This window comes from Cyrtonyx montezumae, unplaced genomic scaffold, assembly GCF_038088225.1.
Source record: "Cyrtonyx montezumae isolate F1298 unplaced genomic scaffold, pur_monq_1.0 scaffold_3, whole genome shotgun sequence".
Lineage (NCBI taxonomy): Eukaryota > Metazoa > Chordata > Aves > Galliformes > Odontophoridae > Cyrtonyx > Cyrtonyx montezumae.
The window spans coordinates 86736577-86880755 of NW_027072034.1; the positions used below are offsets into that span (position 1 = coordinate 86736577).

Below are 144179 nucleotides of genomic sequence, written 5' to 3' on the forward strand. Positions count from 1 at the left end.
AGAGTTAGAAGAGAATGAGACCAGAATTGAGTGCTCAGGTTATCAGAACCTTGCAACTTAAACCTTTCTTCTCAAGAATGGGCACTCCAATTGAAAATTCAGCAAGAATTGTAGGAATCCTTACTGTTTTATGCTGTTTACACTCACATAAATAGATGCTATACAGCTCTAAGTCTTGCTGTTCACTGCCTCAGCACAATGGTCAGTGAGTTTCCCTCCTCAATCACGGGACAGACCCAAGAACTGAATACGATATAGCATAGAATTTTAATCCCTTTACTCTCAACCTCTGTAAAAATTACCAGATGATATATCTCACTGTTTACCACATACTGTGCACTAAGTGAAACTTCAATTTCTCTCATATCTGGCATACTGAGCAGTGTCCATTTCTAACTGAGTGATAATCTTTCACAATGTGCTGAAATTCTTTTGGAAAAATAGTGATTTCTTTGCAGCCTTTATTATGTCTTCACCACTTTGCTGGGTTCTCAGTCACAGATGAAGCCTACTGATGGTGCTGGAAAACTGTCTGATATTTTAGTGGAGAAGAGCTAGCACTTGCTTGTGATCTGTCCAAACTAATATACCAGCTCCCCATACCTTATTATAACTTTCCCTCTCCTGTCCTACTCCTAGTGTATGATGCCAGCCATATTTAAATGTCACCAGCTATTTAGCTCTGCTTTTAAATAATGAGAAGATTCTCTTTTTGCTGATGGAATGGGATGTGTAATGTCTATACTTTCTAGGTGAAATAAGTCTTCAAGGAGCATCGTGCTGTTTCCTTTTCTTAAAGTGACAATCCCTCTGAACCCCTTCAGAACCATCACAGAATTTGAGTCTGGTGTAATACAGAGCATTTAAGCATCACACTTCAACTGGTTCAAGCTGATTCAAATGAACTTTCATGAGCTGTATGCTGTTTAGAATCTTTTTCTGGTGACCAACCAGGGTGATTCCAATACGCTGGAGATCTCTGCAAAAGAACAGAGGGTATGGAAAGTGTTAAAATGGTTTTAATATTCTGAACATTCCCTTTCCCTGTAACTCCATACTGATATATGTGGATATTGATGTCTGGAAAACAGTTCAAAAGGTTTCTGCTTTTGCTTGGCAAATGTTTGGATAGAAGAGATGTGGGTAGAACTTGATAGATTATGATATTAAAAAAAAAAAAAAGCGTTTTAATGGCTCCTGTGCTCTACATAACACTTCATAGAATCAGAGAGTCTTAGAATGGCTTGAGTTGAAAGAGACCACATAGATTATCCAGTTCCAACCCAGCTGACAGGGGTAGGGTTACTACCAACAAGATCAAGTTGTCAACAGTCACATCTAGACTTGCTTTGAATTACTTTCAGGGATGAGGCATTCAACAACTTCTCTAAGCAACCTGTTCTAGTACCTCACCACCCTTGACATAAAAAATATTGTCCTAGCATAGAGTCATCATAGAATCATAGTATGTTTTGGGTTGGAAAAGACCTTTCAGATCATCTAGTTCCAACATCTAACATAAATCTCCCTCTTTTAGGTTAAAACCCTTCTACATTTCCCTACAACTATCAGATCATGTAAAAAGTAATTCAGAATTTTTTTTATAAACTCTCTTTATGTACTGAAATGCTGCAATGAGGCCTTCCTGGTGCCTTCTCTTCAAACCAAACAAGCCCAGCTCCCTCAGCCTTTCTTCATAGTAGACATGTTCCAACCTTCTAATCATCTTTGTGGTCTCCTCTGCACTCCAACAGTTCCATGTCTTTCCTGTGCTGGGAACCCCAGGCCTGGACACAATATACTCCACATTAGGCCTCATGAGGGCAGAGCAGAGTTGGGATCATCCCTTCCCTTTCCCTGCTGCCCACCCCTCTTTTGATGCAGATCAGCATACAGTTGGCCTTTCAGGCTGTAAGCACACACCTCTGGTTTTTCCTCCACCAGAACCAAAGTCCTTCTCTGCAGGACTGCTTTCAATGAATTCTTCTCTATATCTGTACACATATCTGGGATTGCCCTGAACAAAGAGCTGCACCTTGCACTTGGCCTTGTTGAACCACATTGGGTTCATGTGGGGCTACAACTCATACTTATCCAGGTCTCTTTGGATTGCAGCCCTTCCATTTGCAGTATCAACTGCAGTACTCAACTTGGTGTCATCTGAAAACTTACATCACCACTCATTACTTGCCTTCATGTGGACATAGAGCCATTGACCACAACTTGAGCTGCACCCACTCAGTCAACTCCTTATCCACGGAATAGCCCACCCATCCAATCCACATCTGTCCAATTTAGTTACATGGATGTTTTGTGGGACTGCATCAAAGGCCTTACAGAAATCCAGGTAGATGACATGGGTCAGTCATCTCTTGTCAACTGACAGTCACTCCATCGTAGAAGGCCATCAGATAGGTCAGGCATCACATATTGTGCCTTAACAGTGCTTCCGGAAGGATCTGCTCCAGGATCTTCTCAAGCACAGAGGAGAGGCTCACCAGACCGTAATTCCCAAAGTCTTCCTTTCAGTCCTTTTTAAAAGTGGGAGCACTGTTTTTTTTTCCAGTCACCAGAGACTTCTCCTGACAGCCATGACTTTTCACATGTGATGGCATGGGAACTACTCCAGCAATTTTCCTCAGAACCCTGGGATTGGGCCCCATAGTCTTATACATATTCAGTTTCACTGAACCTGCTCTTTGCTTACAGTGGGGAGGATGTTGCTTCTGTAGTCTCTACCTAGAAGTTTGGGGTCTTAAGAAATGTGAGAAGTCTGACTGCTATGACGATTGAGGCAAAGAAATTGCAGAGTACCTCAGCCTTCTCCACATCAGTTGTAGTTGGTTCTCTCTTCTCGTTTATCAGTGGACCTTTCTTTTCTGATCAGTGTACCTCCCAAATCCCTTCTTGTTATTCTTTACATCCCTTGCTGATCTCAGTTCCATATGTGCCTTGACTATCCTGATCCAATCCCATATTCTGATGGCAACCCTGTTCTCTTCCCAAGCCACATCTCACTTCCACTGTCTGTGCATTTCATTCCTTAAATCTCACCTTGACTTGCTGGTCCTTGCTCAGTCATACCAATTTCCTGCTTCCCTTGCTTCGTTTCTTACATTTGGGAATGGGCAGTTCTTGCACTCTAAGAAAATTTTCCTTAAACAGTTGTTAGATCTGCTCAATTCCCTTGTCTTTAAGGACAGTTTCACAGAGGACCTCTTCTAGTTTGCCCTTCTAAAGTTCAGGGTCCCTGACTTTGCTCTTTGTTGGGTTCCTGTTCCTTAAGATTATGAACATAAATAAAACATGGTCACTGAAGCCCAGGCCACCTCCAATCTTAATCCCTTTAAATGATATCCTCTGCACTGATGAGCACAGGTAAAGTCTGCAAGAGAAAGGCCTCTTGTAGCTGAAACAAGGTCTTGTCAACAGGCTCTCCTTGATAAAGCCTGCAGTAAATCCTGACCACCACATATCCTTTACTGATTTAGTCCTTGATGTTTAGCCACAAGTTCTCAGCCTGTTCATAGCTGTTTCCCAAAAGCAGCTCTCTGCAATCTGTCTATTTCTTAACATAGTGGGCAACATTCTCACCTCTCCTCTTTCTGTCTCTTCAGAAAATCTTGTAAGCCTCAATCATAATATTCCATCTGTGTGATTGATCCCACTACATTTCACAGAATCACAGAACTGTAGGGGTTGGAAGGGACTTCCAGAATCTCTTTCTGCTCTTAGCAAATGACTGTCCAGTCTCTCTTGTCTTGTATGTCAGTGAAGTATGTCACCTCAGGTTTGGAAGCTAGTCTACCTTTCTCTTCAGGGATATAAGGCATGACTGTCACTTGGTCTGTGTCAGTACACAATACCATGCATCAGTCTCTTGCTTGAATCCCTGGTTACCACACTGCCTGATGATTTCCTCATGCAACCTGGTGACTTGCTCAAAAAAGTTCATCCAGGTGGACATATATGCACCCATGGCACCCACCTCTGCCCTCAGGCTCCAGGGGGATTTCCAGAATCTGGAGTTCCCTGAAAGTGAAAATCTGGGCAACCTTTTCAGTCCTTTAGAGGTCTGTTTGGATACGTGGGTCTGTATGGGAAGGTTATGGCCTCTCCATCTGGGTTTCAGCTGATTGCCTCAGCAAGTGACTGTTAATAGTGGTTATGCTGTGTTTAAATATACTTCTATTCCTGATCTTGCCCATGCCTTGTCAGCCACTCTCACAAGGTCTGCCAGTTTCTGGTGGCTCTCTCCACTTCCCCAGGTTCTCTTCAATTGCAGGAATATCCCTGAACCTTGATTCTCTGGTCCATTGCAGAACATGACTACACTGGAGCATGTTCACCTCAGCAAGCTGTGTATAACAGAGTAGCTACTTCACTCTGGATTATTTCTCCTGTTTTGCAGAAGAAATAATATTCTCCATTATAGCCCTTTTCTCCATATAGCCCTTACTCTGTATCTCTCACTTTCTGCATTGTATACTGTACTCTCTGCCTCTATACTTACTCCAGAGTCATGCGTGATACGACATCAAACGTAATCAGACCAGCCTGGTCAAAATTCTCCTTGTAACGACCCATCTTGATGGCATCCAACCACTCATGGGCATTGCTGAGTGAAGGAAAATCTGGAGGGGAGTTGCTCAGGAGAGGCTGAGATGGTCTGCAAAAGAGTCAGCTTCTAAAAATCCCTGTTATCAACATCAGGTGACCACACTGGTAAGGTCAGAGTTATGAGAGAGAACAGCACAGAATGGACTAAACAATTACATTTGTTCTTTATGCTCTGATTCACAAAGCCCCATCTTGATGTCTTTTGATTATGTTTTCCTTCTTCTGCCTAAAAACTATCCACTCAACCTAAGCTGATGATCTTTCCTTCCCATTTTATAGTCTCTCAGGAACAATCTCCTCATCTTCTCCCAGATCTTTCCACACTTTCTGGGTCTAAACTTATCATCTGAGTTAAGAGCTGCAGTTTCCAAGGCACAGAGATGAGACCTTGTACCTTTTTACCTTTGTGAATAGCTCCGCTTCTCCAGGATGTGTTTTTTTGGATCACAAAGGAACCTATAAGACAGTGTGTCACTTGGGCTTCAACACACATCAGACAGAACAAAGCAGTAAAAAGTCAAAGAAAACACTGTTCATGAATGGCATGTGCTGCTTTTCCTGGCATCCGAATCTGTCCCAGAGCAATTCTCTTTCTGTGCTGTTTTTTAATAAACTGGGCATTACTTCATGCTTCTCCTTAGTCCAAGCTTTGCAGTGCATTGCAGCGAGCCGAAGTCTATAACTGCAGCAAAACCATCCATATCAGCAGGACATAATTCTATTACCAGCCCAAAACCTTTCTAATCTTAGATCTATTTACCTCCCTCTGGAGACTTCTCCTTTGCTCACCTTCTCCCCCTGGTTCCATAATGTAGCAAAATGCAGGTGGGAAAATATGAGATGTGAGCTGCAGTTCTAATTAGTTTTAGCTGTGGAATTCCTTCACTCCACAAGCTATGGTATTTTCTTCCTTTAACACCTCCTGTGATCACAGAAATGTATATGATCACACAATATCTTGTATAGCTGCACCAGATCTGCCCCTACTTTCATCCCCAAAGGTCCCTCAACTTGTCAAGATCTTTCTTTCTTGTCACATTCATCATTCACAACTCTTAATTCATTCTCATCACCCACAGATTGAATCAGGATATACATCTCTTCCAACTGTGTACTCTTATGTTTTTCTTCTTAATTGGTCTCAGTCTTGGAAGAGAGGATTGGAAAAACACTGTATAGAGTGATTTACTGCCTTCTTTTCCTTATGATGTCTACCCAGAGACCAGCTGTATTATTTTGCATTAAATCCTCATCTCACCTGCTGCTCCCAGTGCCAGTGGCTTTGAGAGCAGATGGCTTGCGGATCATTTTATCTAGGGCACTGACTATTTGTTCAAATTTTGGTCTCTGGACTCGCTCCTTCTGCCAGCAGTCAAGCATCAGCAGATGCAAAACAGTTGGGCAGTCTGGGGGTGGTGGCAGGCGATAGTCCTGGTCAATGGCATTAATTACCTGCCAAAAAAGTAGAACAAAGTTTTATCACAGCTGGGAAAATAAAAGACAGACAAGCTTCAGTCACTTGTCAGTGTATGACTTTCTTCAGCTTGAACAGATGCAGAGCAGAGAGGCAGATGTACATTCCCAGCACTTCCCCAACTTACATCCTGATTGGACATGTCCCAGTAAGGTCTCTCACCATAGGACATCACCTCCCACATGACAATGCCATAGCTCCAGACATCACTGAAGGAGGTGAACTTGCGATACTGGACAGCTTCAGGGGCAGTCCAACGGATGGGGATTTTGCAGCCCTAGAAAGCATCACAGAGTAACCAGAACGTTAGTGAGAAAAGAACTAATTGGGAAAATGACAACATTGACCAGGTCAGATGCTAGTAAAACAACACAACTCTGAAATGATGTGCCAGTTCAGTTTATGCTATCTTGTGGACATTGGGTGGTTTAAATTTACAGTATGTTAAGTAAGTATGTTATTCTACTTTGTTCTATTGACACATACAAGTTAAAAATAAATAAATAAATAAACAGAATCATGCCCCCTGACTGCTACACATCTCTAATGTAATGGAATTTAAGTTTTATAGCTCTTCTGTATGGCATTTAAGAGGTAGCAGACAGTCAAACCCTCCTGAATGTCTCAACAATTTGGAAATTGAAAGCCAAGGAGAGGAGAGGAGAGGAATAGAGGAATAGAATAGAATAGAATAGAATAGAATAGAACAGAACAGTTGGAAGGGACTTACAAAGACTGAGACCAACTACATTATTCAAATGCCTCTTTTTAAGAGAGAATCAAAAATATATCAATAACCTTTCTAGGAAGACTGTTCCAGTGGCTAACTAGAAATTTCTCCTACTGTCTAGTCTGAACCTCCCCAAACAGCTTTGAGCCATGAGTCCTGTTAAAAGATACAGGGGATAAAAGATGAGCAACTCTTTTTCTACTACTCCTACTCAGGAAGTTGTAGAGAGCAATGAAGTCCCTTTTAACCTTCTTTTCTCCAAACTAGACAAACCAAGTGCTCTTGGCCATTCCTCATAGAGCATGGCTTCCAAAGTTTTAACCAGATTTCTTGCAATCCTCTGGATGCATTCAAGAATCTTAACATCCTTTTGTCACCCAGAACTGCACACAATATTCCAAGAGAATATTGGAACCAATGTCGTATGCAATAAGATAATTACCTCTTTTGACTGGCGAGCTATGCTGTGTTTAATGCATCCCAGAACACAGTTTGTCTTAGCTGCTAGAGTACATTGCTGACTCATACTAAACCTACTGTCAACCAGCTTCCCCACATCCCTTCTTGCAGCACTACTCTCTTTCTGTATGGCCTGACCTTGCCTAAAGAGATCATAATGCTTTCTTCTTCTACTTGAACTCCATGAAGAGCTCCTTATTCAGCCAAGCTTGTTTGCTATTCTGCTTACTTGACTTATGACACAGTGAGTTTGCCTGCTTCTGTGCTTTTAAAAGGGATTCTTAAAAAGTAATCAGCTCTTGTAGACCTCCAGGCCCTTAAAGGAAGATTTACAGGGAACTCTGCTAACTCCCTGAGTATTGAAGTTTTCTCTTTTAAAATCAAGAATGACAACTTTGCTGATCATTTTCCTCATTTCACTAAAAATATTAAATTAAAACATTTCATGATTGCTTTAGCTGGAACAGTCACATCTCTCATGATCCCTTCTGTACTCAAGAATAAGTATGGGAAGACACCTTTTCTGGTTGGTTAACTAAGTGTTTGTGACAAGAAGTTATTTTTTATATACTTCAGGAAATTCCCAGACTTACTTGTTTCTACAGTGTTATGTTCCCTGTTAATATCTGAGAAGTTTTCTTCCAAAATGACAGGGACTACCAATTCAGAGATTTCTCTTAATTGTCTACTGAATAACTAATTACTGTCATTCCGGCTGGATGAACTATGATAGAAGTCTATGACAGCATCTGCTTTGTTGCATATCCCCCAATCCTTTTACCCTGAGGCTCTCAGCATCTCAGTCAACCCTAACTGAAAGAACTGTACAATTAAACCTTTCCCTTGTGTACACTGCAGCTCCTCCACCTTGTCTGCCCTGCCCATCAATCCTAGATGGACTACAGCCCCTCTATCCCAGCACTCCGGCTAGGCTACTTGTCATAGAACTGGGAACAGACTGAAGTTTTGGATTCCTCCTGTTTGCTTCTTACACTACATGCATTAGTGTACAGGCATTTCAGATGGACTCCGAAGCCCTTGGTGCTCCCTGGACTAATCTAAACATTCCCGTTAACTGTGTCATTCATTGCCTTGCCTGCAGCATTTCTGGTCATTACAAAAAAAGAATTCTGTCAAAGACACAAGTGTTGGAGCTAAACATTGTTGTCCTGGATGCGCCTGTTTCTTCCAATATATTTCCACATCAATCGATAGAGGGAAACACTACCTAAGCACCTGAACTCTTTAGTAATCATCCCAGGGCCCTCTTCATGACCTGAAACTTCCTGAGGCAACATCATTTATATCTAGATGAAAGAACAGGAGTTGGTAAACTCTTCATTACTCTAGCAATGTCCCAAATCTGAGTCCTGGGGAGGCAACAAACTTGAAAGAAGGTCTGATCTGCAGATGGTCACCTCAATACAACTCAAGAGAAAATCCTGTATGACCATAACTCACAATGTGAACAATCTCAACCTGCATCTCCAAAGATGGATACACTGAGTGACTATTATTAAATTTCTCTTCTTCTATCTTAATGTCTCTGACATGCAGTTATGACCTGGTGGATGAAATATGATTTAGCTGTGTTGGTTCTTCACAATATGTATATCTAAAACTTGTCTCTCCTTCCAGTGAGAGTTCTTCATTCTTTGCATTAAATGACAATTTCAATCCACCTGTTACATTCCTACCACTTTTGTGGAAGGTATAATGGGCATCAGAACATTATATGTAATAAGTTTTGATGATTGGTAGTAAGTTCATACATATATTTAGGCTGATTATTTTTTTTATAGGATAAAAAATATTCTTTACTCAAATGGGGTAGTACAGACATCAATTTCCCTTCAGTCCCTTTAATTTCCTGCATGAAGCCAGTGTAAGGGAAAAGATAATACCTACACTAGTTTATGAAGTTTGTCCTAGTTTTGTTGTATTCACCATCATCCCACAATGAACTACACTTAGACTATATTTCACATGGCAGAGGGAATCAGATACTCAGTTATTGTTCTTTGTTTGTTTGGAATAGACAGCCTGCAAGGTAGAAGGCTAAACCCTCACCCCACAGGCCCCACTGGCCTCAGGATGAGCTAAAAAAGGGTGCATACAAAACTAATTTATAGTGGGCAGAACTGCAGTAACTCACTCCACAGTGGTTAACTCACCAGAGCTCCAGTATAAGTGGGATTTGAAGCATCATCTTCCAGAAAGCGGGACAAACCGAAGTCTGACACCTTGCATACAAGGTTACTGTTGACTAAGATATTACGTGCTGCAAGATCGCGATGCACATAGTTCATGTCTGAAAGGTAGCGCATGCCAGCTGCAATCCCTCGTAGCATTCCCACCAGCTGTAACACACTGAACTGTCCCTCCTTCTGCTGCAAGTGAAGAGGTAAACACAGGCTTTTATGACCACAGAAATTGATCCTATAGGGAAGACTAAGAAAGAGCAAGTTAATAAGATAGATTTATGAAGTTAGAAGACGTGTCTTAATTTCAACCAAACTCTAAGGACCCAGGGACAGCAAATAAGAAAGGAAACTGGACTTGAAGCACTGAATCTCAAGTGAAGTCAGACTTTGGTGATATACTTTTGAATATAAATCTCATTGTGGTCATATCCTCCTTTAGCAAAGTATGTCTAGTCTCTCATTACCTACCAAGATGGCTAAGGGGAGCATAAAATCTGCTCTTAATGTTTTGATATTTTTACAATGAGTTCTATTCAGTTCCATAAAATGCTTTCATGTGCTCTTCAAAATGCACCTGCTGAAGTGGCTGGGCTGAATTATAACCTGCATCAATGAAAAAAGAAGTGAAGCATCTATACTAAAGAAATATCTATATTTTTATTTTGTTATTAGAAAAAAAACTGGAGACTCGAGTCAAAAAATAATAACAATTTTAATTATTGGAAGTGACTTGGAAACATTAGGTGGAATTAACTCTAAATAGAATTATTAAAAAGGCACATCTTGAGTTTGGACATAGTAAGTGAATGGCCAAAGATTATCCAAAGATGGATAATTTCATATTGTTGAGTTTGAGAGGTTGAAGACAATGCAGAGATGATGGGTAAACTTCTGTAATACTGGCTTCAAAAACAATTAGCCTGATAATCTGCTGTTATTCCTATTACATGTACAGAGGACTATTGAAGACTTGCAGAGAAAAGGGGAAGAGGAAGGATAGGCAATTATCAAGTCTGACAATGGCATACAGCAAGATGAAGAGGTAACAGTTGTGGGGGACTCCAGTTATGGTACCCTGAGGAAGGAATCCAGTGATCCATTCTCCATGAACTCTGTGACAATCATGACTGGTCGGCTTTTGGTGACCACGCCCTCCAGATGGATGACATTGGGATGCTCAAATTGCCCCATGATGCTGGCCTCGCTCAGGAACTCTCGACGCTGTTCATCTGTATAACCTGACTTCAGAGTTTTAATAGCTACTGTGTATTCACGTTTCCCTGGGTGTTTTAGGCGCCCAAAGCACACCTCTCCAAATTCTCCTGTTAGGGAGGGATGAAACACACCTCAAGTAAGGAACCACAGGAAGAGTTTAGTCAGGTGCATTAAAGCATTCCTATATGGAAGACACCTGGAACTGTTTGGAAATAATGTTACTTAAGACCATCTAGTTCAAGGTAAAGCTCTTGATGAAGGCTCTGAATTCAGTCAGGTTAAGGTTCAGAGCTCAAATGAGGAAGTCAAATAAATCTTCAAAGGGTGCTTTAAGCTTGGTTTGGAGACAGCATGTGAGTTTAAGTAGGTCAAGATACATTTTGACAAAAATGAAGATTAGCTATTCTGAGAGACTTCATATATCAGAATTTGGTCCACTTCAGGCCACCAGTGTGCTAAATTAGGACAAAGAGGTTCAAAATCTGAAGATTCTCACACTACCTGAACCAATGACCTCCTCAATTTTGATGAAGGACACATCAATCTCCTTGGCAAACTCTCGAATAGCTTCATTGGGGTCTTCATATGTGGAAGGATCAATGTAGTACTTCACTCCAAGTCCTGCAGTGGAGGAAACAGTCCAAAATGTGAACAGAATCAGTCCCTGAGGAAAATGGGTACTACTGAGTCCTGAAGGGATAGGTCTTTGCCATTTGTTGCTCAAAAACACTTACCTCGTGTACTGATATACTGCTGTAGGCGGTCTGAGTAGGGAGTCTCTTGCCTTTTACTGCAGAACATAAAGGAAAGTCAAAACATGCAGAAGTCTGCCCAAGATATTGCAGTAGGCTTCTCAGTGAAACATTCAACCCTTGAATTTAAGTGTATATGACACTGTTAAGATCCTGCAAATCTCTCAGTATCCTAGCTTGTTTTCTACTTGGTAGTTTTAACACTACTGTATGCAACCTCATTTTAGACATGAGAAATAAGATGGAATCCAGCAGTTTACTGAGAAAGAAAATTGCAGTTTAACTTTACTGTCTTTGAAGTTTTCTTGCTATTCTTGTTAATTTACATTTTAATTTCATTCAATTACAAATTATTATTTTCAATAATCTAGTCCATCTTCTGTGAAAAACATTCAAAAATATTCTAAGAGTAATCTACTCCAATTAAAAATGCCTGACATCTATAAATTCTACTCTCATTCTTCTCTGTTATTAGCATACACTTTGACTATTCTTTTCAGTATGATACCCAAAAAGAATCACACAGAACAAGATGGACTGACATCTGTTCCACAGGTGCAGCTTAAAGCAGTCTTTACTACTGTAATACTTATTGCAAATAAGAATGGAAATTCCAGTATGCATACGTGATTCTCAGCATAGGTGTTTCTCAGATTTCAATATAATTTTGAAAGTGTTTTATTCAAGCCATTTTTATCACATGATCTGCTTTCCAAGTATTATCCAGCTCTTTGTTTGATCTTAATATTTCCCATTTTTACAGCCACTTACTTAGTTCCCAGCAATGTTTATAGTTTTATTGTCCCCCTGAAGATGTACATAGCAGTTTACTATCTTTTCTAAATTATATTAATTATACTGGATTATAAATCCAACCCTGTTTTCCTGTAGAATCCCTGCTGTAGACAAGAAGTCTTACCAACTCTTATGCTTTGCTATTTCAACACAGGACCTTATTTAATTACCATCTGAAGTCAGAGTTTTGTGAAACATAATACTACTTTTCTTTACTATCATTTTATGATTCTAACAGGAAACATTGTGGACTATCCATACTTATAGAGCTTATTTCTTAGAATTCTTCTGAAATTCCTAAAACACGTATATTTCCATCTTTGAGGTATGTTGTCTCTGCTGGGGAACAAAATGGCTTTACTGGGGATTTATATCTACTAAACCCTAACTCTGCTACTGGATGTGAACATCAGATGAATATTCAGATTTTTTGTAGGTCATCCAACATATTAATATTTTTCCATCATAAAACTAAAACAAAAAATTAGATAAAATAGGTGTTTCACATTGTGTGTTGGCTGGATCAGATGTCTCAAAAATTTGCAAAACCAACTTAAAATTATTGTTTTTGTCTCCATGTATATTCAGCCTTTTAAAGGTTTTCACATGGATTTCCTATATCATCGAATTTATTTTCCATATCAACAACAGATTAAAAATATCCATGTTATTCCTTCAGTTTCTCTGAACCATAACTCATGATTCTTCATGTATAAATGGGTCTACTTTTATGATATTTCTTTTTACATGTTCACATTTACCCTACTCAGATTTGGTAATATTAATTTACTCTGGGCTTGGATTTTTTAAGAAAAGTATACACTATATTAACTTGCACACATAATATCACATTTCTGTCTGTAATAAGAAATTGTATTTTAACAGTTCAAATCTACAAAAGGAGATAACCTTGTAAATATAACTATACTTTCTTCCCAGAAAGAAAAACATTAAAAAAAATACACACTAGTAAAGAAAACAAATTTTAAAAAATGCAAAGAAAAAAAAAAAGAATAACTCAAACTAAGTGTCACTTTCTAAGGTGAACTGATTTATATAGTTCTTTAGTTCAACAAAGAAAGTGAAATTAAAAGTTGGGTATTTTTTGTGCAGCAGCAGAGTGGAGAAAAGATCCAGGAATCTATTACTAACAGTCAGTTTAGTTCAAACCTGTAAACTGAATGAGCAGGTGATGACTGTTTTTTTTTTCTTCAGCCCTCTTCCATTGCTTACTTTTATTCCTCAACACAACTCTGCTAGCAACCCTTACTTTCCTTTTTAAAATTTCTGCCATTCTCTTTTACCATATCAGACTATCTCTACACTGACTTATCTGCCATTTTTTCTTTCCAAAATTGAAAGTGCTATTTGCTTTCTTTAACCTATGTTTTATGAATCTGTGTCCCATGGAATAATCTGGAATGTAGAGCTTTTATCCTTCAGCAAACTGGCTACAGATAACTGCAGACCAGGCAGCTTTCCTGGAAATTGTGCTAAGTAGCAGGGGTAAGAAAGTTCCACAGTGTAGGGTGCAGGCACTGGCACATGAGCAGGTCAAAGAACTCACCTCTTGAAGATGATGGCAAGAATGGCAATGGCAGCAATTACCAAGAAGGCTAGACCACCAAGTGCCGAGCCCACAATAAGCGGCAGTCGGTCCTGCTCCATCTCTGAGCGCTCTCCTAGAAAAGATACACACATGCAAACGTACAGAACAGGTACAAATAGAGTTTCTGATCTGCCCATCTTGATTCAGCCATATTCTATCCATATCAGCCTTTTGCCTCCCAGGCTAATCCTGATCATTTAACAAATGCTTGCCTTGGTTATCCCTATTATTTTAGTTTGTAGACATATGTACCTTTGATCCAGACCAAAGGGCAACACAGTGCAGTACATTACTCTCTGCATGAGTGGATAATAATACTGCTAGAAAGTAAGGTTCTGTGTATATGTCCTTTGTCCCTCTAGTCTTAAGAGATTCATAGAGCATTCAGCTGTAAGATGTCCTGTGACAGGTGAAGACCAAACCACAGCAGCATATAGTGCTATGCACTGTAATGCTCTTCTAAATAGAGTACTACTGACATACTCTACTCCTGCTGAAAGGTACACAAGAACAAGGAGTAGGACTGAGAAATATGAAGGTAGTAAAGGCTAAGGGTGTGTAAACAACATGCTCTAACAACATGAATTTTATCGTAGTGAAAAAAATCTGCATATGTAAATTGTGACGTACAAGCACACAAGTTGAGTAGCACTGCCTCATAGCGTTCTCCAGAGGATAAGCTAGTAAAAAGAATGACATGATAATAAAAGATGGGCACATGCAGATATGAATACAAAAAGGTATTCATTCACTTACCTCCTGTTAAAGTTTGGAAATACATCTTTCCACTGTATGGGCCATAACCCACTGCTGTTCTAGCTCGTACTTGGAAGACATAGATCTTGCCTGGACTCAGATTTAATATAGTGGCCATGTTAGTTTCACTAGTCAAAGTAAATGAATTATCCTCATCTTCTGCCTGTGAATGTCAGTGACCAAAAAATAAAAAAATAAAAAAAAAAAAAAAGTGAAATTTTTGCCCATATAGCTGGCTCTTCATATCAAGGAATACTAGCTTCCATGTGGGTGTCATATTCTTTGAATCTCCTACAAAGCCTCCCAACCTCAACTGATATTCCAGATGAAACTTCTTAATGCACTACTCACTGCTTCTCATGGCTACATTTAATTCCCTTATGCCTGAGTTCCCCACAAAGTTCTGCCAAATCTCCTCAATCCTGACTTAAACAAAAGTGAGAGACAAAACTGTCTCACAGTTTCTTGCTAAAGCTTATCCATTAAAAAAGCCCTAGCCCATTCTGAAATTTTGCCCAAACTTGAGCTGGGCAACAAATATGGCGAAAGGCCTGGAGAGGAAAATGTAAGCAAACCAGCAGAAGATACTTGGTTTGGCCAGTCTAGAAAAGAAGAGAGTGGGGGAGACCTCATGGTGCCTACAATTTCCTCAAGAAGGGAGAAGAGGGCAGGCACTGATCTCTGCAATCTGATGACAGAGACAGTACCCAAGGGAACAACACTGCGTTGCATCAGGGGAGTGTTAGGTTGGGGATTGGGAAAAGGCTCTTCATCAGAGGGTGGTTCATCACTGGAATAGGCTCCCCAGGGCAGTGGTCACAGCCACAGCTGCTGTAGTTCAAGAAGTGTTTGGATAGCGTTATCAGATGTAGAGATTGAATTTTGGGTGCTCCCATGAGTCCAGAAGTTGACTCAGTGACGCTTGTGAGTCTCTTCAACTCAGGATATTCTATGATTCTACGATTCATGTATTCTCATTGGAGAATCCTAAGTAAGAATATATTCAAGAAGCTGGCAGGCACATTGTTACAAAAAGCAGGCCCCTTTTCCTCTAGAAGAAACAGTAGCCCTACAGAATTCTGCACATATATTTATATAAAAGACCAGATGTAGAGAATGGGAACTTGTCTGAACTACAGACCTCTTCCCCTTAAGATTAGGAGTCATGAAAGAAGTGAATGGAGAATGATTTTGTATTTGTCACCCGGTCATTTCAGCACATAAACATGTTATGGGGATCTGCCAGCTAGTAAATAAAAGAGAGCATTCTTTATCCCAAAATTTCTTAGAGATGTTGATCCAGACATAAATGAAGACACAGGACAGTTGCAGTGAGTTCATTTCCAATAGAGACATTTGGAAGTGTGAGCTTGCACTGTTAGCTGCCACTGATGTTAAATTTATTCAATTATTTCAGCCACAGCTTTTTACCTTAGCTACAATTGTCTTTTCCCTTTTTAACATCATCCCTAGATCGTTCTGTGCTGGGAAATGCAGATAGGCAGATATTAGATGAAGCATATATCATGAACTTTTGTGCTTCATATAGTTTGCTATTCCTCCATAATTTGATCATTTTTCTCAATCTCATCCAACCTGATCTAAAGGTGAATCTTCCCGACAGAAGAGTTCCCCATTGTCTCCTGCATAAAGCTATGAAGCAATCTGCTCTGCATCACTCTCTTCTCACCTTGTCAAAGTACCGTAGCTGGTAATCCAGGATAACCCCATTGGGCTGGTCTGGCTGAGGCCAGGACAGTGTGATGCTACTGGTAGCACGACTCACCTGATGCATCATAGGGATTGTAGAAGGCACTGGAATAAAAGAGAGGAGTGTTTGCAAAGTGAAAAGGTTAAAAAGGATCTATAGTTGAATAATTATCATGAAAAATTGAAAGGTTAGTTCACTTCCTCCCTTAATTTCCCTTTTTACTTTGTGAAATAACCAGAAGAAATCCAAGTACAGTTTTACTCTACTGGGAGTAGAGATACAGTCATTGTTTGTCCCAATTTTCAGTGAAGAAACCCATGTCTAACTGCTAATGCACAGGAGTTCTGAAATTATTTCTTTTTGTGGAATGATCAGAGCAATTTTTATTAAGACCCTCACCATACCTGGACAGATCTACTGGAAACAGATGTCACTAAGGGAAAATTTGAACTTCAAGAGTACTTCTGATGATCATATAAAAGAAGGAAACTTGTTAAATTCTTAGGGATCTCTGCAGAGAATCATAGAATCGTCAGGTTAGGAAAACACCTACAAAATCATCCAGTCCAACCGTCCACCTATCTCTCTAAACCATGTTCCCCAGCATGTCCAAGTTATTGAATGCCTCCAGGTTCAGTGACTCCATCACCTCCCTGGGCATCTCACTCCAATGCCTGACCACTTTTCAGAGAAGAAGTATTTCCTAACATCCAGTCTGAATCTCCCTTGGCACAACTTGAAACTTACCTCTAGTCCTATCACTAGTTACATGAGAGAAGAAGCTGACCCCCAGCTCACTACAACTTCCCTTCAGGTAGTTAGGAGAGAACAATAAGGTCTCCTCTGAGCCTCCTCTTCTCCAGACAGAACAATCCCATCTCCCTCAGCCATTCCTCATAAGGCCTATGCTCCAGACCTCTTACCAGCCTCATCACCGTTCTCTGGAAATGCTTCAGAGCCTTGATGTCTTTCTTGCAGTAAGGGACACAAAACTGAACATAGTACTCGAGGTGCAGCCTCACCAGTGCTGAGTACAGGGGACAATTACTTCCCTGCTCCTGCTGGCAACAATATTTCTGATACAATCCAGGATGCCATTGGCCTTCTTGGGCATCTGGTCACACTGTTGGCTCATATTCAACTGAGCATCAACCAACATCCCTTTCCTCTTCACAGTCATCCAGCCACTCATTGCCAAGCCTATAGTGCTGCATGGAGTTATGTCAGCGGTTTGTGGGCTGGTTTAACCAGGTACTGTGATGAATGAGGCAGGGGACCCATGGACCCACGCCCCAGGGAAGAGGAAGGGGGGAAAAGGGAAAAAGGGAGAAGGGAGATGGGCCTAGGAACAAAACAGTGGCAATGATCTGAAGAGGAAAGCTGATTTACTAAATAAGATATCAGAAAGCAAAATAACACAATATAATACAATATAATTGGAATCGAGCTTAATGAATCAAATAAAGTGAGGAAGAGAGAGAAAGTCTGATAAACCGAAGGCCTTACGCTAATGCTGAAGGCGGACGGCTGCAACAAACACCCACTGCCGAGCTCGATCCCGAAGGGAAGAGAGTCGATCCCGTGACCGTAGGCAGTTTTTATCTTTCCCTCTGAGCAGAAACACGTAAAAATGCAAAGCATTGCACAGTCCTCTGGGGAATGTAGTTCTTCTCCTCTGAGACAGGCATATCCATAACTATCGATGATCCATGCAGCTGGAGCTGGACTCTTTAACTCCCAATACACTACCTGATGTTATGATGTGGAATATCAATAATATAACAAAAATCATAAAACCATGACTTTGTAGCCAAAGTGCAGAACCTGGCACTTCACCTTGTTGAACTTCATCCCATTTAACCTCAGCCCAGTGATCCAGCTTGTCTAGATCCCTCTGGAGAGCCTCCCTACCCTCAGGCAGATTGGCATCACCTCCCAATTTGGTGTCATCTGCAAACATACTAAGGGTACACTCAATGCCCTCATCCAGGTGTGAAGCTGGATGTGAAGACAATGAAAGGGACAGGCCCAAGTACCAATCCCTGGGGAACACCACTTGTAATGGGTTCCCAGCTGGATTTAATTCCATTCACCACCACTCTCTGGGCCCAGCTGTTCAGTTGGTTCCTTCCTGTCGGTACCTGTCCAAGCCACGGGCTGCCAGCTTCTGTAGGAGAATACTGTGGGAGACAGTGTCAAATGCTTTGCTGAAGTCTAGCTAGACTACATCAACAGCCTTTCCCTCATCCACCAGACAGGTCACTCAATCATAGAAGGAGATCAGGTTGGTCAAGCAGTACCTGCCCTTCATGAACCCATGCTGGCTAGGCCTGATCTCTCAGTTGTCTCACACGTGCTGCACAATCCCCCTCGTGACAATCTGCTCCATAACCTTCCCTGGCACCGATGCCAGGCTAACAGGCCTGTAGTTTCCTGGATCCTCCTTACAACACTTCCTGTAGATGGGACTTATACTGGCAAGCCTCCAGTCTTTTGGGACCTCACCAGGAGCACTGATAGATGACGGAAAGTGGCTCAGCTATCACTTCTGCCAGTTCCCTCTTGGATGAATTTGATCTAGTCCTATGGACTTGTGGCAGTCCAGTTGGAGAAGTAGGTCTCTTACTGTTTCCTCCTGAATCGTGCAGGGTTTATTCTGCTTCTCATCAGAGAAGCAGAGGTCAGAGAGCGGAGTACTCTGAGGGTAACAGGTCTGACTTTTACATCCTTACAGATGTAAAGATAGCATTGAGAACCTTAGCCTTTCCTTATCCTCAGTGGTCACGTTCCCAGCCTCATCCAGCATACAATGGAGATTCTCCTTGGTCCTTTTCTTGCTGATAATATATTTGGAAAAGAGTTTCTTGTTCCCTTTGACCCCAGCAGTCAGGTTAATTTCAAGCTGGGCTTTTGCCTTTCTAATTTTTTCTCTGTACATCTTAACAACTTCTCTGTACTCTTTCTGAGTTGCCCATCACTTTTTCAACCAGAAGTAGATTCTCTTTTTCTCCTGAAGCCTACTGTTCATCCACACCATTCTTCCCTGCTGGCTCATTATGCAGCTCAGAGGGACAGCCTGCTCCTGTACCTTTAAGACTTCCTTCTTGAAGAGCAACTAGCTGTCTTGGACCCCTTTGCTCTCCAAGACCAAATCCCAGAGGACCCAGCGTATGGGAACTGTTGAATCACAGCCTGAACCACTGATTGATCACCTGAGGTGAGCACCGAGTCAGCCACAAGGGGCACAGGTGATGTTGATATACCTGTGTGATTGGAAGGGGTGGAGCCTGGCTCCACCTCTCCCAAACCCCATTTAAGGGCTGACCAGGGAAGGTTCTCTTCTTGGAGATCCCTCCTGTATGGAGTCCACAGTGAGCCTTTATCATCCTAAAGGTGAGCCACCCTCTTTTCCTTGCTATCTGTGTGCCATCTATATAGACCTACTGAAATATACCATCTTCCATACTATTTTTGAGTACTATCCTTGGGGATTACTTATCCTACATCCTCCTATTAGTCTTCTGAAGAATTCAAAGTCTGAGGTTACAGCTGTCCTGGCTCCATCAAGAACTATACCATTTCATGGTTACATTCAAGTACTAACCAAGTCTGACCCTGCTTAGCTTCAGATCAGATGAGATTGGGTGTTTCCAGGGTGGTATGGCTGTTAGGCAATGCTTATGACACTTGGTATTCCCAGGCAATCTCTCTTCTTTAAGTGCCTAGAGTTGGCAATTAGGGTTGTAAGTAAACAGCTTGTTATTTGGGAAATTAGTGTAATTTATTTGGTGGATGATGAAAACACAGTTCATAAAGCATTTGCTTTAGCTGCTAGTTTCAGCCTGACAAAACACAATAATATGTAATTTTTGTCTACAGGACATTTCTGTATCTCTTTGAAAAAGCAGACATCTTCAAGAAGATTTTCCTGATTGATTCATCAATTTGCCTTTTTAAATTCAATTTGGAGTTCAAGTCTTTTACTCCTTTCCACCTGAAAGTCTTCTAGCAGGTCCTTTGAAATTCCTGGTATTATCCATAACTATGACTGTTGTGATCCAACCTCCTGCACAGGCCTTCAGCCTCTCTAGCTTATATTTCTTCAGTTGTATGCATCTCTGATATTGCCAGGTCCCACTGATCTGAATCTAGCTGATGCAGAAGGCTGCTACATATCTTTCCACAGGAACAAATCAGTCTGTTCACACCACCTTGATCCTCAGATATCTCTGTTAGCATCATAATATCTGTATTTAGCAAAATTCTAGTTGCTTTTAAAACTCTGCAGGGACTTGCTCCAAAATTTGCATCTCTTCTGTCTTTTTCTCTGCTCACTAGGAATGCAACAACTGTCAGAATGATGAGTAAGTTCCAAATAATATAACTCCAGCAACTGATATTCCATGCCTCAGTGGAAGGTGTAGGGGGAAAAAAAAATGGATAGTTATTTTACAGCTGTCCACAAAGAAAGTTTTTTCAGAGTCTCTAAAATGAAAACCTGACTTCTGCCTTGAGGTATTAAAAGAAATAGTTGTTAAATAATCACTAAATTATTAATCAGATTATTGCTTTCTTCCAATAATATGATTATTGTATTTAAGTTCTATAATTTCTCTGTTGGGTTCTCTTCCATTTGAAGAAGAATAATCACATTAAAATTAAATACTAGTCTTTCTTTGTGCAATTCATGCTACCTGGAATGGCCTCCTAACATCTTTCTACACATCCTGATAATTTCTTAGCTATCCATCCTCAGCACTTCAGATCTGAGCAATTCCCTTTTTTCTCTCGTCTCATCTCTGGGACAGTTCTTCCTCCAGGTGATTTGCCTCAGTGTCACATAATGCCTAATTTTATATCACATTATTACTATCCAAGGAGGTTTCAAATATGAATGAAAGAAAAAATAGTAGAATTGTGCCAGGAATACTGCCTAAGATACCTTTAATAAAGAGTCAGTGTGGGGAGGAGTATTTTTTGCACCAGCAAATGAAGGAAGTCAGAAAACTCTAATGCATGAATAAGCAGAATATTCAGAAGCTACCAGTACTGAAGGGTAATTCTTTTATCAATTTTAATTCAGTGTAAACCAAATTTATGATAAGTCCATTCATTCAGAAAGCTCATCTTTCTCCAATTTACTTTTTTGTACTCTCCATGTCTTCTTGTTCCTTCCTTGTTTCTTTAAGAATGGAAAAAAAAACCCTGAAATATTCACCTTTGCCATATAACAATTGTTAAAATAGTAATAACAGTAGTAATCTAAATGAATGTGAAAAACTACTGAGGGGTGAGACAAGAATGGGTTAAAATAAAACTTAAGAATTTAGCAAAAGAGGGGAAAGGGACAGACCTTGAGTAAGAACAATAATGAATGCACTGATTGAAAGAAGCACTATGATAGACTATTGCACTGGAACAAACTGATACCACAAAACCGCAGTATAACAACCAGAAGAAGCTGGATCAGTGTCTCCAAGTGCACAGCGAGGAATGCCTTCAATCTTCATCTTCAGAACCCACAACCACCTCCACCAGGAGGCACAGTGCATGTTCACCCAAAGAAATTCAAGGCAGGGTTTATGGAAATGAATTCTTAGAGTTAACTGTGATAATCTGTCCCAGTTCTCAGAAATGTAGTTGAGTATGCATGCTTTATGCTTTTAAATATGTAGTTGATTCTCCCTTTGGTGTGTAAGGTAGGTGGGGCTAACCTGTTTGCACCCAACAGGCATATGCAGCACTGAATGAACATACCTTCTTCATAACCTAACTCCTGGTTACAGGGTTTGTTTCTACAAATTAGGGGATTGAAGGGAAGAGGACAAGGATAACACTGTCTGTGTCATAGACGAAGCAGGGCTTTGTCACTGACAGCAGAGCTGTCACTGTGAATTGAGGGCAGCTCATTTCAAGCTCACTCCTAGTGATGTCATAGAAGAGCAAGAAAAACATGGGAACACAAAATCAAGCCACTCACTATACACTGTTTCAGGAATCTAGCCTTCTCTCATTGTAGACTGCTTTAGCATATGAGAGACCACTTTGGAGAGAGGCATCCAAGAAACCAGACATGCTAAGAGACACCCAGGATAGTAGGAGTGATGAGAAAAGACAAACAAGTCAAACAAAAGCGGAAGAGCAGATTTGGTGACTTTAGGCAGGAGGAGGAAGCAGCTGTACCAGATGATCCTGGTAGCTACAGACCTATTGGTCTCACCTCTGTGCCAGGGAAGGTTATGGAACAGAGTTTCTCAGGAGAAATCATGGATCAATTAAAGGTCAACCTTTAGACTGGATCAGGCCCAGTCAGCATGGGTTCATGAATGGTAGATCATGTTTGACATACCCAATTTTGTTCTATAACAAGGTGAACTGCTTAGTGGATAAAGGCTGTCAATGTGGTTTACTTGGACTTCAGTAAAGACTTTGACACTACCCCCCACAACATCCTCATGGAGAAGCTGGCTGCCCATGGTTTGTATTGGCATATACTCCACTGGGTGAAACACTGGCTGGATGGCTGGGCCCAAGGAGTTAAATCCAAGTTGGTGGCCAGTCATGAGTGGTGTCCCCCAGGGCTCGGTACTGAGGCCACTCCTATTCAACATCTTAATCAATGATCTCAATGAGGGGATTCAGTGTACCCTCAGTAAGTTCCCAGATGACATCAAGCTGGGTGGGAGTGTTGTTCTGACAGAGGGTAGAAAGACACTACACTACAGAGGGACCTGGATAGAATGGATCAATGGGCCAAGGTAAATCATATGAGCTTCAATATAGCCAAATGCTGGGTCCTGCATTTTGGTCACAATAACCCCAGGTAACCCTACAGGCTTGGGGAGTGGAAAGCTGCCTGACAGAAAGCGACCATCAGTGTACTGATGGACAGACAGCTGAATATGAGCCAGCATTGTGCTAAGATGGCCAATGGCATCCTGGCTTGTATCAGGAATAGTGTGGTGAGAAGAACTAGGGAAGTAATCCTACTCCTGTACTTGGCAGTGGTGAGGCTCCATCTTGAGTACTGTGCTCAGTACCGAAAAAATACTGAGGTGATAGAGCAGGTCCAAAGAAGGGCAACAACGCTTGTGAAGGGATTGGAGAATATGTGACAGAAGAAGACTGAAGAGCAACTGAAGGAACTGGGTCTGTTTAGCCTAGAGAAGAGGAGGCTGAGGGACACCTTATTGCTCTCTTCAAATACCTGAAAGATGATTGCAGTGATAGTGGAGTTGGTCTCTTCTCACTGGTGACAAGTGACAGGACAAGGATAAATGGCCTCAAGTTGTGCCATGGGAGGTTTAGGCTGTATAAAACTTCTTTATGGAAAGGATTGTTAAGCATGAGAATAGGCTCCCCAGGGAGCTGGTTGAGTCACCATCCCAGAATGTGTTTAAAAACTGCATGTGGTGCTCAGGGACGTGATTTAGCAGAGGGTTGCTGTAGTTAGGGTAGTATGGTTAGGTTGCAGTTGGGCTTGGTGATCTTGAAGTTCTTTTCTAGCCTAAGCAATGTGATGATTCTAAGATTCTATATTTTAAATAAATCTATCATGTAAAGGCAAAAAAATCTGTTCCTTACTGACAAGAGAATAACATTCCAAGATCATTTATCAAAACAAGGATAAAAAGGTAAGAGCAAAGTACAAGCAAACAATGTGGGTATATAACTGAGTGCAGCTCAAATAAAATAGCAGTGGTGACTCTGCTTTTGGTTCCTTCATCAAAATTCAGTTTAACACTTCCCCAAGAACAGTAAAAACTGTGATTTTCATATTCATTATATGGCAGTGATTAGTAAATATAATTGTGTATATTCTTTCTGATATAGGCTTTTATACTATTATACAGTGCCTATCTGTATTCTTTATCTATATCTTTACATACCATCTCTATTTTCTACATTCTCACTTTAATAAGCAATAAGGCAAAAGGTGAATAGATTTGACAAAACACTCAACTCTATTTGTTAAAGTGCATTGAGGTAGGAACTGAAATGAAGAAGATGGAAGTTGGTGTACTGGAACAACAGAGGGTGGAAAAAATGTAACTTAGAACATAGACAAAAAAAAGTGTGGAGGTGATATATGCTAGATATCTATAAGAATGTATATCTTATAATGTATATAAGATAAGGGATTGAGCAGTTCTCCAGCCAAGACAGGCTGAGAGCTGGGGTTGTTCTTTCTGGAGAAGAAAAGGCTCTGAGGTGACCTGATAATGGCCTTTTGATTTCTGAAGTGGAGCTACAAATAAGACGGGGACAGACTCTAGAGCAGGGTCTGTTGTGACATACCAAGGGGAAATAGTTTCAAGCTCAGAGAGGGTAGATTTAGGTTGGATATAAGGAAAAGTCTTTTACAGTGAGGGTGGTGAGGCACTGGATCAGATTGCCTAGAGATATGACTGATTCCCCATCCCTGGAGACTTTCAAGGCAAGGCTGGATCTAGCTCTACGCAACTTGATTTAGCTGTGTATATCCCTGTTCTTTGCAGAGGAGGTGAACTAGGTGACCCCTTAACAATTCTATGATTGAATGGAGAAGAGTAGGAAATAGACAAAGTAAAGAAAATTAAGAAATGCTTTTTAAGAGCTGTTGTGGCAAGCTGTTGCTCACAAAACTCTTATCAAGCCCTAGTAGCAGAAAAAGCAAGACACCTTGTCCTACCCACAGAGCTACATCTCCCATTGCAATATACTCTAGGGCAGTTTCTCCTCAACATCTACTCAGCATGTACAAGAACACCAACTGATAAACTAAGGGGGTTTTTTTTGTTTGTTTTTGTTTTTGCTTTTTTTCAAAAAGGGAAGGAAAAAAAAAGCCAATGAAGAGAAACCAGGAGAGAGAGAAACAGAGGTGAAATTGAGGAACTGATAGAGCAAGATAAAAAAAGGGCAAAACAAAAAACTTCAGTTCCACTGAAGCAAATCAAATGAGAGACAGAGATAGAAATTTTAGGACTAAGATGAAGGAGGCTTCTCACCTGATTGGCTGGTGCTAACATTGATAGTAGCATACTGGGGTGCTTCTGAGCTCAACTCAGTCACCAAATTGACAGCCTGGATCTCAAAAGTGTACTGCACGCGGGCCAATAGGTTGGAGACTTGAACACGACTTTCTGTCAGGCCCACTTGGCGTGGTTCAAATTGTACATTGTCCCCACAGCGGACACATGTCCCCGCTGACCGTGTTGGGCATTCTTTGCAGATGACATTGAAGAAAACATCCTTGCGGCCACCTAAGTCCTTGGGGAGGCGCCAGGTCAGGAGCACATTGGAGCCAACAATTTCATAGCTGAGATCACGGGGAGCAGAGGGGATGCCTAGAAGACAGAATGAAAGGTAAAATTCTTATGAAAGAATAGGAAAGAAGCAGGGAAGGGAATAAAGCAATGAAGTAGAGGAAAAAACAAGATTAGAAATTATGATACTTTTTCTTCTCATTTTTACTTTTTTCTGGATGTTTCTCTGGAAAAGATTAAGAAAAATGTGTTCTTTGCTGCATCAGACATACGTTTATATACATAGAGGAGTAGCTACATGATAGTATTTTAGGGACACATAATTGTCTAGAAGAGTCCTTGTATTACGAGTGTGACTTATATTTTTCCCCAAAAGAACATCCACTGCTTGGAACAGTTCCAAATCTTTGAAATATTAAATTTTACACAAGCTTAGTGAAGACTTGTCTCTACTGAGACCTCTAGATCTCTCCTTTGGCATCTAATATCTCTGAATTCTCTCAGATTTTAGTTTGTCTGTTCCATCTATTTCAACAGCTGAACAGCACTGAAATTATTTCTGCTACAGCAGGATTCTTGACTGGCATGCTAACAGCATTGAAAACTGGGAGAACAGAATTAGGACAGCTCCTGAACACCTGTAATACATTGACAACACTGGACATTCAAACACTGGGACACGCATTTAGCAAAAGCCACCTGGTTAATCAACATTCAGAGATCTGCCAATTGAGCTGGTCCTGTCCAGTCAAACCTCCTACATACTGTAGAAGGGGATAAAGTGCCAATGTTGCACTTATCTACAGATCTTCCATGCTGGGGAAGACAGTCTGGGCTATTCCTGCCTCAGGCAAAGGCAAGCCTATTCATGGGATTGCTTTTGTTCAAGGACCTGGGTGCACACTGTGGGTAATGTGGAAGGACATTTATGCCCATTGTGCACCTCAAAGTGATTTGATGCTGGGTGAGAATAGCCAATAATTTAAATTGTATGATTTTAAATTACTACATAATACTGCACGCCATTTTATTATGGTCATTATATGTCTTTTTAGCAGTAGTACAATAAGAATTTCACAAGTTAAAGAACAAACTTCAGTGGAACCAGAATTAGCTTCTGGATGCAGTAACCCAACACTGTGAATCACGCTTCCAGCACTGGAGGACTGTTACAACAGATGGAGCCCAAAGTTATGAACTAAAACAAATACCATGAACAATCTACATTATTGGCCCATAGACTACTGGATTAGTTAAGATGTGTAGAAGTTGTGACTCCTGAGCATTATATATACAGTATGGAATATATGATGGATATAATCTTAATTTCATCTGGGATGGAATTGTTTTCTTCAGAGTGTCTGGTATGTTATATTATGTTTCTAGGAAAAAAACTATGTTGATAACATGTTGATGTTTATAGTTGCCTGCTAAGTAGGGTTGAACAGAGACAAGGCCATTCTTGGCAAAGGGTCCAAGGAGCTGGGAGGGAACAGAATTAAGACAGCTAGCTTAAAGTGGCCAATGAGATATTCTGTAACATATGGCATCAAGCAGAAGTAGTTCAAAGAGGGTGGGAGTTCATCTAGCTTTCTTTGCCTGTCTGGGGATAGATGGGACTTGGGTGTGGGTTGCAGCGCAATTGCTTTTGCATCATATATTATTTACATTTGTATATATATATGTCATAATTATTATCCTTTTCCTTTTCACTGTCTTTGTTTTTCTCAATTCTCTTCCCTATCCTCCTGAGAAGTGGTGAGAGTGAGTGAATGAACAACTGTGTGGTGCTTAGCCACCTGCTGAGTTAAAGTACAATGCACCACTTGCCCTGTCAGACAGTAAAGTGAAGGCATAAAATGCAGAAAATTAGAAGATAGCATGGGGATAAGAACAGAACAAGACACTGAAGAATAAACAAAGCTGTCAGAAAAGTAAAAACGAGAAGCAGAGTTGCACTGCTAAATCTGGACATGGAGACAAGAAAGGCAGGGACAGAGTGGCTGAACTCAGTAACAGGGAGAGGTAAAAGAAAAAAGAATTACAGAACACGTGCTTCCAAAAGGCTTTAACAAAAATAAAGAATTCTCATTCCTCTATTACATAGTTACTTGCTAATAGACTTTTGTCTATTTGGTATGGATTAAAGGATTATGATTACATGGGTTAATAGTGATAGGATGAGGAGGAATGGGTTTAAACTAAGACAGGGGAGATTTAGGTTAGATATTAGGAGGAAGTATTTTACTCAGAGGGTGGTGATGCACTGGAACAGGCTGCCCAGAGAGGCTGAGATATCCCATCCCTGGAGTCATTCAAGGCAAGGCTGAGTGTGGCTTTGGGCAGCCTGGTCGAGTGGTTGGTGACTCTGCCCACAGCAGGGGGGTTGAAACCGTATGAACTTTGAGGTCCTTTTCAACCCAGGCCATTCTATGATTCTACAATTCTATTCTTTATTATTACAGCTGGATGAGGTTTTTGTAGGGGGATCTCTCAATCTGCAGTGTTGTTTAATGCTGGAGTATTAGAACATTTCCCATGGATACATTCACTTCCAGTGTTACGAACAAAATAAAAATGCCAGAAAATTGCACACAGAAGATTGGTTAAAATATATTACAGGTAAGATGAAGCATTAGGATGTAAGGAAATATCAGAACTAAATTTGATTTTGTTAACTCTGCCATTCTGTTACTTTAATGTTAATTTAGTAGTACAATCACGTACTAGTTTTCCCTGAGGATTCTTATCACAGCCAATGAAAAGGATAGACAACTGCTCAGGAAATAAATCCCTGCAAAGTAAAAATTGCTTGAAGTCGTTGAAGATAGAGTCTGCGTAGTATATAAAGCAAGGGATTACAGAAAAAAAAACACATTTCCTAATTTCTCAGTGTTTAACTTCATAGCCATAGAGTAAATATAACTTGCTCTGGGATATGAATTAATTCCAACACTGCCAGAAAATTCATGAGTGACTTTTTTTATGTGTAAACTAGACTTCTGAGAGCTCATAGCCAACTCTAATTCCTTTTCTTGGATTAATTACCTTCTTGATCTATTAATGTTCATAATTATAGAATTAAAGAATGTCTTAGAGTGAACCTTAAAGATCATCAAGCTCCAACGCACTTCCAGATCCTTCTTGCCCTGGGAGACCCAGACCTGTATGCAGTACTCCAGATGGGTCCTTACAAGGACAGAATAGATGGGGACAATCACCTCCTTCTCTCTGCTGACTACCCCTCTTGTGATGCAGCCCAGAATACAGCTGGTCTTCTGGGCTGCAAGTGCACAGTGCTGGCTCATGTCAAGCTTTTTGTCCACTAGAAGCACCAAGTCTTTCTCTGTAGGGCTTCTCTCAAGGAGTTCTTCTCCCAATCTGTAAATGTATCTAGGATTGCCTCAACTCAAGTGACAGGTGTTGCTGAACCTCATTAGGTTCTCATAGTTCTGCTTTTCAAGACTGTCCAGATCTCTTTGGATGGCATCCCTTCCTTCTGTGGTATCAACTACACCACAAAGTGTCATCTGCAAACTTGCCAAGAGTGTACTCAATTCCATCATCTGTGTCATTGATAAAGATGTTAAAGAGTACTAGTGATAGACCTCTGGAGGACACCATCCATCACAAGCCTCCACCTGGACACAGAGCTGTTGATAATAACTCTGACCATGACCACCTGACTGATTCTTTATCCAATGAATAGTCCAGCCTTCAAAACCATAGTTCTCCAACTTAGAGATAAGGATGTGATCTGGGATGTCAAAGGTAGACAACATCAGTTGCCCTTCCTTTGTCAGTATCTATGAAAAGTTATAACTGATAGATTAGTCAATGAGAAAATAATTTCCTTAACTATAATTTGAATTTCACACAGTAAACACGGTCACTTTCAGTGATAAAAGGAAGAAAATATTGGTTAATTCTTTTAATGTACCATGTTTATCCTATGTATGAAATGAGTGTAACATGTAATGAGAAATTAGCATATTATTCTCTCATCAACATCTGATGCATACTTGCAATAGACTTATTTAAGGTTGCATGAGTCATTTAAAATCTGGCATATCTTCATTCTGAGTGTTTGATATTGCAACACTCCAAAACACACAGTTTCTCCAGTGTACCAACTTTGTAAATAGCATGTAGGAAGATTTCTTCCTTCTTATCTATAGTCACCAAGAAGTGAAGTTTTGGTCTATTTAAATGGGTATGAGATGAACTGGAATCATTCAAAGAAATTGTCTGTCATTAACTGCCCTTCTCCCTGCTTTCATATACTCTTTTCAAATACTTACCAGTGCAGGGAGCATCAGAATTGTCAGAAGCAGATCGGTAGTAATGATTCTGACACACACATTCAGTGGAACCTGGCAGTGGAGCATGGCTGTGGGCGGGGCAGAGAAGGCAAGGGTCATCTCCCACAGATGCTTTAAAGGAACCAAGGGGACAGGCTAAGGGGAGGAAAATAAGACAGGAAAGAGCAGGAAAATCATTAATTTGGATTCCAGAAACAATGTAATATTTTTTACATTTAATTCATGCTGCTGGTGTTGTAGAAACTTCTTAGAGTAGCTATGGTAGGTTTCATTGTTTTATGGCATTACAGAAAATATCAGCTATGAACATGAGCATTGTTAAAGTTGCAATTTTAGAACAGTTTACTTTATTCTATAAAATAGAAGCTTAAGCTGATTCATCAGCAAATGAAAGAATCAGTCCAGGAACAGCTTTGGCCATCTGAAATAACTGTTTTCTCTTTACTCACCTAAAGAGCACTAGCACTGAAGAAGCCAAAGAGTGTAGTCAAGTGATCTGTTTGGAAATAGACATTACCAATGCACATCTACTTTCTCCCAGTTGGCACAGCCACAGAAATTGAATTTTTAAAATCTGTTTTAGATAGTCTCATTGCTTAAAGTAATATAAGCAGCCATGGCTGATTTTGCATTAAACTGAAGCCAGAATTCAGAAAGTCAATCCTAATTGTTTTTCTGTAGTTCTGGAAACTTCCTAGGCAAGAATAGAAGGCTCCTAATTTAGTCAAGCTGAATCTGAAGATTTATAGGAAAATGCCTATGAAAAGAGTTGAAACAAGGATGGAAATTCATCATAGAGGAAAGAAATTAAAAAATAATTATAATACTATGATCATAGGAGTATAACACATTGTAGGGTCAGCAAAGATGCTGCGCTGAATTACCTAGCAGAATGTGCTGAAATATTAGGACATGGCTTTTATAATTTTAATGCGAGTTTTATGCATGTTTTTAAAGCTGCTTTTCTATATAAATAGAAACAGAATTTTTAGATGTTACTAACTAACTATCCCTGGTGAAAGTTCATTCATGGACTGACATTTGTTTAGTTAGCTTCACAATAAAGAACATTTCTAAGGAAGGAGAAGCTTTCAGATAGACCCCAAATGAGTGTTCGATTTCAGAAGACAGATGGGAATGCTGTTTTCTATATTCAAGTGAAAAACTGTCTGAATGATTGCCATAAGTAGAAGAATCCAAAAACTGATAATAGCAAAAACGTTATATATCAAAGAGAACTGTGTAAGGGAAGAACACTGTGTGCAGCTGTTAATGTGAAGTTAGATCATCTATTGAGTGTTCTGAAATGCAACACTACACCAGAAACTGCACAATTAACCCATCTGGTAATTACTTACTATGCTAAAGGAATGCATGCTTCTGCCTTACATAGCAATACTTTGGAAATCATTTCTAACTTACTTAGGTGCTAATTTATGCATTTTTCTTAACAAATAACTTCAGAAAAGCAGAGTATCTCACTTGTTGGTCTTCCTTTTCACATGCATTCAATTCCTATTGCTTTGAGTTTTCAAAGTCCATTGGGGATTTCTGATGTATACTTTGGGCCTGTATACAGCCACGTTACAGACACAGCAGTCAATAACATCTCTGAATTCCTGTTAGCTTTATTGTGTCATCTTCTCTATCTGCAGTCGTCTGGCTACAGCGTAACCTCCACATGTATTGAGACAGAGTGATAAGTCTTGGAAGAGTCAGACTGTAAGGGGTACTTCAATAATGGTGAATGGTAGTTGTCAGATACAAAGACACTGAATTTAATCAGCACTCAGAAAATAATGTTCACTGGGTGATACATGGCCATATGGAAACATAGGGGTGGCAAAGAAGAGATCGCTATTTTGTATATGATGGTAAGAAGGAGCAACAGCATTATCCAGTGGAAAGACAAAATATTTTCATATAGAAAGACCTGTCCCTAAGTTTCTAATGGAAGAAAATGGGAAACAACATTTCTTCCACTTTATGAATTATATCCCCTTCATTCGGTTTAAGTCTCTACTATAGAAGTAACAGATATAGAATATAATTTTCACATTTCTTGGCAAATGCATCAATATCAAAACGATGAGTATTACGAAAGGGCAGTTCTCATCCTACTAACTGTGTGGAGTAATTCAATTAAAATATAACATTTTCAAGGCTCTTCCCTTATTTATTTCAAATCTGAGAAAATGCTGAACTGAATGTCAATGTTTTTGAGTGTTATTTTTTTCTTATAAGTAATTTTTCATTACACGTTTTCTTGCTTCATATTCTTTCTCAAGCTTTTCTGAGGTTTTAATACTAATGATACATACATTCTACTGTTTGAGCAGGGAAGCTGGACAACACAACATACAGAGGTCAGCCATACTGTAATTTTATTTTTTCCCTAAACTACAGGCAAATTAAAATGTCCAGACAGACCACTGTGGTACTGTCTGCTCCACAGTCACAGCTTTCATAACATACACATGATTGTCAGTGGAAAGAGAATAGTGAAAGGGAAAATTCTTGCCTCTAGGCAACATCTCACTTGAGATGTTCAGAAACAAGATGAGAATAAGATTGCCAGGTTCCCTCTGAGGAAGGAATCTGGGAAAAAAAAAAAGAAAAACACATATAGAAGACAAACAAAAAAGCATTAAAAATCAGTTGGAGTCTCTCAGCTGTTCAGTTCAACCCACATGATGGAAACGGCAGCTCGAGAACTACAAAGAGGAATCCAAAGCAACACTGAAGAAGAGAGCTCTCTGCAGTGGTTACATCTATACTGTCTAATTAAACAAATTAATAATTACCCTGCTCTGCATGAATCTATGCTCCCATATTTGTATTTCCAGGAGGAATGGCAGACATAGAGCAAGGATCATACTTGCAAATTCTCATTTCTGCTATCCCCTAGGTATTTCTACTTCCCATGTCAAGAAAAAAATAACCAGCAAACTGAAATTGCATGGGGCACTAGATGCTAAGTTGATTTGTAGAGATTAAATAAGATTCACATCTCCTTCATGTTTCTAATGAAAAGTTGAGGGGGGGGGGGGGGGGAAGAGGAAACAGACTGCGACCTACAATTTATAGTTAATTGTATTTTTCATTTGCATTTTTGTCCAATATAGTTGAACAGACGACAGCAGAGACTACCTGACGTTCATGTAGCTGAAGAATATCCTGCTTGATCAAGGACCACAGCTGTTAAACACCTTCTACTTCCGTGTGAACACAGCCTCTGTATTCAGAGAGCTGAATACATTTGTGAGCATCGTTATCTCTTTCCAAAATTGCCTAAGATATGATAGCTTAATACTCATAGATGGCACCAACAATCATTCTTATAAAATGGTACTTTTCCTAGCACTGCCTTGATCCAGTCACTCTATAAATATCAAAGATTAAATCTGAAGGAAAAAGAAAATAATTCCCTGGCAATCTAAATATGCAAAAGCTACCTCTTTTTAGTCTGGCAGGTATGGTGAGCCTAGGACCATCTTTCCATAGTATCCAGATCTCACTAATTTCTGCAGGATTCCCTTTTTCACACTATCGAAGTTTTTAGTATCTGTGTACCTTACATTCCATTCTTAATGCAGATCATGGCATCATGTTCACTTTCTGTGATCCTACAGTCTCTTCAGATGTCTACTGTGTTCACTGGAGACAGTCAATAGTGAATACCCAAGCTGAAAGAAGTCCACCATCACTAGTACTAGTATGTATTACCTTAGTAAACATCACCATCTTAGGACTATCCTGGAGAAAGCCTAAATAAGAACAGCTTCTCCTGAAACACTTCCACTATTTGCCTATAGAACAACCTCACAAAAACCACCAACTGGAATTAAGCCGCAGGCCTTGTCACTGGATCATTCCTCAGGCACCAGTACTTACCAAGAAAACACAGATTTAGGCCTCATTGATGGAGAAAGTCTAATGCAAGGACAGAAGGTAGCAGAGCCAGCACCTCAAGGGATGTTGCAAACTGCCACTTCCCATTAATCAAGGCTATAAAAAGAGAAGGCTGTATTTGGCCTGCGCAGGTGCTTTTTCTCCCATGCATGTCACAGCCATTTTCTCATCTTGGCTCAGTGCCAGAAAGCCACAAAAGTTCAGTTGGGCACAACTCATCTCAGAGACACTGACCCAATTTTCCTTAGCTCCTCCTTAGAATACTCCCTCCTGTGTTGCGTACATTTGCCTGACTGCTCTGAGGAAAAGTTCTATTTGAGATGCCAGAGAAACAGTTTCTGATAGAGGACTAACATGTCATAAAAAGCAGATAAAATTCCCGGGATCATGTGTGGAAGAGGACAGAACAAGAACTAAAGAATTCAAGAGAGAAGAAGAGGCATAAAGAAAAGCTCACTTTGGCAATAAGCACAGAAAGGAAAGCTTCTGAGAGCAAACAGAGTAAGGAGAAGGATCAAGGAGAATATACAGAAATTTAAACAGACCTACAGGTACCTGCAATACCATTTTTAGGGCATAAGACAGATAATGCTTTGACCGTTTGTACCCTGCCATGCTTTGGAACTGAGTTGGGACTTAGTAAGACACTAAGAAGTGCAAAATTCACTCTCTTTTTGACTGAGACAGTGATAAAAGCTCTGGGGAAAAATCCTTTCTTGCACTTTCATAGAAGAAATTCATGTTTCCACTTTAAAATGTGGCAATTTTATGATTTATCAGTTCTAAAACAAGACATGTCTGGGAAATATTGTCTTTGACTGCAAGTGTAGGAAAAAAAAAATAGTCCAGGTACAAGATTAAGAAAACTTTTTGATCAATGAAGAGAAGGTCAGTTTATAAAAATAGATAACAACAATAAAAGGTGGTACATCTAGGGAGATGTTGCTAGTCCAGAAGAGTCACAGGAAAAACTGCCCAATTCTTACACATACATACATACATAGTTAATACAGCCACGTTCTCAGAACTGGAAATAATACAACAGATTAGAGCAAAAGAGTAAGGGAAAATTAAAGAAACATTACTGGAGGGAATTTAACAATTTTTATCAGAATGCTGTCCAAGTCATCAGTCTGTTTCTGGCTGCTGTCATACTATGAAGAAGAGAGTGCAACAATATTAGGGGCAACTGCTTGGGGAGGTCAGATGGAAAGAACTCCAGAAAAGGGCAGAAAAGATCTATAGGCTTTGATACTGGCTATTGATATGTTTAGTAATCTGAAAATATTTCTTATTAAATTGCACTTGTAGGATTGAATGAAAGAAGCCCTGTGCCCCTACAGTTATCCAGCAGATATGCAAAGTTTTTAGGACTGCATTGAAATTACTACACTCAGTTCTGGATTCCTCAGAATTGTTGAAAAACTGAAACAAGTTCAGCAGAGGGACACTTATATATTCATATCACTGGGGCAACTGCTCCATGAAGAAAGGCTGAGGAATCTTCATTTTATTAACTTGAAGAAGAAAAGTGGTGGGGAATTATAGAGTTGCTCAAGTTGGAAAAGACCTTCAAGATCATCAAGTCCAACCACAACCTAACCATACTACCCTAACTCTAACAACCTACCACTAAATCACGTTCCTGAGCACCACATCCAAATGGTTTTCAAACACATTCAAGTATGGTGACTCAACCACCTCCCTGGGAAGTCTATATCAATGCCTAACAACCCTTTTCTGTAAAGACTTTTTTCCTGATATCTAACCTAAACCTGCCCTGGCACCACTTGAGGCCATTTCCCTCAAGTCAAGTGAATTTAGAAGCAGTCTTCCAAAGTTGTCAAAGACTTTACTGGGAAGACAGGCAATGAACATAAATCAAAACACCGAAGATTCTGACAAAGTACAAAGAAATTCTTTCCATCAGGATGGCCGTCAAGTAAAATTTCCTCATAGAGGTTATACAGTTTCCACTCCTAGGAAAACTGTCTGATCTTTTTCTGAGGCTGTTTTGATCAGGAAGTTGAACAGGAAATATACATCAGTCAGTGCCTAGATATCACTTTTCTCTAATCACAGAACATATATCCAGAACATATACTACTGTCCTATTACTTCAGCTCAAGGCAGTGTTAGTGAGCCTAAGGACATGGTTTGCATCACAGCCTGATCCAATAATGGCTCATTTCTGAAAAATCAGACACCAATCCCTCCACTTGCATTAGACCTAGTGACTGTGTAGTTTCAAAGTAAGTCAATTCACCCATCTAATCTGTTGGTAAAGTAGTCCAACAAATGAACAGAGTGAAACAGCAACGTGAGAATATAAAAAATGAACAGAGTATCAGAGCTGCTGATATAATCATCAAATTGGGAAGAATATAGGAGTACTTGAGATCACAGCCAGGGAACACTGGCTGTGCAGAGGGCCTCACATGAGAATGACTCTACACAAAACATTATCAGCATGGAGTTTAGAAGAGGATAACTTGGTATGGGTCATGCTGCTTGCCCTTCTGAGATAGAGAAAGACAATACAATATAAAGAGGTGAAATGGATCAACTAGAAAGAGGGATGGAGTTTGGTAGTTACAGAGGTGGCTCAGCTTTGGTCAGCAGTGGGTTACTGTTGAGGCCGGCTGGGATGGACCTTTTCCAATATGGGGTAGCTCCTGATCTCTTCACAAAGAAATCATTCCTGCAGTCCCCCCACTGCCAAATCCTTGTGAATCCAGTGCATTACTAAAAACATTTTTCCCCTATCTCCCTTCTTCATGGAGGGGTTTAATGGAAAAGGTTTAATAACTGATTACCAGCTCCTGGAATTATCAGTAATATGGTTGTGATTCGTTCTACAATCAGAATGGCAATTTTGTCTTCTCCAGCTTACTTCCTTATACATTGGCAAACAACCTCATCAATCCCCACCCTCAGCAAGACATGGGGAGAAAATGGTTAGAATATGGACTGAGATAGATAGGGAGATTGCTTACCAATTACTATCACAGGCAAAACAGATTTGCCTTGGGGAAAACTATTTTATTGCTCTTCAAAATAAATTTGGGTAGCTGAGAAACAATAATGAATGTTAAAACAACACCTTTCCTCCCCTCTCAGTACCTCCTTTTCACCAAAATCCTCTACCTCACCCAAGAAGCACAGAGGAAGACAGGAGGTATGTAGCCAGTGCATAGCAACTCCTTCCCTGGCATAGGTTCTCCACAGGTTACAGTTTCTTCAGGAAGTATCCTACTGTTCAAGCATTGGGTCTTCCACAGGCTGCAGAGAATATGCAGTGCTTCCTCCTCCTCTAACTCTGTCATTCTCTCTGCTATTTCTCACTCTTTTTATTCTGTCTTCCTCTCTTTGTCTGGTATTTTTTCCTTAAACATGCTTGCCTAGAAATGCCATATGTCTGACCAGTTCAGCTGTGTCCTGTCCTCGGGCTGTTGCAGAATCTTCTGGAAACAGTTGACTGGCATGGGAAAGCCCCTAATCTCTTCTAACAGAAGCTGACCCTTCTTCACCACTGACTAAATCCTTATCACTTAAGTTGCATACATTGTGATAACCAGCAAGGGGGAAAAGACAAAAAAAGAGCTGATTCCCAGAGAAACAGAAGCAGAAGCTTGTGGCTAATTGCAGATGTAGGAATACACTGATGCAGTGATGACATGTTTTCAGTGATGAGGGACAAATATTGTACTGGATAATAGTATGAGATAGAGAAGAAAGACACATATAGAGTTTGATTGAAAGAACTGCTTTAGAGTTCATTTGTATTTTGGACTTGAGAAAAAGAGAAACATGATATTATGGAATGTAGGAGGTTCCACATAAATATATGAAAAAAAATCATGTTGAGGGAAACAGAACATTGGAACAAACTACCCAGAGAGGTTCTGGGGTCTCCTTCTTTGGATACACTCAAAACCGATCTGGATGCACTCCTGGGTGACTAGTGAAATCTAGGTGTTCCTGCTCCAGCAGGGGGATTGGACTAGAAGATATATCAAGGTCTCTTATGAGGGGTTGCCAGCTGGATTTAACTCCATTAACCACTACCCACTGGGCATGGCCTTCAAGCCAGTTCCTTACCCAAAGAATGGTATACCTCTCCAGGCCATGGGCAGCCAGTTTCCCCAGAATACTGTGAGTGACTGCCAAAGGCTTTGCTGAAGTCTAGGTAGAATAGATCAACAGCCTAAGATCAGCCCCCAATCTATATTGCTACCTGGAGTTGTTCTTGCCCAGAAAAAAAGACTCTAACTTGCCCGCATTATATTTCATTAAATTTCTCCCTGCTCAACTCTCCAGCCTGTCTAGGTTTCACTGGATGGAAGCACAGCCTTCTGGCATGTTAGCCTCTTCCCTCAGTTTTCTGTTATCAGCAAACTTGCTGACAGTGCACTCGGTCCTCTCATCCAAGTTGCTGCTGGATATATTGAACAGTACAGGTCCCTTGAGGGTCTCCACTAGATACAGGCCTCCAACTAGACTCTGTCCCATTGACCACAACTCTCTGGCTGCTTTCCTTCAGCCAGTTCACAGTTTACCTCACTACCCAATCATCCAAACTTTCTCAGTTGAGCTGCAAGAATGCTGTGGGAGACAATGTCAAATGCTTTACTAAAATCAAGATAGTTCATATCCACTGCTTTACCATCATCTGTCACCTGGTTATGTCTTCATAAAAGGTTGGTCAAGCATGACTTCCTCTTGGTGGAGCCACACTGACCACACTTAATGACCCCCTTATCCTTGATATGCCTGGCAAGTATGCCCAGGATAACTTGTTCCATCCCCTTTCCAGGGATGGAGGTGAGGCTGACCAGTCTGTAGATACCTGGGTCCTCCTTCTTGCCCATTATGAAGACTAGAGTGACATTTGCTTTCCTCCAGACCTTAGTCACCTCTCCTATTCCCCACAACTTATCCAAGATAATGGAGAGTGGCCTCTCAATGACTTCTGCCAGCTCCCACAGCACCCATGGGTGCATTTCATCAGGAACCATGGATTTATGGATGTCTGGATTGCTTAATTGGTTCCTAACCCAGTACTCATCAACTGATGCAAACTCCTCCTTGATCCTGACTTCCTCTGGGGCTTCAGGAGCATGGGGCCCCCCAGGATAGCCTCCAGCAGTATAGACAGAGAAAAAGAAGGCATCTAGTAACACCACCTTCACCGTGTCTTTTGTCACCAGGGCACCCACTTCATTCATCTGTGGGCCTACACTGCCTCTACCCTTAGTTTTATCTGCAGTGTATTTGAAGAAGCTCTTCCTGTCATCTTGACCTCACTTGCAAGGTTTAATTCTAAGCAGACCTTCACTTTCGTAGTTGCCTCCCTACATCCTCTGAAAACCATCTTATATTCCTCTCAAGTAGCCATCCCCTCCTTCCACGATCTCCTCTTCCAGTTGAGTTTGCCCAGCTGTTACCTGTTTAGGTATGTTTATTATATATTATAAATACTGTATATTATTTTATTATATTATTATATACTATATGTAATATAGTATATATATTGTATATTATTTTATTATATTATTATATATTATAAATATTGTATATTTATGCAGGTCTCCAGGCTCCCTTTCTTGATATCCTACCTGTTGGTATGCTCTGATCTTGAGCTTGGATAAAGCACTCCTTAAATGCTAACCAATTATCTTGGGCCCCTTTGCATTCAAGTACCCTGTCCCATGGGATTTCCCCTAGCAATTGCTTGAAGAGGGCAAAGTTGACTCTACTGAAGTCCAAGTTTGTGGTTCTACTTGGTATTCTGTTCTTCCCTCACAAGATCCTGATCTCCACCATCTCATCGTAGCTGCAACCAAGGCTACCCTGAACCTTTACCATTTCAACCAGACCCTCCTTTTTAGTGCAAACAAGATCCAGCAGTGCTTCTCTTTTAGTTGGTTCATCCACCATTTGCATCAAGAATTTATTGTCAGTGCACAGGATGAATGTTCACTCTTGACCATGGATGGCTAGCTGAGTAGGTCTTCCAGCAAATATCAGGGTGCTTATAATACCCCATGATAACCAGGGCATATAGTTGTGAGGTTGCTATGAGCTGCATGTAGGAACCCTCACCAGCTCCCTCATCCTGATCCAGTGGTCTGAAATAGAAACCCATAGCAGTATCACCTGTGCCAGCCTGCCCCTTAATTCTTACCCACAAACTCTACTCACTCCTCATCTGTCCCAGGACAGTACTCAATGAATTCTACTTGTTCTCTCATGTGAAGAGCAATGCTGGCTGTCTTTCCTGAGAAGGACATAGCCATCCATGACCACATTCCAGAGATGTGGTCTGTCCCACCAAGGCACCCTGTTTGTATGCATATTCTGGAAGAAAACAAAACAAGATTCCAACTTTCCCCTTTTCTTCTCTAACCTGCCATTCTCCTCTCTGGTTGTTTTCCATGAGAAAAAAAATATGTTTGGATAAAGTGAAAAGTGAATCTCGGCCATACTGTAGCACCTAGAGGGCTGACTGATCTCAGATGTTGTTTTACCATTCTGTTTAGCTGGAGAAATTTGCCATATAGTAAGAATCATTGGGCACTCTTAAGAAACTAAGGAAAGAAAGAATATTCCTCTTCCTACTTGCTGTAGGAAACAGAAATGTTTTTGTCAAATACTCATTTTTATTTTCCCATTCTCATTTCCATAGTTTTTCGAGTGCTTACAACTACTATCTGATACTATATTTTTGACTGGTAGTTTACCTGGATTTTGGATTAGTCACAGTACTGATAAAGACAACAATGGTAGTGCCATACAGAGTCACTATAAGACTGACTGAGTTTTCTCTTTTAAGAGCAGTACTGTACAAATGTAGCTATATTTCTTTCAGGATGAACAAGATAAAAAGACACACACGTTCTGACTGTTCTCAAAGAATAAACAAATAAACAGTACTAACTTTAATTCCTTTCATATATTTCCGAGCACAATGAACTGTGTCTAAATAACGTTATTTTGCATAACCCAAACCACTTCATAAAACCAGAAAGTGGGTAATATATTGACAATCATTAACAATCTACTGCATTTGATCTTTGTGTTAACCAGAATACTTGTACTATCAGTGTCCCAGTCAAACTCTCACTCAAATAAATTACAATACGACTTAAAAACTGTCTGCAGCTGAAACCAAGCTGCACAATAGGTTTAATTTCTAGAGTACTAATTGCGGTGTAGCAACATTTTATGTTGCTGAGATACTGAGTAGATACATATCAAAACCAAGGAAAAATGAGAATAACATTATACATAACATTATAAAGCAAGATAAGCCACAGTTTGGTCTAATGGATTGTCTTGAGGTTCAAATGCGAAGACAGTCAACATATTAGACTAGGTATTCAGGTTTTGCAAGGTTTTGGCCAAATAGCATTACCAATTTATTCTACTTACTCCTACAAACATTTCACACAACGTATCATCAGCTCCAGGGCAGAAAGCACATTAGAGTTCTAAGGGTTATACCATTATCACTGCTCCTTACTAAGTCAGGCTCACAGATCTCTGGTCTGTATTCCTTGTTGCGTGACCATGGTACTGCCACTTCCCCTTTCTTTTTTTACAATTGGATTTAACAGCATCAACAAAAGGGCCCAAGATAGTTAGAATGGTAGGCTATATTGAAGCTGACCTCTACCCTGCTCCATGTGACATCTCCTGTAATACTGTTGCATATTCATAAAGAAGTAGAACCACATTAGAGCCGTCTAGTTAAAATGTCTAATTCTGGACATATAGCCCAACAAGCTCTCTCTGGTGGCGAGTAAGGCCTGAATGGAGTTTCCAATTGTGCTTTTGGCTCCGAGATATGGTCCCTGAAACTCTAGTCTAAGGAACTGGAAGCATAAGGAAAAGAAGCTGCTAGCAATCATTCACTCTGTACAAACGATTTCATCTTCTAACTCTGTGAACTTCAGGCAAGTGCCAAATGTTGTCACAGGGAAAGAATAAAAAAGTGTCTACCTAAGGGGTGGGAAAATAGCATCTCACCTTGACAAGACTGTTCATTGTCAACAGATTGGTAACCAGCCTTGCAAGAGCATCGTCCAGTGGCCACCATCCACTCTCCTTCTCCATTGCAGTGCAACCGAACACCTGAAGACCCAGTTGTGCTTGCCTCCTCAGCGTTTTCTACACATGTCCCCAGTGACTCCACCAGTGAGGTCCTCTCCCCTCCAGCAAAAGTTTCAGGAAAGGAGGCAAATCCTTTCACCACAGCTGGACACTTGTAGAAAAAGACTTGTACTGCCACCAGGGACATACAGGCCCCTGAGTCCTGAAAGGCCAAGTAGAAGCCACGCTTTGTGAGTGGCCCAAAGCTACGAACTTTAACGTTCATCCTTACCACCTTCCCAGTTCTGTCCACCTGGGAAAAGCTTTCATCAGCTGCAATAGTATCCACCTTGGTCCAGGGGCCTTCATGCCACTCTGGCAGTTCCTGAGAGGCTATGTCAACATTTGATTGGTGGTAGTAGAGTGTGAAAGTCTCCTTGCAAGTAGAGGCCACAGTACGCATGCTGGCACAGTCTCTCACTGAGAAATGCAAGCGGACATGGACTCGGTGTGCTCCACGTCGCTCTATGAAGTGAGTACGCAACCAGTTATTCTGACCTGGTTCATCCATGTTACAAACTTGAAAGGTTCGAATCTGGCGCTCCTTATCATCCCGGACACTTACTTCTTCCCACTATAAAAAGAAGAAACGGTATACAAAATTTAAAAAGGGATTTGATGTTCAACTATGCCAGAAATACATGTCAGGCCTTTCCTCCCCTTTCATTCTTCTTGCTCTGTTTATTGTGAGATTTGAACCTGATGCTATCATGTGCAAAACAGCACTTGATACAGACTAAGTACGCCCTTGTAAAGAAGAACTATTAAAGCATGTATGGAAGAACTGTTAAAGTCAGATTGTCACATCTTTCCCTAGTACCTCCCTATCTCTACATACATGCACAACACAAACAAGACTGAGAAACAAGAAATCACTATGGAGAAAACACTAAAGCAACATTCTCTCCTACCCAACTCCATCAGTTGGTCTGAGTGGAAGGTTGGATAGAGACCTTATAAGTGTTTTAGAAGCAGAGAGAAGGGCAGTAGTATCATACTGGTATCTTATTCTCATAGTAATCTGATTTGTACGAACTATGTTCAAATTCTTCATAAGTACAAAAACCATAAAACAAGTCTTATATATTCCAGTCTCCCTTTCTTCATCAGCTGCATGCACACCTTCCCAGCAGTGATGAAGTCAAGAAGAGGGCAAGGGAAATGCTTACCCCATCAGGAGGGTGAGAGGTCCAGCCAATCTCTGAGGTTTCTCCAGTTGTATCCAGAAGTATTTCTGTTTATATTTAAAAATATTAAATAAAAAAGTATTTTGTACTTTTCAAGTCAGTCTAGCATCTTATCTGTCCCTCACAAAGTATCTTTGACAATTAAAATCAAAGATGCCATCTTTCGAAGAGAGCTTCTACACAAACAGAATATACATTTATATTTTGAGATTAAATATGATAGCTTATGACTATACTAGGAAATCAAGAATGCCCAAGACATTCTTAATGGACTATGCCATGGTTAGTAAGTTGTTTGGAAATATTCAGGCCACACAAAATCTCTACCAGGCAAAGTGTAAGCACACTCACACTATTAAACAATTATTGTAATGAGCAGTACACCCACTTTTCGGAAAGGAAACAGCAGAAAAGAGAGATTAATTAGGTGAACATATGCCAAGCTTTCCATAGGACCATGGTCATGCAATTTAGTTGCATATATGAATATGGACACTAAGCCAAACCATCTTTTCTTCCAGCTCTAGAACCAAATTTCTGTAGTGGGAGTTTAGGCTAATAGCTGACTGTAATGTATTCACTTTTTTTTGTAACAGAGCATTAGGCTGCAAGCCCAGCTTCATCAGAAGCTCAGTTTTAAACAGGCTTTTGCATTATTTGCTCAAGAATAGAATATATACAGAATTTCAAAGGCCTATCTTATTCCCTGTTCTAGTCTGCATTTCCATTGAATATGAAACCACCACTGGAGACAGGTACTAGACTTCACTCTTCTTGGAGATGGTATTCTCTGTTCAGGTACAGAGCAATACAGAACAGATTGTAACAGTGCAAGCTATACACATAGTATTCCCTAGCAGTGCATATCAGGTCTGTAAATGCCCCGGAGAACACTGTTACGCAAGCATGTGTGCCAGCATGGGTTCATGAAAGGCAGGTTCTGCTTCACCAACCTTATCTCCTATGACTGGGTGACCAGTCTGGTAGATGAAGGAAAGGCTGTTGATGTAGTCTACCTAGACTTCAGCAAAGCCTTTGACACAATCTTCCACAGTATTCACCTGGGGAAACTGGCTGCCCGTGGCCTGACAGATATACCCTTCTTTGGGTAAGGAACTGGCTAGAAGGCCATGCCCAACAAGTAGTGGTTAATGGAGTGAAGCCCAGCTGGCAACCCATTACAAGTGGTGTCCCCCAGGGGTCGGTACTGGGGCATCTTGTTCAGTATCTTTACTGATGACCTGGATGAGGGTGTTGAGTGTACCCTTAGTATGTTTGCAGATGACACCAAATTGGGAGGTGATGCCAATCTGCCTGAGGATAGGGAAGCCCTCCAGAGGGACCTAGACAAGCTAAATCGCTGGGCTGAGGTAAATGAGATAAGGTTCTACAGGGCAAAGTGCTAGGTCCTGCACTTTGGCCACAATAACCCAATGGAGCGTTATAGGCTTGGAGATGAGTGACTGGATGACTGCGAAAAGGGAAAGGGGTGTTGGTTGATGTTCAGCTGAACATGACCGGCAGTGTGCCCAGGTAGTCAAGAGGGCCAATGGCATCCTGGGCTGCATTAGAAATAGTGTGGCCAGCAGGAGGATACCAGGGAGGTAATCATCCCCCTGTACTCAGCACTTGTGAGGCTTAACCTCAAGTAATGTGCTCAGTTTTGAGTCCCTCACCACAAGAAAGGCATCAAGGCCCTGGAACATGTCCAGAGAAGGGCAACAAAACTGGTGAGAGGTCTGGAGCACAGGTCTTATGAGGAGCGGCTGAGGGAGCTGGGATTGTTTAGTCTGGAGAAGGGGAGGCTCAAGGGAGACCTCACTGCACTCTACAACTTCCTGAAGGGAGGTTGTGATGAGGAGGGGATTGGCCTCTTCTTCTGGAACCCAAGGAAATGGCCACAAGTTGTACCAGAGATTTACATTGGACATAAGGAAAAAAATTATAGAGTGGTCAGGCATTGGAATGGACTGCCCAGTGAGGTGGTGGAGTCGCCATCCCTGGCAGTGTTCAAGAGGTGCCTGGATGAGGAGCTACGATAAATATTTTATTAGCTTGTGGTAATAATGGTAATGGATGGACAGCTGGACAAGATGATCTAGTAGGTCCTTTCCAGCCTTATGATACTATAATTCTATGATTTACAGTGGGACATGGAAGAAAAAAAAGATGCAGTCAAATAGATATTGACATGTTAATATATACCGTACAAGTCAACTGTTTATTTTTTTTTTCCCTGAATTCTGGAAAGTCACTCCCTCTTCCTTCTCTTATTTAAATTTTAATTTTTCTGCCTTTCTATTTTGTGTAAAAGAAAAAAAACAAAAACACTGGAAAAGAGAAACAACTGCAACATCCAATTTATTTACACACGGTATTCATTAATTCTCTCCTAAGGGTTTTTAAGGACATGATTACCCCCATCTTTTATGCAGACTTCTCTTTTCAAATTATGGATTCCAAGTTTGACTATTTGTGATTCTTGGGATTTGGTCCACATTAGTCACAGAATGGCTGGGATTGGAAGAGACTTTAAAGTTCACGAATTCTTAGGGTAACCTGTTCCAAAGCCTCAGAAATCTCATAGTGAAGAATTCCTTCCTAATATGTAATCTAAGTCTACCCTCCTTTAGCTATCACTGCTTGACTTATCACCACATTCCAGGATAAAGTGTTTTTCCCTGCCCTTTTTATGTGCAACAAGGCTGGCGAAGGGCTTCAAGAATATGCCCTATGAGCAGAAACTGAAGGAACTGGGGCTGTTAAGTCTGGGGAAAAGGAGGCTGAGGGGAGACCTTATTGCTCTCTTCCAGTATCTGAAAGGTGCTTACAGTGAGAGTGAGATTGGTCTCTTCTCCCTGATGACAGGACAAGGGGAAATGGCCTTAAGTTGCGCAGGGTAAGTTTAGGTTGGATATCAGGAAACACTTCTTTACAGAAAGGGTTGTTAGGCACTGATATAGGCTCCTGAGGGAGGTGGTTGAGTCACCATCCATGGAAGTGTTTAAGTCATTTGGATGTGGTGCTCAGGGACATGATTCAGGGGAGGGTTGTTAGATTTGGGGTAGTATGGTTAGGTCGTGGTTGGACTTGATGATCTTGAAGGTCTTTTCCATCCTGAATGATTCTACGATTCTGAGTGCCTCAGTATCTCTGAAAAAAAGTTGCCTACCACTATCACCTGTTGCCTTTTCTTAGTTGCACTTGTTAACCTAGCAGTGGACTGGACTGGATTAGTCACCTCCAGCATCTCTCCTGATGTGATGAGTCTTCCCTCTCCAGTCTACAGGGTGGTGAAGCAGGTCTGCAATGAAACCTCAGGCTTCAGGGGAAGTCTCTTTCTCCTGCTAGTCCCTGCTTTTGCAAGCTTCCATCCCTCTATGTTATTGGCTACCTTCCCTGCTGTGTGCCAGTGGGAGAATCTGGGGGTTTTTGACCATGCAGTGTGGGCCTACTTCAGAATGCATTTGGAGCAGGCTGTCTCCTTTTTAGATTCCCTAATATTATGCAGAATTCTCACCAGCTCCTGTAGCTCAGCACTTGCTGCAGTATATTTTCTACTTTGGCACACTTTTTTCAGGTGTATGCCACCTGTGTCAGGAGAAAGGTCTAGGTACTTTCTGCAATCTGAGGTCTGCACTGCACTGCAGTTCAGTCTTTGTGGAGGCATCATCTATTACTGGGGTAGATGGGGCAGATCTCTCAGCTGGAACTGCAGTCTTTGCTCTCAGATGAGTGCACGCCACTCTGGATGAGTGTCCTTGAGCAGTGCAGGTATTTGTGGAACACTTCCAGCTGTTGAGTTATATGTACTGTGTGTCTTGCCACTTAGCTAGCATAATGGCCCTCCTTCAAAAAGGGAGAAATCAGCAGAAAGGATAGAGTAGACCCATTCTAATCATCAACTGACCATGTTTATCCAGACCTCAGTTTTCAGCATGAACAAGAACTTATTTTCCCTATATGAGTTGTTTCTTAAGATTTTCTGAGGATCAACTGCAGTTCACAGTTTCAAAACCAGTGCAAAATGTCTCAGCTGGCTTCCAAGAAATGGAAAGAGCTACTGCTTACTGCTAAGTCAGACCTCCCTAGAATTACTTAGGCCTCACAAAATGCTGTGCATCTTGGTATTCAACCTAAGATAGCCCATTTGAGGAGAAAATATCAGAGAAATGCCTATGCCTACTTGAAGCATAGTCCCATCCAGGCTGTCCTAACAGCAGAAGGACTTTGCATTCCCCAGTGAACTTTACTGACTGAAGTGCACAGTCTGAGTGGCTGCATGTCATATAATGTGATGTCAATCCTTCACCACCAGTTTCCCAAGCATGATTTTGATATGCTGAAATAACATATGAGATTATTTTTAAACAAATAACTAACATTTTTTTCTATTCAGGTCTGACGGTCCATCTGCTTTACCAAAGTGTAAATCAACTACAACATGGAAATTCTGGGAGAAAAAAAAAAGAGAAACAAGAGGACTGAAGCAGGGAAAGATAAATAAAAAGTGAGAAAACACAGGAAAAGAGGGAAGTCTGAAAAATACATGCTCAGTAGCTTGGGTTCTGCCATGACTACGAGGAAGCATATTTTCCAAATGGCTTCTCATTAGTAAGCAAGGTATGTTTTATCAGGCACATGAGTATTCCACAAACAAACAGACAGAGGCTGCCTGAAGCAGAGAACTGTATATCTCACAGTAAATATTATGTTAGGAAGCATTTAAAAAAAAAAAAAAAGCACACAACGTTCCCTCTGCTTTTCCTCTTCTCTCCTACTGGCTATATACTGGCTGCATACACTCATAAATCTAACAAGCTGTTTAATTCTGAGAACAACTGACACAGTTCATTTCACTTTTCCATGGCAAAAATCTCTGCACCCACAGAGCTGTGTGATTGTATCCAGCCTGTCCACAAAGGTTTAGAAGGTTAGGTGGCTTGGGCCAAGCCCATGACAAAAGACTGTTATAAACTGTTCTAGGCACTCAACTCCACTGTCAATGGTGTTAATGAAAATATTTAAGAGTATCACTCTCATCACTGACTCCTGTGGGACACCACTTGTCACTGACCTCCATCTACACACTGAGCCATTGACCACCACTCTCTGAATTCAACCTCTGCAGCCAGGTCTTTGTCCATTGAACAGTCCACTAATCAAATCTATACCTTTCCAATCTGGAGAGAAGGATGTTGCAAGGTACCATGTCAAAGGCCTTTCTGATGTCCAGATCATTGACATCAGTAACTCTTATCTTTCTGTTGACGCAGTTACACTATTTTAAAAGGTCATTAGGTTGATCATGGAGCAGGATTTCCCCCTTGGTGAAGCCATGCTGGTTCTCCCATATCACCTCCCTGTCTTCTATGTGCTTTAGCATAGCTTCCAGAGGGATCTGCTTCATGATCTTTCCCAAGAGGTGAGACTGACAGGTTGATAATTCCTGGGATCATCACTCTTAAAAATGGATGTGATGATGCCTTTCTTCAAGTCACCAAAAATACTGGTGTTTCAGAGTATTTTAGATACTGTCTAAAATATTTTTGTAGGGTTTCTTAAAAACCAAAGTTACTATTCCTCATATTTCTCATTTTAAATATCTAGTCTGAAGTTTCAGATTTCTACTACATATAATCATAAACTAACAAAATGGAAATAGCCCTTTTTTTTCTTATGGATAATGTAATAATTTTCTTATGTAATAAACAAAAGTTTTTTACATGGCAATCATCATTTACTTTCCTTCCACTTACATGTAATTGTTAGTCTCTTGACACTAATAAAAATACATCTATGATGCAAATTAGTCCTGGAGTGTGATTCTAGGACCACATAATACTGCCACAACATAAGACCCCGTCTTCCCTAACAGAACTGAGTGTTGTACTTCATCTTATGGACAGCTGCACTTTTTAACTGTCCTATACTATCACACATGTGATCTGTGAAGTTTTATCATACAGTATTTTCTAAAGTCTTTCATGATTAAAAGGTTACAGAAGAGATTCTTAAGCCTGATAATGTTCTTGCAGTCATCACTGAGTTACTTCACATTTAGAAAGACATTTCCCCTTTCTTATGTATCTCAGTTTCCTCTACCAGTTACACAAGCATATAACAACACTTACAGTATGTTGTAAAATCACATTAAAAAAATCAGTAATTCAGTTTTGAATATTCAAGGATTTATGCTATATTGTTTTATCAATTATTTCCTCTTTGAACTCCCCCCTCATTCCCCTCTGCTTCTATTAAGTGAAGGAATAATTCAGCAAGCTTTTCTCTTCAGTGTAAGAAAAAAACCATTTTTTTCCCTCTTCATTCTTCACTTGCTTTTTCTTAGATCTCCACTGCTTTCCTTTCTGTCCCTCCAGGTCTTTCCTTCCTTGTCTCCCTTTGATTCCTCTCCTTTTTCAGAAGCTTTCACGTGTGAGAGAGATGAACATTCATCACAATGTAGTGCAGTTCAGTGAACACATGTAGCTGCAAGGATGCTTCTTGAAACAAATAGGATTTTTGTTTAAAAATACCTTTGCTCTTCTACATCTTGCTTCCATAGCTGCCATCTTACATCCTGTTCTCACAATCCTCCCTCCTATAATCTTTTCTTCCTTCTTGTCTTTTCTTAGCTTTTTTTCCTCCGTTTCCTGAATTTTCTCTGTCTTCTCATCACTGCTTTCTCCTTTTATCTCGTTTTCTGCTGGCTTAACACAGACTACCTCCTCATTAATGCAAAGTGTTCTCTCAGTGTCTATTATAGAAGACAAATGGTTCAGAAGGAAGGGGCAAAAATTCCTGATTTCAGCTCTCTGGATGTTGCCCTGCAGAACAGTACACGTTTTTAGGGACTGCTTCACAAACATGCTACAAGAATAGGAACACAAGAATCAAACACACGCAAGGCATGAACAAGCAGCTTATTCTTGGGGCAATTAAGTTTATTATTTGAGACTGTCACTTCTGAGGTAGCCAGTTGAAATATTCATTAATGAGACTGGTTTTTCATACGAGTGGTTGTCCTCTCCAGATACAATATTGACCTTTCCTCTAGAACCAATATTAATACTTCTTTATACCTCAGGAGAAAAGTGATCAGCCATCTTAAGCAAGAAAGACATTGATTTAATGATTCTCTTTACTAGAACAAGCATTCTGAAAACACCTTTTTCTTGAAAATTCTCTTAAGAATCATGAAATTGATTCTTACCTTCTAGCGAGGTGACTAGATGAAAGAAGCAGACCATCCAGAGCCAATCCATTCCTGACACTCTTCTTGCACTGATGTCAGCATTAGAATCCATGAAGATTCTCTCTAGACTCCAACATATCCAATAAACACACACCACTCTCTTGAATTTTTCAGAGGTTGCTTGGAGTGTTTCAGTACCTCCCTAAGTCAAAGCACAGAGACCTTCACACTGAAATACTGGTTAAGAAAAGACAGAAGGTGAAAACAGAAGTCAAGTCACAATAATACAGACCTGACAGTTACATACCTACTCTATCATTTTCTACATCACAGCTACAGGTGCAAGAATAGCAAAGACCCAATATGCACCATATTCCCATAGCTCCCACTCATCACCCTTCAGTCTCATTTGTTTTGTATGCTGATTCTTAGACATTCAAGGTATCAGAAAGAGTGATTTCCTAGATCAGTATTAATTTGCCCCACAGTATATAGTGTATTATTAGAGTCCTAACCATTTTCATCTTTTGCAATGTCCCTTGGAAGGATTCCATTCCAATTTCTCTGCACTGTTTCCAATGATCGGCAAGCGAGCACACCCTCTCAGAGTTCAGGTTCTACATTTGAACAGTTAAGACATACATATGCCGTACACTGGCATACATATTCATTCTTTTTCAAGGTCTCATAGATATGTGCTATTGCCCCTTTGGACACGCTCAGTGGTATCTAGGGTGATCGAGTGTTCACCAACTTCTTCCCCTTTTTTCACCCTCAGCTTATGACCCATTTCCATACACTTATCCTCAGTTCAAAAGATTTCCATTGCTTATTAGACCATAGTGAGACACTTCTTAAAAATAATGTATGTGGAACCCAAGGAAAATCTCCTTGAGACAAAAGGTAGAAGTATTCTATTGTAACTCCAATACTTCTTTTGAGGCAAAATCAATGAGGTAGAAGATAAAAATATTCTATTATGTCCCCAGTGCAAAATTATTGAGGAAAAACAGGACCATTAGCCCACTAAAGCTGAAATGAAATGTTTCAGAACTATCACTTATGGATTCCTTTTGCTGAACTAATATACTGGTTCTTAAACTAATGTACTAATCCCTATTTCTAAACAAACCAACCTATATCATTACCATATAGCAGCACAGGAAAAGGGCTGAAAACTATTTCACGAGCCACCTGAAACAAGACTGCCTGTATGATGATAGGTGCAAATATAAATACTCAGCATCTGCCTCCCAGCTAATCTCTAACATCTAAAAGCCCTTTTTTCTGGCCAGAAAAATCTTAAAATATAAAGACTTTTAAATGTTTGTTTTCAAAGCAGATAAATGTAGAAATAAAAAAATCAAAAATCAAAGAAACATCTTTTTATTTCCATCAGTGGGATGGAAGCAGTCTACTGTTCAGTCACACAATTTCTCAATGACAAAGAAGGAAACAGAACAAGTTTGCTCAGGCAACAGGTATTCAGTGCTAGTTGTGAAATAACTATGTAATATGTAAAATCAGATTGCTACCACAAAACAACTAAAAAATTTTTTTACCAAGAAGCCATGGAAGTATTTTCTGTTTTCAAAAAAACCTTTGTCCTCCTTCCTTACCTACCTGCACATCTATTCCTCAACACCTGTCAATTTACTCTACTAGGTCCTGTGCCCCATGAATGTTGGAAGACTATAATGCATTATATGGCCTCTGTCCGGATTATACTCAAAAGCTGTTTTTCCCCCAAATTAATTGTGGCTAAAGCAAACAGCTGGGTTTATTTTAACAGTTAAAAAAGAAATCTATCAGATATTTTTGATTCTGCCTCTTCTACAGCCTTATGAAAAATGGTTATACCACAATGAAAGGTAAAGGAGATGTTAGTCATATCAGTGATGTGTAGTCACTTATCACAATGTAGTCACACTATGACATATCTGGAGTCTGAATGAAGGTGATCAAAGAATCATAGGAACTGGAAATGACCACTGGAGATATCTAGTTCAACCTGTCTGCAGTAGGTTGCAGAGAATAGCATCCAGGCAGATTTTTAATATTTCCAGAGAAGAAGGCTCTACTATCTCTCTAGACAGCTTATTCCAGTGCTCTGTCATCCTCAAAGTAAAAGAAAAAAAAATTCCTCATGTTCATATGGAGTGTGCCAATTTGTACCTGTTGCTCCTTGTCTTTTCACTGACTGAGCACCACTAAAAGGAGTCTGACCTCATCTCTTGACACCTGTCCTTTAGGTATTTATAAGCATCAATAAGATTCCTTTCAGTCTTCTTCAGATTAAACAATCCCAAGTCTCTCAGACTTTTCTCATAAGTGAGATGCTCCAGGCCCCTAATCAACTTTGTGGCCCCTTCAGGACTCTCTCCAGTCATTCCTTGTCTTTCTTGACCTGGGGAGCCCAGGACTGGACACAGTACTCCAAAATTGGCCTCACCAAGGCAGAATAGGAGAGGAGCACCTCCCTCAACCTGCTGGTCCAGCTCTTTTTAGCGCATCCCAGGATTCTATTGTCCTTGGCCACAAAGGGTACACTGCTGGCTCATGGTCAATATGTTTTCCGCTGGGACACATGGGCTCTTCTCTGTAGAGCTCCCTTCTACCAGGTCAGCCCCTAACTTGTACTGATTTGTGGGGTTATTTCCCCATGTTGAACCTTGTAAGATTCCTCTTTGACCAACTCCTCTAGTTTGTCCAGGTCTCACTTAATGGCAGCGCAGCCTTCTATTGCATTAGCTACTCCTTCCAGCTTTGTATCATCAGCAAACTTGTAGTGAATAGACTCTAAGCCTTCATCCAGATCACTGATAATTATATTAAACAAGACTGAATCTGGCAGTGATCTCTGGGGAGCACCAAGAGCTACAGCCTGCCAACTAGACTCTGTGTTGCTCATCACAGTCCTCCAAGCTCTGCCGATCAGTCAGTTCTCACTCTACCTCACTGTCCACTCATCTATCCCACACTTCCTAAGCTTACATACAGTGTTGTTATGGGAGACAGTGTCAGAAGCCTTGCACAACATGCACTGCTCTCTCATCTATCCAGCCAGTGTTGACATCCCAGAAGGCTACCAGATAGGTCAATGTGAATCCACATTGGTGAATCTACATTGACTACTCCAAATAACCTTCTATTGTAGTCATGTACATGGCAAATCTAGGGGGGATTTCCTCAGGTTTTGTTTTTTTTTTTAATTCTGGGTTTAGCTGATATTTTTGAGACCTACTAAGAACATATATATCCTACAATTTCACCTCTGGCCACATATTTTTCTGAATCTGATCTTTGAAGTGAACTCATCACTTTCTAATTTTTTTGATCATACCCATAAATTTTTAGACAGACATTCACTGAAGTACGTTCTAGCTTAGTATGCAGACATACAAATTTATGAATTTATCTAACTTCTGTTTTGAACTTGCTAATACTCTGCACACTTCAAAAGCAACAGATTTGAAAATGTATCTATTCTTGTGCAGTAGTGTACTTTATGTATTTTAAATGGACCTACTAATAAGAGGTGAAAGCCTTACATTGCTGTATTTATAACTTACTTATTACTGTTCTCATTCCTCCTCATTGTCCTAAGAAGTTTTACAGATCATCATGTTTTCTTTGTTTTTTTTTTTAACTGATTCCTCTAGGCTTGTACATGGTTATAGCTTCCCTATACTACACTTAATTCAACAGTTGCCCCTCATATTTCTCACACTTCTTCCTCATATAAAGCATCTATATGCAAAATAAATGCACATTAAAAATCTGTGCTAGCACAATTTTTCCTCCTTTTCCACATTTTGTGCTGTGTCTCCTAACTGCATATTATCTCTCAGTGAAAAGAGATAAATGAGCACAACCTATAGGAGAGAAAATAAACTACTTCATCAATTAATTTATAGTTTGCCCACTAATTCATCTTGTTTAGGAGTTAACACTTATTCCCAGTCATGTTAAATGGGAAATCATGATAGTGCCATATAACCAATCAGAGGTCTTTCAACTCATCCCCCTAGTTTTCTTCTACTTCTTTTACACCAAGATACCCTTGCAGCTATGGTCATGCACATTACCAGGATAAAGCTTATCCCACAGCTTACAACACTCTTGTGAAAAGCTGTCACTCAATGTCTGCAGTACTTTGTACATGACATAATACTGCCTACCTTCTTTCTTTAAGCATAATTACATTAACTGCTATTCACATAAATTTTTCTGTATCCCAAACAGGAAGTGAATGAGTGTAGAGTATCACATAATTTACCACTAAGGGTTTTAAAATTCTGGAGGTAATATTTTATACAAAATTATTCACTGGGGCACATATAGCAGCTCAGAGAAATATTTAACTGTATAAAATTAAAAAGAGAGCTATGGACTGCTAAACTCCTCCTGGTAGGCTCTTCAGCCTAAAGTTACTGGGGGGGAATTGTCTGTGCCTGCAGTCTTACAACCTGTCCCATACTCAGAATTGTCACTTCTTTAGCAAACCACAGTACCTTCCTTTTAATTCCTCTTTTCATTACCTGGCTATGTGTCACAGCCTAACTTGTCACCCCAGTTTATCTTCCTTACCACAATTTGTTTGCCTTTGCCCTGAGTTGCCTTGGACTCTTCCCAATCCCACTGTATTTCTACTACGCTTATCAAAAGATCCGTATCAATTTTGTTATTATTGCAATTAAGAAAATACAGTACTCAGATTTTTTTAATTAAAGATACAAATTAAAGATCCTTTCTTTGCTTGTTAGGTACTTGAATTAAATGTGAATTAAGTACCACAAAATGTATATTACCGTTTCTGGATAAGATCCCTTGACACCCCCCAGGATCTGAATTGACAATTTTTATAGTAATTCACAAGTGACTCATACTAATCATGAGTTTTCAAAGAAACATCGGTAATTATACTCAGGTTTTTAATACCTGGAAGCAAAATCTCAATTTATAATATTAAACACATTATAGAATGTATATATTATCAATCACTTGACTGATACAAACTTTTTTAAAACTAATAGAATTGGAACAGCACAGAGGTTATTTCAGTTAATTTTCACACAGTAACAGATTGCAGAAAGAAGAAAGAACAGCAAAATAAGTATACAAGGTTCTACTGTGCTCTTATAATCAATTACACTCTAATGTTTCTCAGAAAACTTCCCTTAGTATGAACAGTCCTTTGCAAAGCATTTCTTTGTAGGTGGAAATAACATATCTTCCAATTTCAGTTGAGATTTAGCTCCTACAGGTATCGTTTTATTCATATAAAAGAAGAATATATGGCTTTGAAGAGATAAAAATAGATTTTTTCAGCTTATCGGGAACAGAATCAAATCTTTTTGTAGCACTGTGTAAAAGATTTTCTATCCAAAATTCTAAGCAAAGAATTTTAATTTTAGGGGATTTGACTTTGGGTATCCCTGATAGTAGCCATATCAAAAACTTCCAGGTGAAAATTCTGTAGTAATTAAAATTCTTTGAAAAAAAACCATCATTTATTTCTGTAGTACAACTGACAAAAATAATTGTAAGTAAATGTTTCTGGTTTCCCAATAATTTTAAAGTAGTGACACCTACCATTTCTAAGGACAAATTTGAAAAAAAAATCAGAAGAAAAACATGCATGCTATTTTGGCATTGGAGGAAAAAAAAAAGACATGGAAAATAAGATTAAAAAATGTTTGCAAACAAGGTGTTTTTGCTTGCAAGTTGTGTAGAAGTTTACAAATTCCTCTCTGCTTGATGTCTGTATACTCTGACCCAGTAAGGCTTCAGTTACAAAGGTCAATTGACAACTTGAACTTATGAACTTGGACTCACTATGTATGCTTAATAGGCTAATCAATATTACCTTCTTTGCCCTTGGTGGCATAAAGTTGGAGTTAATTACACATGTGATATATGATACACAAGGGAGTCACATACAAGGGAGAACGTGTATTAGGTGAATCAGGATGTCTGATGTCCGAGTACTTCAGCCAATAAGGAAAGGGGGAGGAGGGACAGATAATGTGGTCAGGAAGAAAGGATAAAAGAAGGGGCTGCGTTCTCTGATGGTTTGAGAGACCATATCAAAAATGCCCCCAGCACACTCTCCCTTCATTCAAATTTAGACAGCTAAAGACTCTTCTCTGTCTCTTTTTGGGGTAAAGATAACTGAGCAAGCCTATTTGAGCAAAAAAAAAAAAAAAAAAATTCCAACAGAAATAAACCTTTATCACAACCAGTATTAAAAAAAAAAAGGATATCTGATATGAAGAGTATGTTCCTAAAATCGTGTTCTCATATTTTCATTAATTCTAATCTTGTCTCATTTGCATCTGAAATTAATGTTTTATTATATGCCAAGCTCTGATTCCTAGCGGATGGAAAAATAACAGATGCCAACCACAGCATTAGGTAACAGTGAGATGAACAATGCCACAAATCAGACAAATAACCTTGACATTTTTTGTCCTGTCTGGAGATCATCTGCAAATCTGCATGGACAAACTAAGCACAGAGCTGCAAAAGGGCCTTAAGGGCACTGTCATGATGCTAGCAAAGAAATTAAGGCCCTGAAGGGTTGGGTGAGGGGAAAATAGTGGTCTTACAAAAGCAAGACATGGATAATGAAAGCTTAAAATTGTAAGAAAAGGGATATTTTATCCTAATGCTCTTTGCAATTTTCAGTTAAGAATATTCTTAGGCATGCCACATAAAGCTATATATAAACCAAGATCTACGCAGAAAAATTAAAAATATACACTGGAGGGGAAAAGCAAACAAACTGAGAATGTTTTTCTTTACTTAAACTACTCTTTGTGAACAAAAGTTAGCAAAACTCATTAGTTAAGATTATTATTATTTTTTTTAATCCGCAGTAAATATTTTTTTCAATGAATTATCTTTTTCACCTCTGATTTTTACTTTATGAATGCTTTACACGAAGGAGTATTTGGCATAGGCAGAAAATGCATGCTATTCATTTTCACAGTATTCAAATGTATGTTGTCCATTAGGAGACAGCATAATCACTGATCGCTGTTAAAAAAAAAGTTCATATTCTATGGAAATTTCCTGCATTTTGAAATTGACTTTTATTCCATGAAATAAACTGACATTTCAAAACTGACTACAGAGCTAATATTTAAACGTCCTCATTGAAGTGCTGCTTTTCTTATAAACCTAGAAATCTCTCTTCTGGCTCCAAAGATAAACCTTTGTGTTTTCAGATATCATGCTTTATGATTTAAGGGTTAATTACCACTACTCATTTCATATTAATCCATCCTGTGGCCTTGGTATGTGCATGGCTTGGATCTCAAGCTGTCAGCTTCAAGCATTTCCAGACACAGGCTACTCTTACTTTTAAAACTTATTTAATTATTAGCGTTATTTATCATCACAGTTTTTATTCCTGTTAATGGAAACAAGCAGAGAATGATTCTTTCTAAAACAGAGCAAGGCAGAAGTAACACTGAAACATACACATATCACTATTTTATTTTTTTGTTGTTGTAATTCCATGTAATTACCAGCCAGCTTTTATCCAGTTATACCCCTACATCTCCTATAGCAAATATAAATTCTCTAATTCTAGGTCTGGTTAAGTATAGAAAATAAATATTATCTTCAGTCATATTCATTTCACTTACGTTTCGTTGACTGCATATAAGCTTTAGCTGCAGCATATGAATTAAAGTGCAGGATGTGGAAACACATGCACAAAACTAGGAAACAGAGAGAGAGAAAATGGCTCATATATGACCACTGTTTGCCAATACAGGAATTTGGTCTTTTTCACCAGTAGCTTCTCACTCCCACCAGGTATCAAAGAAGAACTTAGTAATCATATATTATACTGGATATTCTCCTGAGAACTGCACACCAACACTAACTTCAGTCTATATCTAACCATTTTTGGATGAGAATGTAACATGCAACCAGAAAGCTATCTTGGTAGTAATCCCTCTAGGCAAAACAAGAGCACAATGTCAGGGATTACGAAACTAGGACTTATTCTAGGCCTAAGAAAATTCCCAATTTCTCCAGTTTTTCTCTCTTGAGTTCCAGCTTCCTTATTCAGAATTTTCATTCAAACTCAGCCCCTGCTTCTCTCTTGGCACCTTGGTCTCAAATGTTAAAATGACTGAAAATGGCGAAAACAACATAGAATATAACTGTCCCATAGAAGTTTAAATATGTCTTTAACACTATTTTTTAAATTACATCTTTTGTCAATGATATGCAGATATTTATTACAGGACAATAGTATGGATTAATACCATTTCAAGGCTCAGACTAGGCTCCTCCTTTGATTTTATATATCTGGTTGCCCAAAGTCAGCCCTTGTTTAGGACACAGATGAGAGAGCAGTGAGGCAGAAGTGGCAGCTTGAAGAAGAGATTTATGTTGCAAAGAAGACAGAGATGATCTGAAAGTGCATGACTGGGTGGAACAATTTGCTGAGTTGAGTGAAGCACCCCAGGGAGTGATATGCCTTTAAGGCAGGTTGGAGAGCCCCACCAATATCTGAACTTGCCACTGGAAAAGGAGTCAAGTACAGTCAAGTCCTTCTCTCCTCCTCCTCCATTCTACATTTCCAGTTCATTGTTTCCAGCCTCAAGAAACGGGGAGCATTATGTGTTACTAATACCTCACAAGAATAGAAAAAATCCTAAGAGGAAAAAGGAAGGCATGGTTGTACTATTTTTAGTGACAGAGAAGAAACGAATAAAATATAAACCTCAGAGCTCATCCTGGTTCCTTTGTGTCTCAAAGGATCATTTAAATTAATTCTGGGGCTCACTACTCTTAATACAATCATGTTAAACATCAAAATCAAAGGATTACACTTCAAATGAAACAAGGACGTTATATCACTTCCTCTCCTCAGGTATTGATCTCTGGTTCTCTCTTGTAGATCAGCACATCCTAGATCCATTTCTGACAGCAAGGCTATCTCCATCCTCAGTTGCTGGAGAGATTATAAGAACAAGAACCAAACAGAGGGGAAAGGGCATCTTTATGGCTTTTGGTCTACTCCCTGCATTCAAAAGCAATACTATTTTCTGTGTGTTTCTTTGAGCTTTGTTAGTTATGAGTTTTGTTTTGTTTTTAGATGACATAAGTAGTAAGGCTTCCACTACTTTTCTGACGGAAGAAAACATACTTTAATACCAAACTTGAAATCATCTACTTTGGGCAACTTGAGCCAGCCATGTCACTTTAACTATACTATCATACTGGGATCATATAAATCATCTCCCAGGTATTACAGTTGGAGTGACTCTTTTTTAGTCATCATTAAACCAGTACATTTTAGTAACATGGAAAAAATCCTACAGTCATATAATCATTTCTATTGCTCTACACTGAGCTCTCAGTTCATCAGTGCCCTGGCACAGAAGTTCACACGATCAAATGCAAATTGCCCATGTGTATTTACATCTCTGCCACAAAGTCAGGGACTGTCCAACTTCAACACCATAGGTTCAAAAGGATCATAATAATAGCACTGTACTGATCTCCTATTATATGGGAAAAAAAGAATAGCCTTTTTCAAAACAATTCTCTAAATGCTCATTTAAAAGAATTTCCTGAGGTTTTAGGGCAAGTTCCTCAAACACTCTGATTTTTAACCCTTCAATACTGTATAATATGCTAGCAATCGAGAGAAGAAAGACAGGTGTAATAATTCAATTCTAATCCTTTCAATTAGAGTTGTTCAGTAGGTGCTATTTTAACAAACACAGAAAAAAACATGCTTTAGTTTAATTCTTTTTTTCAAATAACTGAATCTTTTATTTTTGACACATGAAAACTACAGAAAATTTCCTCTGTCAAGTCTGTTTATCAGCTGGATCTGAACATACCACTAATTTGCACTTAAGTCAACACAACTTGATATCAAATCATGCTATTCTGCCAGGTCTCAAAGGAGATACTAGAGGAGTAGGTACTGTACTGTACTAGTAATTAATTTAACATTCATCAACAGAATTCCACAGTGATGGCAGTGTTAACTGCTGGTATGATGGCCCTTTTATGAACATTACATGCTCCAAATGGGATTAGCAAAGTCACTGAAAAGTGAAAATGCTAGTACATTTGCATTCCCATTGCTGCTGGCACTAGCTCAAAGCCAACTGGCGTTAGCAAGGGAAGGGACTTTTTGGGAGAAAACTGCAAGAAAGCATCCCAATCTTTCTGCATTTCCAGCAGCAATTCTTTCTAGCTCAAAGTCCAGAAGTAATTCCTAGTATCTTCCTTAGTACATAAAGTATTTCTGATCCTGTTTACTGAGATTAAACTGAGCTGAGCTGTGAGTAAAGGAACATTTGAACGTTCAATCTTTGTAAACAGTCCAAAGCTTTAATTTCCAAATTGAATAACTTTGTAACATGTCTAGAAATCTATACAGTAATATCCCTGTGACATTCCATAAAGAATGATTAGGAGGAAAAAACAGTTCTGCCAAGGAATCCTGGTTCCATTTGTAGACATCTTCAGGATCTGTGAAAACCTGTTGTGTGACGTTAAGAGCCCAACAACATGCATCTCTATCCCACACAGTGCCTCTGAAGTGGTCAGCTGGGCCAAATACATTCATATCATGTGTGTGTTGTATATTCAGTGGGAGAGAAATCTAGTTATTTAGGGAGATTTGAAAGCTTTACAGAGCTTGGAGGTACACCAGTATGCCACATTTTACCTTTCAAAAATCATAGCTTACTGAAACAGAAAAAAAAAATAAGAGATAGAATTCCTTTGTCTCTTCTTCTAGGGTTTAATTATATGATTGAAACATACAGAATATTTTCCAGAGACATGACACAGAGAAAGGCTGCACTTAGAAACTCCAGAATCAGCAGAGGAATCATTTACATGGTAAGCCTGGGGAAACAAAACAAAACAAAGACTGTCTGAAAATGAAATCATGGATGCTTTGATCCACAGGTCTGGACAGGCAAAAATTTCCATCCTAAGTTGAAGCAAGGCCTTCATATGTAAGGTATCAGTTTTCAGACTGAAGAGGCTGACTCTATCCAGCAACTTCTCTAGTCCCAAGGCAGCACTTTTATTCTCCTCAACAAGTGCAGTTGTGCATGCATATGCACATGGACACATGTATGTATGCATGTGTGTACACATGTGCAAAAGAAACAACTGAATAACCATTTTCTTGTCAAACAAGCCCCAAGTAGCAGAATACAGAGGCTTCTGGAAACATGGAAAACTGGCAAGGTAAGCTTGATTCCCAAGCTCAAAAATTGTCTACAGATCTCCAGAACAATCAGAAAATATCAGCTCCCTGACAAGAGTATTAGCCTGCTCTATGGATACTTTTATTTTTTCTTTAGGAGAAAATATAGCATTTTCTATTACAAACAAATGAAGAAAATTTAACACACACACAAAATGTGCCAGTCCCTTCATAAAATAAACACTTAAAAAATAAAATATACATGCACAAAAACCAAACCCCAATAGTACACTTAACAAATTCTGTTCCTGATGGCAGAAGAGTGTTTCATCAAAGCATAACACATGTTTCTAAGAAAACACTAGTGTAGTTCTTCTCTTTGTTAAATAAAAAATTCCAAGAGCAAATTGAATGCAAGAGTGGTAACATAAAATGGCATCATCTTACTTAGCAGATGTACTCCTCGCATGTGGCTGACATGAGTAATTAGGAAGTTTTTACCCTTTTGGGAGTCTGCTTGCCTTGCTCAATTGTCACCACTTAGCAGAGAGCTAGTTTTCTGCTGCATAACATCTACAGAATTACTTGCTAAATTCTCACGATTTGTAATCTTACGCATCCTCTGAAGTTCAGTACACTGCCAAAGAGAACAAATATGGAGAGAAGAGGGATTTCTGGCACAAGTCTCAACAGGCAACATAATAATGTTGTAAAGACTTGGAAACTTGCTGAATTTGTGGAGTATGCAGCTGGAAAAAGTATGTGAGCTGTATTGCTATAAGATGATATAAAGCTTCCTGACAAAACAAAGATATTCATTTTTTAAAAAGTAAGACATAATAGTAGCATAATGTTAAAGAATATTTAAGAAAAATATATAAAAGAAAATACTGACAAAATTATAGCAGTTTTTTCCCTGAAGATTTAACCAGCTTTTCTCTTCATAGAAAAGTCTTTTGTATTTCTGCATAAAAACAAACAGAAAGCACCTCATTACCTCATTATGTTTTTATGAAAGAAAGCACTCTTTCTGAAATATTCTTCACAAATACTTTTCACAATAGTACCCTTTATGTATATATTGCCCCCCAATTTAGTTGTTAAATCATTATATAAATTTAGCTTAACTATATATATCAGTTTCTACTTCTTGCATCTTCTATTGTTTATGTGTATAATAACCGCACATAAGTATGGCAACAGAAATGAGAAAAGGACTATGAAATGTAAACAGTATGCCAAAGGTTCTTTGCATTGACTTCCAATGACTTTAGGAGAATCTTTCCCACAGAAGCTACTAAGGAATAATGCACGCCTAACAAAGAAAAGCAGGTTTTAGCAGGAGCAGACCTGTAGAGGGAAGCATTCCTGAGGCTAGGGGAAGAACATGTGTAAGTCTCATTGAAATGCAGGGGAAGGATGAGCTGGCCACAAAGCAACACTTTCTTAATGGAGACACACAGGGTAAGAGGTGAGAAACCACAGCAATAGTATATGTAGTATCACAGGAGAGAAGAGGGAAGACAGCTGCATCTGAGCACAGTGAAATGTACATAGTGAATTTGTATAGGCTTTATGCCTATCTAAGTCAATTATCAGATAACTGAGGTATCAGCTGTCTTGTATGCCGGCAGCCTTCAGAAGCACTGCATATTGGGCAGTAAGCTGCTGTCTCCTTAGGACTACTAATTGCATTTCCCCAAAACAGCATTTACACCATATCAGTGGGTCAGCCTGCAAGTGAAATACAGAAGCTGAAAATGTAACAGCCTTGGGCAAAAGAAAAGAAGGGACATTCCATAACTAATTCCCTCTAAAAACAGTCTGTATAACCCAAGCTGTTCTTACTGCAGTTAATAGCTTGGAAGGGCTGAGGACCTCAAAGCAAAGCAAGAGAGCAAGTCTTTCTACATGGTTTCAGTGATTAGAGACGATACAATCCTGCTTCACACAAGCTCCAATTGCTTGAAGTAGTGGTCTTTTCTAGTGTCAACACACAGCCATACCTACTATTTGGTGTTCTTCTGTAAGAGTAAGTCTAGTAAAAGAGAATTTTGAACAGAGGAAAAAAACATCTAGGGATTAGAGAGATACCCATACATGAGAAGGAACAAAAATCTGCACATGTAATTTGACTAAGAGCACCATACATGGAAAAGGCAACACAGGAATGGATGCAGTCACCTGCAAATTACATGGGGCTAGCAAAACAAACTGAATTTGCAACACAGGATGAATTTAAGTAATTAAATTCTAAAAGCAAAACAAAACAAAAGTTTTTCAGCACAGAGATCCGGAAGCATCTATCAAAAATATAATTAGATTTATAAACATCTTTTTTCACTTGTCAGATGTATTTTTACTGTAAAACACCTCAGTGTTGCAGTGATCTCAAACTGGGAATGAAGAAAGCTCTGAAAACAGTTATATGATCTATTGGCAGGTGGATCTGCTGTGACTTAACAAGAGATGCATCCATATCCAGAGTCCATGCTTATGTTTATGATTAGGAACTACAATGCAAGGAGGAAGGGAATCTCCCTTGCATGCCCCAGCTGAGGCAGCATATCTGTCCGTAACAAATGTGCCTCCTAGCAACTATTTTTTCCCCTGACTTGACCTTGTTCTTTCCACTTGCCCTCTCACTCTCCTTCCTCATCAATCTGCATGAGTTGATACCATTATTATTGGACAATGCCTCCTGGGAAATATGCTTCACCATCTTGAATTTCTTATTTCTGTAACTTGTTGGGAAGGGAGGTGAAACTCAGTCCTTTCTTCAGCCAAATGAGTGTGGTAACAGCAAATCAGACTTCAGAGACAGTGAAATCATTTCACTGGACCAATGACAGGCAAATTTAAATTACCTAGTACAGCAACAGACGTTCCCACAGTTTAATAAGAGATGTATTAAGTTTTTAGCATCTTGAAGATGGCTTTCCCCTGCTGCTCACAAAAGCCTACTGCCTCCCACAAGAATATTAAACAATGCTATTCACAGAAAAGGCCACAAAACCTTCCCTTACATTGATCCACCATAATCAGGAATCTATAACAGTATAAATCTATGCCTGCCTCCCTGATTCAGAGACTTCCAAGGCAGCATTTAATTATGGCTCTTAATTAAGATAGAGAAGGAGAAAACAATCAGAACAACAAAACCACATAGAACGAGACAAAATTAACCATGCACGTTTGAAAAGTATCTGATTTTGCTAGCAATTTCTGTGAGCAGAGAAACTGTGACAACATTTCAGGAAGCTTTTCTCTCCCTGCCTGCAAACGGCAACAGACACGAGAAGTGAGCTTGGGGGAGGGTCTCTCTGGGCACTCCGAGCCCTGCTAACACAGTCTTTGATTAGCAAATACCAGAAAGGGAGAGAAAAAAAAAAACACAAAAACGTACAATTTTAGGAGTTCTAATCCCATTCTTTAGTGCCTTGCTTGTTCTCTCTCCCCACCCCCTTTCCCTCTCGAACATCAGAGACCCGGTGGTACTCAAGACCATGACTCTTTTCCTCTGATTTCTTCCCCCAGGCTCACGTCCTCCACCACTGGCCTGCCCGTTCACAATATCTCTGGTAGGACTTTAATATCCACTTTTCACCCCAGAATTACTCAGGCAGTTTTCACAGAAGCCCTTCCTGTCAGACCCGTAAAGAGCTGCTCCCTGACATCAGAAAAGTTAAACAAAGACCATTTTCACCGTGTAAATTACACCATCTCTCTAGGCCAGTACGGGGTTGTTCCTGCTCCGCTCCCGCTGCCTCTTTGTCCCTGGGCCCCAGTCGACAGATGTTTTCAAGAAGTCTGACACCTGCGAGCAGCCCCAATCCTTACACCCTTCCCTGGGATTCTTTTTTTTTTCCCTCTCCTCACGCAGATTCCCTCACTCTCTTTCTCCTGCTTACCAGTATCTGCTGCTCTCCCTTCCTCCAAGATTCAGTCTCTCCTTCCCAACCCCCGCCCTCTCCTGGCTGCTCCTGACGTGCCCCTCCTCCTCTCTCCACGCTCTTCCCCCTCAAGCTGCCTTCCTTTGGGAGGGCCCAGCTTAGTACGCGATTGCAAAGGGGGACTGCGTACTCCGAGGCGGCAGCAGCCAGTACCGTCATCACTCCTCTCTACCACTGCCACCATCAGTCCCCCCGCTCTCTGCCGCCATCTCTGACTCTCCTGAGTTAGCTCCTGTAGCCGAGTGAGCTCCCGACGGCACGCAGCCACTCTCCCTTCATTCCGACGGTACTGGGTGCTCGTCTTTCGGCGATGGAGCTTTCCACAGGGATGTCGGATTGCAGTTGCTCCGCTGCTCAGTGCGGCTGCCAGCTTCATGATGGATAATACACTGTAGCAGAACACAGGGTAGCAGCATGAATTACTGACTCTGGGTGGTCGCTCCAGATTTTGGTGAAATCAGTGTTGTGGTATAGCATCTGCTATTGTTCCATGGAACACTTGCTTATATGTATTTCCATACTATAATGTGTTTCTGAACAATAAAGGTAGAATTTCACACAATCTAAGTGATTCCTTATTTCTAGATACTGAAAAGCATCTATTCTGCTTTAATTTCCAGCTGTGGCCTAAAGTAATCCATTTGGATATCCCCAGTAAAGGGCAGATCCCCACTGAGAACCTCAGCTTCAAATAGAGAAATAATGGACTGGAAGTATCTTTCTGTGACAGTCTTGCCTCCTTTTAGTGCAAGAATATAAGCAAGAGTCTGCCTATTCAGTCTACGAATCACAGAATCACTTAGGTTAATTTAAGAATCATGGAGCTGTAGGGGTTGGAAGGGACCTCTAGAGATCATATAGTCCAAACCCCTCTGCCAAAGCACTTTCCCTAGATCATGTTGCACAGATATGTGTTGGGCCTCTTCAGAGAAGGAGACTCCACAGTTTCTCTGGGCAGCCTGTTTCAATGCTCAGTCACCCTCACTGTAAAGAATTTCCCATGCACATTTGTGTGGAACTTCCTATGTATCAGTTGGTGGCCATCTCCGCTTGTCCTACCACCATACACTGCTGAGAAGAATCTGGCCTTATTCCTTAGCCTTCCCCACTTTAGATATTTATAGACATGGATCAGATCCCCTTTGAGTCTTCTTTTTTTTTTTTCAAAGCTGAACAGACCCAGGTCTCTCAGCCTTTCCTCATAAGGGAGGTGTTCCACATCCTTTATCATCTTTGTATCCCTTTGCTGGACTCTTCCGAGGAGATCAAGTCTAACTGTTGGATCACTGGGCTGAATCTGGAGAAAAGAGTGGAGGACTAGCAACACCTCAGAACTCTTTGTATCTACAATCCTCTAGAGTTACATTCAGAGTGAGTTATAAAGGGGCAGAAAGTTAAAGGACCATTAGCAACAGAAAGTGTGGGCTGAATCTAAAAAATCTACAAAAGTCACAGCCTTACAGTTGCACAGATACTTCTGTTATAACACAGAGTGGAATTTTGTGGTTCTTCAAAAGTAGATTCCTTTTGGTTTAAAATATGGGCTATTTAAGTATCACATGCAATACGATGTGATGGAATACAAGCAATTATACAAATGATTTTCATCAGTTTAATAACACTGGGATTCATTTAAAAGCACTTTGGCCACCCCACTTAATGGAAAAAGTACATGATTCTGCTTAGAAAGGATACTGTCTGAAGATGGTATCACATCTCTCCATTCAAAAATCTAGGGAGTTTCCACACATTGTAGTATTTTCTAGCAGTTTCATATATTGGTAGAATATGTATAAGTACCTACATCATCACAAACAGTATAGTTTCTCCTGGGGAAAAACTAAAATAATAATTAAAAAAAAAGAATTTATGATATTTGGAGGAAGGATTAGGAAACTCAGGAAAGAGTATAAGGACGTCACTAGGGTTTGCAGGAAAAATAAGGAAGGCAAAAGCCGAGTAAAAACTTCATTTGGCCACCACTGTTAATGATAATAAACATTTTTTAAAATATTGTAATAGCAAGAGTAAGGCCAAGGAAAATCTCTCTTCTTTGTTGAATAAGGCAGGGAACATTATCATTGGATATGAGGAACAGGCTGGAGTCATCAATGCTTTCTTTACTTCTGTCTTTTATAGACAGGCCAGTTATCCTCAGGATACTCAGCCCCCTGAAATGAAAGACAGTGACAGTAATGTAAGTAAACCTCACTGTTCAGGAGAAAATAGTTAGTGACCTTCTGCTGCATCTAGACCATCACAAGTAGATGCAATCCACCTGGGGGTACTGAGGAAGCTGGTGAAACTGATCACCAAGCTGCTTTCCACCATCTATCAGTGGCCCTGGTGAGCTTGAGAGGTCCCAGACAATGTTCGCTAATGTGATACCCACCTACAAGAATGGTCTGAAGAAGCATCTGAGAAATTACAGGCCTGTCAGCCTGGCCTCTGTATTGGGGAAGGTCATGGAGCATATCATCTTGAGTGTAATTATGTGGCATGTGTGAGACAATCAGGAGATTGCGCTTAGCCAACATAGGTTCGTAAAAGGCAGATCATATTTGCCCAAACTGATCTCCTTCTATGACCAGGTAAACTGCCTGGGAGATGAGAGAAAGGCTATGGGTATAATCTACCTAGATTTTAGTAAAGCCTTTGGCTCTACTGCCCACAGTATTCTCCTGAAGAAGCTGGCAGACTGTGGCTTGACCTATGTACTCCTCACTGGCTAAAAAGCTGGCTGGATGGCTGGGCCCAGAGAGTGGTGGTGAACGGAATTAAATCCAGTTAGGAGCTGGTCACTAGTAATGTTTCTCAGGGATCTGAGATAATGATCTCAGGGATCTGATAGGGCTGACTCTGTTTAATCTTTATTGATGATTTAGATAAGAGGATTGAGTGTACCCTCAAGTTTTCAGATGACAACAAACTGGGAGAAAGTGTCAATCTGCCTCAGGGTAGGAAGGTCCTATAGAAAGATCTGGATAGACTGGATCGATGTGAGGACAGTTGTATAAGCTTTAACAAGACCAAATGCCAGGTCCTGCACTTTGGTCACATCAAATACATGCAGGCTTTGGGCAGAGTGGCTAGCAAGCAGCATGGGGGAAAAGGATTTGGTATTGTTAGCTGACAGTCAGCTAAACATGAGCCAGCAGTGTGCCCGGGTAGCCAAGAAGGCAATGGCATCTTGGCTGCCATCAGAAGTAGCATAGCATGACCAGGGATGTGATCATCCCCCTGTACTCAGCTCTGGTGAGGCCGCACCTTGGGGACTGTGTTCAGTTTTGGGCCACTCACTACAAGAGAGACATTGAGGCCCTGGAGCATGTCCTGAGAAGGCCAGTGAAGCTGGTGAGGGATCTGAAGCACAAGTCTTAAAAGAAGCAGCTGGGGGAACTGGGATTGTATGGAAAAGAGAAGACTCAGGGAATACCTTATAGCTCTCAACTACCTGAAAAGAGAATGTGGTGAGGTGGGGGTCAGTCTCCTTTCCCAGATAACTTGAGACAGGACAAGAGAGAATGGCATCAAGTTGGGAGATTCAGATTGATTGTTTGGAAAAATTTCTTCTCAGAAAGAGCGGTGAGGTATTGGATGTCTGCTCAGGGGACTGGTGGAGTCAGTGTCTCTGGAGGTGTTCAAGAAATGTATAGATGTAGCATTGAGGGACATGGTTAAGTGGGCATGGTGGTGATAGTTTAATGGTTGGACTAGATGATCTTAGGAGGTCTTTTCTGACATTGAATCTTAAAGAGTCAATAATTCAATGATTCTTTCTTAATTCTCTTGGGGGCAGGGAAGAGGGATGAGATTCTAGACACAAATTATTATAGACTCTTTTACTTCCAACTTCACTCCCCTCCTCCATTCTGATTCTAAAATAAATTGACTCCAAGAGTAAACACAGGTACTCAGCTTCTCTCTGAATCTGGCTTTTACTCAGTTTGACAGTAAATTTTTTCATGCTTACCATTCCTCCTTAATTTTAATACTCTGAGGAGCATCCATCCACTAGAAAGAAACAGTGACATTTTACCAGTGCACTGGGGTTAGAAAAGTGGGCAACTGACCGCTTTGTTCAATAACCACAGAAACAATTTTTCCCCTTTACAACAATGGAATATTCCCACCACCACCACCCCCTTCTTGTGAAATGAAAGCCAAGCATGTAAAAGCTCTGAGTGGTAAAATCTGAGCAAAGTTTCATCTGCTACAGGAACACAGATGCAGTTGAAATGGCCAATAATTCTGTTTAAAATCTCATTTACTGGAAGATGACAGCCCATCCTTTACTAGGGATTAACTTTAAGGTAGTGTATATATATTTTCTATTTGATGCTGCAGCATTTTATAGTGCATACATTTATACCTTTAAAAACATTTCCACTTTATTAAACTTTCCTCTACTAGGTAGATTGTCACTTATGTCAGCTAAACCTGAACAACCCACTCTTCTCTAAAATGTAAACAGTCACAGTTCAGATATGGGCAGAAATGGTGAAACAAAAGCTCTCCATCCCAAACTACTTTAGGTGTATCAGATTCTCAGGTCCATTTTAATGTGACAAAACTAGCATAATTTTTGCAAATGTGAGACTGCACAGCACAGACTTGTGGTCTCCAAAGCAGGGTGCATGCTTCCCAGGGATTGCAGAAGATGTTGGAAGAAAAGATTAGTACTTCAGTAGAACATGTCTATAGTTTATAAACAAATAATATTCACATGCTCAAAAATACATCCTCATAAGTTTTTACTCACAGACATAAGAAGTCTTTGGAGAGTGACAATACAGATAATCATGAATAATCAGATATTCATTTTATGGACATGGAATTCCTCAAAATGAGTCATAAATATCTGGACAGAAAAGCAGATCTCATTATATCTAAAGCAAAATAAGAAAATGCACTTTTTAAAACAATTGTCAGAATAAAAAAGCATGTTCTATCTCAAAGAATTTCATCATTGTGCAAAACATGTTGGATCCTGAAAAGAACAGAGATGGAATGTGCAAGGCAGATCTCATTAGCCAAAGACAAATATTCACTGTTGTGAATAGCTGAGAATGATAAAAGGGAGGGGTGACTCTAAGACACGGGGAACTGATTTTCAAAAGAAAAAGGGAGAAAAAGGAGAGTGAAAGTAAGAAAGGTGGAAGACAGACAGAGAAAGCAAAGTATACTCAGAAGAATCATAAAAGACAGGGGAAGAAACAGAAGCAATGAGAAAAGGAATGAGCTGGGAACAGCAACTAGAAGGGCAGGCAGAGGAAAATGTAAGAAGGATACATGCGAAAGTATACTTCATAAGCAGTTTTGAAGCAGAACTATTTTCAGTGGATAAATTCTGCTTCAAGAGGTTTGTTTTCAGTGGCAGGTTTATCAGAATTTTAAAATACCTTGATTTTCATTCACATATTTCTAAAAAAGGATCATGTAGATGAGGTTTGGTAGGTGTAAATTGAAACCTTATGATACTCTTCTGGATATCATATATTTATGACCTTGTTATCTTTGTTGTTTTGTTTGATGATGTACAAATTTTCTTTCTCTCTAAGAAAGCCCAGTGTAGAAAGAAAAGAAACTTACAGAAAATTAATAGCACTCTAGTTGAGAATTTAGAGAAGCTCAAAAGTACTGCAAGGCAGGCCAAGATGGAGTGTAGAAGAAAAGAAGATGCAGCTTTAGAATTACACTGGCTTTTGGTAGCCATTAGTAGTCAGGCATTACTTTTTGTATTTTTTTTTTAATTTTTATCACAAACAATGAGATTTTCTATGAACAAGGAGACTTCTTAAGGGTTTCAGTTTTCTCTTGAAAGAAGTGGCATGTTTCTGCTTACAGAGCAGATGTTCTCTGCTTTCATCCTTGTCTTCTGTCACTCATTTCTGTCTAGAGCATTTTTTCATGAACTTCAGTGGTAGTGAAGTTAAACACAAGATGGAAAGAAAAAACAACTATCTATATTAGCTGATTATGCATGCGCTTGTATTTTCTATTACTATTTTTGTTAATATGTGTATTGATATCAAAAGTGAAGAGAGAACTAGACTCATGCCTGTCCACTGAGACCTAGTGCTTGGTTATACAATCACTCTAGTTTCATGCTAGGGCTAGGCACCTTCGGTATACTTAGTTCTACATAGATTTGCAGTCCAGCTGTGTGAGTTTAGTATTGCCTACTGGCTTATCACCTAAATGCCCAGACCTTGTAATTAATTTGAAGTTTATAAGGGCATGAGACTCTACAGGGATTCTGAAGCTGCGAAAGTAGGAAAATAATCAAATAACTAAAGCCCAATAGCTATGGCTCAGGAAAAAAAAAAGTGCAGTTGTGTGACAGATCTCTCTATCTACCTATCTATTTGTCTGTCTGTCTGTCTATTTATACACTTTGTGCATGCTGTTCCTAGAGCACGGTTTTATGACTCTTGTTATCAGTATTCTACATCATAATATCATGTAGTGCACTGGAAGTTAAAGAGTTAATTTTCCAGTTCTATGGATAGTCAATATTTCTGGATACCTGGTTCTCAGAAGAGAAGAACTATGTCTCCCAGCAGACTTCACTGTCCTGTTTCCATTTTCTACTTAGAGGGAAAGATAAAACTGCTTGCAAGTCACAAGATCGCCCTTCATTTCTTGCTTGTCAGTGCTCTGTGTACTCTCTAGCTGTCTTACCTTCAGCACTGGAGTAAGGCCTTCAGTTTTGAACACTCATTCATTTGATTTATTAGCCTCTATTCCAGAAGCTAATTATACCATATTATATTGTGTTATCTCACATTCTACTAACATATTCAGTTAATTAGTTTTCTCCCTTAGATTGCCGCCACTGTTTAGTTTTTAGTCTCATCTCCCTATCTTTTCCCCTTTTTCCCTTCTCTCTCTCTTGGGGGGTGGTTCTGTTGGTTCCTCCTCTCCATTAGTCATGGAATCAGGCTGAACTGGGATGAACCATAACACTTTATGAACTCCCTAGAAGATATGAATCTACAGGTATATATTTTAAGAGGTATTTATTGCTTCTGCAGTCTTATTTGTATTCTCTCAAGCACTTGAGATCAGCCTTTTCTTTCTGCTCATCTATTTTGATGCATGTTTCAAAGTTCAGTTGGATTTAGTTTAGTTTTTTATTTTTAATCATGAGATTTCTAATTTCTGCTGAATTTCTGAAGTATAGGGAGTACAAACTCTAGTTGAAATAGCATAGACAAAGTTTGAAAATATTCCATACTTAGAACAGATCTGTGCTAGAATCAGGTGGTTGTTAGTAATGTTGAAGAATGACTCCAGAAAGCTGCCTAAGATTTCTATAAGCTCTATTTTCAGTTACATGCTTATGCTCAAGCAGAGCAAATGGAAGAAGAGATACACAGATGGATGGGAAAATCACTTTTCTTAAATGTCTTGGGATTTAAGCAAAATTGCCTAGCTGAAAAAGTCTCATAACATTGAACGTTTTCTTGGAAGCCTATCAGAAAATAAGGAAAGTAAGTTAAGAGAGTTGAAAGGCTGAACAGAGGAGGTTAAACATGCTCAATAATCTTAAGGGTCAATAGAACTAATGTTCTGTAAGAGAATGTACCAAATTACTGCTTTTCTTTGGATCCCAAACTAGGTAGCTTGTACAAACCCACGTCACAATACAGAGTCTCTGAGCCTGCTCCAAGTTATAGTATGAGATTATACAAATGGTTTCACTTTTGTCTGAAGAAATGAATAGGGATGGAGGGCTATAAATCCAATTTGGATTGGAATTATTATTTTTTTTCCCAAGAGAAAAAAATGGGAAAATATTAAGCTAAAAACAGTATATTTTGCTTAGCGAAAACCACTCAATTTAGCTTATTTATTTCAGATGTTCTTCAGAGAAGGAAATGTATGGCCAGATACATAAAGCTAGTCACAGACAAATTATTTTGTATTAGTACAAGTGTGCAGCCTGCTCATTTGCATCTTGGTTCCAATTTTTTTTCCCCATAGAATGGCTATTTACTTGTAAGGCATGAAATATCTCAACAGGAAACGCTGAATTTCTCCCTTCACCCATCCCTTATCCCACTAACAGACTAGCATGCTCATAAGCATAGTGGTGATGGTATATTTATTAGAAAAAAAACTGTTTAAAATTACCATAGTACAACATGGGAACTGCTTTTTGGGTTGTGGCTCCACAAACATTTCAGCCCAAGAAGATTGCGAGCTTCAGCCAAGACAGACAACCTTTCTTTCTCCTTTATCTGTTCCTATCCTTTATCTGAGTTAATATTGAGGATCTCATAATAACTATGGATTTTCATTACCCCTTGCTCTTGCAGTCTGTGACAAAAACTGTTCTCTTCCCACTAAAAATACAAGTAGAAATAAAAATGAAATAAATCAGAAATCCAAGAAAGTAAATTGGAACCTAGTATGCTTCCAGAAATTGCTGAAATTGCATTGTTTGTTAAGTCTTAAAAAAAAAAAACATCCAGCTTTAACTGAAGTATAAATGAAAAACAACAACAATAAGAAAACCTCCTGTAGATTAGGTAGCACTCCTGCTAACAGTGAGTAGGCACCTTTGAGAATTAACAGCCAACTCTGTTCATTATGTTGGGTGAATAATCTATTGTAATCTTATCAGATCTCCTGCTTATCTTCTCTAGTGCTTGCTAAAGGAGTCCAGGGTGTAAATAGAAAGAACACAGATCTGTGAGAAAGATAGGAAAAAAAATAAAGATGAACTTGGAGAAGGGAGAATACATGGATCTCTCCAAAAGTAATACCTCCATGGAAACTGTAAGCACAAAAGAGCACAATAACACAGTTTGATCGGTCAGACTCTCAATTACAAAACACTGTTTTTCAGCATGGTCACCAATACTAGCTATTCATTTTTATCTGTGATGACAAGAGCTTGTGTGCTGTGCTCAATAAAATCTGCACCAGTTGTGCATGGCCACCTAGAATGTAGCTGTTTTACACGTCACTGTCACCACTGCTGAAACATACCACCCATCACCTCATTTTACTAACATCCACTGTTAGTGCTCCAGAAATGTTCAAAAGGTGTCAATGGATGTTAATGAGTGCAATTTTTTCTGCATAGAGGTATTAAATGGTACACCTTTTTTCATGTCAGATACCATTTTGTGTCTGCTGCTGTCACATGGCAACATAATGAAACAAAATATTGATGTGAAGGTTCAAAATCTGCAGGTTTACCACAGATATCTGTCTCTGATATCGCAGATCACAATAATAAAATGAGGCATTACTTTCAGCTCAGCCCTCATACTTTGGAGCTAGGTCTCAAAGAAAATAATGTCAACAGCATTGTTTGAGTTTTGATAGTATTTTTTTGCTTGTGCTGAAGACTTTCAGGGAGGCTAAAGATAATACTTGGAGAGTCTAGAATTTTTCTGTTCCTTTAAAAGACATTTCCAGTTCCTTCAAGTGGACTTTTCACTGTGGGTATAAAGTCACTTAACTTAAATTAGTGCTTTCGAAAATCTTGTGTTGGGCTAGAGGAACTCACTTTAGTTTCTGTAATCGAACAGTGCCACTCAGTGGAAAGAGATGACATTGCTTGTCAACATCACGCCAAAGTGCACTGAAACCTGAGAAACGGATATCATAATTCAGTGTCCTCTTGTTGGTGCTTCAAATGAGCATAATTTACTGGAAGGAGCAGTATAAACGCACTATGTACAAATTTTATTTGTTTTTAATAGAAAAACAAAACCTGGAAAAGTTCTAACCTTCTCAAAAATTATGTAGCAGCACTGCACGTTTCAGGCTAGAGATATTCCCCTTAACAAACTGAATCCTGTGGAGAAAGCATTTTGAGAATTCCTACCATGTTCCTCCAGAATTCTATGTGGTTATGATTAATCATTAACTGTGCTTTTCTATGTGGCAGAAAGTGTCGTTCTGCAATGAGTGCTCTCTATTTTAAGTCAGCATTATCCTAGCAAGAAAATATGATGGCACAATATAGATAATTCAGTTTATTTTGATATATGTCTTTTTTTCGCATGAGTCTAGGATTTCTTCTGTGATGCAACTGGAATCTGTACTGTTTCAACCAAAATAATCAGGATCCTAAGCGCATCAGTAAGTCTAAATTGCCCTAAATAACTTCATCTGTGCTCTCAATTGGCCCAGAAACTATATTTAAGATCAAATCTAGGCATTCACTCCCTGTCCAAGCTCTACTGTAGATATGTTTGTTCCAGGACTTGACTCTATTGCTTTTGGCTTGTTGATTGGATTCATGGACTTGTTGCACTGATGGAAACCTTCATTCTCACCAACCCTTACTGGCAACTGTGGGACTGTGGCTTTTCCAATGAGGATGCTACTTCTGACAGTCTTGTGGTCTACTATTTCTTCTCTTGTGGGAGAAATGGCCTTCTTTCCTTGCTTATACTGCTTGCTCCCCGACAAACTCAACATTAATGACCTAATGTCTTAATCAGTAGGTTATTAAATTTACCGTAATATTTTTCTTGAAGCTAGAGTTGCTGGTACATTTTGGTACAATAATTGCATTGTGTTTGCAAGTGCAATTCCTTTCTTAGGGCATCTTTGTGTGTTTTACTCATTGGGAAAAATAGCAGCAGCATCTGATGAAACAGAAAAAGAAACTCAGAAAATTAAATTACAACAGCCAGTTGCTATTCAGTGAATGTCACTGCAGAGAAATGCCATCCTAATTAGTTTCATCTGATACTATCTATGGTGGCTGAAGCAGAATTAGGACTAAGTCTGGGTAGTCTTGCATAGGTTACACCACTTACCCTTTCCTCTAGTGGAGCCATTGGTAAGTGGTCACCCTACTGCCTGCCTGTGATTTCAGAGCAAGACTTTTTCACTCTGCTTAACCACATGGAGAAGCAGTATAGAAAACTTAGCTTTTCAAGTGACGTACTCACCATTGCCAGTTTACTGCTACAGTTCTTACTATTTCTTTGAAAATAAATAAAACATATATGTATAAGAATCCTCCTCTTAATGGAGAGAGCTGAGAATTTCTAGAATAAATTAATTAATATACAAATACCTTCCAACCCCTACAATTCTGTGATTCTGTGAAATCTGAGAGGTTTTTTTCTTCAAGTCTGTGACCTGTGGGACTATTACCGCTTAGCTGGGTTTTTCTAGTTGCTTTAGAAGCTGAAACATTCAAGCATATGCAAATCTGGCAGGTTGTACAAATATTTTAGACCAGAGGAACATTTTCTTTCTTCTGGGAGTGAGTATGTGCTGAATATATGCTGATTTCCTGTGTTGATGAAACATATATCTACTATGTCTCTTATTTGGCTCTGGTTTCCACGTGAAGGAAATACTGTTATGTAATGTAAGATGTTGACAGTGAGCTCTAGCAATGATCTTCCTCCAGTGTGATGGAGAACATATGGGAGATAGATCACATGACAGTTATGGGGATAAGGGTGAACTTATGAACCCTTTCATAAACAGAGGTCCTTCAGATCTCAGTAAAGCCCAGCTCCCTCATCCTGTCTTCATAGAGGAGGAGCTCCAGCCCTCTGATCATCTTAGTGGACTTCCTCTGGACCCTTCCAACAGTTCTCTGTCTTTCTTGCACTGGGGGCTCCAGACCTGGACACAGTACTCCAGATGGGACCTCACAAGAGCAGAGTAGAGAGGGACAGTCACTTCCCTGTCCCTTCTGGCCACACCTCTTCTGATGTAGCCCAAGATACCATTTGCTTTTCAAGCTGCAAGAACACACTGCTGGCTCATGTTAAGTTTTTCATCCATCAGGACCCCCAGGTCCTTCTCTTCAGGGCTGCTCTCAAGGACTGCTCCTTCCAGTCTGTATAAATGCCTGGGATTCCTCTGGCCCAAGTGCAAAACCTTACACTTTGCTGTGTTGAACCTCATTAAGTTCACCTAGGCCCACCTTTCAAGTCAGTTGAGGTCCCTCTGAATGGCATTCCTTCCTTCCACTGTGTCAACTGCACTACTCAGCTTGGTGTCATCAGCAAGCTTGTTGAAGGTACACTCGATTATATTGTCAGTGTTATTGATAAAGATGTTAAAGCGCACCAGTCCCAAGACAGACCCCTGGGGGATGCTGCTCATTATCAGCCTCCACCTGGACATAGGACCATTAACCACCACCCTCTGTTCGCAGCCCTTCAGCCAATTTCTTATCCATCGGTTGGTCCGCCAACAAATCCACATCCCTCTAATTTGGAGATAAGGCTGTGGTAGGGGAGCATGTCAAGGGCCTTGCTCAAGTCCAGGTAAATGACATCGGTCACCTTCCCTTTGTCCACCAATACCATCACTCCAACACAGAAGGCCATCAGATTGGTTAAGAATGACCTTTCCCTGGTGAAGCAGTGCTGACTGTCTCCCCTCTTTTACTTAAAATCATTCTCTTTTGTTCTATTACTATCTGCTTGTGTAAAAACTTACTTTCCCTCTAGTTTATAAGTTGCCTTCAAGTAAATACTGGAAGGCCACAATGGCGTGTCCCTGGAACCTACTAAACAAACCCAGCTCTTTCATCTCCCTTTTGTAGGAGTGGCACTCTAGCCTTCTGATCATCTTCTTGGACCTCCTCTGGACTCTATCCAGCACTGCTTCACATTGCTTCTGGGGAGGTCTTTCTAACCATTTTCTAGAAATCATGTTGTCGGTGAGACAGGCTACATACATACACTAGAACTGAAATATCCCATCTGCTATGCCTTCGCTGTGCTGGAGACCCCGGGTCTGGACAAAGTACTCCAGATGGAGCATCACAAGGGTAGAGTAGAGAATGACAATCACCTTCCTTGCCTGATGGCCACCCCTCTTTTGATTCAGCCCAGGATACACTTGGCCTTCTGGGCTTCAAGTGCACACAGCTGTGTCATGTCAAGTTTAATTATGTACAGGAGGAACAACTTCCTTTGACTATATCTCCTCATATTTATGCAGTGAGATTTAACTAATAAGCAGGGAGAAGATTATTCTTACATTCTCATTTGGATCTCTGCTTTGTTAGATTCTTGAGACATGCAATATATCCTAATGCCATTCTATATATCTTCTATGTATGCTTGACATTTTCCCTCCAATTAAGGCAAACAAAAGGGAAATGATAGGCAAGTTCTTGCATAAGAATAAAAGAATGTTGAAGGTTTGCAATTAAAAAAGCAAGCCTGTACAAACATCTTTGCTGATTGGCACTGTAACAGTCGTTTTACATAAATAACAATTTTATGCTTTCTTTTTAGTGTATATGAATACAAGTTTATCTATAATGAATATGAAAGCACCCTTTACACCTACTGGTAGAAATGGTTTAGCTGTTAATAAATCATCTTATGTAACTACAAAAGAATAATTGATTTCAAGTCTCTTGTATTAGTATTATTAAAGTGATTTCATTAACTTATATTTGGTATCAGCTTCATTAATGTTCTAGGTTAAGAGTACATAGAGGTTCGTGGAGTTTGATTAACATTCATCGTGTTTTGTCATATATCACATGTGCATCATTGTAAGCACTTTCTTATAATCACTCTGTTCTTCAAATTTCTTTTACCTTTAGAAGCTTGTAATGAAATTATGAGCATTATCTTATGGCTTCAAGTATTTCTGGAAAAGTAAGTAGTGACAAAGCTATGGAGAAGTCCATGTAAAACTTAATTATCGAGGCTTTTTGATGTTTATTTCAAACCCTTTGTCATTCTTCATGTAAATGTCAAGACACTCATTTAAATATGGAGCAGAGAAATTCTGAGTACTTTAGCTTAGGGAGTGTTTTGATCTCTTAAGATACTATGATTGATGGCAGAAAATCACCTTGAATCCAGGTGTTTATGAACCTTATTCTTATTTCTGTCTTCCTGCTTCTCCCTAAAGTGAATGTAAATAACTCCATGAATTCAAACTTCAGTAGAGTTTGCACACACTTGTGCAATGCAATGCACCCTGATAAACAGAATGTGGTCACCACACTATAGTAAAAAGTTACTAATACAATTCAGATTCAGGTTCTGGTTCAGCTTAGCCAGTAAGCAGCACATTTTTTGAGATAACCTTAGTGGTGAAAGAGTAGATATTTGTGTTAGAGAAAAAAGAGTAGCATTGCATCAACAAGCACTTTAGGAATACACACACTGAATATATGGCTGTATATTTTAACTAAAATTACCCTAAATATTATACAGTCAGCAAGAAAGATTTCCTCTTCCCATACGGTCTTGCTGAAATCATAAGATGGAAGCTGTTTCTTAATCCTGATAGTGTATGATCTTCACTTTATTAATTGCCTTGCTATAGATTATTTGTATATGAGAATGAAGGAAAACTGCTAAGCTTAATTGTTTGCAGAGTCAAATGCTTTGATTTAATCTTACTGACAGGACTGGGAACAAAGAAGTGAGTTCTCATCGGTAGACATTTGCAAGACTTTTGCACTTAGTTGTCAGAAAGAAGACTCTGCTTTAGATACATTTAACTCCATGTGATTTGCCTCTTCATCTAGATGCTTTTCTATGCCTTTGTTTCCATATGTAGAGCAGATTAATGTTCAAATGTCAATTGTGAGATGCTCTTGATGCTGCCCTAGTTCAAAAGAGTAGATTTTACCTGAAATAGCACTGAAAACATGATTGCAATAAAACCAAAAGGTAGTTATTTAAAATGGATGATTTTCTGATCCTTATTTCATGATGTATTGCTCTAAGCCTAGTAGGAAGGTCCTGACAAATATATTTCTGTCAATATGTATGCTTAAAACAGCCTAAGCCTTGAGAGCAGTAGGCAGCTTAGTGTATTAAAACTAGCTGTATTTGTCAAGCAGATGTCTGTTTTCTTGGTGTTGCACAAGAGGTTCAGCATCCTACAAACTCTGCCAGATGATGAAGTGGTGAGGTGATGATGTGATGAGGTCTCTCCTTCATAAGTCCACACTTATACTTAATAGACTTACAAGTAAAAATGCTCATTGCAGAATTAGTGAATTACATTTGTTTCTTTCCTTTGCTTACTTTATCCACTCACTATTATGTGACAGGATATTGTGAGTCAAATTTTTCTCTCAAAATTCTTTCTCTTAGTATTAAATACTCAAAAAATTATTATTAAAGCATTGAGTCTGTCCCATGTAAAAAGCCTAGACTGTAAGTTTTTGTAGTTTTTATACAGTAGAAAACCGTTTGTCATTAATCTCTTTGAAATACCTTACAATTCAGAACACTCTAGAGAGTTGGCTATCTGGATTCAGAAACTGTCTTGAAATAATGTCAATATGGGATTCAAATCTAGATATTCCCCTTGGATTTCACCTGTTACATTTCTGTTACACTTCTCTAGCCCTAGTCCCAAATAAACTCAGGGGAACCATCCTATGTGTTCTGAATAGAAAGAGATTTCTCTTTCCAGGCTAGACATCTGGACCTTAGGACTGCTTTTATATCATATCCACCCCAAAGACAGGTACCTCATCAGCTATTTCACACTCTAGTACCCTCATCTGTGTTATTCTGGCTTTGTGAAATCAGATTCTTAATATCAAGTCTGAGATCTTTATCCTACAGAGAAAAAGAACTTTTATATTCTCAAGTCAATATTTTCAAAATTTCATAGTCAGAAGTTTAAAATAACCATATGCTTCTGTCTGGTATAATAGTTTCAGCTTCTTTTTCATGTAGTTCTGCCCATGCAAAAATGGGAAATACAACTTAAAAGAATCAATGTAAACATCCATTCATTCCACCAGATGGTATCCTTTCACATAAAGAAAGAATATTTTCGTTAGCACAGATGTTAGGTTATTTAATTTTGACATTAGTTTCTGGGCCCTCATTTTGCAGCTGAAGATGTCAAATACAACTGCCATGATTACTCCACTATGCAGCCAAAATACCAAGACTGGACTGTGATCAGTCTTCTCAACACAGGTTAAAAGATTGTGTTACAGGCTACTGTGTCACACAGTCATGGAATTTGGGATTATAATTAATACAGACAGTGCTAGGACAGCTGAAGGAAAATAAGTTGTCAAATGTTTGCTTCCAGAACAACCCACATTTCTTTCATCTTTTTTTTTAGTGCTCAGACTACTACTGGTTCCGTATAAAGCAGCCCACAAACAAGATCATAGATACCGTCTCTGGTAAGCGTAGCATATGTATTTAAATGCACATAAAATAGCTATTTTTTTCCTATATTATGCCAAGAAGACTGAAAATATTCTGTGGATCTTGAAAATGCATTCTGCTCTTCCCTTAAGTCACACAGAAGCTGTAGGAAGATGGCAATGAGCAGCCATAGGAATGTAGAGTAATAGAAATGGCTGGAGCACTCTCCTATATAAAAGAGAATAACAGTCTTAAATTGGTTACACTAACACATTTTTATTCAGTTCTGGAAGCAAAATATCAAAAAGTAAAGATCTTGTATACTATACAACATTAAATGAAAAAATAACTGTCGTATGATACTATCCTTTCTGATAGAGTATTTTCCATCTGAGTCAGTTTGAAAGTTTCTGTACTTTTTCAACAGGCAATCTTGAAGCACAATGTTTGCTTGAAATTTCACACAGGAAGAAGCTTGGTTTTCAGCACAGATCTGGCTGCTACAGACGTAGTTGCTATTGGCTTAAAGGAAATGAAAACAGGTCTATATCAATCCCTTAGCAAGGTCTGCTCTTTGACTTCTGAGGCAGAAATGAGGATGTGGACAGCTTGGTGTATGGTCTTGTACTTCTTTGGAGCAAGTAAGGCATCAGCTGAGACATCATAGCTGTTCTGCTGTGGGGAGAATGCAGTCTGCTTCTGAACTGTGCTTCTTTTGCTTTGTCTCACAGGAGCTGACATAACCCAACCCTCAAGTCTGGTGCTGAAAGAAGATGAGAATGCTACTCTGACATGCAGTCAAAATAATAATCACAATTATATGTTCTGGTATCTGCAGCAGCCAGGGAAGGGGCTGCAATTGGTCTATTATTCATACGGTGCAAATCAGGAATTTCAGGGTGATATTCACATTGGATACAACGCTAAGCGGTTAAGCCAAGAAGTCTTCCATTTAGATATTGTATCTGTGAAGAAGAACTATTCGGCTATCTACTTCTGTGCCACCAGTTTGGACACAACACTTCAAAGTCACTTGGTTTCTGTACATAAACTCCCCTCCAGTACTTTCCCTCAGAAGGTAGAAGCTCTCAGCACAGGAAATGGTATGTAGGCCGATCAGCTATTCACAAACCATAGGTTGCTGAGAAGTGGATCAAGAGAGGTCAAGCAGGTTCTGTTTAATTGCTAAATTCTTCTTTCCTGGTCAGCTGTTGATTCTCTATCATTGTCATAACAATCATTAAAAATTGTTAATCAAATCCAGAAAAACAATGAAGTAAATAGAAATACTGCAGTATACACATCAACAAATTAGTGATCCATAAATCATTTTCTTCCCTCGTACAGAACAGTTAATTGAAGTATCTGTGTGTTTAAGTCTGATCTACTTTGGAAACTTGTATGTACACTCTCATGCCACTGTGAATATCATCAAGAAATCAAAGCCACAGTATTATTCACTATATCTGGAAATATTGTTCTAATCTCAAGAATTCCCATAGAACTAGGGCCACCAAAAGTAGTGAGAGAACTGCACAAAAGATGACAAAAAGAAGCTAAATAGAACTGATATGTTACAGATAGGCCATTACAATACGGGTAATTTGTAAGTGCATGGTGGACATAAAGAGTAAAGGGAAGTGGAATAAAGTAGTATGCAACCTAAAATGAAATCAAATTGAAGAAATACATACATTTATTTTTATTCAGAAGTTACTTACATAGCCCAGGTTACTTCTGAATGATGCATGGTTTACATGAGCTACATCTATCCATTTATGCATCATACCTATGCCTTCGCCTCATAAGCTGCAAGACAGTCTATGTGGATGAGTTATGAGTGCATTTCAGGCAACTTCATGATATTTCCTCTTGCAAAGTTCTCCAAGTTCTCTTTGAGTTTGAGCTAGGTCTTAAACATCTGTATTTTGAAGACAAAAAAAGATGAAGAAGGAACAAGCAGGATGTGAATGTAATTTTATTTACTGTACGATTTCTTCCTACTGGAATTTTCCATACACACACAAAGAAGTTTAGGTCTCTCACACACAAAGACCTACCAGTGACTTTCTAGTTAAGGATCCTAAAGCAGCACCCCTCTCCCAGATAGTGTCCTTAATGCAGTTTATTGCTGTAGAGGTGTTAGTACTCAATGATGAATTCCTAAACTTTTACAAGCAAAGTCCTTGTGATGTACTGTAAAATTCAACTGCATAATTGATAATCCTGAAATAAATAGGAAGAATATATTCTTTCCAGTCTCAAGTTTTTGAAGGGCTTATATAAAAGATGTATGAGGGCTGCTGTGAAAACAATTCTTTTCTTTATTATGTCGTTCCGCTGTATCGGAGGTGGAAGTTGGTGGTGGAGGTCAGACCTTCTTGCCTATATTCCACTATATTTTTTCAGTGTGTCACAGATGGCAGCAGAGGGGCAGTCTGACAAAATGACACCTGACATGGAAGTGCATATGAAGCAATGGTGTGGAACTGAATTCCTCCATTAGGAAAAAATTGGACCTATTAACATTCATGGAGTCATAGAATCATGGAATGGTTTGGTTTGGAAGGGACCTATTCATCTATTAAGAAGACTGAACACTGAATGTTAATACAGTAAAAGTTGGACTGTATGGGCAAATAGAGAGCATTACTTTCGGAATTAACTACATGAAATGCAGCCATTAAATAAATACAGACACGGCATCCACATTGTGATATTATTCTCATATCAATTTGAATTATGTTAAATTTCACTGTAAGTGATGCAGGGGAAATGATTATCTGTCCACTGTCACAATGTCGTGTTTGGAAGATATATCTCAAAACTATATCTGCTTTTCATATTCCTCAACTTACCCTGCCTCAGTCCTGGTACAAGAGAAGTATCAACAAAGGAGAGAGTTCAGCTGAACACTACTAAAATGATCAGGGCACTAGAGAGGATGCTCAGGCAATGAGAAGTTAGGGTTAGGCAATTAGTTTTGTTCGCCTTGGAGAGGAGTAGGCTGAAGGATAGCTAATTTTGTGTCTCTAACACAAACAGAGTTGAAGCTTTAGAGGGACATAGTGAAAGGACAGCGGGAACAATATGCAGCAAGAGAAACTCATTAGACATAAGGAACAAATACTTCCTCTTAATGGTCCTTAGCATTGGAAGAAGTTTCTCAGAGAAGTCATTGAATCTGTGTCCTTGATGATATTCAGAATTCAACAGGACAAAACCTTGAGCAACATGATATAACTTTCGAATTACATTTCGAACAGAAATTTGTACTGAGACATCTCCTGTAGTCTTTCCATCAAAATTTTTGTCATCTATATATCTTGTTTTGTTGTTTCAAGACACGTTGAAACCACCTTTTTTTTAAAGCAGACCAGCAACCTCCCACAAATCTTTTTTTCTGTTGTTGTTTTACAACGGAAATGGCAGCTGTGCATGCAAAAAACATCTGCAGACTTCAACAAGATTGTGTGATAACAAGACAAAAAACCCCACTGGCTTTCATAAGACCCATATATGTCACTATTGCTATCCAACTGTAATATAGTGAATAGACAGCTGCGCCTTTCTGCTTCATCCTGAGAGGTTAAGGTGTTGCTGTGGTAAGAGAGGCCAATAAGTTATCAGAGGATCTTTTTGAGTAAATGTCAAACCACATCCTGTTTTAGCTAAAACTTAACTGCTGTTCACTTAAGGACATTTTCAAACACATTTAGGCACATCATTTCCCCTAAGGAGATGGACTTGTGGGTGTAGGTTGATGAAAAACATACATAAGCAATGTATGTTTACACCCCAGAAAACCAACCACATCCTGGGTTACATCAAAAGAAGTGTAGTTAGCAGGTTGAGGGAGGTGATCTGGGGCCCCCAACATAAAAAGAACATGAAGAAATTGAAGTGAGTCTAAAGGAGGGCCACAAAAATTATCAGAGGGCTGGAGCATCTCACCTATGAAGACAGGCTGAGGGAGCTGGAATTTTTTAGCCTGGAGAAGAGAAGTCTCCAGGGAGACTTCATAGTGGCCTTCCAATACATGCAGGAAGATTATAAACAGGAAAGAGACTGACTTTTTGCACTGTTTGATAGTGATGGGATACAGGGGATTGGTTTTAAACTGAAAGAGGGGAGATTTAGATTAGATATTAGTAAGAAACTCTACTATGAAGCTCGTAAAGTGCTGGAACATTCCTCAAAGAAGTTATGGATTCCCCATCCCCGGAACTGTTCAACTCCGGGTTGAATGGAGCTTTGAGCATTGAAGGTATCCCTGCCCATGAAAGGGGGGGATCAGAACAATGCAACCTTTAAGGTCTCTTCCAACCCAAACGCTTCTATCATGATCCTGAAGCAACATTTTCTGCTGAGACCTTCTGAGATATTTTCCCTGGCTATGTTTTCTCCTAGAAGATCCCGGCTATCCCCTCAGAGTTTCTTTGTTTCCTATACCTTCTGCTTTGCTTTTACTTTCACAATTTTTCTGCTTCCAAGATTCCACCAGTGCTCCTATATCTTGGCCTGCACTACTCTTGTTTCCATTTAGGATATATCTATGAATCTATAATTGTTTTCCATTTATTCCCATGTGAGGTGCTTCTGAATCACTAATTGTTTAAGTTGTTCCACAAGCTAATATAATGAAGTGCAAAGTGGATGAAAGAGGCACTCTCAAAGATTAATAATCTTCTGGCATTGCTGCTTACTCTTCACAATAATCTCCCTGACATATATTTCCCATTTAAGGTTGACACCTGCAGCTCTTCCCAGTTGTTATTTTAGTCCCCTCTCCCATTTCTTGTATTTAATTTTAAAAACAGTAAACACTATTTAACATTTTTTCAAGGAAAATAATCTCATATTCTTGAGAATTATATTCTACTTTCATTTTTCTGTTCTCCCTATTTCTACAGGTTCACACTGTGACAATGTGCAGCACAACATTTAAGTTTGATATGTATAGTGCCATGTTGCAAAGAGAATATTTTTAAAATGTTTGCAAGTATATATCCTGTCCAGGAAGGGAAGAGGGCATTGTGGTTTATCTTTTGAACATAATACTTGCTTATTTTCAGTATTTATTGTTTTGGACAGCACTCGTTCTCTTCCTCCCAACTCTCTGTTCATCCCATCTCACCTCACCTTCTGATATCTATCTCACCCTTCCCCCTCCTTCTTCCTCTCTTTCCACCCCTTCTATCTCTCTTCACCCTCCCCTTCCACACAAACCTTTTCCCCTTTTCTTCCTCCCACTTCCTCTCTCCCCCATGCCCTTCTACCTCTCTCTCTCCCTGCCCCCTTTACCTCCCTCTTCTCCCTCCTTCCTATCCCACCTCCTCCAACCTACAGCCCTCCATTTTCCCCTCTCTCTCCCCATCTCTTCTTTCTTCCTTCCTCCTCCCTCCTTCGTCTCTCTCTTTCTCCTCTTTTCTCTTCTCCCTCTTTCTCCATCTCCCTCCCTCCCCCTCTGCCTTCTCTTTCTCTTTACTGCATCCTTCCTCTCTCCCTCACCATAGTGAGGGTATGAAGATTTCCTTTTCCTTATATAATGCCATATGCATTTTAAAATGTGTCAAGATAACCTGGGTTGGGATATGAAGTTTTCGTCTCTAAAAACACAGATGTACTTCATTTCTACATCACCAATTGTAGAATCAATTGTACCCATTCTGTTCTTAGAGAACAGCAGAAATCAAACATTTCTGTCATGCTATCATAGCTTTTAAAGGAAAAAACAGAGAACCTTATTAAGGATATACTTTAATCAAAAGGCAATTCTGAAAGCAAGCCAGAATAGGTGCAGATTCCCATGTAGTTGGTTTACTGGTTCATGAAGCAAATCAAAACTTGTATTAAAAGATTTGAGGCACTTGCATAATATTTCTCTTCGTCTTCAGGGCAAAGTATATCTAGTACATTTTCTGAAAAAAAAGGAAGGAAAAGAACAGGAGATTAAGGATGAGCCACTGAGAATTACTGAAATACAAGCAATGACAATTAAGTAAGTGAATCTTTGAGTGAGAAGGAAAGAAAAGAAATAATCAAAAATTCCAGAGGTCAGGCTACTAAGGATTCAATTCTTCTTACAAATATAAGAATTAGATGGTTTTATTTGCAACAACAACAACAAAAATTTCAAAAAGGATTTAGAATTCATAATGTATTTAGGTGGAAAATGATTGTTTCATCTGCGTTAAAGTAATAGGTTCATGGAAGGGAAGGGGAAGGGAGGGGGGGGAGGGAGATGAGAGGAAGAAGAGAGGGAGAGGAAGAGGAAGAAGTGAGGGAGAGGGAGAGGAAGAAGAGAGGGAGAGAGGGAGGGGGAGGTGGAGATGGAGGTGGAGGGGGCGGGGGAAGGGGAGGTGAAGGGTTAGGGGGAGGGTTAGGGAGAGGGGGAGGTGAAGGGTTAGAGGGATGGGGAGGGAGGAGGAGAGGAGAGGAGAGGAGAGGAGAGGAGAGGAGAGGAGAGGAGAGGAGAGGAGAGGAGAGGAGAGGAGAGGAGAGGAGAGGAGAGGAGAGGAGAGGAGAGGAGAGGAGAGGAGAGGAGAGGAGAGGAGAGGGGAGGGGAGGGGAGGGGAGGGGAGGGGAGGGGAGGGGAGGGGAGGGGAGGGGAGGGGAGGGGAGGGGAGGGGAGGGGAGGGGAGGGGAGGGGAGGGGAGGGGAGGGGAGGGGAGGGGAGGGGAGGGGAGGGGAGGGGAGGGGAGGGGAGGGGAGGGGAGGGGAGGGGAGGGGAGGGGAGGGGAGGGGAGGGGAGGGGAGGGGAGGGGAGGGGAGGGGAGGGGAGGGGAGGGGAGGGGAGGGGAGGGGAGGGGAGGGGAGGGGAGGGGAGGGGAGGGGAGGGGAGGGGAGGGGAGGGGAGGGGAGGGGAGGGGAGGGGAGGGGAGGGGAGGGGAGGGGAGGGGAGGGGAGGGGAGGGGAGGGGAGGGGAGGGGAGGGGAGGGGAGGGGAGGGGAGGGGAGGGGAGGGGAGGGGAGGGGAGGGGAGGGGAGGGGAGGGGAGGGGAGGGGAGGGGAGGGGAGGGGAGGGGAGGGGAGGGGAGGGGAGGGGAGGGGAGGGGAGGGGAGGGGAGGGGAGGGGAGGGGAGGGGAGGGGAGGGGAGGGGAGAGGAGAGGAGAGGAGAGGAGAGGAGAGGAGAGGAGAGGAGAGGAGAGGAGAGGAGAGGAGAGGAGAGGAGAGGAGAGGAGAGGAGAGGAGAGGAGAGGAGAGGAGAGGAGAGGAGAGGAGAGGAGAGGAGAGGAGAGGAGAGGAGAGGAGAGGAGAGGAGAGGAGAGGAGAGGAGAGGAGAGGAGAGGAGAGGAGAGGAGAGGAGAGGAGAGGAGAGGAGAGGAGAGGAGAGGAGAGGAGAGGAGAGGAGAGGAGAGGAGAGGAGAGGAGAGGAGAGGAGAGGAGAGGAGAGGAGAGGAGAGGAGAGGAGAGGAGAGGAGAGGAGAGGAGACAGTCTTCAAAAAGGGCAAGAAGGAAGATACTGGTAATTGTAGGCCAGTCAGCCTCACCTCTGTCCCTGGAAAGGTGATGGAATAGCTTGTGCTGGATGCTATCTCCAGACAATTGGAAAAAAAAAGGAGGTTATCAGGAGTAGCCAGCATGGGTTCACCAAGGGGAGGTCATGCTTGACCAACCTGGTGGCCTTCTATGATGTTGTCACTGGCTGGGTGTATGGGGGGAGGGTGGTGGATGTAGTCTACCTTGATTTCAGCAAGGTATTTGATACTGTCTCCCATGACATCCTTATAACAAAGCTGAGGAAGTGTGGGATAGATGAGTGCACAGTGAAGTAGGCTGAGAACTGGCTGACTGGCAGAGTGCAGAGGGTTGTTGTTGGCGGTGCAGAGTCCGGTTGGCGACCTGTAACCAGCGGTGTCCCACAGGGGTCTGTGCTGGGTCCAGTCTTGTTCAACATCTACATCAATGACCTTGATGAGGGGATAGTGGCCACCCTCAGCAATTTGCTGATGATACAAAGATGGGAAAATTGGCTGACACGCCTGAAGGCTGTGCTGCCATTCAGCAAGACATGGACAGGATGGAGAGCTGGGCAGTCAGAAACTGGATGAAATTTAACAAAAGCAAGTGTGGAGTCTTGCACCTAGGGAGGAATAATTGCATGCACCAGTACAGGCTGGGGGATGACCTGCTGGAGAGGAGCTCTGTAGAGAGGGACCTGGGTGTCCTGGTGGACAACAGGTTGACCATGAGCCAGCAGTGTGCCCTGAGAGCCAATGGCATTCTGGGATGCATTAAAAAGAGCGTGGCCAGCAGGTCAAGGGAGGTGATCCTCCCTCTCTACTCTGCCCTGGTGAGGCCTCATCTGGAGTACTGTGTCCAGTTCTGGGCTCCCCAGTATAAAAAAGACAGGGATCTCTTGGAAAGAGTCCAGCACAGGGCCACAAAGATGGTGAAGGGCCTGGAGGATCTCCCCTATGAAGAAAGGCTAAGTGAACTGGGTCTCTTTAGCCTTGAGAAAATAAGACTGAGAGGGGACCAGGTTTATAAATATCTGAGGTGTAGGGGACAAAATGGCAAGGCCAGACTCTTTTCAGCAGTGTGTGGAGACAGGACAAGGGGGAATGGACAGAAACTGCAGCACAGGAGGTTCTGCACGAATGCGCACAAGAACTTCTTTACGGTGAGGGTGATGGAGCACTGGCACAGGCTGCACAGGGGGGGTGTGGAATCTCCTTCTCTGGAGATATTCAAGACCCACCTGGACGCCTACCTGTGTGACCTGGTGTAGGGAACCTGCTTTGGCAGGGGGGTTGGATTCGATGATCTCTTGAGGTCCCTTTCAACCCCTATTATTCTGTGATTCTATGATTCTATGATTCTATGTTTCATGTCATCCTCACTAACTTGTTCTCTTAACATAGATGAGATATACAGTTGCATATAAAAGAGAGAGATTTATATAAATATCAATTGCAAGACTTCATGTTATCCAAAGTTTTCTCAGGTACAGTTAGAATGAATCAGGATTAATATGCACAGAGTGGAAGAACTTCACTTCTCACCTTGTACCAAAGCATCATCCCCATCACAAATATCCCATACAAAATACTCTTGAAAATGAGCATTATATATACAAACTTCCCAGCTGTAGCACTTCTCTGATAGTTTTCTGAAAAGGGAGAAAAATAGAAATAAAATAAAGAGCAAACAAACATTTCTTTAGAAAATTTTTCCTGGTCAAGCTTATTATTTTTTCAACCTATAAACTCCCAGTGAGGAATACATGTGCAATATTCATTTAATTGTACTCGATTTTTGTTTGTTTGTGTTTGCATTCATAGTGATGGAACTTATTAGATAATGGTCTGAAGAAAGAGGATTTGAGGGACATCAAATGAAATTGGATTGAAGTCTTTCAGATAAGAATATCATTTATTCTAATTTTGCAGTGTATGTAAGGAGACAACATGCTGCAGAATTACTTAGCTAAGTCAGTGATCTAACTTCTCACTAGAAAATCAACATTTATCTTCATTTTACATATAACTGTGTTGCTCTTGTTGATATATTTATGCTAAAATGATCAGTTTTGGCAGATAGTTTCATGGAAAGATTCGTGAAAACAGACAAAAGTTGAATGTTCATACATTCTTATATAATATGTATGTATGTGTATACACATGTACCTGCATCTGTGTACATAAGGCATAAATAGAAGTGTCTGACAGGAAGAACAAACACAGTATTCATTGAGACACTTGCACTTAAGACACAACTTTCATTGCATAAATTAACAGATTCATTGTCAAGAGGGCAAAAAATCAATGACTTAACTTACCTCTGAAGATATCACAGCCTAGAAGTAGAAGGAAAAAAATACTAGTTATTATTTGAGATCAGATACTTAACAGAACATTTTGCCTTGCATTTATTCAAATTCCTTGTATTGTGAAGGATGTGTGTGGGAATGAGAATAATATGACTTTTAGCTAATTCAGAGAAAAATATGATCAGATTCTTCTGATTGCTTTCAATTTTCTAGATACTCACTGATCTAGTTAAATGTACTAGACTGCCAACAAGCATACTTGTAAATAATGACTAATTGTGCTAGAGAAAGAAGTCTACAGGGGATGAGCTCCATATTTATCTTTTTACTCACCAGCATCACCATAGATGAATTTGTGTATTGATTCCAGTGTTTCATTCTTAAAAAATTCAGCAATACACTCAAAACGATTCAGAGGGTTGAACCACTCTTGGGCTGAGATTCTCAGTCTGCTGGTCAATGCGTAAGTGCTCCCTCTTGATGTGGACATCTCATCTGTCCCCACCCCTTCTGTCCTCTTCACACCATTCACCTTCCAGACTAGACTGAGTTGATCAGGGTAGAAACCAGAGGCCAGGCATACAAGTGTGGCCTTGTTCTTCTGTTGAATCTCTTGCTTTGATGGTGAAAAGATGGCCACAGCTGGTGGTATGATTGCATCATTCTTCCCTGAAACAGAAAGCAATGTAGCCCAGAGCCTCCATTAATGGTTTAACAACCAAATTACAAACAATGGTGGTTTTAGTTTGCTCGTTTGTTTTTGCAGAAGTACTTTTATTGGAGTCTGGATGGTGAATTCGAGATTAAATAAGATCTATCAGGCTGAGTTTGCAAGTTCATAGACTTCAGGCTAAAAGACAATTACATTCACATTTGATTATAATATGGCTTTGTATAGTGTATACTAAATATCCTATGCTGTATATGCCATTTGAATAAAAATCAATATAAAATTTGAATAGAATGTAGCTTAGGTATTTAAAATATAAATGTACAGAGCAAGTATAATTTTTTTTTTCTGGATACTGTCCAAAGAGCTGAACTTAATAGCTGAGCTGCCAACTGGAAAAAATAATTTAATTTTCTGTTCTTCTGCACTAAGATGGACAATGAGTAGTATCCAAACTAATACTCTCATTTCTCCCTCTACTGGGTCTTTATCTGTCTGTGTATGCTCATTTCCTTGGGTTTTGAGTGAAGATTTTTCTAAAATGTCTGCCTTATTTCACTTAAAGCCATCACTGTCCCACAGTTTTATAAAATAAGATGAAGCAAGCAAACAAATAAATGGAATCCTACAGACCAATAATCTACATATTTTTAAACTACAGTTTCTCAGAAGATCCGTAAATGACGTGGTTGGTTTTGTTGTTGTTTGTTTGATTGGTTGGTTTTGTTTGTTTGTTTTTGTTTTGCAAAGAAATAGTAAGTCATGTCAGGCAGTTTAATTTATGTCACAAAATATTTCTCATAAACAGAGCACAATTACATGATACAGTAATATAAAGAAATAATAAAGGTATTATGAAAGAATGTAGAGATACAGATTTGAAGGGTGGACTATTCAGTGGATAAAAAATTGGCTGGAAGGTCTCAGCCAGAATGTTGTGATCAATGGCTCTATGTCTAGGTGGAGGCTGGTGATGAGTGATGTTCTCCAGGGGTCTGTCTTGGGACTGGTACTCTTTCACATCTTTATTCATGACACAGATGATGAGTTCAAGTGCACTCTCAGCAAGTTTGATCATGACATAAAGCTGAGTGGTGCAGTTGAGACAGCAGAAGGAAGGAATGCCATTCAGATGAACCTAGAGAAACTCAAACGGTGGGCCCATGTAAACATAATGATGTTCAACAAAGCAAAGTTTTGCACTTGGGTCTGGACAATCACAGATCTATATACATAAGTTCATAAGTTCATAAGTTCATAAGTTCATAAGTTCATAAGGTTGGAAAGGACCTATAAGATCATCTAGTCCAACCATCCTCCTATCACTATCTCTACCCAACTACTAAATTAAGTCCTTTAGCACCTCATCTAAACGCTTCTTGAACAGCGCTAGGGATGGTGCCTCAACCACCTCCCTAGGCAGGCCATTCCAGTGCCTGACCACTCTTTCAGAAAAGAAATGCTTCCTCAGGTCTAATCTAAATCTTCCCCGGCGCAACTTGTGGCCATTCCCTCTCGTCCTGTCATTACTTATCAGGGAGAAGAGACCTACCCCCTCCTCACCACAACCCCCCTTCAGGAAGTGGTAGAGTGCAATAAGGTCTCCTCTGAGCCTCCTCTTCTCCAGACTAAACAATCCCAGCTCCCTCAGCCGCTCCTCATAAGACTTGTGCTCCAGGCCCCTCACCAGTTTTGTTGCCCTTCTCTGAACACGCTCCAGGGCCTCAATGTCCTTCTTGTAGTGAGGGGCCCAAAACTGAACACAGTACTCGAGGTGCGGCCGTACCAGAGCTGAGTACAGGGGGATGATCACCTCCCTGCTCCTGCTGGCTACACTATTTCTAATACAGGCCAGGATGCTGTTGGCCTTCTTAGCCACCTGGGCACACTGCCGGCTCATGTTGAGCCGAGCATCAACCAACACCCCCAGGTCCTTTTCCTCTTTACATTCTTCAAGCCATTCTGCCCCAAGCCTATAGCATTGCATGGGGTTATTGTGGCCAAAGTGCAGGACCCGGCACTTGGTCTTATTGAACCTCATCCCATTTAGCTCAGCCCAGCTATTCAGCCTATCCAAATCCCTCTGAAGGGCCTCCCTACCCTCAGGCAGTTTGACACATCCTCCCAGCTTTGTGTCATCTGCAAACTTACTGAGCATACACTCAATTCCCTCGTCTAGGTCATCAATAAAGATATTAAACAAGATGGGCCCCAAAACTGACCCTTGGGGGACACCACTCGTTACAGGACGCCAGCTGGACTTAACTCCATTAACCACTACCCTCTGGGCACGGCCCTCCAGCCAGTTCTCCACCCAGAGAAGAGTGAACCTGTCCACACCACAGGCTGCCAGTTTCCTTAGGAGAATACTGTGGGAGACCGTGTCAAAGGCCTTGCTGAAGTCCAGGTAGACTACATCAACAGCCTTTCCCTCATCTACCTGTCTGGTCACCCAGTCATAGAAGGAGATGAGGTTGGACAAGCACGACCTGCCCTTGGTGAACCCGTGCTGGCTGGGTCTGATCCCTTTATTGCCATGCACGTGTCGTGTGATCTCCCTCAATATCATCTGTTCCATAACTTTCCCTGATACCGAGGTCAGGCTGACAGGCCTGTAGTTCCCCGGGTCTTCCTTACGGCCTTTCTTGAAGATGGGAGTCACATCGGCAAGCCTCCAATCTTGTGGGACCTCTCCAGATAACCAGGAATGCTGATAGATGGCAGAAAGTGGCTCGGCAATCACCTCTGCTAGCTCCCTCAGCACCCTTGGGTGGATCCCATCTGGCCCCATGGACTTGTGGCAGTTCAGATGGAGGAGAAGATCTCTGACCGTCTCTGCTTGAATCACAGGGGGTGCATTATGCACCCCGTCCCGGACTTCCAGGTCAGGGCAAGTACCATGTGGATAACTGTCCTGTCTATTAAAGACAGATGTGAAGAAGGCATTGAGAACCTCAGCCTTTTCCTTATCGTCTGTGGTTATATTGCCTGCCTCATTGAGTAAAGGAGGGAAATTTTCCTTAGTTTTTCTCCTGCTGTTAATATATTTGTAAAAGGGTTTCCTGTTCTCCTTTACAGCAGTAGCCAGCCTAATTTCAAGCTGGGCTTTAGCATTTCTAATTTTCTGCCTGCAGATCTTGGCCAGTTCTCTGTAGTCACCCCAAGTAGCCTGACCCATCTTCCAGAGGACATAGACTCTCTTTTTCTCTCGGAGTCTCAACAAAAGTTCCCGGTTCATCCACACTGGTCTTTTGCTCCTCCAGCTTGACTTACAGGACTCCGGGACTGCCTGCTCCTGTGCCTTTAAGATTTCCATCTTGAGGAGCATCCAGGCTTCCTGGACCCCTTTACCCTTCAGGAGCAAGTTCCAAGGGACCCTTGCAACAAGCGTCCTGAACAGGTCAAAGTCTGCCCTCTGGAAGTCCAAGGTAATAGTTTTGCTAGTCACCCTCTTGACGTCACCCAGAATAGCAAACTCCACCATTTCATGGTCACTCCGGCCAAGACAATCTCCAACCTTCACATCCCCTACTAGTCCTTCCCTGTTAGTGAAAAGTAGGTCAAGCAAGGCATCTCCCCTGGTAGGCTCTTGCACCAGCTGAGTCAGGAGAACATACAGAGAGAAGAATTCTTTGAGAGTAGCCCTACTGAAAAGGACTTAGCAATTCTCATAGATGAAAAACTTACAATGAGCCAGTAAAGTGCACTTGCAGCCTGGAAGGCCAAACAGTATCCTGGGCTGTATCAAAAGACAAGTGGCCAGCAGGGCAAGGGAGGTGATTCTTCCTCACACGTCCCTCTTTACCTTCATGAAGCCCCATCTGGAGTACTGCATCTAGATCTGGGATCCTCAACACAGAAAAGACATTAGGGTCCACAAAAAAAAAGGATAATCAGAGGGCCGAAGTACCTTTCCTACAAAGATAAGATGAAGGAGCTGGACTTGTTCAGTGTGGAGAAGAGAAGGCTGCAGAGAGACCTCATTATGGCCTTCTAATATTTAAAGGGGGATTATAAACAGAAGGGAAATCAACCTTTTATGCAGGTAGATAGTGATAGGACAATGGGGATTCATTTAAAACTAGAGGAGGGAAGATTTGGATTAGATGTCAGGAGGATGATTTTCACAGAGGTGGCGAGGTGCTGGAACAGGTTGTCCAGTGTGTCTGTGGATGCCCTGTTCCTGGAGGCATTCAAGGCCAGGTTGAATGGGGCCGTGGGCAACCTGATCTAGTTCTTGAGCTAGCAGTTGACAACCCTGCCTCCTTGTGGCAGGGAAGTTGGAATCTGGTGATCCTTGAGGTCTTTTCCAGCCCAATTAATTAATTAATTAATTAATTTTCCTTTAGCATCTATTGAGTAAAATACGGATTTAAATTGTGAAGGCTTGATTCTGCAATGCTGATTCACTTCCACTCATCCTGGAGATAAATATGTGGACAACATCCTTGATGTCTTTAGTGCAAAAATAGTGTGAAAATATATTGTAAAGTTTATTATATTGTGAAGAAAAGCCAATGGGATTTCAACTGTGCTTCCATTTCTCATGTCACAGGACTTGTCAGCTCCATCTTTTCTATTAACTTTCTCTTACGTTTCCTTGCATAAAATGATGACAATATGGAAAATATTAGAGATCAGAGAAAAACTGTTAAACTGTAGACACTAAGTCTACTTGTCTATATCTGAAACTGTAAATACTTGAATGTTGTGGTTTTGTGTCTATGTGTGTAAAGATTTCCCCTGCTACAGAAATTCATTGTGACATACCTTCTTTAATCCACATTTAACATTTCTTATGCCCTTGTGGGTGTTGTTACAGAATTATCTCTAGTTAGCATTTTGAATTGTTCCTGATTTTCTTTCTGAGATTAGTTTGACCATTTTCTTCTCCTTTTTCCCCACCTGTTTGCTAGGAATCCTTATGAAATCTTAATAGCCAGACAGCAGGTAGACAGCCAGACATGGTAAAAATAACTTAAACAATTCTAAATAGTGGAAGGAGATACTTGATAGAAGCTAAGAAGAGAGATCTTGAAACTAGTGAATTTTGTGGAAGATTAATCACTCATTTCAATGAAACCAGCATTTTAATGTTTGGATTTTTGCTTTTGTTTTCTGGATCCAATGGTCAAGGGTTAGTATTAGATTCCCTAATTTGAGAAAAATTGTATTTTCCCAGGTTTCCTGTAGGTGGATGTGCAGTCTCTCTTAATCTGGTTCTAGTTAGCACACTATCTATAACATTAAACTGGTTTTCTTAGTCAGTGTGTTTTCACAAAAGCCAGATCAGAGTAGGTTCCTTCACTCATGCACATACACACTTTCTTTGGCACCACAATTCCTCTCTGCTTATCTATTGTTAAATGTGGTGTGTTGTCTGTCTCTTTTCTTTCTGTGATCTCCAAGAGAATCCAAGTGAGTATCATCAGGTTTTGCCAATTTAAGTCCCATAAAAAATCCTTTTCTTTTTATTTTAGATTCTTAAAGGAACTCTCTAGTATTTGGTATATTTCTTTCTTACTTAAACAAAACTTTGAAGTTCAATACAACTCCAGAATATGCTCTTTATCTTCCATAATGCATTATCTTATTCTTGCTCCAAAATGCCCACCCCCAAATCTCTTACTTATTCACTCTAATCAAGGTCCACTAAAGCCACTCAGTAAGTTATATGTGAGTATAAGGTTTGTCAGGATATTTTTGGTAAGCTTGATAAATATAGCCATTTTCACCCTTATATATCATATCCATCTTCCTGTGTTCCAGAGTTAGAATTACTTTTATGTTGCATTCTGTTGTGATTTCATACAAATGTAGTTTTCATTTTCGATTCTAGTCTGTGCTAACTACAATGCATAAATATACATTCTGAAGAGAGGATCTTTCATCTGAATCTACTGAATTACCTCTTTGCTTGTCACTGTTATAGCCCTAGAACCTTTCCCCTTGCACAATAAAACTAACACTTTTCACGATTTCAACTTACCAAGAACTGCTACTTTTGTTCCTTCTCCAAAATACAGGATATTGACAGAACACAGCCTTGCAGTGTAATATCAAAACTGCTAATTCCTGTGCAGTGATCAACACGTTAAAACTTCAAAAGTGATTTTTCTTTTTTGTACTGTAGTAACTAAAGATGTAATGAAAAGAAGGTCCATCAGCTATCTATATGATATTTAATCATTAAATATTTTGCATTTTGTTCTAATGATGATCTGAATGAAAGCATAAGAATGACTACTCATTTTTCTGTCATTAATAAAACACTCTGTAGTCTACTACTGTTCTTTGACACTGATATATCCTCCACTTCTAAGGAAGAAAGGTACATACTATAAGATCCATCCAGAGTGGACACACTCTCTTCCCCTCCAGCCTTCATGTCTTTTGCCAATTCCTTATGAGTTGAAGTACATTACTCCCAGCCTATTTCTTCCACTCCTTTCATGGACACACATTCTATCTGTCTACGACAATGGGAGATAGGAATAACATAAGAATAAGAAGGAATCATAAGGATTGGTTCATTCTGGAATTAGTCTAATTCTAGGAAAAATATTTGGTCAAGAATATAATTTGTTTCTAGTGGAAGACAACCAGAGTATTACATGAAAAACCGTTAGAGTCTTTAGGAGTTCTGCATTGTAGAGGCAATTATATGTTCTTCTGGCTTGAGGTCTCTTCTTTGATGCTGTCTTACCATTCTGACTCCAATTTCTCACACTAATTTTGTTTACTTGCTACAGATTTATTATTATAACAGATTAACATAAAAATATCCTTTTCCATGGGAAATCTAAATAAAATGAATTGTTTAATTTGTTCCCTTCTTCTTCACAATCCATATTATCTGCATTTTCTTGGTCTGTCTCTCCTGAAACAACTGTTCAAGATTTTCCATTATGCATTTTTTTTCTTACCTAGAACAGAGTTATATTTATTTTTCAAAATATGGTATTCTGCTGACCTTCATATGAAAATGTCTGAGGAGCTTGTCTTCAGCCTCCTTGTTGGCACAAATTTTCCATATTGTAATTACCCTATTCCCAGAAGAGCTATGTTTGAAAGAGATGTACAAGCCAAAGGGGATAACAGCATGGTATTTCCTCACCAAAATATTCAGACCACTGGGAAGATCCTGTCCATCTTTTCCTTGTAGTCCTTTAGTACATTTTCTCCTCTTTCTTTCAAGCATAACAACAAAAGCATATTTCATTTAAAGAACCCTCTTCTCCATGAACATATAAAAAAATGATTTTAGACAAGAAATTAATGAAAATCCTGACATTCAGTACTTGAAGTGATGATGAACCAAATGCCATGTGTAATTTTCTATGTAAGGTCTCATAAGAGCCACCAGAAATAATCTTTACTACACATATTTCTTCGGAGATGATTCTTTAAATGTACAAAAGCTAGCTCCCACAGAAAGATCAGTACCTATGTTAACAAAAACGTGTCAGGAGGGTGAAAAAGATTGGCAGATTCACTCAGTTTTTCTGCCAGCCTCCACTTATCACTCATTATAGCTGTTGAGGTCTTCTGTCTGAAGTTGAGAGGGAAACAACCTTAAGAAGACAGTGTGTATCATCTGTCATAACAATGTGGAAGTTTGAGTAGTTGAGGATAGAGAAGACTCGATAAATTCCCCACTTCTCTTTCTTCTCTTTGAAGCTTCTGACACCTATGAAATTTGGTCACAGGAGATCACTAAACTGTCCTTCAACTGCTGAACAGTGTATTTGTGCCCTTATCTCCAGTTAATGAGTTACTTCAAGAAGGCTTTCTCACTCATATGTTCCTGTCTGTGTTTCTCATATTTTTTCCCCTTCTTCTTTATTTTTTCATATACTTTTGATTATCTCAGAAAATAAAAAATACATAGGAACATCTTCTATGATTATAAGTGCAAATATTTCAAAAATTAGTTATGAAAATAGTAACTGTAGCTGTAAGATTGATCATCCCACTCACTGTACACAGAATAACTTAAATGTTCTAGGTGAAAGCAGGAAATACTGGTTTAAACAAAAATAGCTGAAAGACAGAATTCTTCTAAGCAGTGGTTTTGTCTTTCTTTAATTCCAAACATACATTGTAAATGGCATTTCTTTACTTAAAACAGTCCACTTGATATCTGCTCTAAACTTTAAGGGGTGCTGTTTCAGGATGGTTAAATATTTTTTGAAATGGTTATGAGTAAAGTATTATAAGCCAAAGTCTAAATTGCTGTGATTCTTTTCATAATCTAAGTCTGTGTGAAAGAGAAATCAACTCAAGTTTCCTCCCTAAGTAGACAAACAAATGCTGAGATTTTATGTGAATTATTGAGGCACATTAGATTTCTTAGTAGGTGATGTCAAAAAGACCTCCTTTTGTTCATGCCTTATAACTCAGAACCATAAATTCTTGTAAAAAGCAGTTCCTTGGGAAATAAATCACCCTGTTGATTTAAACAGCCAAAACACTAGATAAGTAACAGCTGTAATCAGAACACCAACTAAGCTTCCCCAGTATGATATTCCCACCTGTTTCAAAGAATTTTGAGGAAGTAAAGGAGATGACAAGCACAAAGCAGGAAGAGTCGATTTTATCCTAGAGTGACAAATAAACATATAAAGGAAACTTACCAAGCACTATCAGATGAGTGCCCTGTCCGAAGCTCAGTCGTGTGTTTGCACAGTATTTCAAAGAAGTACCAGAATTGTCTGCCACTATCAACAGCACATAAAACCTCTATGATGTCAGAATATATCATATCTTGCACTAGATCAGACACAGAAGGGACCTTTGAGCTCTCATTTGTGTTAGAAAAAAGTACTTGCAGAAATATATAGAATATTACTCCATGAGGTACTGTAGCAAACCCAGCCTATCTAGGAAGGGGTTCTTTTCATTTTTGTATCCTGCTTCTCGACATCAGTTTCAGAATTCAGTCTGGGGCATCTTCTATAACTAAAAGCAGAAACAGCAAATCTCTCCTCTTTCTGCCATCACTAAGCTTTGCTAATGAAGAGTTGAACTTCTGGAACTCACTCATCCATCCATCCTCCACTTATTTCCCTTAACTTCCCTCCTGTCTGATTTTCATACAACTCACTAACATTTTTTTACAAAACAAACAAAAAACTCAACATGTATTTGTTTAAAGTTCAGGCTTCTTTTTCTTATCTGGTACATTTCCTAACATCCCAGTACCAAAATCTGCTGAAGACTAGTCTATACTACATCCAAAGGAGTGTAATGTTAGACATTCTCAAAAGGATAATGTGGGAATGGGGGTAAGATGTAGTAGGCCTTCTTGTAGCTCTCTTCCTAGAAGTTACTTACCTAACTTATTGCTTTTTTCCTATCATGAACAGTGTTGTAAACCTATAAAAATTGTTTTGTTTTGTTTTCCACATGATAAAATTGTATTCATTTCTCCTCATGCCCCAACCAGACAGAATCTTAAAGGGCTCCATGTGGTAGCAGAAAGATACTGCCTGAAGCAGTATGGTTCCCATGTGGCCATTAAGTAATGGTTAAAAACCTGCTGATTTCTGTATGAACCATGTCCTCTCCTGCTGGAAATATCTATAGATCAGTAATGGAATAAACAAAACGTTTTTTCTGCTTCACATGCTACAATGAAGTCTAGACTGCAAGTCTTCCCATGTGAAGAAAAATTGGAACGCTGCCAAGATTTCATTATGGGGTCAAAAGATTTTCATGTTAGTGACTTCTGGGTACCAGGAGGAGAGAATTCTCTATCTTTTGCCTATCCTTTCTGTCTGAGTGTACTCCTCAAGGGTTTACCCTTCTCAAGGAGTGTTCCTGTAAAAGCTTCCCAAAGAAATGCATCAGACTTTCCTGCCAATGTTCTTATGATAATTGAATATGATGCTTCCCTCAGGTTTACCTTGAGAGGCTGAGGACAAATTTCAGAAAATACTTATAAGTCTGTGCTTATACTGGCTTAACTATGGACAATGAATGGTCTTGACCATGTGAGCATGTTTCAAAGACAACTATTGAAATAGAAATGCTTCTGTGTTTTTTGCATGCTGAGTTGTACTGTGCTTTTTGTCTCCTCCAACACATTACCACTCAGCAACCCAATCTTGTATATACATCTGGTGAGAAGCAGGAAGATGACGGTGACAGACTGAAAACTAGAAAGACACAGATGTGTATGAGCTTACCGAACAGATGCTCATACCCAGCAAGAGTGTGAACAACACAGGTGCATTAAAAAAGATGATTGCAGAATTGTCATGGGCTGATTCAGAGATAAGGTAGTCACAAGAAGAAAATAACACCATCAAGAGACATAGTATCTAATAATATATTAAACTGGGTGTGACAACTGGAAGTTAGTTTTTATCCTACAGTTTCTGACATGCACATGCTCTGTACAGAAAACACAGCAGTCAAACTCTCCCGTAGAAGCTGCGACCATCACCTTGGACTTGGGTGAACAGGGCACTCACTCTAGCTTGTTGGTGTTTCTATGTCCTTAGAGGTTACCTAGCTTATAGTATACAACTCAGGATTAATCTTTTACAGTATTGGATAGTCATTAATGTGTTTACCTGGGGGAACTCTGTGTTTTGATTCTCTGTATGTACCTCCTAGAGTCCCATAAGAACAAGACAGATGTAGTCAAGGCCACATTTTATCTGAGAGGTACTTTTAGGCAGGCTTCACATTGATGCTTTCTGTCAGTCTGTGTGTGCTGATAGATGCAGTGCATCTGATCACCTTAATTTAGGAACTCAGCTTCCATCATTTGTATGTGAGACCAGGATACCCATTTAAGATCAGACCTAGGCCTTCAATTCTTGTGCGAGCTATGCTGTAGGTGAAACTCTATCCAGTCCTTTCTCTGATCCTGACTACTGAGTGAACCTTGCACCTATGCTGCTGATAGCTTGTATTCTAGTTTTATCCCTCATAGGCACACTGTAGATTTTCATGTCTTTGGTCTGATCTCTTTGAACCATGAGTTTATGCACAGCAATGTGCCCTTGTAGCAAAGAAAAATAATGGTGTTCTGTAATGGACTGCATTAGGAGTCTTACCAGCAGGTTGAGGGAGGTGATTTGATAAGACCACATCTGGACTGCTGTATTCATTTCTGGGTTACACAGTGCAAGGCAGTTAAGTAGATACCGGAGAGAGTTGAGTGAAGGGCCACAAAGTTGATTAAGGAACTGTAGCATCTTTCCTATAAGGAAAAACAGAGAGAGCTGGAACTTCAGCCTGGAGAGGAGAAGGCTCAAGGAGGGATCTAATCCTTGTGCACAAATATATGAGGAATGGTTTGAAGAAGACAGAGCCAGGCTGTTTTCATTGGTATCCAGTGACAGGACAAGAGAAAACTGGCACAAACTGAAACACAGGAGAATCTATCTGAGTATCAGGGAAGTGTTTGTTTTCTTTTTCTTTTTCTTTTTCTTTTTCTTTTTCTTTTTCTTTTTCTTTTTCTTTTTCTTTTTCTTTTTCTTTTTCTTTTTCTTTTTCTTTTTCTTTTTCTTTTTCTTCCTCTTCTTCCTCTTCCTCTTCCTCTTCCTTTTTTTTCTTCTTTTCTTTTTCTTTTTTTCTTTTTTTCTTTTCTTTTTCTTTTTTTTTCTTTTTTCTCTTTTTCTGATAGTGACTGAACACTGGAGTAGGATGCACAGAGAGGCTGTGGAATTGTCAGCCTTCGAGATAATTAAAATTCATCTGGACATGATTATGGGTAACCTGCTAATCTGATTTAAGTGACCCTGCTTGAGCAGGGGAGTTGAACTAAATCCAGAAATCTCCAGAGATTTCTTCCAAACTCAATCATTTTGTGATTCTGTGAACCCACATTGTATTCTTCTTTCTAGTCTTATCTCCGAACTACAGCCTATCCTATTCCTGTCTTCTTTTGCTCCTGACTGGACATCCTGGATTTATTCTCGATCTAGTTCACTCTTTGCATTTCTTGGAACTCTACTTGATGTGCACAGGTACTGTGAGATCATGCCCTCAGTAGTGAAAACATTGCCTGAGTTGTGGTCACTTTCGTTTCCTGGCTTCCTTTCCGGACTGGCCCTTATTGTTCCTTGTCAGTTTCTCAGATATTAAACAATGCCTAGGTGTAAGACATGGAAACCAAAGCTACAGAGTGATGAGAAGTTTCAGAAGTGAATTAAACTGTTTTGTAGACAAGTGACTCAGAAGGAGCTTCAAACATGATCAGTAGCAGGAATGACTTGTGCAAACAACAGATTCAAAACCAAGCAATAGAATGAAGTAAGTAAAAATAAGACATGAGAAGTTTTTTTACAGTGAAAGAGCACAATAATCTGGTTGGAAAGTGATTAACATAAATTAATGTTTGGAAGCTGAGTATCTTGTCTGAATTAAGGTACTACTCAAGGTCTACTCAAAAATGAAAGTGTTCAGCTACTGTAACAAATTGCCAAGAAGGGAGGTATATTCCTTAAAATTAAAACTCATTAGATGATGATTATATTAGATGATAATTTAATTGTTCCTTTTAGACTTCTGATAGAATAATGGGCTTATGAAATGGTAGCTTTGAAATTAATTTCCAAACTAGTTTTGTTACAGGCGGACTACTCAGGACACTGATAGTGAGAGAGTCCCTTGAGAGTCTGTCTTGAAGGGTAAAAGGGTCCAGGAAGGCTGAACACTCCTCAAGGAGAAAGACTTAGAGACACAGGAGCAGGATGTACTCCTGTGCCATAAGATGAGCTGGAGGGGGAGAAGTCTGGCATGGATGAGCAGGGAACTCTCTCTGAGACTTCAGGAGAAGTGGAGTCTACTTCCTCTGGAAGAAAGAACGTGCAACTTGAGGAGAGTCCAGAGAAGTTGTTAGGATGTGCAGGGAGAAAATTAGAAAGACAAAAGCCAAACTTTTTCAACTGAGCTTCTGTAGTATAAGGGCACAAAAAATAACCATTTTACAAATACATTAACCTTAAGAGGAAGGCTGAGGAAAATCTACATTCTTTACTGGATTCAGGGAATGTGACCACTGAGGATAAGGAAAAGTCTGAGGTTCTCTTCTTTACCTCTGTCTTCAATAGTAAGACCTGTTATCCTAGTAACCTGTTATCCTGATATCCTGGTGGGCACTCAGCTACCTGTCCTGAAAGTCTGGGTTGGGAAGCAGAATAAACCTTCCACCATTCAGGTGGAAACATTTAAAGACCTACTACTCCACCTGGGCTGTCACAAGTCCATGGGCCCAGATGGGATTCATTTGAGTATGCTGAGAAAGCAGGCAGAGGTGATTGTCAAGGCACTTTCCACCATCTATCAGAGTTTCTGGTCAACTGGAGAGGTTCTAGAATTTTGGAGGCTTGCCAATGTGACTCCTGTCTACAGGAAGAATCGTAAGGAGGATCTGAGGAACTACAGTCCTGTCAGCCTGACCTCAGTGCCAAGGAAAGTTACATCTTGAATGGGATAACATGGCATGGGTAGGACAGCTGGGAGATCAGGCCCAGCCAGCATGGGTTCATGAATGGCAGATCCTGCTTGAACAACATAATCTCCTTATGTGATCAAGTGACCCACCTGGTGGATGAGGGAAAGGCTGTTGCCATTGTTTACCTAGACTTCAGCAAAGCCTTTGTCACTGTCTTACACAGTATTGTCCTGGAAAATCTGACAGCTCCTCACTTGGACAGGTACACTCTTTGCTGCATAAGTAACTGGCCAGATTGCTGGGCTCAGAGTGGTGGTGAATGAAGTTAAATCCAGCTGGCAAGCAATCATGAGTGGTTTTCACCAGGTGTTGGTACTGGGGCTTGTCCTTTACTGATGACCTGGACAAGAGGATTGAGAATGCCCTCAGTAAGTTTGCAGATGACACCAAGTTGGGAGGAAGTGTCCATCTGCTTGGGAGTAGGAAGGCTCTGCAGAGGGATCTAGACATGCTGGATCACTGCAATTAGATATTTTGGATGTAAGTTCAACAAGACCAAATGTTGAGTCCTGCTTTTTGGCCACAACATCTTCAGGCAATGCTACAGACTTGGGGCAGAGTGGCTGGAATATTCTGTGGAGGAAATGGACCTGGGGGTGTTGGTTGGTGCTTAGCTGAACACGAGTCAGTGTGCCCAGGTAGCTAAAAAGGCCAATGGCATCCGACCTTGTATGAGAAATAGTCCTGCCAGCAGGACCAAGGAGGTGATCATTCTGCTGTACTCAGCTCTGGTGAGGCCGTATTTCAAATACTTAAATACTGTGTTCAGTTTTGGATCCCTCACTTCAAGAAAGATGTCAAGGCCCTTGAGCATGTCCTGAGAAGGGTAATGAAACTGGCAAGGGATCTGGAGCACAAGTTTTATGAGGAACATCTGAGGGAATTAAAATTGTTTAGTCTGGAGAGTAGGAGGCTCAGGAGAGACCATATCACCACTCTCTACAACTACCCGAGAAGAGGTTGTGGTGAGGCATGGGTCAGCCTCTTCTCCAGCTGTCAGTAGTTTGCGGGCCAGTTTGACCCGGTACCATGATGACTGAGGCAGGGGACCCACGGGCCCACGCCCTGAGGAAGAGGAAGGGGGAAAAGGGAAAAAAAAGAGAAGGAAGATGTGCCTAGGAATAAAGCAGTGTCAACATTCTGAGGAGGAAAGCTAATTTACTAAATAAGATATCAGAAAGCAAAATAAAACAATATAATTAGAACTGAGGCTAATGAATCACATAAAATGAGCAAGAGAGAGAGTGTCCGATAAACCAAAGGCGTTATGCTAACACTGAAGGTGCACAGCTGCAACAAACACCCACTGCTGAGCTCGATCCCAAAGGGAAGAGAGACGATCCCATGACCATAGACAGTTTTTATCTTTCCCTCTGAGCGGAAACACGTAAAAATGCAAAGCATCGCACAGTCCTCTGGAGAATGTAGTTCCAATCTTCTGAGAGAGGCATATCTGTAACTACCGATGTTCCACGCAGCTAGAGCATTAACTCTTTAACTCCCAGTACACGACATGATGTTATGATGTGGAATATCAGTAATATAACAAAAATCATAAAATCATGATAGCAGTGTAACTAGCAATAGGACTAGAGGGAATGGCCTCAAATTACACATGGGTATTGTTTCAGGTTGAATGTTAGGAAAAATTTATTCTCTGAAAGAGTGCTCAAGTACTGGAATGGGCTGCCTAGTGAGGTGGTTGAGACCCCATACTTGGAGGTGTTCACAAAATGTTTAGTTGTTTTACTTAGAGTCATGGTTTTGTGGGGAAATATTTGTGGTAGGTAGATGGTTGGACTGGATGATTTTGGAGATATTTTCTAACCTTATTGATTCTATGATTCTAAGTTCCAGCTGTTTTATTTGATTGAATCTAATAGCCCATTAGAAATTAGACTGCTGCCATTCCTTGTCCCCTGTTCTGTCCACTAGAAAATCTATATTGTCAAAACAAAACAACAAAAAAAAACCCAAAACAATAACAACAACAAAAAAATCCCACCGAGCATACAACACAAATATACACATTGACAGAGCCAGTGTCCTGATTTTTCCTGGGACAGAGTTAACTTTCTACCTAGTAGCTGTTACGATGCTCAATTTTGAACACACTGATACTTTAGTGTTGCTGAGCAGTGCCTACATTAAGATAAAGATATTTCAGCTTATTTCACTGCACTGCCCATGAGGAGGCAAGGGGTTCAAAAGTAGACAGAAGAGGAAAGAACCAGGGCAGCTGACCCAAGCTGGCCAAAGGAATTCCAGAACATGTGACAAAAAACAGAGGAATTGGCCAGGGGTGATGGTGGTGCTCCATCACTGAAAGACAGACATTAGTCAGTAGGCAGTGAGGGATTACACTGTGCATCATTAGTTTTGTATATACTTCTATTATTTTTTCTCCATCCTATTACTGCCCTATTAAACTATCTTTACCTCAGCCTGTGAATTTTATTTTTTCTCAGTTCTCCCTCCCAACTCGCTGCTGGAAGGAGAGAGCCAACGCTTGCATGGTGCTTATCTACCCGCTCCATCAGCTAGACATGCAAATGAAGACAGGGAGAAAAACATCAACAGCTGCATCCCTCTTTCCTCCTCTGGCTGATAAGGATAAAAGTCTGCTAACAGAAAATCTATACAGCATGAATCCCTCCACGCTGGCCCTAGACCTCAAGTCTCCTTACATGCTTGTAGAGAGACATATGTGACCCTGAAGACTACAGCCTCACTCTACTTCCCAGTACAGACTCTTCCTTTCACAGATAAAAAACTTCAGTTGTTCTCCACCCACCCCCCAACTCCCTCCAACACACACTCTAAGACCCATACATATGCACCATCACCCTCCCAGGAATTGACCTCAGACATATAGTCTGCTTGGTAGCTGTTTCCAGGTCCTCACTCACTATCCCAGTCATTGATAGCAGGGCATGCGAGTTTCTGAAGCTTGGAACCCCACTTCAGTTGCTGGAACACAATATCAGGAGTGGATAAGCCTTTTAATATTCTCATAACAGGCAGACCATTCCTCTCAGTATTGTCATTGAATGTATTTTAATGTGAATATTTTATAATACTAAGTGTCACTGACAGCTGTGATGTAGAATGATACTGCTACAAAACATCAAACTGGAAAAAACACGCAGGCTTCTTGGATAGAGTGAAACTTAGACTTTATTCTCAATTTAAAAAGCTGACACCTCTGAGCAGTAAGAGGGTGTTTTAAAGCTATGACAAAGATCACCCTGCATGTCCGCAGGAAATCTGGCAGTGATTACACCAAAGCTGAAATAACAGGAGAAAACAGAGAACCATCAAGAAGGTGGATATTAGAAGGTTGGACTCTTTGCTATGGAGAAGTAAAAAGCGGAATTTTCTATTTTCCTGTTGTTGCGATGGAGAAGTTTATTCACTTATTCTTTATATAGCTTGCTACCAGCCTAAATGAAAATAAAACAATTAAGCAAGAGTGTGAAGAAATAATACTCCAAATTTACAATTGCTTGTACTGTTGCGTTTTCTGAAAGTATGTACAGAAATGAGCGTGTCAAATTGCTTGCTCTTTTCAATGTCTTTCAGCAATAGAACAAGGGTCAAGAGACAGAAGCTAGAACATAAGTTTCATATAAATAAAATGAAGAAGACTCGCCTGGACACTTTCCTGTGCAACCTACTGTAGAGAACCTGCTTTAGCAGGGGGTTGATATCTAGAGGTCCCTTCTAACCCCTACAATTCCATTACTGTGGTTCCTGACAACTGAAGTTGTAGCTCCAAGCCTTCACCCTTTCTTTGTAGCAAGAGAGCATCTTACTACAAAAGTACCCTTACATAATATTTACTTACATACTGAGTTAATAGCTTTACAAAAATTCACGGATGATTGTGACCCAGTAATGTACTTCCTCATGTAGCCTTCAAAAAGGAGGGAAAGAAAGTCTTGAAAATAACTCGGGTTGTGCTCATACTCAGTCTTAACTCTATCATGTCCCTTCTCAAACACAATTCCCAGTTCCACTTCTAAAGGAAGTTGGTGTTGAGTCTTCCACTACTCCTACCAGAAATACCTGTCAGGTATATGAGAAGATTACAGATTAAAAGTACTTTATGCCTGTTACTAGCTACTTAATTACCATTTGTTCACATTTATCCTGTTTATTGTATGCATCTCCTCAAAACCCCTGATTTCTACTTTTGCTGCAGGTAAGTGTACCTTTTCAGTGATATCAGATACATCATGCTTTTCTGTAATTTCAATTCTCCACTTTCTGAAGAAGTTATGCTTGCTACTTTTATCTTTTTCCATATGTTTTCAGGAAGAATTTATCTGCTGAAGAGAATTAATTTTGTTTGAGCTCTGGAGAAACTATAACAGAAAACTTATTACTTACGGTTTTTAAAACTAGTCCAGACAAATCTCTGAAGAACAAATGGAAAATAAACCCTGAGCTGATTGTAGATTTTGTTTTATCCACTAATGCTTGTACTAGTGATTGAGCTAAGTGGCACATCAGCCTACCTTGACTGTCCACATCAGAGTGCACACCAAAATTGCATAGAGGAAGGCTTTGCCACACAGAATGAGGTAAGTGAGCTTCATAGAATTTCCATATCGCAAGTAAGACTCTGCAAAGCAAATATAATTTGTGTATTAATTATCATCAGGAGAGATTTGATATAATTTATCAAAAATCCTTAAAATCTTTAACTAAGCAAAGGGAATTACAGTCAAATGAATGACTATGTTGATATCTGCGATCACACAGCATGTGAAAAATATTGTGATTCAAAGAATGAAAGGAAAAAGCAATCCTAGAAAAGACACAGATTGGCTTTATGATAAAGTATGTTTTTCTTGTGAATGTTTAACCATTGCATAACCACACCTGATAAAAAATGTAGGCTGGTCATGTAAATCCTGGTTAGGAACTTTAATTAAAATTGAATTACAAGATTTTTTTTTCCACTTGTTACTGTCAGTGAACACTGATGTATCGGTAAGTCTTACACAGCACAGAATAACATAGCCTTTTATTTTTAGGGCTTTCTCAGTCCCACTGTACTACAGTAATATTGAGAGATCTGACTGATTTCAGTTCAGACTTCAGATACTTGAAACAGTAAAAAAAAAAGTAGGTGAAAAAATAACACTGTATCATTATAAATATATAGAGGAAATAATCACAATTATTTATATGGATACCCAGTCAATTTGGAGGAGAAATATGATTTTTAATAAGAAACATTCTGATTACATGAAAAATAAGAAGCTATGGATTTTCAAGTCCAATGTCGTAATCAATTAGCTAGTATGATTTCTTTTTCTTTCATGGATGAACTTTCTGCTAGAAAAAAAGGCAAACAATAAGCTTTACTATAGATGGTGACAATGAAGACAGGAGGAAATAACAAGAGCAAGTGTCAACAGGTTCTACATTTTCTCCCATTATTTCAAAAGGTAAATGTAGCTAAGAGCTGTACAGAATGTAGCTCCAACCCTCTCTGTGTTTGTCTGTTTTTTTTTCCAAATAACAGAGTTGTCACTCAGATCTGAAAGGATATTGTAATTTAATTACCTCTTTCATCTGTTACACTTACCATCAGTAAAACTGAAATTGAAATAAAAACAGATGTCTATTTGCCTATGAGAAGGTATACATACCTTTAGTGAGCACACATCCTGAAAGACAAATAAGAATTGAAAGTCATTTTTCTTTGATATGGACAAACAAATTCTTGACATTTCGGTTTACAATATATATTATATTACACTGTATTTTTCATTTTACTATAGCATATATTTTATTACATATCTTACTATGTATTTACACAATGAAAATTTAAATTTTTGAAACATTTGTAGATATATAACAGTAATATTGTAGATACATGGTGCTGAGAATATGAAGACATGCAAATACCAATATATTTACAAATATATTTGTGCTGTGAACAAACCACTGTATAGAAAAAAGTAATCTATACCCCTTTTTTTTTTTTGTTTGTTTGTTTTACTCCCTCCCTCTTTTAAGTATAGAAGTAATAGTGCAGTGGCAAAGTTTTTGGCTGCAGCAAATGAGGACAAGACCAAATACAGCAGCCATGGACACAGAAAAGAAGGAAAAAAATTGCTTAGTTTTCGAAGGCCTCAGGTGCGAAGGGATTTCCAATAAGATACCCTCACCTCCTCTGGCAGCACTTAAATGAGGTCTAGGAAGGTGTGGATCCTGACTCCAGTCCTTCTAGTCACTCATGTATGTGGCACACAATTGAGCATCCCTGGGCTGACTTGCCTTCCCACCAGGTACTCACATCACGGTTTCAGGCCATGACTTAGCATTTTTGCTACGTACACCATGGTGATATTCTTTTGTCTTTTACTCACCAGCATCACCATAGATGAATTTGTGTATTGATTCCAGTGTTTCATTCTTAAAAAATTCAGCAATACACTCAAAACGATTCAGAGGGTTGAACCACTCTTGGGCTGAGATTCTCAGTCTGCTGGTCAATGCGTAAGTGCTCCCTCTTGATGTGGACATCTCATCTGTCCCCACCCCTTCTGTCCTCTTCACACCATTCACCTTCCAGACTAGACTGAGTTGATCAGGGTAGAAACCAGAGGCCAGGCATACCAGTGTGGCCTTGTTCTTCTGTTGAATCTCTTGCTTTGATGGTGAAAAGATGGCCACAGCTGGTGGTATGATTGCATCATTCTTCCCTGAAACAGAAAGCAATGTAGCCCAGAGATTTCATTACTCTTCTCAGACAGCAACCTCTTGTAACTATGCATTTTTTGGACTGTGTGACTGGCCTATTAACAAATTCCTAGGAGACAAATAATTATCTGTAATACAGATATTCACAAAGTGCAAAAATCATAAATTACACAGTAAAATAAAAGCTCTAGCAACAGAAATGCAGTACTGTTTGCATTTCTTATATTGTCTCTATCAGAACATGACAGCTGATAAGATGCTGAGCAAACAAATTGCTAGAAAAGTACTCAGTAGGCCTGTATCTGTGATGTTGCACTAGGAGGTAAAATTCATAAGCATCTTCAGCTTACTGTGGCCCATTCCTGGAGCTATAGTAAAACATGGTAGTTACTGCAGTTTTCAGAATTATACTGCTATGTGATACCTTACTTGTAGCCCAAGCAACCTGAAAGGAAAGAGGTATTCTTACTGTCCGAATTGAATAACACTTTAGGTACACAAACTAAACCTGCTTGGGACAAGTTTAGCTTCGGTTCTTAACTTACCATCCTATTTTAAGACTATGAAAAATTGCTTTATGTAATTGTTATTTAGATTATCCTCAGAATGAGGAAACCTCATTTAAAATTTTCCAAAATAAAATGCAATTTCATACACTCACAAAAAAAAAAAAAAAAAGTCTTGTGTCCTAGATGTTCCATGTCCTTTAATACCTTTGACCTTATATGTTTACAACATCAACAGTCAAAAAGGAGCTAAAGGCTGCAGTTACCCAAAAATCAACCGTTTAATATTTTTTGTTATATTTCTTATTTGTTTTACTAGCTTTTTTTTTTAATCCCCTTATCTAGCATGACAAATCCACCAGGTCTGCAGAATACACATGGGAAGAGAAATTCAGAGAGAACTAAGGAGAGAATTATGAATGAAGACAAAACTACTTCTCCTATGCAATGGAATTATAAATTGTGGATGCTCTTTATGACCATTCCCTTCTTTTCTAGAGTGGAAATATATATATAAAAAATGTTTTATATCTTGCACAGATCTTGACCCCATAAAGCCTCTCTATGTTCTTTCAACTGTTTCTCTAGCGTAAGTTCATTGTGGTGTCTAATGAGTGGCTAATAAGTGAAGACATGAAATAGATGAAGAAAAGACAAAATTATACTGAGAGAGGTTTAAAAACAGACAAACAACAACAAAACAAAGAGGAAAGCTGTGAAAAAGGCTCACAGAAGCACTGGGGAAAAAAAACACACCTAAAAAAGCCAGATAATTGGAGTGTTTAAAATGGAGTAAAGAAACTGATGCAAGCAAGAATATCATCAAGACAATCATAAAAAATGTCAACAGTCCATTCTGTCCTGATCTTGAATGCTGGTCATAGAAGACAACTGATGCAATGTTTAACCACTCATGCAAAAATGCACAAATGCCCTACCATATATTCTTCACTCATCTCAGCGAAAATGTATCTCAGTTCTTCCATTCCATTCTCATCACAGTAAGATCACCTTCATGATTTCTCATTATCTTTAACTACTCTCATTTGAAAATTGTCCATGTATATACTATATATCATTAACACAAGGGAAATTTTTAAATGCCCATCACATTAAGCACTTGGGCATAATCACAGCTGCTTGTGCATAACTGATGACAGAGCCAACTCCAGATACAACTGGTGCAGTTAAAAAGAAAAGCTGCAAATCATCAGATTATAATACACAAACTCCTTGTGCTGTACTTATTAGTCACTTAATTCCTTAAGATGGGAGTGTTTAAAGGAACATTTTCCAGTGTGTATTTCTACTATTTGCTATCACCGCTTGCAGTGGCAGATGGAGAAAGTTGTTTTGCTCTCAGATTCCAAAATGCTCAACAGACCAGCCTTGATGTAAGGGATGTAAAATTATTTTCTGCAAGAGAAGAAGGCTGAAAAAGTAGATGGAGAATAAGAGAAAGAATAGAGGAGAAAAGTGTACTTTCACTGCTTAGAAAAGCGAGAGAAAAAGAGCATAGAGTTTTTAGAAATCAGTAACAGTGAAACAGACTGATAAATGGAGCCAGTGTCCCAATGCAACTTCAAGCAGCCTGCTTAACATTATTGGTGAGGCAAGCAAAGTACCAGAAATGCTGCTCCTTCCCTGCTGTATTCAGCAGCCACAAGAATACGAACAGTGGACATGGACATACCTCCTAAATGTTGCTTTTGATTGCTACACAGTGAGGCAAAAGAAATCGCAAAACCAGCATACCAAATAAGAATCTGTTTTCTTAGACAATGCAAGCAGAGTTATTTTTTTCATTTCTCCCATCATGAAGATTTCCATCAGGAAGGACAGCAGCACAAGTCAAAGCTAAAAAGGTTCTTAAAATTAGTGCCTGCAAACCCTATGCTTCCATATCCATCTTCCATTTTTTGCTAGTAAACAACCTAAAAAGCATCAGTCCTGTTCTCATGGATGGGGGAAAAATTATCATTACTCTGCTGTTAGTTAAGAAATGCATTTTCCCCTAAAACAGAATCACATATACTACAGAGATCTGACTTTTGACTTACCTAGTACTGTGAGTTTTGTCCCAGTGCCAAAGAACAGTCTTTCGTTATTCACACTATTTTGCAGCTGCATTAAAACCTCTCTGCTACAGTCCGGTCTCTGAACAAAGCTTCTGGACTAACTCTCCCTCATGTGGTACCAGTAAACAGTGAAATACAAAGCACATTAACTCATGGTCTCCTAGGAAATAAAGAAAAGGTCTGTAAAGGGACAGCAACCACATCAGTCTGTCTAATCTGACAAAAGAAGTCCCAGAAATTCCTCTTCCAGAGCTCTCTTCTTCAGGCTTAGGTGAATCAATTTGTGCAGCTTTCAACAATTCTTTACAGGACACTTAAGAACATGCAGTATTAGAACATATTCTTCATACAAAGACAGTAGATTTCTGTCCTTATTTTCAGCTCAACAGACTCAATTACTTATTTTTCCACCTCCTTTCAACATCTTTAATCCTCTTATAATTTTTTTTTAATATACAACATATTTTGTAGTGTCAGTAGTGGATTGGTGTACTGTTTTTCATCAGCACCTCAGATCCACATTGTACTTTTAAAAAATTAATAGATCACCAGAAATTAAGGGCCTCCATTTTTCCTGTGGAGACAGAATTTTATCACTTGAAAGTTTTTTTTCTCTGCAGCCAAAGACCTGGTACAAAAACATAAGGCATCAGTACTTCTAATTCCAGGAACAATAGTAATGAGAAGAGGTCACCATCACTGCCGACCTTGACTGTGGTGGTGGGGTTGAAACTTGATGATCCTTGAGGTCCCTTCTAAGCTATTCTATGATTCTATGATTTATTAGAGTCTTAGAAACATGTCTGTTTCTCTTTGGTATTTGGAAGTAGTCCAAATCCAGAACACTGACCCAGAAAAAAATGTTCAACAGAAGTTACTTTAATTCGGTGATATTCATCAGCTGAATTGAACATCAATTCTGAAACAGTAATACTCTTGCTCCAAATGGACTTTTTAGCATCGCCCTGACAAGTTTGTTATACAGAACTTTGCCACATTGAAGAGAGCTGCTTTCTAGAACAAGTTGCAAGCAGCTGCATAGAGCTGTTAATATCGCTTGTGATTAAGCTGAGTGCTTTTTGCTTCTATTTTGTTATCTAAAAACTAGTAGACATATGTCTTAGCCAGTTATCTGAGATAATGTTTTAGTTACTCACAAAAGATCCAAAGTAATTTGTTCGTAGAATCTTTATTTTCTTTTTGAGACCTCTCCTAAATGTAACTGTAATTCAGATAGCCTTTCAGTGACATGCCCATAATAACCTGCAAGCAGTTATACTTTTCAAGAATAGCGATATGTGCAGATACTGATTTATTAAGAATACTGATGACATGCATATATTTTTCAACCTATTCTCAACCTAAGTCTTTTGACAGATAGCTCTTTATCACAGAAAATGTCTTTTTTTTCAGTTATTCAAAATGAAACACGTGTCCTTACCTAGAAAAGTGAACTTAACCTAGTCACCAAAGTGGACTGTGCAAATAGGACATCAGAAGAACATCAGTTTAATAACAAAAAGAAGAATAATGCTAAAGGGAAGTAATCTGTAGAGAATACCCAGCATTTAAAGTTATTTTAAAGAGAAAATAAAGTTTTCTTACCTATCAATGTAAGTTTTGTGCCATCATCAAAAATCATTCTATTGTTGGTCACAATGACATACCATTGTATCACAAGTTAAGAGAAAGAGTGCGCTGCAGTTGAATTAAGTAAGCAGAAACTTAAACAGTATTTGCCATATCTGGAAACTCAATCTCTATCTGAATGAGTGTGGCAGAGCATCAGCTTGAAATCTCATTGCATCATCTGTAGCATTTATAAGAGCATTTTTTAGAGTTCATTTGTATTTTTGTCTACATTTCATCCTTAGTTATTTTACAACCTCTCTCTAATCACCACGTTTTTCTCACTGATATCACTTACTACTCTGATTTTGTAGACATAAACCATACAGAGGTGCTCGAAGTGGTATAGGGGGTCAGTGTCTAGAAATATAATTACTCACAACTACAGCTTCCATATTGTCAGTCTCATACTCTAAACATTGGAAATGTTTTATTTCTTTAACTTGCAAAACTTAAGAATCAAGTTGATTTCTGGTGGTCACGATCACACGCCTTTTCATGTATCCACTTCTTTGTGATAGTGAATTAAGACAAAACTATTTTTTTTCCCCCTTCAGCCATCTGATGGTCTTGCAGGATTCCATTCAATTTTCTGATAGGCTGAAAATAATTCACACAAGGATTGTCCAGAAGAATGTGTTGGGTGGTCTCAGATAGATCCTCTGATAAATCACTAGGAAAAACTGCAATGACATAGCATTGGAGAAGGATTTGAGAAAAATATTGCCTTGACAGACATGAGTCAGTCTGCAGGCACTGGAGACTTACTTTCAAGAGAAAGCCTCCACAGCCTTTTTTATATATTGCTTCTGAAAGATATAGGCTACATTTCAGATTCTTTTGTCAAATTAATAAAGGACCATTTTGATGAGCAATAGCAAACATTATTGCATCAGAAAGGTATTATTTGTTTCACATACTATATGAGATTTAGATGCATCTGTTTTGCTGGAAATTATTTCAAGGTCATCCCAGAGTCCACTGGCTTGTTTTCCAGACAGGATAGTCTTCCAGCTCTATGACGTTCAAACATAGTATGCCTGTCAAGAGAAACCAAGACAGAGCCTGTCCAATGTGCTGTAGAATGCTTTCTATTTGTATTAGCATACTGTCCTAAGCAGCTTATGCAAATACAGGTTTTTGTAAAGACCTCCTGGGGAATGCATCACCGTGGATACCCCTGTCCCCACAACGGTACAGTCTTGTACAAAAACAATTCCACCTGAGTCCCTACTCTCTCATTTTGTCATCCAGTCACCATAAAAATTTGCTGTGGAAACCACAAACCACTTCCTTCCTTGGCCACTGCTCTGACTGTGTGATAGTCCAATTATCTCATGTTATATACATTATCCCTTAATATATCATTCAAACAGTTCTTTCCTCTAGACAAAGATGATTCTTTGTTATTATCACCTAGCCTTATTCACACTTATTTTTCACTTTGTAATCTCATGGCAGCAATCTTGGTGCTTTCATTCACACTCTTCTGCCCCAGGATTATAGCAGAACTCAAGCCTGCTGTAATTGCTTTACACTGAAAGTTATTTGCTTACTACAGACTGGTGTTTCTTTGTAGCCTTGACTAACTGTGAATATATTCTTTAATCCCTGCCATACCTGTCAGTTGCTCTGAAAGGGAAGCAAGCAGAATGCTGGGCAGTTAGCTTGTACTCTAGCTGCCTGTTGCAAAAAGCAAGTTGCCTACAACTCTTCACGTAAAAGCTTCATCTAGGAGAAAGAGCTTGCCTTCATTTAGGAGATTGAAGAGGGTGGGAACTACCAGTGACAGCTTATAAAGGACTTTTGCATTTCTTTCTTGAACACAACTAAATGAAGATGAATACTGCGTTGTTTCCCCATACCTTGTTTTTCCAGGTATCATGAAAGATCTGTGTGACACTGTGTAGACTGGCAGACACTGAGGCAATACAGTGAAAGAAAGATGCATGAAATATTTAGATCTGGGGTATATTTAGCCCATCCAGGCCTAGTCTTCTCACAGAAACTATCCAGGTATAGCAACATGAATGAGACCTGCAGTCCATGTTGCTATCTAATGGCTTCATTTCAGACTATCTTGATAATCAGTCAGTTAGTACAGGATACAATCCTTTGAAATACAGTAGTTCTTACAAGAAAAAATCGCAAATGGTTTTCTCTTATTTTATCCTGCTTGGCTATGAACAGCTTTTAGGGCCGCAGAGAAATGAATAAGAAAATCAGAGTACACTGAAATATTTAGGATCAAGACAGAAATCAACAGAAGGTCACTTAAAACTCTGGACAGGCGCCTTTGCAATATTCTTTCCTACAGCAGCAGAGCAGCATGCTTAGCTCACTAATTTAAAAAATGACTGCAGACACTTGTTTTGTTTAGATCAAATTAAAAAAAATACATTCAGGATTTTCTCTATTTCTGCCCAAATAATAACACTAATAGTGGGATATTATTTGCCTGCATGAAGCCAACTCTTCCTCTGATATCAGTAGCATTTGTTCCAAGTCTCAAACCTTTCTACTGATATCCCTTTATGGGTCTTATTGTCACTAGCAGACTCCCTGAAACATGATGTCTTTCATATAAAAACATGCAATCCACTTTCTCCGTGTTAATTTTGAAGGAGTAGTTCTATGTGATGTTATTATCACATAGATGGGCACTATCACAAGGTAATATCCAAAAAGTGCCAGCAGGTAGCAGTCTTGTCCCACGTTAGAGTTCATACGTAGCCTACAAAAGAAAGACCTTTTAGGCTGCAATTTTAATTTACAGGGAGAGAGTAAATGAAAGGCCACTCCTGAATTTAGTTTCCATGCATCTGATAGAAAGTTTCAAGGCCAAGATGTGCAAAATGTCACCCAAGAGGGAAAGGTGAGAGTTTGTGAACAAGAAACTCTTGAGACCCATGTTTTCTATCAATAGAAATCTTCCATGTACCAATTACCAGAGGGACTACCAAACCCCCCATCTACAATAATCTCCCCCAAGGTGCAAGTAGGCCACACCATCGTGGTCCTACCTGCACCTTCCAAGGCCATCTTATTTTATTAGTGCCTGGTTTTAGGTTGTCAGGGAGCAGAAGATTGTTCTCACGGCCAGTTTGAGGTTTTACCTCATTATCAGTGCCCGTAATTTGGATCCTAAGCAGGGAGGCCCATGTTGTTTGTAACATTTTCAAGGCACTGGGTCTGCCGTCTCTAGATCTTTTGTTCAGGTCTCACAGGGTTTCCATGGAGTCTCATCGTCCACCCCTGCAGAGACTGAGAGTCTGTCTTCAGGGCAGCCTTGGGAATACCATTATAATGCTCAATAAGGCCTGCCCCCGTTGGATTGTATGGCAGATGGAATCGCCACTCTTTATTGTTCTCTTCTGCCCAGCATTGTATCATTGCACCCATGAAGTGACTGCCTTGGTCACTCTCAATGACTTGTGATGTCCTGTAGGCAGCCATCAACCTCATGAGCGCCTTGATAGTATATGCCTGGTTGGCTTTTGGGACTGGATAGGCCTGCATTAGCCCACTCGCGGTGTCGATACAGGTTAGAGCATATCTCGCCCCCTCAGATCAAGGGAGGGGCCCAATATAACCCACCTGCCATCTTTGTAGAGGATTGTGTCCTCTAGCAAGATGGGCTGTTGTTTCAGACAATGACCTCAGTCTCATCTTGGAGCAAGCATCACAGTCTTGACATGCTTGTGCAATGTCCGATAGTTGTACGGGCAGTCTCCATGCCTTAGCAGCTGCCCACATGGTCTTCTGCCCAGCATGCCGCAGCTTTTGATGTAACCAGTAAGTGAAATTCTCAGATGGTGAGTTCTCGACCCATCTAACTCATGCCAGTGTGTCAGCTTCATCACCCAGAGTCACCTGCAGATGACTCTGCAGGTTGGTGACCAGAAACATGGTAGACACATACAGTTCTATGTTTAACTGCATTCCATATGTCTAACCACATATCTTTGCCCCAGATCAGTCAGGAATGGATAGTCCAATCCTGGGTAGCCCACTGTGCAATCCAAAGAGTGAGCCCCTGGTACACAGCCCAAATATCTGTGCAAATATTTAGGATACCATCACCAGGTTCTTTGGTTATAACCATCCACACTGCCCGCAGCTCTGCCCACTGGCTGCTTTGACCATGCCCCTCTTCAAACCATATTGTATCTGTGTCAGGATGGTACACTACTGCTCTCCACTTACTTGGGTTGCCCTTGCTGGACCCATCCATGTACCAGGCATCTTCAGGAATAGGATATTTTCCTTCCTGGACAGGACTCTTCTGTGGCGGAGCAACCAAAGTTTGTTTTGGTGCATCACTGTGATACGTCACTGGGCCTAAAGTCTTTTGGAGTTCTTCTTTCAACAGTGAGGAAGACAGACTACTCCTCTGACTGAGATAGGCAACCCATCGTGCCACCACCTGTGCCTGGGCCACCCCTGTCTTAGGAAGGTGGATCAGATCTCTTACCCACCCCTGAATTGGCAGAGCGGTCTTAACTATGACTTTGGCCGTCTGGGTTGTTGGCTCTACCACTTGTAATGTGGAATAGGCAGCCAATAACTGTTTTTCAATCATACTATATCTTTCCTCTGCTCCATGCCAGACCTGAGACCAAAATCCAATGGGGGGTCTGAACAGAACTCTGACATTGCCACAGGCCCCAGCCAAAGCCATCCCGAGTCACATGAACATCCATTTTGTCCGAGAAGGTAGGATCGAATATACCCAATGCCTGGGCTTGTTTAACCACCTGCTTTGCTTGTTGAAAAGCATCCTGTTCTGTTCTCCCACGATCCCATAATTAGCCCCTTTTTGTGAGTCTATACAAAGGTCTCAGCAACTCCGCCAAATGAGGTATAAAGGAATGCCAATATCCCAATATACCTAGAAATTCCTGCAGCTACTTTGGTGTAGGGAATGCCTAAACCTTATCTACAATGGCACTGGGTAGCACTTTGGTCTTTCCTGACCAGACTACCCCCAGAAATTTTACAGACAGGCCTGAACCTTGCACCTTTTGAGGACTGATAGCCCATTCTCTTTCACTTAGGTAGGCAGTTAATCAATCTGCTGCCTCCCCCACTGCTTCCAGCAAGTCGGATGTTAATAGGAGATCATCAATATAGTGGTATGGGTTTATGTAATTAGATTTCCTCCAATTAGCCAGGTCACACGCCACCAAATTATGACAGTAAGTTGGTGAATGCACGTACCTCTGTGGCAGGACCTGGAAGGTCCACTGCCTGCCTCCACACATAAATGCAAATTTATCTTGTGATTCCTTGGCGATCAGTATACTTAAAAAATGCATTTGCCAAATCCAGGACACAATGGTAGGTTTTGATTTCCCTACTGAGAGTGTCCATTAAGGAAGCAATATTGGGTATGGCCGCATGGATGGGCAGCGTGACCTTATTTAGTTCCCTATAATTCACTGTCATTCTCCATGTTCCATCCAACTTCTGCACTGGCCATATGGGGGAATTATATGGACTATGTGCAGGTCTTATAATACCTACTTTTTCTAGTTCCTGCACCATCTTTGATATTTCTTCCTGCCTCCCTGGGAGTCTATACTGTCTTACATTACTAATCCTGCGTGGTTTCAGCAAACAAATGGGCTCATGTTTCGCATGGCCCCTCAATACTGTCTGTATTGCCCGGATACTAATGTACCTCTGCCGAAGTCTGAACTCTCCCACAGTCATCTGGAGAGCCAGACGCCATAAAATGTCTATGCCCAGGATGTATTCTGGAACTGGGGCAATGAACACTTTATACTCCCAGGGCAGGAGACACCCAACCCCCAATTTCAACCGTGTTTGGGTGACTGGAATGGTCTGTCCCCCAAACCCACCAATCATTACTCTATTACCCTTAAACTTTGATGGATCTCCGTATATAATCGAAGTTTCTGCCCCAGTGTCCACTAAAGCCATTACCTTCTGAACAACTGTTTTTGTCCAATATATCGTCAACTCTACATAGGGCCTCCGTTCCCATCTGGAGTCCCTAAGGGGAACAATGTCCTTCGTTACTCCATGAATTTCACCAGATTCAGGTCTTTTGCCACAGGTAGCTCAGGCATTGTAGCCCGGGACACCTGCGGATGTTTTTTCCTTCTGTTTGATATTATAACATCGGCTAAATTACAATTCATTGTTGGTGCTTGCTGTATTGTTCGTACTCCCGATTTTCTGGGAGTACTCTGAAATTTCTGGTCATTTCTTAGCTGTTTCCAAAACTGTAATAAAATGTGGTTCGGTTGCCCATCAATTTTAACAAATGCAACCCTGGCCCGAATAAGGTTGTTAAACATAGTTTTTCGAGATACCCATATGGAGCCTGATCGGGGTTTCTGTGGGGTAGGCTTCTTGATTTTTGATTGGGAAGGCCTCAGCCTCCTCCACCATGCAGATATTGCACCTGGTTCTCCTGCGCTCTGTTTCCCTTAGGTCTGCCACTAACTGGGCTGCCTGTTGAACAATGGCCTCTGAAGCCACCAACGGGTTCAGTATGGAGACCAATGTCCTGTAAAGGTGAGAGGGGGGCCTGTTGCAATATTAGGTCTCACACACCTGCCGTGAATTTCTCTGTGTCAGGTCCTTCAAATGTGTCAGAGTACATAGCCTCCCTCATGCCCAGTTCTCAAATATATTTTTGGAGGTCCTCCATAGAAGACCATAGACCAGTATTAAGTGGTATGTCCGTTTGATCAGGCCATGTCAAATGGCATGCTGCCATCAACCAATCTATAATAGTATGGGTTTCATTGGTATAGTGGATGGCAGCATACAACCTTTGCCTCAAGGCAGAATGTATAGTTATGGATGCCAATTTGCATATCTCCACCCCATTGACTAATACACTTTCAGCTCCTGCATCCCATAGTCTCAGGAGCCATGATGGTATGCTCTCTCTAGGCTTCTGATGGAATCACTGTACTAGGTCCATCAATTCACTTGCTGTCTATGGGCGAGCTGTTACAGGTAAGCATATTTCAGCAGGGGGCCATTTATCAAGAGGCACCCCTGCTGGTCTATCTTGCATTTTCTTTGTTTTTTGGGTCACGATTGGTCATATCTCAAATGGATCTATCATATCAATAGATCAATCGGATCTTCGAGATCCAATTTAGAGATCTTATTCTCTGAAATATCCAGGTCCACTATCTCAGGGACCTGGGCATCCTCAACTGAGACAGTACATATCTGTCTTGTTGGGACACTCAGTCCTGGTTTGTTGGTTGTTACTGTACCCAGTTGCTGTTCTAGTTTTTCAGTGTGGTCCCTTAATAATCGGTTTTCAGTCTCTATGTTAGTATTTGTTGATTCTAATTTATGCAATGACATTATTAGAGGCCAGGCTGCTGCAGAAGAGGTTAACCGATGCTCCTTCGTAATGAGTATATCCTTGTCTAGTCCCTGAAAACAGTCTGTCAGATGGGCTGGAGAGAGAGAGAGACACTCCCTATAACCCGCAGGGGTTCCCATTTTTCAATAACCATTGCTAAACCATAATAGGGTGACCTCATAAACCCTGGAATTTGACCAGGAATTGTTTGGTCTAGGGGAATAATGTTCTCCCCCCCTCCCCATTTGAAAATATTCCAAATGAAGGACATGTCTAATATATATATACTAGTCTAATATTAATATATTAAAATTTTTTAAGCCTGTCTGGCTCACCAATTGTGGGGCAAATAGCTGTAAAGAAAGGAATTCAGATAGAGATATTGCAGAGGATGGTATATTTCCATGAGGCTTTATATAGATGGTACACAAACTACTGGTAAGTAAAGAGTGGCTCACCTTTTACAATGGTTGAGGCTCACCATTGACTCCACACAGGAGGGATCTCCAAGAAGAGAACCTTCCCTGGTGGTAGGCAGCCCTTAAATGGGGTCTGGGAGAGGTGGAGCCAGGCCCACCCCTTCCAATCACGCAGGTACATTACCTTCACTTGTGCCCCTGTGGCTGACTCAGTTCTCGCTCAGGTGATCAGTCAGTGGTTCAGGCCGTGATTCAACAGTTCCCATACAGACAGTGCACAAACATCTGCAGATAGTTAGGCTGTGTATTGGGGCTCACTCTTCAGATTACACAGTGAGTCAGCCATGCCCAACTGATTTGGAGCAAGGTTAGACATAGTCAGATGCAATTTAACACTGATCTGTATGTGTCTACCACATTTCTGGGCATTACCCTTGCAGTGTCCCAGAAATGACAAAGCTGACACACTGGCTTGAGTATGGTGGACTGAGAACTCTCCTTCCCTGAACGTTGCCCACTACTTCTGGCTACACAAGAAGAGCAGGTCCTGTGCTGGAGCAGGTCCAAACAAAGGCAAAAATGCTTGTGAAGGACTTGAAGAATATGCCCTACAAAGAGAGACTGAAGGAACTGGGGCTGTTTAGTCTGGGGAAAAGGAGGCTGAGGGGAGATCTTATTGCTCTCTTCCAATATCTGAAAGGTGCTTACAGTGAGAGCGGGGTTGGTCTCCCCTCTCTGGTGACTGGTGACAGGATGAGGGGAAATGTCCTTAAGCTGAGCCAGGGTAAGTTTAGCTTGGATATCAGGAAACATTTCTTTACAGAAAGGGTTACGAAGCACTGGAATAGGCTCCCCAGGGAGGTGGTTGAGTCACCATCCATGGATGTGTTCAAAAACTGTTTGGATGTGGTGCTCAGGGACATGATTTAGCAGGGGATTGTTAGAGTTAGGGTAATACGGTTAGGTCATGGTTGGACTTGATGTTGAAGGTCTTTTCTAACCTGAGTGATTCTATAGCTCTATTACTGATGCTGTGAAGGGGTGGAATTTATGGGAACTGCTGAGTCATGGCTTGAATCAGTGACTGAGCATGTGGAGAAAAGACCAGGTCAGCCCTGGAGGCACAGGTGAAGGTAATTCCACATGGAATTCTGCATGGAGGATGACAGATATTGGAAAAAAGACAACTTCCGACCTCTGCATCTCAGACCAGTCCTTCTCTGCTCATGAAGAGCAGGACTAGTGGAGCAACTCTCCTGCTGTATCCTCTGACTAGATCTCTGAGGAAGCTATCTAGCACACACCCCAGGAATCTTCTAGGTTGCTTCCTCCTGGCTGCACTGTATTCCCAACATATACCGGGAAGTTGAAATGCCTCTGTGAGAACAAGGGCTGGCAATTGCATGACTTGCATGACCACCATTCTCTGGGCCTGGCCATCCAGCCATTTCTTTGTCTACCTGTGCAAGAAATGGGCTGCCAGCTTCCATGGGAGAATACTGTGGGAAACAGTGTCAGGGGCTTGCTGAAGCCTAGGTAAACTGTGTCAACAGCCTTTCCCCTGTCCACCAGCTGGGTCAACCACTCATAGCAGGAGGTGAGGTTGGTGCAGCAGGACCTGTTCCCCAGGTTGTCCAACACATGTCATGTGATTACACTCACAATGATCTGTTCCATAACCTTCCCTGGCACTGAGGTCAGGCAAGCAGGCCTCTAGTTCCTCAGACTCAACTTATGACCCCTCCTATAGACAACTATCTTATTAGCAAGCCTCCAGTGGAAAGAGAAAGACAGCTTCCAATCTCCGCATCTCAGGCAGTCCTTCTCTGGTCATGAACAGCAGGACTAGTGGAGCACCACCCCTGGTGTGCCCTCTGACTAGCTCTTGAGGAAATTATTTACCACACACCCCAGGAACCTCCTAGGCTGCTTCCTCTGGGCTGAACTGTATTCCCAACATATACTGGGGATGCTGAAGTGCCTCTGTGAACAAGGGCTGGCAATTTCATGACTTCTGCTAGCAGTTTGTAGGATGCCTTAAACACCTCTTCATCCTGGTTTGGAGGTCCAAAAAAGACCCCCACCAGGATGTCAGCCTTGTTGGCCCAACCTCTGATCCTTACCAATGTGGACTTCACTTTATTGCTCCCAGCCCCAGGCTCTTCAACATCAAAATACTTTCTAACCCAGTCTGCACTGCCACTGCCCCTCCTCCTGTGACCATCCCTTCTGAAGAGCTTAAAGCCATTCATTGCAGCACTGCGGTTCTGGGAGTGATCACACCAGATTTCAGTAACCGCAAATAAGTCATGGTTTGCCTGTCATGCAATGTCTTCCAGCTCCTCCTATTTACTGCCCATGCTACTTGCATTGCTGTCCTGGTAGGAACAAATGACAATTGCCAAATGACAAGGAAGTCAGTGACAAGTCATTCATGTTGATAAATTTCTAAATTATGGCTCACCTCTCTCATGAGTTCCAGAAGGATTCTTGGCTATTCTAAGCCCTTTGCAGTATAGCATTAATACCAACAGCCCAGGAATCTACTTCTCCTCACAAGAAACACCTTATCGCACTTAGTAATAATTTACTACAGTATTGCTTGAAGTCTGCAGGGATTCTTCCAAATGATACATCTCCATCTACAAGAAGTCCAATCTGATTCCATTTCTAACCCAGCTGTATGTGTTCATGTGGTGTGAGTTCCCCCTTATAATCCATGCTATTTCACTGTGTCAGCCTCACTAGCTCCTACACCTCAACCAGCTTCTGCAGCATTTGCATACCACCTGACATTACACCTCATTACACTTGCAATAATCTTGCACCATTCCCAATCCCTCCATGACTACATTTCCCTTGGCATAGCATTCTGTCTTAGAAACTCAAAGCAAAGAGGCAGTTTCTAAGGATAGAGATGATAAAATTCTCCAGCAGTGGCCCACTATAAACCACCACAGGGTTCTTCAAGGGAGATCTTCCTAGCAATTCTCTACAGATTAAACATGCAGTTAGTGCCTTCCCACAAAGGCCCCAAACAGAAGATGTTCTCCTTCCTTTCTTTCTCTTCCCTGCATTCACAACCATTACTTAATTTCTTCCCAATCCACTCCCTCTTCCCTCCCTCCTTCTGACTGATCTTCCTTTTCTGATTTACAGAGCTATCCAGCACCTGGCATTCTTGCCGCCCATTTGCTATTGATCACTTTTCCATAACAGCCAGTCTGGATCATCTACTAGACACTGGCGGACCCAGTAATCCTGACTCCACTGACTCTGAGCAAGTGAAGGGGAAAGTTCCGTTGGCCACACATTTTTCCTGGGGCCCCACTGGACTGTGGCTTCTCATTGCTATTCCACCCAGCACCATAGCGACAAAGGCTACCAGCAAAGCTTTTACAGGACCAGTGAGGAGATAATTTCACCACAGAGAGGAGCAAAAAGGAACTCTTCTCAGCTGCTGTAGGACTACTCCCACGGACCTGCTCCAACAGTTCCCTTCTCAGTAAGAAGACCAGAAGAAAAGGAAACCCCTTTTCTGCCTGCCTCAAAAGACTTCCTAAGTGGTAGCACAGTGTCCTAGTCCCTTTGCCTACCAGCCCGGCAACTCTGGAGCACTGCTAACAGTGTGCACGCCTCAGCTGGAACAGCAGGGATAAGGCTGCAGGGAAACTCTTTTGGCTCTGACGAGCTTCATTCAGCAGAGAAAGTGTCTGTAAGGTTCATTTAAGTAAGATTTTTATTTGTGCTATTACCTTTCTTAAGAGGAAAGTGATAGGGCAGGAGGGGAGCAGACAAGGAGCAAGGGGGCCATCCGGGTCTCAGTAGGCTGCAATGGTTTCCTGGATCCAATCAACGTAATTGCAGACCTTGGTGTAAACACCGGGATAACCTTTCTGAGCGCATCCAATTCCCCAGGACACAATTCCTTGCAGCTCTCCATTGCACGCAACTGGTCCACCTGAGTCACCCTGGAGAGAAAAATTTAGAGGCGTGAACCAGTTTAGAAGCAGAATCTCACCTGGAAAGATTTTGACCTGGTACAAAGAACCTAGGGGATGCAAAGTGAAAGGTAGCAGCAGGCCCTGCTACGGGAGCGCAGGCAGAGTCCAGTCCTCATTTGTTGGACTCCCCTACTCCCCAGTGATTCACTGTGACTGTACTCAGTGCCCGGTAGATGTGTCTGGACCTGCTATTTTTGGTCAAGTCCACGCTGCAGCTAAACCCTGCTGGAAAGATTCAATGTCAGAAAAGAACTTTGGGGCATCCACTCTGCTCCGAGGGTAGTGAGGCAGTGCAGCAGACTGACCAGGAAAGCTGTGGAAGCCCCATCCCTTTGGAGGTGTTTGAGGACAGGTTGGATGGGGTCTTGGGCGGCCTGATCTGGTTGGTTGCAACCCTGCCCATGGTGGAGAGTTGGAGCCCAACGATCTTTTAGGTCCCTTCCACCATAAACCATTCTATGATTCTACGAGGAGGCCTAAGCACGCTGTCGAGCAAGAAAATAATCCATAAAGCATGAGGCACGCTGGCTCTGTGTGGTCCAGGGCTCTGCATAGACATCAACTCTTACCTGGCATGAGTCTTTCCCACCTTCCAGGAACCCAACACAGATCATGTTGCTGGTGATATCACCCGGGTACGCCTCTTGGCACTCTTGGTCACTCAGAATTGGAGCATTCAGGCACTGGAGAAGTTCAGGGGTGTTGTCTACCAGGAGAGTAGTGACAAGACAACATTTGTTGTTTTTTCTTCCTGGGACCCAGTACTGTCAGTTAACAAAATGACCTGAAGACCTATCTGCGAGGCCCAGCCAGCAAAGCAGGGTAGAGCAAACCCTTGAGCTAGAGAGCTAGAGGAGCAAATGTGAAGTGCATTGTACGCTGAGGCACACTGGCACACCTTGCAGGCAGAACAAGAAAAGGCTACAAAGAAATCAGCCGAAAAGAGTGTGGGTCTCATGAACGCGGTGGAAGAGCAGGAGAAGCGCAAACAGCTACTTGTTGTGCGTCTTGATACTCACAGCCATTGCTCAGCGTGTTTCCCCACCCTGAAATCAGGCACTCGGTCCCCGCCTTGGCACAGGAGCTGGGCAGAGCTATGGGTTGGATGTCGTCACTGTAGACCACCGCAGATGCCAACTTGATCAACATAATGTCATTATTGAGGGTTATTGAACTGTATTTAGGATGGCGGATGATTACTGATGAACTCCTGACTTCTTCACTGTCTTCCTGCACGTCGATGTTGTACTCTCCCAGCCTCACTTGTATACGGCTGCAAAATTGCCAGCAGAGAAACACAGCAGTTAGCCGAGGGTTGAACAACTTTGTGCCGTAAAGGGGTCTGGCAGACTCTTGGAAGAGAGTAACACAGTGAATGTTGCCCTAATCAGAGGGTAATGTGTCACAGAGCACTAGAAACCATTTGATTTTGTGGAGAACAGAGTCTGGAAAGCCTTGCCAGATGGGCATCCTGTCCAGAGGATCCTCAGCTTGCAGCTGTGGCAGTGGTAGATGGATGACTCCAGACACCTAGAGCAACGCTTCAGAAAGGAAACCTGCTGCAGGGAAACACGATCCATAAGGTGTGTTCTCTCAGAACAAAGAAAGATCCACAGGGAAGATCTGAAGGAATGAACGTGAACAAAATGATAACGGTACGCCACATAGACGTGCAAATGGGGACAGAAAGGCATGTTAGCGTGCACAGAAAAGGATGCCAAGAGTGCCACAATATTGGACAGATGATGAAAAGCAGAGAGACTGAGGGAAGCTGAGACTGAGGACCTCCTTTGGTTCTCAGGTACACCATGCGTTGCCCCCACAGATGGTCTTCTCCCAAGAGGCACTGGAGTTCCAGATCCAAAATGATTGCAAGGTTTGACTAGAACCCATCCAGACACACAACCCGATCCGTACTTACGATTTGTAGCAGTGAGCAGCTGACAAGACCCACTGGCTGTTGATGAGGGAACCTCCACAGAAGTGATAGCCAGAGTTCAGAGACACCTGGTAGGGAACTGAATGCGCTGGGCATGTGTAGCCTCCCACAATCTTGTCATCATCAGCACCTCCAGGGAAAGCAACTGAAGGAAAGAGAATTGGGTTTCACAGCACCAGGCCTGACTCCATTCTCTGCAAGTGTAGCAGCAGACAGTGAGCTACAGAGGAATTAGCAGCAGCCAAAAGAGTTTGAAACTTCTCAAGTCTTCACGTGACCTCTGAAACGTCCTGCTGAGTTCTTCCTGGCTACGCTGAAACTTGAGTCTAAGTCTTTACCATCTCAAGTCAGAAAGAGAACAGAAGAGAAGAAGCTGCCAAAGGACCTCACAAAGTAATTGCATGCAGGCCTCACTGTGTCCTTTCCATAAAATCTTTGGAACAGCATGCGACATCTATGGCATGGCAGAAAGCACATGGCGGTCGCTTTTGTGGAGCAGAAACTGTATGAGGGCAAATGCAGTTGAGAATGTTGGCAGAAGTTTTAATTTGCTGGGGGGAAAGGAGGGGTGAGCAATAGTGAAGGGGAACGCTGGTAGCAATGAAACAGGAGAAAACACAAAGTCTTTGTGGAGCTGGGGGGTGATATAAGAAAGAACGTGCTTGGATGATATAGGGAAGAACATAACTGAATGTGAGAAAGAAGGTATTTGTTGAAGCCAAAGGAACAGTGGTAGCCAACCATTTTTGATCGTGCATCCCTTTTGGTAAAAACCCTTTCAACTCCCGTCCCTCCTTGCAATATATGTACAGTTCTAATGTGTTCATCCCACGCCCTAATGGACCATCTTGCATATTCTGGGGTGCACGCACCCCTCTTTGGACACAGCTGCACAAGAACACCGTGGGCGTGAAGCCTGTCTCTGACCACCGATTACAGATGCCAAATGCAGAAGATGCAAAATCCTTCCCCGGCCCCTCCTGGGCCTCCAGCAACTCACGTCCTTGACGTTTCCTGGTCAGATGGAGTGTCTCTCAACCTCATAGCTTTTGATGGAGATTTTTTACACAAACTTGTCCCCTCAATTTCTAAGGCTGCATAAGCCCTTTACACACACAAAAATTCTGCAGAAAGGGGTTCACAGCTTTCCTAAAAGAAGTGGAATTGTCCGTTGTTAGGTGCAAACCTGCCAGATGACCTACCTTTGTTTGATACTCCCTAATCCTTGTACAGGAGGAGACAGCAAGCTCCTCACTGTTTCATACACCCCCGTCACATCCTACCTTCTCTGTCTCTCTAGGAGTCTGGGAGTCCAAGTCTCTCACATAGGTGGAATGAGAAGAAAAGAATAGTCTGCCATTGGAGAAAGAGAGGGCAGGAAGAGAAGGCGAGGCAAGAGGTTGTGGAAGAAGTTTTGCTCAGATCAGAAGCATTTGAGAACGTACCAGCTGCTCCCAGGCAGGAGAGAATCAGGAAGAGAGAATTCATGGTGCCTCCACCACCGAGCTCTGTGATATGTACAGGGACTAGCCTCAGAAACTCCTCTGCTTTATGCTCCTGGAGAACTTTATCTTTGCAGGCCCATGGGCTCTCCAGCTTCAACTTTCCCAGGGCCTTGCATCAGCCTGGACAAATTTACTTATTTTATCTGAGTATACCAATGATGCAGCTGATCGTTATACTTAAAGTAGAAACAGGTATTTCTAGAAATGCAAGCTGGCATTGATTTTCCCTTGATAATATGAACCCAGCTGTCCTTCATTCAGTGGCCAGATTCCCACCAATGACTCTGGAGCCACCACTACTCTGCTGCAGCATCTCTGCTTTAAATTATTGCATTATTTTACATATATATATGTACGCGTGCGTGTGTGTGCGTGTGTATGCATATGTGTGTTTATATATATATAATTATATTGTATTAGATACATTATTATTATATTATGCATATCACTGCATTAAATAACTGTTTGCAGATGGAGATGTATACTTCAGGAGTTCATTTTTGAGAGAGCCTGAAAAATGGGCCCGTGGGGTGTTCACTTCTACTGGGCAGAAGAGGGTATTTACCATTCATGCGTATATACCATTCATGAAAGGATATATCTTCTTAGAAAAAGAGGAAGTGGGTGGAAAGAGAGTGTCATGCTTTTAACCTGGGGTCGGAGGAGTTTGGTCCTCATTCAACAGAATGGCCTGAATTCTTCTCTGAATCGGTCTGTCTGCTGGTTGATCTCTGGACTGTGCATCACAAACAACCTGAATGCCTTCATTTGAGATCGGTTTGCCCCATGTGCTCATGCACTGTTGTGCCTGCAGGAATGCACCCTGTTATGCTGGGGTTCATGAATGCCTCTCCAAGGAGGCCGGTAGGAAAATGGGGAGAGGTTTAGGAAACACGTCCTTGAGGTGTTTGTTTGTCATCAAGGACTTAGGAACTTGTGCTTGTGGAAGCAGGCCTTGTGCTGCAAGCTCTGACGTTGACCTGGGAAAAGGCTTGTAGTGTCCTCTTGGTGATTTAGGCAAGTAACATAAAGTGGCTCCCAGAGATCTTTTTCTCCAAGGGCATTACCAGCAGGCCCGCTGTGATGTCTTTTGTGCTGCTGAGTGAGGCTGATTAATTTTTTTAAAGGGTATAGAAAAAAAAGAAATGAAAGGAGGAAGAAAATGTTTGTTTTTCCATCAGGGCTTCCCGAGACCCTGGGAGGAAGCAAGGGCACTGAGGCATGGCCTGGGACACAGGGTGCTGCTTGGTGGGCGTGCTTTTTTGCTTCTCTTTCTGATCGACTGACCGCGATGTTAATGTGTCACATATCACTGCTGAGCTGCCTGAAGTTCTTCTGAGCAGACTGGACTGTGACTTTGCACAAACAACGCGTGTTTCCTCACAGGGGAAGGCAGCTCATTCCCCATAGTGCTGAAGGGAGCCTCATATGGTTTTGCGGGTGTGTGTGTCTGTTGGGGAAATCACAAGTCTGCTTAGGCAGCCCTCTGGCCAAGTGGTATTCAATTTCCTCCTGCAGCTGTTTGTCACAGTGGAAATAGCATGTGAGAGCAGCCCTTTGTGGTTTCCTTTCTCTGGCTGTGAACTATGTGAAAGAGCCTTGAATTCACCTTCTGCTTTGTACTTTACCACGCTCTCTCCTTAGTGCCATCGTTGGGCCTGTGGGGAGCTCCTGGCTGTACTTCTGTAACACTAATTCTGAGAAGTGTCTAATGCCTTTTGCTAGCCAGCAGTGCCACCATTCTTAATACTGTTCTATGGGCCTGTGTTTCTGAAGGCCTTTTGTCTTTGAAGGTAGAAGCTCCTGCTTTGCTTTGATGGACCCTCTTCCCTCCCAAGAGTCTGGGCTCCGTTCCCCGACTTTGCCTTGTTTTTCTTCTGCTCCTCTTCTGCCCCTCTCCAATCTGTCTCACGTTTTACAGAGACTTTGTCTCTCCTTCAGGCAGGGTGAGGATTTTGTGTAAGTGCTCAGTACTCTTGCTGCATCGTGTGATCACTCACAGCACAGAAATATGTGGCAGCATCCTTGGATGTCACATTCTTGATAGTCATAACTGAGAGATTAATCTGGACTCTGCTTACGTCAAACTTGGCTTCACTGTAACCTTCCTCAAAAGAATTCTGCATCCATATAGAAGTGCTGACTATTAACTTCAGACTACTCCTTGAAGGCTGCTGGTACCAGAACATAAAGGGCAACGTGGACCAATTCTGGTAGCAGGTGAGGTCCACATTCTCTCCTGCTCTCCTGAGGGCATCTTCTGGCCACTGTGTGATGGTGTATCCCAGTCCCGAGCCTGAAGGAGCAAGAGAGAGAAAGTGAAAAGGAAAAGATGTAAAGCCAGTAGCTCCAAAAACTCCTTCACCTCTCTCCTGCCCCACATGGCCAGCAGGAAAGCCACAGTGCAGATGGATCTGCAGCCTCTCACCAGGTAGAAGAGCAAGCAAAATGGTCAGCATGATTAAGAGCAGCTGTCCCAGAAGAGAATGAGGACGAGAGAAGAGGCTGGAGAGACTGACAGCCCTCCCCTTGTTCCGATTTTCCCATCGAGCTTGGGTGGAAGACAGAGAAGACACGGTTCACATCTGATAACCTTGTTGCTGAGCCATTAAAAGCAAAAACAAGTGTTTGTGTGGCTGTAAGTTTTGTCTGTCTTTGGTCTGTCTGCCAGAGAAGTGGAGTTCTGAGCTCATGACAAAAAGGTGGGACTGCTTGCAGAGCAAAGAATCTCTGTCTGGATGTTGTACTGTCCATCACTTCATCTTTGTGCATGTGTGGGTCGACCAGTCATGGGTGTGATTTCTTAGCTCATTTTCACCAGTGGCTATAACTTGGGACATATTTTGCAAAAGCACAAAGGGAAGGGAAAGTGTCTTTGGGACTATGGGATCTAATTCTGTGTTAATGCTCTGTAGGAACCGAGCCAAGGCATAACTGCGAGTGCTGTTGGGCCAAATGTTCCTCTATAGCCAGTCACATGAGAGATTACCTCTTGTTCCAAGATGAGCACTTTTATTCAGAGTAACTTTTCTGCCTCAGGAAGGACAAAATAATTGCGTGCTCTCTGAAAGAAGTAAGTATAGGGAAGACAGTGTGAAATCTCTAGTGTTTCTCTGGTGACTTGTGTAACATTGCTGCCTGCTGGAAAAAAGTTAGATAGACAGTCTTTTTATTTTCAGCTCAACACTTTTGAGGTTAGTCCCAGAGCGGTCTCTGAAGAGCCGTAAACCCCCCGGTCCAGGTGTCAAATCTGTCCACATGAGTCAAGGAGAAAAGCTCTCTGGATCAAACCGGAGTTGGACCACAGACAACGGGTGCCAGGAACTGGAGAGAAGAGTGTGAGTGAACTTAAAAACGAGTGACTGTGTCTGTGCGAGTGCCCATGTGAGTATAAGCTCTTGCAGGTGTGGGGGTATGTGAGGGCGGGTACGAGAAGAAGCTGTGTGTCTGAAGAACGCTGTGGAAAGGACGCCAATTGTACCTAAACACGTACATAGTTTATTTCAGAACTGGCAAATTATGCAGGTGGGTTTTACAATGTATCACAAGGACTTTACTTGATGCTTTCTTGCTTTGTAAAAACTTAGGAATTCACCACAGAATGCTTACGCCTGAACAGTAATCCACTGCATGAAGGACACTATGTGGGAGAGGGATGCTGCTTTAGAATCCTTACCTAGAATTACGCTAGTAGGTCTTTGTTTGAGAGAGACCTATCATTCTTGTGCACGTACAGAACATTCCATCAGGAAGAAATCGTGGAGTAAATAAAATTACATTCACATCCTTCTTCCAAATTTTTGTCTTCCAAATACAGATGCCTGGGACTTGGCTCAGAATCAAAGATTACATTGAGAATATTCAAGAAGAAACATTGCAGGATTCCTTGAAATGTAGTCACCCCTCATCTGCGGGTGGAAGGGGAAAACTTAATGAACATAGATTGTCTTGCAGCTCGTCAGGCTGTAGCAAAGACACGGGTATGAAGCATAATGGGATACACGTATCACATACAAAACTTATGCTTCATGCAGAAGAAAGCTGGACTGTGTAAGCAATTTCTGAATAAAAATACATCTATATTATTCTCAAATGTGATTTAATTTCAGGTTGCATACAACTTTATCCCACCTCCCTAGCTCTATGTAGGCCCTACTTCTATCAAGGTCTTGAGATTAGGACACCCTTTCCAGGCACAGTAACTATCATTTTATATCTGGATTTGATTAACAAACTTTACATGTTGTTACAATGCGATAGAGGGTCAACAGCCGACCAGGAAAGAAGAATTCAGCAATTAAACAGAACCTGCTTGACCTCTCCTGATCCAGCTCCTCAACAGCCTATGGTCTGTGAATAGCCAGCTGGCCTGCATACCATTATAATGTGCTGAGAGCTACTCCCCTTTCCTGTGCTGAGAGCTATTCCCCTACGAGGAAAGATACCGGAGAGGAGTTTATGTACAGAAACCAAGTGACTTTGAAGTGTTGTGTCCAAACTGGTGGCACAGAAGTAGGTAGCTGAATGGTTCTTCTTCACAGATATAAGATCTAAATGGAAGACTTCTTGGCTTAACCGCTTAGCGTTGTATCCAATGTGAATATCACCCTGAAATTCCTGATTTGCAATGTATGAATAATAGACCAATTGAAGCCCCTTCCCTGGCTGCTGCAGATACCAGTACATATAGTCATGGTTATTATTTTGACTGCATGTCAGAGTAGCATTCTCATCTTCTTTCAGCACCAGACTTGAGGTTTGGGTTATGTCAGCTCCTGTGAGACAAAGCAAAAGAAGCACAGTTCAGAAGCAGACTGCATTCTCCCCACAGCACGAACAGCTATGACATCTCAGCTGATGCCTTACTTGCTCCAAAGAAGTACAAGACCATACACCAAATCATCTGCATCCTCATTTCTGCCTCAGAAGTCAGAGAGCATGCCCTGGTGAGGGACTTAACTTATATCGGTCTGTTTTCATTTCCCTTGAGCCAATAGCAACGACCTCTGCAGCAGCTAGATCTTTGCCAAAACCAAGCTTCTTCCTGCATGAAATTTCAAGCAAGCGCGTTGTTTTAAGAGTAACTGTGGAAAATATATAGAAACTTCCGAACTGACACAGATGGAAAATACTCTGTCAGAGGGGATAGCATCAAGGGGAAACGGCTTCTAACTAAAACAGGGAGATTTAGACTGGATGTGAGGAAAAAGGGATTTTTTATAGTAATGGTAGTAAGTACTGGAACAGGGTACCGAGAGATCATAGAATCCTATAATAGAATCATAGTTTGGTCTGTGTTGAAAAGAACCTGAAAGATCGTCTAGTTTCAAACACCCTGCCATGGGCAGGGATGCCAACCACTAGACCTGGCTGCCCAGAGCTACATCCAGCCTTGCCCTGAATACTTTCAGGAACTGAGCATCCACAACCTCTCTGGGCAACTTGTTTCAGTGTGTCACCACCCTCTGAGTGAAAATGCGTTGATGCCCCATGCCCAGAGTCATTCAAAATCAGGCTAGATGTGGCTCTGATCAACCCGATCTAGCAGTGCGTGTCCCTGTTTGTTGCAGGGGTGTTCATTGGTTCATAGGTTCATAAGGTTGGAAAGGACCTACAAGATCATCTAGTCCAACCATCCTCCTATCACTATCCCTCCCCATCTACTAAATCAAATCCCTTAGCACCTCATCTAAACACTTCTTGAACAGCGCTAGGGATGGTGCCTCAACCACCTCCCTAGGCAGGCCATTCCAGTGCCTGAACACTCTTTCAGAGAAAAAATGTTTCCTCAGGTCTAATCTAAATCTTCCCCGGTGCAACTTGTGGCCATTCCCTCTCGTCCTGTCATTAGTTATCTGGGAGAAGAGGCCCACCCCCTCCTCACCACAATCCCCCTTCAGAAAGTGGTAGAGTGCGATAAGGTCTCCTCTGAGCCTCCTTTTCTCCAGACTAAACAATCCCAGCTCCCTCAGCCGCTCCTCATAAGACTTGTGCTCCAGACCCCTCACCAGTTTTGTTGCCCTTCTTTGAACACGCTCCAGGGCCTCAATGTCCTTCTTGTAGTGAGGGGCCCAAAACTGAACACAGTACTCGAGGTGCGGCCGCACCAGAGCTGAGTACAGGGGGATGATCACCTCCCTGCTCCTGCTGGCTACACTATTTCTAATACAGGCCAGGATGCTGTTGGCCTTCTTGACCACCTGGGCACACTGTCGGCTCATGTTAAGCCGAGCATCAACCAACACCCCCCATGTCCTTTTCCTCTCTACATTCTTCAAGCCATTCTGCCCCAAGCCTATAGCATTGCATGGGGTTATTGTGTCCAAAGTGCAGGACCCAGCACTTGGTCTTATTGAACCTCATCCCATTGAGCTCAGCCCAGTTGTTCAGCCTATCCAAATCCCTCTGAAGGGCCTCCCTACTCTCAGGCAGTTTGACACATCCTCCCAACTTGGTGTCATCTGCAAATTTACTGAGGGTACACTCAATTCCCTCATCTAGGTCATCAATAAAGATATTAAACAAGATGGGCCCCAAAACTGACCCTTGGGGGACACCACTCGTAACAGGACACCAGCTGGACTTAACTCCATTAACCACTACCCTCTGGGCACGGCCCTCCAGCCAGTTCTCCACCCAGAGAAGAGTGAACCTGTCCACACCACGGGCTGCCAGTTTCCTCAGGAGAATACTGTGGGAGACCATGTCAAAGGCCTTGCTGAAGTCCAGGTAGACTACATCAACAGCCTTTCCCTTATCTACCAGTCTGGTCACCCAGTCATAGAAGGAGATGAGGTTGGACAAGCATGACCTGCCCTTGGTGAACCCGTGCTGGCTGGGTCTGATCCCCTTGTTGCCATGCACGTGTCATGTGATCTCCCTCAAGATCATCTGCTCCATAATTTTCCCTGATACCAAGGTCAGGCTGACAGGCCTGTAGTTCCCCGGGTCTTCCTTACGGCCTTTCTTGTAGATGGGAGTCACATCGGCAAGCCTCCAATCTTGTGGGACCTCTCCAGATAACCAGGAATGCTGATAGATGGCAGAAAGTGGCTCAGCAATCACCTCTGCTAGCTCCCTCAGCACCCTTGGGTGGATCCCATCTGGCCCCATGGACTTGTGGCAGTTCAGATGGAGGAGAAGATCTCTGACCGTCTCTGCTTGGATCACAGGGGGTGCATTATGCGCCCCGTCCCGGACTTCCAGGTCAGGGCAAGTACCTTGTGGACAACTGCTCTGTCTATTAAAGACAGATGTGAAGAAGGCATTGAGAACCTTAGCCTTTTCCTTATCATCTGTGGTTACATTCCCTGCCTCGTCGAGTAAAGGAGAGAAATTTTCCTTAGTTTTTCTCTTGCTGTTAATATATTTGTAAAAGGGTTTCCTGTTCTCCTTTACAGCAGTAGCCAGTCTAAGTTCTAGCTGGGCTTTAGCATTTCTAATTTTCTGCCTGCAAATCTTGGCCAGTTCTCTGTAGTCACCCCAAGTAGCCTGTCCCATCTTCCAGAGGACATAGACTCTCTTTTTCTCTCGGAGTCTCAACAAAAGTTCCCGGTTCATCCACACTGGTCTTTTTGTCCTCCGGCTTGACTTACGGGACTCCGGGACAGCCTGCTCCTGTGCCTTTAAGATTTCCATCTTGAGGAGCATCCAGGCTTCCTGGACCCCTTTATCCCTCAGGAGCAAGTCCCAAGGGACCCTTGCAACAAGCGTCCTGAACAGGTCAAAGTCTGCCCTCCGGAAGTTTTGCTAGTCACCCTCTTGACGTCACCCAGAATAGCAAACTCCACCATTTCATGGTCACTCTGGCCAAGACAATCTCCAACCTTCATATCTCCTACTAGTCCTTCCCTGTTAGTGAAAAGTAGGTCTAGCAAGGCATCTCCCCTGCTAGGCTCTTGCACCAGCTGTGTCAGGAAGCAATCACCCACACATTCTAGAAATCTCATGGACTGCTTCCTCTGCGCAGTATTATATTTCCAGCATATATCAGGGAAGTTGAAGTCCCCCATGAGAACGAGTGCTGGCCATTGTGCAACATCTACGAGTTGTTTATAGAACACCTCGTCTATTTCTTCATCCTGACTAGGTGGTCTATAACAGACCCCCACCACGATGTCACTCCTAAAGACTATCCCCCTGATCCTTATCCATAGGGACTCTACTTTATCATTTCCAACCTCAAGCTCTTCAACATCAAAACACTCTTTGATATAGAGAGCTATGCCACCACCCTTTCTTCCCTGTCTATCCCTTCTGAAGAGCTTGTAGCCATCAATCCCAGTATTCTGGTCATGGGAGAGGTCCCACCATGTTTCTGTAATAGCCACAAGGTCATAGTTAGCCTGCCTCACAATGGCTTCAAGCTCTTCTTGTTTATTGCCCATGCTGCGTGCATTGGTATAGATGCACTTCAGCTGAGATATCTGCCTCACCCCTTTCTCCAGCACAGCCTCCTTAGGCTCTTTACTGGTGAGCCCTGTTTTATCCCCTTCCCCCGTCACAGCTAGTTTAAAGCTCTCTCAATGAGTCCAGCTAGCTCCTGTGCTAGGATTCGTTTCCCCCTTTGAGATAGGTGCATCCCATCAACAGATAACAGGCCAGGAGCCGAGTAAACTGCCCCGTGGACAAAAAACCCAAAGTGTCTATCTCTACACCAACCTCTTAACCAATTATTCATCACCTGTGTTTTCCTAGCCCATTCTGTGACCTTCACCGCCCCAGAAGGTATGGAAGCAAACACCACTTGTGCTCCCACCCCTTGAACTAATCGCCCTAATCCCCTGAAATCTCTTCTCATAGTTCACAGACTTCTCTGAGATATTTCATTGCAGTCTGCCTGAACTACTAGTAACGGGTAGTAGTCGGTGGGGTGTATCAAATCTGGGAGTCTTCTAGCAATGTCCCTGATCCGAGCCCCAGGGAGACAGCACACTTCCCTGTGGTTTGGATCTGGTCTGCAAATGGGGCCCGCAGTTCCCTTTAGAAGGGAGCCACCCACTACAATCACCTTCCTTTCTTTCTTAGTAGTAGCAGTCTCAATGCACGGAGTTGACTGCCTTGCCATTGGTGACCTCCTGCGGGAATCTTCCTGCACTTCACCCCTTATCACCTCTTCAACATCCAATGCTGCAAATCTATTGCTTAGGGGTATCTGGGGACACTGGGGAGGCAGAGGGGGAGATTGCCCACGGTACCGAGCAGGGTACCGAGCAGGGACTCTCTGCCAGCCCTCCCTATCCCTCAGATATCCCCCTTCTGCCCTACGGGGACAGGTCAGGGAGTCCACCACCAGCTGTGGGGAATCTCCCCGGTGCCTTTCTCTCTGGCGCTCTAGGGAGCTACTCCACCAGTCAATCTCCCGCTCACAGTCCCTGATGGCCCTCAGTCTCTCAACCCCCTCTTTCAGTTCAACCACCATGCTAAGCAGATCTTCCAACTGCTCACGCCTTGCACAGGAGAACTGCTTAGCACCCTCATCCAGCAGCAGCAGGCTTTGGCACTCCTTGCAACCGGAGACCTGTGTAGCCACACTTCTAGGCAGACCTTCTGTCTGGGTCGCCACAGCCTTTTTAAGGCAAGCCCTCTATCTAGTAGAGACCATGGCAAAAATAAAATAAAATAAAATAAAATAAAATAAAATAAAATAAAATAAAATAAAATAAAATAAAATTTGAAAGTAAATAAATAAATAAATAATAGTTTATAGTAATATATATATATATAGATATGAATTGTAATAACTTAAAAATAAATAAATAATGATAATTAATATACATATATATAAAAAAAACACAAACAAACAAACAGTGGGTAGTGACACTTCGCTGCCCTCCCTGAGCCCTATGCAGCTGAGGGGTGAGGGCGAGGGCGCTGAAACCCTGGCAACGCCTCGTTAACGCCTCGTTAACCTCTCCCGAGAGCAGCCATAGGGAATGGCCCCTCTCACTCGGTTCACCAGAGACTGGAACCTCACGAAAACCCGCCCTGTACCTCAATCAGCCACTGCAGCTCCGGCTGTGCCGATTTCAAAACAGTTGATCACGAGGACTGATCACGAGTTGGACTACATGACCTTCAGAAGTCCCTTCCAACTCAAACGATTCTGTCCTAAGTTAAGTACTGTGTTCCACTGTTACTATAACTACAGATCCTCGGCCTCCTCTACAGCAGGAAATGAGGGAGAGTAAATATAAAGACGGGAAGGGAGACAAGGGGAACAGGTATTTCTTGATAAACTTTTCTCAGAATGGTTGCTTCTTGTGCAGTGTCACCTCAGGCTTGCAAGTATAAAAAACACTACCTAGAAGAAAAATTTTCAGAACTGGAACAGGGCACTGTGGCTACAGAACTTTAGGATGTCAGCGCCCACTGAAGGCCTGGATGAATTTCTACTGGGAACTGGGAACGGCACATTTGTGACCAGTCTATAACCGCTTCGTTTATTTGCTGGACATTGAAGGCTACTGATAAGTTCACAGGGCTGTACAATAGTATTGCCACCATAAGCATAAACATGCCTAGGAGATGAAAAATAGAAAGAGATCCTTAGGTTATGCTCCCAGTTTTGAAGAGCTGTTTTTCAGTGCTCAGGTAAACGGTCTGAGATCCAACAGTAGTATCATGATTTTCAGGAACTAGCAGCTTACTAAAGGAGAAGAAAAAACAGTAACAACAACAAAAATCACTCAGACGTGACTCCAAATGTTGCCACCATGGTGTTTGTATTCCTTAGCGCTCCTGTCATGAAATAGAATTCCCAAAACTTTCACAGGATGGTTGGATCACTAGTAATAATCCATACATGGCAGCAGTGTAGCAAAAATGAACTCAAAATAAGAGGCAGAAGAGAGCAAGTAATTCTGTCTGTGAGAGACTATGCTTTCCCAGTGCCATCGTTATTGTGTTTCTATTGCCTGAGAAAGAAGTGAGTAAATCACAGCCCCGAGATTATTGTATGGAGCAGAAGAGTGCTCCCTGGTTGCAAGGAGTGGTGTGCAACCATACAGTAATAAGAACATTGGTTTCCAGGGTGTGTAAGGTCCACAAGACTGGTATGTGGAGGTATGAGTTTCCAGAAGTGGTTTTTGAATGGGATTGAGTGAGGGAAGCAACTGAACTTAACTTCCTCGGATCTCTTCCCATGACCATTGCAGGAATACAGTGAAGATGAGTATCTGTCACACAGCTCAATCTCCTCAGCCAAGAGTAGCATTGCTTATTTTAGGGATGTGCCAGGAAACAAAGCAACATCTATGCGTTCTGGTTAATCAGGAGACTAGGACCCTGGTGTGACAGGGAGTGATCCACCCCGGCATTGCAGAAGTCTCTCAGAACTTTCAGTAAACTGGAGTGTAAGTGGGAGGACCATTTACAGGACAAGATCCCTACTGATCCCCTGTTCTTGCTCCTATCCACTGTTCTCATCACCTCCCACTCATTTGTATCTGGTGTCAAGTTGCACGTTTCATTCTAGCATTGCCACAGCATCAGGGAGCAGCATGGTTCATTCACTCCCTCTGAGGTATTATGCCTCTTTGCTCTATATCTTTATGTCTTCTATGCCATAGGTAACAACCAACTGATCTGTGCTTAATGGTATGCAGATTCTCACAAAGACGGCCTAGAAAAAGAATCCCCAAATGCCCAACAGTATAGCTGTACTTTCTCAGGGATAGCTTTTGTTGGTTTTGGTGTGCTTCCTTTCTGTGAAGAAAAGGTAAATGCTCGGTAGGAGATGAGTATCCAAGAAGAGAGCCAACGGCAGATGGAGGAAACCTTGGTAGTACCCTGTCAGCACTTTTCCCTGACTTAGTAAAGATGAGTGGATGGTACATCCAAGGTCTGTCTCTTCAATGCAGACAGACCAGGGGCAGAATGGTAGTGAGGGGAAAACCAAATTTCAGAGTTGAGGAAAGAGGCAGTCTGTCCAGCCCTGTTCCAGAGCTATCCCAGAAGAGCCATAGCACTCATATTCCTGGTGTGAAATCCATCCACACGAATCAAGGGAAACAAGGGGGTCACTTCTGTGTTTCATGAGGTTTATTGCCTTTAGCTATGGGAGACAGTAAGGGATGCCAGTGAAGAACATATTGGGATTGCATGAGGATTATGGGATAATTTTGGGAAGTACCAAAGGTAGGGAAAGTGAGGCTCTGATATGATTTGGGAAGGAATTGAATGCAGGGGAGAGAAAGAGGAATGAAGTCATATAAAGGTCAAGTTGCTGGTGAGAATCCCGTGTCTGCCTGGTTCTTCTTCTTTAGATCTATTTTTCTGAGTGACGGATTCAATTCTGCACATACATGATTAGTGTACAGAGGGCAAAGTATCACAACTGGAGTCAGACCACAGATCACAGGTGCCATCAGCTAGAGAAGAGGGAGAACTGTGTCCATGTAAGCACTTTCTGGTATGGGTGTGCATGAGACCAGGTATGAGTAAGTGCAGAGAGTGGAATCCCAGGGCAGTTAAGGGGCAGCTGTGTTCCTGAACACAGCT

General features: G+C 41.0%; 3 protein-coding genes and 1 long non-coding RNA gene across 4 annotated transcripts; all 4 read right to left on the minus strand.

Moving 5' to 3' along the window:
- Positions 1-354: 354 nt before the first annotated feature.
- Positions 355-65508, minus strand: LOC136052272 (ephrin type-B receptor 5). Its single transcript, XM_065742255.1, has 17 exons — positions 65458-65508; positions 50359-50542; positions 43128-43192; positions 41836-42532; positions 29872-30027; positions 25313-25651; positions 16305-16429; positions 14615-14777; positions 13817-13931; positions 11437-11492; positions 11204-11323; positions 10562-10809; positions 9458-9673; positions 6222-6371; positions 5879-6072; positions 4514-4669; positions 355-979 (listed from the first exon to the last, which is right to left on the minus strand). The coding sequence occupies exons 2-17, from the start codon at positions 50450-50452 to the stop codon at positions 871-873; spliced, it is 3003 nt and encodes a 1000-aa protein (XP_065598327.1). The 5' UTR covers positions 50453-50542; positions 65458-65508; the 3' UTR covers positions 355-870.
- A 21485-nt stretch (positions 65509-86993) lies between these two features.
- Positions 86994-136651, minus strand: LOC136052867 (uncharacterized). Its single transcript, XM_065743293.1, has 10 exons — positions 136545-136651; positions 136056-136453; positions 135529-135586; positions 133760-133974; positions 120529-121063; positions 116428-116502; positions 111905-112240; positions 91384-91401; positions 90608-90714; positions 86994-87520 (listed from the first exon to the last, which is right to left on the minus strand). The coding sequence occupies exons 1-10, from the start codon at positions 136591-136593 to the stop codon at positions 87509-87511; spliced, it is 1803 nt and encodes a 600-aa protein (XP_065599365.1). The 5' UTR covers positions 136594-136651; the 3' UTR covers positions 86994-87508.
- Positions 91985-101172, minus strand: LOC136052286 (uncharacterized). The gene is made up of 3 exons (XR_010622534.1): positions 100681-101172; positions 99162-99234; positions 91985-92043 (listed from the first exon to the last, which is right to left on the minus strand). It is a non-coding gene; the product is annotated as an uncharacterized LOC136052286 (long non-coding RNA).
- On the minus strand, positions 127961-131699 carry LOC136052279 (trypsin II-P29). The gene is made up of 5 exons (XM_065742266.1): positions 131619-131699; positions 130156-130318; positions 129254-129507; positions 128804-128940; positions 127961-128201 (listed from the first exon to the last, which is right to left on the minus strand). Exons 1-5 carry the CDS (start codon positions 131659-131661, stop codon positions 128052-128054), a joined length of 747 nt encoding a protein of 248 aa, XP_065598338.1. The 5' UTR covers positions 131662-131699; the 3' UTR covers positions 127961-128051.
- Positions 136652-144179: the final 7528 nt, after the last annotated feature.

What these genes read in the sequence shown, in the direction of transcription:
- LOC136052272 (XM_065742255.1), bottom strand. Translation starts at nt 50,452, where the DNA reads ATGGATTCTAATGCTGACATCAGTGCAAGAAGAGTGTCAGGAATGGAT. An exon ending in TCTAGTCACCTCGCTAGAAG is followed by an intron (nt 43,193 to 50,358) that starts GTAAGAATCAAT and finishes AAATATAAACAG; the next exon opens with AAATACTTCTGGATACAACT. An exon ending in TGAGGAGGTCATTGGTTCAG is followed by an intron (nt 10,810 to 11,203) that starts GTAGTGTGAGAA and finishes CCTCCCTAACAG; the next exon opens with GAGAATTTGGAGAGGTGTGC.
- LOC136052279 (XM_065742266.1), bottom strand. Translation starts at nt 131,661, where the DNA reads ATGAATTCTCTCTTCCTGATTCTCTCCTGCCTGGGAGCAGCTG. An exon ending in CTCCTGCCTGGGAGCAGCTG is followed by an intron (nt 130,319 to 131,618) that starts GTACGTTCTCAA and finishes TCTTTCCTTCAG; the next exon opens with TTGCTTTCCCTGGAGGTGCT. An exon ending in GTGGGAAAGACTCATGCCAG is followed by an intron (nt 128,202 to 128,803) that starts GTAAGAGTTGAT and finishes TTTTCTCTCCAG; the next exon opens with GGTGACTCAGGTGGACCAGT.
- LOC136052867 (XM_065743293.1), bottom strand. Translation starts at nt 136,593, where the DNA reads ATGAGGATGCAGATGATTTGGTGTATGGTCTTGTACTTCTTTGGAGCA. An exon ending in ACAGTGAAGCCAAGTTTGAC is followed by an intron (nt 121,064 to 133,759) that starts GTAAGCAGAGTC and finishes TTTTGGTCTCAG; the next exon opens with GTCTGGCATGGAGCAGAGGA. An exon ending in AACCAAAGAACCTGGTGATG is followed by an intron (nt 116,503 to 120,528) that starts GTATCCTAAATA and finishes CTTTCTCTTAAC; the next exon opens with TTGTGATACAATGGTATGTC.